This window comes from Epargyreus clarus, unplaced genomic scaffold (assembly GCF_041222505.1).
Source record: "Epargyreus clarus isolate Ecla_fem2 unplaced genomic scaffold, WU_Ecla_fem_2.2 ptg000035l, whole genome shotgun sequence".
Lineage (NCBI taxonomy): Eukaryota > Metazoa > Arthropoda > Insecta > Lepidoptera > Hesperiidae > Epargyreus > Epargyreus clarus.
In genome coordinates, this window is record NW_027332240.1 from 3,753,230 (window position 1) to 3,897,408 (window position 144,179).

At 36.6% G+C, this 144,179-nt stretch overlaps 5 protein-coding genes, 1 long non-coding RNA gene and 1 other non-coding gene across 10 annotated transcripts; 2 read left to right on the forward strand and 5 right to left on the reverse strand.

The window, feature by feature from the left end:
• Window positions 1–1,516: 1,516 nt before the first annotated feature.
• On the forward strand, window positions 1,517–12,745 carry LOC140756366 (myrosinase 1-like). Its single transcript, XM_073091837.1, has 11 exons — window positions 1,517–1,657; window positions 6,560–6,669; window positions 7,223–7,370; window positions 8,169–8,335; window positions 9,189–9,449; window positions 9,842–9,930; window positions 10,514–10,661; window positions 11,041–11,204; window positions 11,591–11,743; window positions 11,999–12,090; window positions 12,300–12,745. The coding sequence occupies exons 1-11, from the start codon at window positions 1,632–1,634 to the stop codon at window positions 12,454–12,456; spliced, it is 1,515 nt and encodes a 504-aa protein (XP_072947938.1). The 5' UTR covers window positions 1,517–1,631; the 3' UTR covers window positions 12,457–12,745.
• Window positions 12,746–14,159: 1,414 nt separating this feature from the next.
• LOC140756363 (myrosinase 1-like) lies at window positions 14,160–32,298 on the reverse strand. Its single transcript, XM_073091834.1, has 11 exons — window positions 32,253–32,298; window positions 26,490–26,596; window positions 23,063–23,210; window positions 19,461–19,627; window positions 18,709–18,966; window positions 18,006–18,094; window positions 17,001–17,148; window positions 16,161–16,324; window positions 15,382–15,534; window positions 14,899–14,990; window positions 14,160–14,503 (listed from the first exon to the last, which is right to left on the reverse strand). The coding sequence occupies exons 1-11, from the start codon at window positions 32,276–32,278 to the stop codon at window positions 14,248–14,250; spliced, it is 1,608 nt and encodes a 535-aa protein (XP_072947935.1). The 5' UTR covers window positions 32,279–32,298; the 3' UTR covers window positions 14,160–14,247.
• An 8,651-nt stretch (window positions 32,299–40,949) lies between these two features.
• On the reverse strand, window positions 40,950–62,418 carry LOC140756368 (myrosinase 1-like). Its single transcript, XM_073091842.1, has 11 exons — window positions 62,361–62,418; window positions 53,644–53,750; window positions 51,821–51,968; window positions 50,257–50,423; window positions 49,500–49,757; window positions 47,313–47,401; window positions 46,580–46,727; window positions 44,477–44,640; window positions 43,842–43,994; window positions 43,235–43,326; window positions 40,950–42,175 (listed from the first exon to the last, which is right to left on the reverse strand). Exons 1-11 carry the CDS (start codon window positions 62,384–62,386, stop codon window positions 41,920–41,922), a joined length of 1,608 nt encoding a protein of 535 aa, XP_072947943.1. The 5' UTR covers window positions 62,387–62,418; the 3' UTR covers window positions 40,950–41,919.
• A 28,133-nt stretch (window positions 62,419–90,551) lies between these two features.
• LOC140756365 (myrosinase 1-like) lies at window positions 90,552–114,888 on the reverse strand. Of its 2 annotated transcripts, none has more exons than XM_073091836.1 (11): window positions 114,840–114,888; window positions 101,142–101,248; window positions 98,063–98,207; window positions 96,223–96,389; window positions 95,367–95,627; window positions 94,859–94,947; window positions 94,435–94,582; window positions 93,414–93,577; window positions 92,390–92,545; window positions 91,833–91,924; window positions 90,552–90,835 (listed from the first exon to the last, which is right to left on the reverse strand). In XM_073091836.1, exons 1-11 carry the CDS (start codon window positions 114,866–114,868, stop codon window positions 90,595–90,597), a joined length of 1,599 nt encoding a protein of 532 aa, XP_072947937.1. In that variant the 5' UTR covers window positions 114,869–114,888; the 3' UTR covers window positions 90,552–90,594. The 2 variants fall into 2 exon arrangements, with proteins under 2 accessions (XP_072947937.1, XP_072947936.1); XM_073091835.1 differs by lacking the exon at window positions 114,840–114,888 and adding an exon at window positions 108,688–108,778.
• On the reverse strand, window positions 98,563–98,635 carry TRNAR-CCU (transfer RNA arginine (anticodon CCU)). The gene has a single exon. It is a non-coding gene; the product is annotated as a tRNA-Arg (tRNA).
• LOC140756540 (uncharacterized) lies at window positions 109,660–111,472 on the forward strand. 3 transcript variants are annotated; one of them, XR_012103893.1, is made up of 3 exons: window positions 109,660–109,928; window positions 110,239–110,447; window positions 110,792–111,472. It is a non-coding gene; the product is annotated as an uncharacterized LOC140756540 (long non-coding RNA). The 3 variants fall into 3 exon arrangements; XR_012103894.1 differs by lacking the exon at window positions 109,660–109,928 and adding an exon at window positions 109,937–110,138; XR_012103892.1 differs by lacking the exon at window positions 109,660–109,928 and having other exon boundaries at window positions 109,937–110,447.
• Window positions 114,889–121,068: 6,180 nt separating the features above from the next.
• LOC140756712 (myrosinase 1-like) lies at window positions 121,069–132,478 on the reverse strand. The gene is made up of 10 exons (XM_073092265.1): window positions 132,376–132,478; window positions 130,443–130,590; window positions 130,074–130,240; window positions 129,271–129,531; window positions 128,231–128,319; window positions 127,259–127,406; window positions 124,852–125,015; window positions 123,345–123,491; window positions 122,131–122,222; window positions 121,069–121,354 (listed from the first exon to the last, which is right to left on the reverse strand). The coding sequence occupies exons 2-10, from the start codon at window positions 130,574–130,576 to the stop codon at window positions 121,117–121,119; spliced, it is 1,440 nt and encodes a 479-aa protein (XP_072948366.1). The 5' UTR covers window positions 130,577–130,590; window positions 132,376–132,478; the 3' UTR covers window positions 121,069–121,116.
• Between the last annotated feature and the right edge of the window lie 11,701 nt (window positions 132,479–144,179).

Genomic DNA, 144,179 nt, shown 5'->3' on the forward strand with positions numbered 1-144,179 from the left:
GATGAGTAAAATAAATATTAATTTAAGTATGTAAATATAACAAAGTAAATATTCTGTAATATTGGCATTGATATGCCTTTTCTTGCAAAATACGCGGCGCGTCTGTGGCCGGCCTCATGTAGGAAACTATTTGAAGTTGGTTACAGATATCCATGGCAACTTACCATCAGGTGGACTGTATTCTTATCTGCTACTTCTAAATTATAAAAAGTCCCTTAGAAACGACGGTAGTTATGGGTTCATTATCAACCCATTGTCCGAATGGGCACAAGTGTCTTCTCAGAAAAGGTTTATAAGGCCTTTTTTTTGTTAACGAGGAGAAAACCTTCAACCCTTGTGCCGTGGGAGCGACACAGGGTTATGTGGGACTCTTACCGCACTAAAACCCCCCCGGTAGCCGTCCTCGGCGCTGAGTAGAGAACTCCGGGATCTCCAACGGAACGCAACAGGAGTCCTCTTAGCACAGTGCCCCACCGGGCTCCGCCCAGGTGAGCTTGTAGCTCGCCACACCGTCTGGTGTGCACGTTGGTATGCGACCACATATACCGCCGTCCTTCCCGGGGTCGCTGGCCGGGCGGTTTGAGTTCCCATGTTTGCCGTCTGCAACCCCGGCAGCCCCCTTTTAGTCGCCTCTTACGACAAGCAGTGGATACCGTAGCCCTATTCTGGTCCCGGAACTACAGCGACATAAAACAAGGCCTACTAGAGGATTTAAGGACTTGCACTACTGGCAGTGGCGAATTCGAAAAAAATTAAGGTCTAGGCTGAACAGTTTTTGCTGCCCCTGCTTCTACAATTATCATGTCTTACTAGAGGTGAGGCGTATATACTGGAACAGGTTTAGGGACTAGGTAGTTTCCCGGACTAGGTGGTATATTGGTCTAGGTAGTTTATCGGATTAGGTAGCTTGCGCTCCTGTTTTTTTTTGTTGCTCGCCACGTTGGTTCAGAACATGTTTCCCGTTGTTTTTTGCTCGTCACGCTGGCTTGTGACACGGTTCCCTTTTTTTTTTGCTCGTCACGCCAGTTCATGACACGTTTAAGGCATGAACGAACTAGCTTCCTAATTAGCAAAAAAAACATTCGGTCCCCAAATTTGCCGCCCCAAAAATCTGTCGCCCTAGGCTGAAGCCTACTCAGCCTGCTGGTAAATCCGCCACTGACTACTGGTGAACATAAATGGATATGGATTTATTTCGGATTATTCGATAGTTTCCCTTAAGGACTTTAATTAAAGGAATTGTAAAAGTAAAGACATACATCGGTAAAATTTCTTCCTTGTTTGTAAAAGAACGAGCATGTGCTGTTATATTTGTGTCTCATTAGGACCTGTCTAATTGTGTACTGTGACAAGTAAAAAAAATGAAGAGAATAATTATTGATAACAGGCGTATATCGGACTCGGTTTTGGTTTTTGAAAACGATCATTTGTTGTCAGCTTCATGAGCAAATTTTAAACTTCCCCAAGTAAGTAAAAAAATTAAAATGTTTTCAGTAAAATTACTATTTTTAAATTATAATACGCAATTAGGCACATAGGCTTTCAGTGTTATACGGGACTTAAGTGCAACCTGTTTAAATATATAACATTATGCCTGGATAAATAAATGTGTGATATCATTTAATCTCATCATGTTATTGAAAACGGTCGTTTTTTGGTAAGGACATTTAATATTTACTTTTTTTATTATATTTAAAAATATATATATTTTTTTTAAATAAAATATTTTGATGATACACGTGGCACTGGTGATTAAACATATGTGACACATAAAAGGTTGCGGGTTCGATTCCCGGCTAGACAGACATTAGAATAATGAATTTGAATATCTGTTCTGGGTGTTTGTGTATTTGTCTATGTGTGTGTATGACAGCCACGTCACAGGGGTCTTAGTGTGGTGTTGTGAGTGTAGAAAGGGTCTTTATAGTTTAGATGGTGAGTGGCCACTGCTGTCTATGGACCTGTATTTTCATTTTCTCGTTGTTCATAAATGGATTGAGTAGGAAATTCAGAATTTGAATTTACTGGTTTGTTTGAGACAAATTTTTTTTGGACACTTTTATCTCAAAATCAGATTTATATTTTTGCGTGAGAATCGTAATACATACTTAAAATTTTAAATAATATTTTATTGCAAAAAATAGTATGGGTGTGAAATAAAATTAAAAAGGAAAAGATGAAGTTTTCATTTATTCGGAAAATTTTACCTTAACTAAAGAGGTCCGATACTTGGCTTTTTGATATCTACAACCTTTCCATTTATCTTGAGATCTAGTTTCACTGTACACCGAAAAATAATTTCTACCCAAAATTTAACTTTCTAGTAATAAATCTTTAAATGAGATATTTATTTATTGGATAATAATAAGCTTATATACAATATTTGAAACAATAAAATTAAATATTAATTAAACTAAAAAAAATAAATAATCAAATTATATACTAATAGAAACTTATTTACAAAATGTACATATATACAAAAACGAAATACAAAAATATTAAAAAAAAAAGAAAAAAAAAAATAATCTTTCCCTTTAGTCACGTTATATTTTCTACCATTTTAAAATAAGAAGCGAAAGTGGTAGAACTTGTGATTCGGCACCACCGCCACACCTATTTCTACCTCATAACAGCAGTTTTAAACGCTGCTTACGTATTCTGGTTTGGTATGTGAGACATACTTTTCCGAGGCGTTCCTGCTTAGTCCTCAGGGGTAGCCAATGTGAGTTTTATAATAGATGTCTATGGGCGGCATTAGGGTAGCTACTCCGTGCTGTTACTTCTATATTATAAAAAAAGTATCGTTGGTAAGTAGGCATTTTTTTACCTTTTGCTTCTCAACGGCTAGCTCTATGAATAATAATAATAATAATAATATTATTTATTGTACCCGAAAACAATAGAATACAAGAATAAAAACATACAAATATTGAACGATACAAAAGGCGGCCTTATCGCTAAGACAGCGATTTCTTCCAGGCAACCTTAGGGTGAGGAGTTAAAGAGTGGATGATTAAAAGAATAGGTAGGGTGCAAATAAATAATAGTTAAAATACTACCTACATAATACATAAAAACAAGTGTAAATTTAAAATATAATTATAAATAAATAAATAATTGACATACTTGATATACGTACTTATAATTATAGAGTAACTAATTGTAAATTAAAAATTAAAAACAAAATTAATACTGTTTAAAAAAATATTGACAGTAAGAGCACAAATTTAGAAGGAGCAGAGGAAAGAAAGACATTTAGAGTTGAAGGTAATGAGATTTGACGAGGTTTTTGAAGGAGTATAAGGATTGAGAGTAACGAATAAATACAGGGAGGAAGTTCCAAAGACGGATAGCGGATACAGTGAAGGATTTTTTGTAAAAGGAAGTTGAGTGAGAGGGAGTATAGCAAGATTTTCTGAGGAACGAAGGGATCGGTCATGGGACAAGTGGAGAAACTGGAAGCGTTGTTTGAGGTAAGGAGGAGCAGTTGGATTAAACAGTAAGCAATAGAGAAGAGATAGAATATGAGCATTCCGGCGAAGGCCAATTGGGAGCCACTTGAGCTTAGCACGATATTCTGAAACATGGTCATACTTTTTTAAGCCAAATATGGTTTATATTTGGTATACATAAGTTTTGGAGACGCTCAAGCTTATTTAATTGCTCCTCGGTAATGTCAGGATAACACACATCAGCATAGTCAAGTATTGGTAGGAGGAGAGACTGTGCAAGCGTAATTTTAGTTGGAATGGGTAAAACATTTTTTAGCCTTCGTAGCGAGCTCACTGCAGCAAAGAGCTTCCTACTGACCTCTGAAATCTGAGGTATCCATGAAAGGTGGAATATGCACATCATTAAGTACAATTGGGGGCAAGTTGTGCCAATCAATCCTAGAGATTAAACGCGAACTCCCTATAATAATTGCCTGGGACTTGGTGGCATTTAATTTTAGACCAAAGGTTTTACTCCAAATCGAGATGCAATCCAAATCAGCATTAGTAATCTTGATGGCGTTGGGTAAGTTGTTTAGGCAAGCATGGTTGTAGATTTGTAAATCGTCTGCATATAAATGGTAGAGAGAGGTGAGATGAAGACTAATAGAATTTATGAAAATAGTAAATAGGAGAGGAGACAACACGCCACCTTGCGGTACACCGGCAACAGTATTCGACCAGTAGGAAAATTTGTCGTCAATTTGAATCCGCTGCCGGCGGCCATACAAGTAACTATGAAACCAGTCAATAGCCGTAAGACCCCCAAGAGGATATCGAAATCAACAGCGTTGAACGCGTTGCTGAAATCCAACAGCGTCAACACTGTCAGCTGTTGATTATCTATCCCCATGCGTATGTCGTCAGTGATTTTAAGTAACGCAGTAGCCGTACTATGACCTGGACGGAAACCGGATTGTGAAGGATTAAGTAGAGCATTAGCGGAGAGAAAAGAGCTAAGCTGTTGATGGATAAGGCGCTCAAGGACTTTAGATAGGAAAGGAAGTATGGATATGGGTCTAAAATCGCCAAAATCGGAGGGGTTGGACTTCTTGGGTAAAGGGATGACGTGGGCATCTATCCAGGTGGAAGGGAAGGAATTCTTACGGACGGAATTATTTAACATGGACGTAATGGAAGGGAGAAGTATGTCGAGGAGAGGGATGATCATTTTCCGGCTAATGCAATCACTGCCGACCGCATTGGATGGTATGGAGAGTATTGCCCTCTCAACAACACGATCCGAAAATTGACTAAACGAAAATAAAGGAGAAGTTGGATTGGGAAAATGTGACAGTTGATTTAAAGTTTTTGCTTTTGTTTCGCTATCAATTCCATTGATAGCGAAACAAAAGCGTGACGGAAAAGTGACGTGACGGAAAAGTGACGATTTAAATCGTTTAGGTCGAGATTGTGTGGAAGAGAATTTTTTGGTGATTTCCCAATTCCTAAAGTTTTTAAAAATTTCTAGACCCTACTAGGATCTTCATTTTGAACAGACTTATGGATATGGCGTCGTTGTAGATCTCTACACATCATATTGCACCGATTTCTTGCGCATTTGTACCGCTCAAGATTACTTTCGCTGGAATCTAGCTTGTACCTCGATTTGGCAGAGTTTTTCTTGTTTATTAAAGCTCTCAAGTCGTCTGTGAGCCAAGGAGCTGGTGGATGACGTATGAGAACTGGACGAACAGGGGCATGCAAGTCATAAAGTTGTACAAGCAAGGAGTTAAAGAGTGCCACCTGTTCGTCAACAGTACTTGCACTCTCAGTGACACCCCAATCAATATTGGCAGCGTCATGACGAAGCTTTGCAACATCCATTCCACTGAAATTAATGAATGTATTATAATATCTAAAATTATCGTCACATTATACAAAGTAATACTGAGATCACGATTAGTCCATAAAAATATCATAATTCGGATTTTAATAGCACTCGTTTTCATAAAAGAGTAAATAAAGTTAAGCGAAAAGGAAAGAATCCAAGGCTATGAGACAAATACAAGAAGTGTGACTTTATTTGCACAAATCACATTAAATATTGTTACTAACATGTTAAATCTTAATGATAATGTTATTATTTTTGAAGTGTTAACTTGGAAAGGATAATTATCCTTATTTTATGGATTTAAATAACCCTACATCCATCCTCTTGATTTGTTGAGTTTCTTTCGGAAAAATATGATCGAATCCCCTTCGTCGTCTTAATATAGGTTGTATGAGAATGATTGCTAATTTGTCCAGCTCAATAACGTTAGGTTAGGTTAGAAAAAATGGAGAAAACCGTAAAATATGGAGGAAACCGGTGTAAAAAATATGAACCAACAGAATATTCTTCATATTTCTCAAGATCGGTATTATTATTATTAATATTTCTCGTGCATTTTACTCACTTGTGTTAAAATAACTTATTTACTTAGAAATAAAATAATTAAAAACTTTTAACTTCAAGGGTTTCAGGAAATTGTTATTTCCACATAAAAATAAGCAGGAAACGCAGAATTAAAAAAATATTTAATCGTTGTAATAGAATCACGAAGGCCCGATAACGTAAGTAGATAACTACGGACTAAATAATGATAACTAGTAATCGATACAACTACTACTAGTAGATAATTATTTAAAGATCCGCAAAAAAATTTTCGCGACACACCGCCCTGATTGTTATAATAATTACACTGTATTAATTTATCAAATTCATTATCAGTTATCACTGGTTAGTATTTCGCTAAGAATTTCGAATCAGATCTTGAAAAGCAGGTTCTAGTGGGCTAAGGAGATGCGAGAAGACCCAGAGGCCCATCACCTGGCCAATGGTCTGACTCTAACATAATTTCTTTGGAAGTCCTCTGTTGCTAGACCTTCACTTATTGGCACTATTTCAACTGGTTCTGTCCTTTCCGAAGCCAATCATTACCCTCTTCATCAATCAATCGCAGGTAGACGCGACTTGTGCTCCTTTTTCTTAGACATGGTCGCTGTTCGAGAACCTTTATTCCACATAGTTATCAGCCAATGGAATAACGTATCTATCTATGGCTTGATTAAAATATTGATTCCAGTTTTCTACTCAAATCAACATGGGGCACTGAAGATAGAAAGTTTCCACCAGGATTCAAATTTGGAGCCGCCACCGCTTCGTACCAAGTTGAGGGTGGTTGGAATGCGGATGGTGAGCTAAATCACATATTTTACTAACTATGATACTTTACGAACTGCACGCAGTTCATATTATTTTGAATCCAAAATCATAATTCTTCATAGCGCAGACTATGGTATATACTCCGGGTGTTTGTGTTTTATATGTCGTAGCAAATAAGCATGTAGTCCTGATGGGAAAGAGTAACTGTCATGACAACCTATAATCCGTCGCAGGTAGGATTGTGTTCTACCGAAGGTAGGCAAATACGTTGCTGTTCTCGTGTACTAAGTTGCAACTCTTCGTATACCTACGTGTTCCTTCCTTATCACCGTCATGGCATTTCCTTTATTTACTCACGGCATTTCCATTTTAATTTTCCCTCATTCCTTCACTACCACTTCAACTTCAACTCTCACTTCTCTTTCAATCTTATCCTCCTACATTTCATTTTTCAATTATAACCTAGCTAAAGTTCCAACAGCAGGTATAAGAGTATTTACTAATTCACCATAATCTCATTGAAATAAGTAGTAATTTGTCGCAACGTTTAATTTTTTGAATCTTTTTATGTACCTTTTTGCAGACAAAACCGAGAGTATCTGGGACGCGTTTACCCACACGTATCCAGATGCTATCGCAAATCGTAGCAACGGTGACGTCGCCTGCGACTCGTACAGGCTATGGAAGAGGGATGTAGAGATAGCTGCTGAGCTGGGCTTGGATTTCTACAGGTAAGGATAAATTCATTTCTATGGTGGTATGTGGACACTGCCGCCCATGGAAATCTTTAATGAATTCCATGTAGAATAGAGAATTATGCATGAAGCTTATGACAGATATTTTGCGATCTCTAAAGACCAATATAGACCTTGTATGTATGTCAGTCGCCAGTCATACCCTGCCGTTGAAACACAAGAAGTGCTTCACGCTACAAATAACTGTGGCGGTGGTACCTCCTGCATCGAATCATATTGGTATTCCACATAGGGAAATTAAGCTGTGTAGGATTTCAATTGATCTAAGAGAGTTATATCTAAGTTATAAAAGGCTGATGGATGAATGAAAGAGAATTAAGATAAGAGGGTTTTTGTTTAAGATTTGAAGGTGGTAGAACCCTTTGTGGTTCGACTCCGGCGGCACCACCGCGACACCTATTTCTACCTAATAACTGCAGTGTTAGGTGCTGCTGTGTTCCGGTTTGAAGGGTGTGGTAAGGGAGAAAGACTTTTCCGAGGCATTCCAGCTTAGTCCTCAGGGGTAGCGGCGCATCTGTGGCCGACCTCAGGTAGGAATATCTAATCCTATCTGGGGTTTATCACAGATTTCCATGGGCGGCAGTAGCCACTTACCATCAGGTGGACTGCATGCTCGTCTGCTACTCTTATATTATAAAAAAAAAAAAGTTATGCGAGTCTTATACTGGATTCTCTAGCGGATTAGTCCCCGGTCCTGCGGGGGGAGAGCAAAAAAAGGTCGTCAACTGACTGGGTTATTCTTGTTTTATTATAGAACCTTATCCACGGTTCCAGGTTCTCAATGTCATGGCCTCGTTTATTACCAAGCGGCTTCCCGGACAAAATAAGTGAGGCTGGCAAAAAGTACTATAACAACCTTATCGATGGTCTCCTTGAGAAAGGCATCGAGCCAGTCGTCACACTTTACCATTGGGACCTGCCTGTCAGATTACAGGATCTTGGTAAGAATAATTTGAGGAGCTTTTTTGTCTGCGATATTTACCCGATACTAAGCAAAAGGTTTTTGGAGATTATGTATCGCCTATACCTCATTCTTTGCTGTGCTCTGTAGCCCAAATGGTTTGGCGGATTTTAACGTATTTTCATAAATACGTTAAAATCCGCCAAACTTTAACTTTTGGATTTTAACGTATTTTCATAAATACGTTAAAATCCGCCAAGCCAAGGGACTTACAGATTCGTCGAAATTGTGGCAAAGTGAAGTGACGAAGGCTTATTGTTAAAGAATTGGGTTTTGTTTCTATAATTATTGGAGTGATTTAAACTTACTTTTAAACAGTCGGGTTTTTGTTTTGATAATAATTGTCTGGTATAGTTACTGTTGTTTATACTTTTATTATTATGATTTTTTACTTAATGCTTTTTTTAATTAATCAACCCCAAGTGCTTTGAAGTCCAACGCTAAAGTCCAATCTAAAGTTGATTATAGATTCATTGTTACATGCTGACTAAGTTGGAACGTCTCAGTTAACTCTAGACGCTACTTCTATGAAAATCTTACATATAAAATTCTCGTGCCACAATGTTAGTTAGCGTTCGCCTCCGAAACGGCTTTACCGATTTTCACCAAATTTTATATGCATATTCCGTAGGTCTGAGAATCGGCTACTATCTATTTTTAATACCCCTAAGTGATAAGGGCTGTTCATCCTTAACATTTTTTATTTATATGGCAACACAACGTTTGCCGGGTCAGCTAGTATGACCATAAATCGTCACTTCTACTAATACTTTCACTCTTATTGTAATTGTACTTTTACAATGAAATCTGACTAAAAATCACAAAAAATCCAGGTGGCTGGACCAACCCACTAATCACGGACTGGTTCGCGGATTACGCTAGAACCGCTTTCGCTCTCTTCGGTGACCGGGTGAAGACCTGGATCACCATGAACGAACCCATCGTGGTCTGTGAGTTGCCGTACAGCACGGGGATGTTCCCGCCACCGACTAGGGACCCTGGCGTGGCGAACCTGATCTGTAACAAGAACATCCTGATTGCTCATGCGAAGGCTTACAAGATTTATGACGAGGAGTTCAGGGCGATGTATCAAGGTGTGTTAAAATTTTAGAAGCAAATTGTAATTTTGATTTTGTTTCTTCCGATCATTTAGCGAAAAGTCTTCAAGTAGATATTTTGACATAACGCTACAAACGTAATTAATAAATTATTATAATGAAATAATACAAAAAATATTAATTAATACAGTTATTAATTGATTAATACGAATATTTATTATAATTGACCATTACAAGTATTAATTGATATTTCCATGGTATTTGATGAATACTTAATAATTATGTCGGGTCATTGATATAGACACACATCATAATTTCTATAGTATTTATGTATCTGTTGGGCTGGTAATCGAATCCGAAAAACAATTTTGAAAACAGTAAGAAGTCTCGATTACACCATAATTCGTACATTATTTTATTTATTACAGGTGAAGTCGGTATAACGAATCAATTGCTTTGGATAGAAGCCGAGACAGAGGAGCATGAGGAATTATCAGAAATGGCACGAGAATTATGTGTAAGTCTCTTTAAATATTTTCATCGAGTAGAGTATGTGTCTTGAAACTTGGCGGAGTCTGGATATGTGAGATGCCTACAACTGTTAGTTGATGATTGACTACAATAAGGTTTCAATAGTTTTACATTGAAAATGGTGATCCTGAAGAAGGTCAAACCCTCTGTGTTTCGACTCCAGCGGTACCACCGCCACACCTATTTCTGTCTCATAACAGCAGTGCTAAGCGCTGCCGTGTTCTGGTTTGAAGGGTGTGGTAAGAGAGACATACTTTTCCGAGGCATTCCAACTTAGTCCTCAGGGGTAGCGGAGCATTTGTGGCCGTCTTCAGGTAAGAATTTATCTTATCAGTGGTTGATTACAGATGTCCATAGGCGGCAGTAAGCAATTACCATCAGGTGGACTGCATGCTCGTCTGCTACTCTTACAGTATAAAAAGTCAGAGGGGGTCGGTGACGTCGGCTCGCTCGTATAATACAGCTTTTATTCCGAAAAGCGACCCATGCTCTGCACGTAGGCCACTAATAAGTTGATGATATTGTTGTTTCACTGATTGACTGCTACACTTGAACTTTAATCATTTCAGACTGGAATGTACTCTCATGCAATCTTCCACAAGGATGGTGGCTGGCCCCCTGTTTTAGAAAAGTATATTGCGATGAAGAGTAAGAAAGAAGGATGGCCACGTTCTAGATTACCCGCTTTTACAAGAGAAGAAAAGAAATTGCTTAAAGGTGTGTTTTATATCATTTCAGTTGACGACAATAATATTTTGACATTTTGACTAGTAGACCTGTATTGTATAGGTCTATATCTAACAGGTCTAAAATTTAGAATTCCAAGTTTGTTCTCAAGAACGAGATGTTTGTGAACTAGGTTTAAATTTAGCTTTAGCTTTAACCGGTAAACTTCCACAAACTTATATGTGATGTGAGTATACGGTGATGCGAGACATACTTATCCGAGATTCGAGCTTAGGCCTCAGGGGAAGCAATCTGTGGCTGACATCATTTAGGAGTATAATCTTATTGATAAAAGATATCTATGGCCATCTATAAAAAGCTCTCTATATTAGTATTTGTTTCTGCTACTTTAGTTTCAACCCTTTTCCAGGATCCTTCGATTTCTACGGCATGAACTACTACACGAGCCGCGCGGCCCGCAAGGCCCGACCTGGTGAAAAGCTTACGGATTGGCCGTTGGGAGATGCACCCGAGATAGACGCTAAGCTGACGAAGCGGCCGCATTGGACCCCAGCTGGGTCCGCTTGGTTCTTTGTAAGTTTTTTGTAGGAAACTTAGAGGGAAACTAGAGCCATGATGAGAAGATAGACGCATGCCTCGCAGTATAATAGGAAAGGAAGTAGTAAAAAAATAAGGATTGTGTGTTTTATCAAATGTGTTTATTTTCTCTGCATTTTAATGCAAATTTGCGCCGATCCACGTAATTGCGCAGAGTTGTGATATTGCTGCGGTGTAGCATGGTGGCGATCATGTTTGAAGACACTATGATCTTTATTTAATTAGGACCAATACTAAAATTGAAATTTATTACTTTACTTATACCTATAGTTTGCACCACAGCCTCCTCGTAATTGACGTACCTTTTCCTAAATTTTCATAAGAAGCACTTTATTTAACGTTTTCTTTTATTTTTTTTCCAGGATAATCCAGAAGGCATTCGTAACCAACTAGTATGGTTGAAGAAACGCTACGGAGACATTAAGATTCTGATCACAGAGAATGGTTATTCTTCTAAGGATAGGCGTCTTGACGACATGAATAGAGTGAAATATTATCAAGATCATTTGGAACAGGTACTAAAAATATTTGAACTCCGTACGCACTCCCGTCACACTATTTTTGCTTAATAACAGTCTAAGTTGGTACTCCTAAATCCTACATCAAAAAAACATTTAATACCATTTTATATTTTGATTTTTGGCAATTCATTTATTATACTTGATTTTCAATTTAAAAATATTGTGACGTATACACACACATACATCTGCGTTGAACAAAAAAGAAGTTGACACTTGGTTACTTTTTCTTAAAGATTATAATATTCTTAGGTTCTACTTGCAATTAAAGAAGATGGCGTGAACGTCGTAGGATATACAGCTTGGACTCTTATAGACAACTTTGAATGGACAGATGGATACAGGTAAATTACTCTGTATATTACTCAGCTAAAAAATAGATTTTGATTTATTTTGAAATTAATCATTTAATTTCGTTCCGTTCAATTTCTTTTCATTATTTTTCGTTTCATTTCGTTTCTTTCCATCACATTTGTTTCCATTTCGTTTCTTTTTATTACATTTCATTCCGTTTCGTTTCATCATTTTCATATAATTTCATTTTTATTTTCAGTGTTAACTTCGGTCTATATGACGTGGATTTCAACGATCCAGCGCGTACACGCACCGCTCGCGCTTCCGCCCGCTACTACGCGGGCGTTATCAAACGCCATGCATTAGATTCAAATCAATTAGATTCTGATAATAAAATACTTTCTGATGAATTGTAAATACTATTTTTTTAAGAGTTAGTAATTTGTTGTACATTTTATTGTGAATGTAGCTTAGGTTACTAAGTATCAATTCAAGTATTAAATGTTTGAACTTTTCTTATTTCTGTCGTATGACGGCAGTGTTATGTATGTGTTGGTTTGAAGGTGGTGATAATGGAATTCTTCAAGGTGTCTTAGTCTAAAGGTTGGATTACAGACGTCGTTGAGAATAGTGACCTTACCATCCGCAGGACTACGCTCTCGTCTACTTATATTTAATAAAAAAATAAATAATTATATTACTGTTTATTTTCTTTTAAATGTTATTTAATCTTTAAATCTACGAGTATTATTGGTTAAAGGGATAATAGCCTCATTTATTTCGATGCGCATTTCAAATTAAGCATTATACGTGTGGTTCAGGAGTGTACTAATTCTCGAGGTGTTCTCGGAGCTCTATGACATGGGGTTCCTCAACTGGGGTGCAAAAAGCCGGCGGTGCATTGGAGACTCTCGTGTTGCAAGTGTACATAGACGACGGCGACTGCTTTCCACCAGGCAGCGCTGCCTTGTCGCTATTTTATAAGTATAAAATGCATGATTATACAAAGGGGTTAAATAAAATATACGTCTCCCACTATTAACAGTTTTATCTTATTAAAAATAATTAAATTACATTCAAATAACAATTATACTTTATAAAAATCCATATTGTCATATCCACATTTATGTACAAATTATAATCAATAAACTTTTAAAATACTCGATCGTGCCAGGTACATGAAAATTAACTTTTTTACCTTTTTCACCCTTTTTCTTAACAATAACCCTCAACAACCCCACTAAATCAATCACAATGTATACCATCCCGATAACTAAATTGTAATCATATAAGTACCTACCTATCTCTACATTCTCTATCCAGCTACCTTTACAGCAACCTTACTGTTTAGCAGCTTTGCACTGCTGTAATGTAGCTGTCATTCCTCGCAATCGAACCACAAAGAGATTAGTTCTTCTTTCCCCGATCGCAGAGGGTAATGTTTTTCGAGCGTAGCATATACAGTATCGTTGTTGTAGCATATATAGTATCGTTGGAATATAGCATATATAGTATCGTTGGAATTGCCCGAATTCGCATATATAGTATATATAGTATCGTTGGATTTGCCTGAATTCTGGGAGTAACATAGTCTATATTTTGGCATAATTCTCTAGCTGTTGCAATATTGAATTAGCAAATCAGCACAGCCAACCTGTAGGAAGGTGGTAGAACCCTTTGTTGTTCAACTCCGGCGGCACCACCGTCACACCTATTTCTGCCTAATTACAACAGTGTTAGGCGCTACTGTGTTTTGTTTTGAAGGGTGTGGTAAGGCGACATACTTTTCCGAGGCGTTCCAGCTTAGTCCTCAGAGGTAGCGGCATCTATGGCCGATCTTAGGTAGGAATATCTAATCCTATCTGGGGTTGATTACAGATGTCCATGGGCGGCAGTAGCCACTTACCATCAGGCGGACTGCATGCTCGTCTGCTACTCCTATATTATAAAAAAAATTGAAACAATGTGCAATTCGAACGGCTTGACAGATTTTAACACATGAAATATCGTTGGATTTGCCTGAATTCTGGGAGTAACATAGTCTATATTTTTTAGCAATCTGCTCTTTTTTTAATTCTCTAGCTGTTATAATATTGAATCATATGTAAATCAGCCGGTATTCTTTATTCATTACACCTCTTTATTTACGCCTTATACTATCAACAAAATAATCTTTATCTAGAACATTTGAAACATTATCACAGTTATTATAAACATAACATTGTACTGATAAATACTAAAGCTAAAGCGAGGCGGCCATTTTGTGCAGCGTTGCATCCGCCATTTTGTGCATCCGGTTTCTTTCGCTTATACCTTCCAGTTCCGTGTATTTGTGCGGAGTGCATCTCTGGGTCGATAAGTGTATGGGTTTTAACAACTGATGCATAATATTCAGAAGATAATCTCGGGATCCTCGGCCGGTCTGGATCTTCAAAGTCAATCTCGTAGAGACCGAAATGTGTGCTGAAAAATCAATTTAGTCTGCTTAAAAACACTGTTAGATAATTATAGTAAAATTAAAGAGTTTTGTTGTAATAGAAAATAAACATATTTGAAGGTTCTAAAATCTAAGTAGAAAAGATCACTAAGCTAAGGTTCCTGCACCAAAGCACATTGAAGCAGTATGGTAGAGTACACTTCGTCTCCCAGGATAATAATAATAACGCTTCTACATGCATAGACCTACGAGTACATTAGAATATAAACATCCACACCGAGAACAGGAATCTAAATTTAACATTTAGACATCTGTCTAGCCGGGGATTGAACCCGGAACTTATTCCTTTCCGGAAATACATTACGTGTATATTTTGGTGATTCATAGAGCTTTTTAGCTAAAATGAAAATAGGATACGTACTGGTAACCATCTGCCCATTCAAAATTGTCAAGCAATGACCAATATGTGTAGCCAGTAACTTTCACTTTGTCAATTTTAATGGAGAGAAGAATCTGTAACAAATATTATGCATTAAAAGTCAAATATCGTGAAATAGAAAAAAACTATAGAAAAATATTTCCTTTTCAGGCACGGCTCGTGTTTCTTTCAATATCTGTTAATGTGGAAAAACCGGGCCTTATCATGAGAAAGGATAGGATAGATGAAAACAAAAGTGAGAAAAGGTTTTTGGGCGGCATAATTTTAACTTGATACCGCCCGTTAGTAAAAATCAATCTATCCATTGTTTTATCTATCAAAGATCGACTCCTTATTTTATATCCTTCTGACAATTGCTAATAAGCTTGGTAGACAAAAAACGGATAGATTAATTTTTAATAATAGGGAATTCAGGAAAAATATAATTTAAGATATGTATAAAGTAGCCCCCAAGACAATTCTTACCTGTTCAAGATAATCGTGAATAAACTTGACTCTCCTATAATCATTTAGATGAGAACCGGCGCTGGAGTAGCCGTTTTCGGTGATGATGAAGTCTATGTCACCGTATTTTTCTTTCAGCCACGCAAGCTGCTTTCGAATGCCTGGTGGGTATAACTGAAATCGTAGAATTAGGTAATTAAGACAAAAGTTTATAAACAACCTAATATGCAACTAGCTGACCCGGCAAACATTGTTGCAATATAAATAAAAAAATGTTAAGGGTGAACAACCCTTATCACTTAGGGGTATGAAAAATAGATAGTAACCGATTCTCAGACCTACTGAATATGCATATAAAATTTGGAGAAGATCGGTAGTCGTTTCGGAGGAGTAACTAACATTGTGACACGAGTATAAGTAAGATTTTCTAATCGTATTCAATTAAGCGTGATTTTGTCGTTATTCTATCTAATCTTTCTAGGGGTACGGCGATACCCCCAACAAGTTCAGCAAAAGATAAATAAAAGGGCATAGCTGAAACAATCTTTTCTCGTAGCGTTTTGGAGCAGTTTCGACTCCTTTGTTCTGTAATTTTTGGGGATGGGTTTATTCGGACTTTTTCCAGTTGGGTTTATTTTCATCTTCGTGTATATTTTATCTTTTTCTAACAGTTTTTAAACGCAAGCACTTATAAAAACTTCTTAGTTTCACCTGCAATTATATTTTGGATAGCAAAAACTATGGTCAGATACGAATATCTATTATTTTAATTTTACTTTTCTAAAGTTTCGCATGCTTACCGGCAATATGGCTGATGACCCCAACGTCCATTTTGGATCAGACTGTAAGATGATATTGAGTTCAGGAGATCCAGAGAGAAACCAAACTCCTAAATCTTCATTTTTGTAAGGTTCTCGTACCAATCGGGATGTGTAATGATTGATAGCGTAGTAATCGTATGTACCTGGAATATGTGAAGAAAATTTTAGGTATACTTAAGTATTCAATATTTCCTTGTAAGATTTAGTCCATTGAAATATTAGATATGGGTTGCAATAGTCAAAGGATGCAATTATATTTTTTGGATTTTAACTAAACTACTTTAGTAGTATAAAATTATGGTCTCAAATTGAATAATCTACAACTTTGATTCTGTAACTTTTTGCCGTAGAATTAAAAATAACAAACTTAATAATTTAATAAATAGACTAGCTGACCCGGCAAACTTTGTACCGCCTCAAAATCTATTTATCAAATATATTTCATATAAAATATAGCCTATGTTACTCGTGGATAATGTAGCTTTCGAATGGTGAAAGTATTTTTAAAATCGGTCCAGTAGTTTTTGAGCCTATTCATTACAACCAAACAAACAAACAAAGTTTTCCTCTTTATAATATTATATTAGTGTAGATAAAAAATTGGGAATAGATTGGAATGGGAAATTTTCAGTATCTAATGACTTAGAAAAATTACATCAGAGCATTTTAGCAAGGGATCATCAGAGCATCAGAGAAAGGGTTTTCAAAGAATAATTTTAACTATTTCTTTTAAATATAGATGACAATTTGGCAATTGTGTGATACATTCTCAGTGGTACGTGAATTATTACGCTAAACTAAAAAGTAGCAGAGACGTACCTTTTATTAATTGTTTCTCTTTATCTGTGAATGACGGCAACCTGGAACTTTTAAATCCTTGTTTCTTGCTTAGAATGGCCATATGTTCTTCAACTTGTGGAGGCCAACCACCTTCTTCTGAGTAGATTGGATGAGAGTAGCGACCAGCCTGTAAATAATAAATGAACTTTTAATGGATGATGAGACCTTAAAAGCGTAATATACAGGGTTATTTTTTCAAATGGGACTTCAGGGCCAAATCCGGACCTATAAGGATTATGTATATAGGATTACTAAAACTGCATCATTAGATTTTTGAAGAATCTATTTCCCTAGCCAGGAATCGAATGAGTTCATTTTGAAAAAAAAAACCGCACTCTATATTATTTTACTATCTACTAGTTTTTGCCCGCGGCTTCGCCCGCGTTATAAAGAAAATAATATGACATACTAACATACATAAAACTGAAAAATCGTACCTTCAACTTTGCTAAAGATCATCACTTGATCAAATGCATAGTTTACGATTCAATCCTTACTAACATCGATTAAAATAATCGATGTTTTGGGACCAAAAGATCGATCCTCCGATTAATCGATCTTAGATCGCCATCCCTAGTTCCCGTGGGATTTCCGGGATAAAAACTATCCTATGTCCTTTCACGGGTCTCAGACTGTCTTTGTACAAAATTTCATTAAAATCGGTTTAGCGGTTTGGGCGTGAAGAAAAGACAACCAGACGGACAGACAGACAGACAGACAGAGTTACTTTCGGATTTATAATATTAGTAAGGATCAGATAGTCTCGCTTATAAGGACAAAATTCTGGGAAGTAATGGTAATGACAAATTGAAGTCCAGTCCCCAATACGTTATCTCAGAAATCCTCTCTCCATTTTCATTCTCCATTTCTCTTTCAGTAGATGTCGTAACAGGATGGGGAGGAAGAGATATTTTTTTAATTAATTAATGAACCAAAACTTAATAACATATTTTAAGATAAATAAATCTGTAATTAATTACTTACCATGAACTCCCTAGCAAGTTCAGTTACTGCCGTCATATTCTCATACGCGGGTTCAAGCCACAGCAGATGATTTGCTATGGAAACGCGACCTGGAAAATGATTAATCACTGGTTTAGTCATACTTACGAACATTGTAGATGCCACGAGAATCTTGGAATAGGGAGATATTAGGAAATAAAAGTATGGATTAAATTTTTGTGACGCTGAATCCAATTGGAGAACTGAATAAATGACAATAACGAACATCGTAGGTGCTAAGAAAAAATCTTGTAGTAGGAAGAATATTAGGAAACAAAAGTTTGGATTAAATTTTTGTGACGCTGAATCCGATTGGAGAACTGAATACGTGATAAGTCAGCATAAGCCATATGAGGAACATGACCATTTAAGAGTGAGTGTATTTAGATAAGTACATTTGTTTTGTTCGCAAGTGGTAAACACTCTGAAGATGGAACTCTAGTGGAACCACGGTCACACCTACTCATGACTTCAAAATTATCTGTTCTGAACTACATGTTTGGACTCCAATTACGTTTACGTCCAAACATGTAGTTGATCACGTTGGCGTTGGTTACAAATGTCAATGAACATCGGTCATTAAAAGTTGAATTAAAAGCTCATTTGGCGCTTCTCTTTCTTCTCTTACCCCAATTTCTTCTCTTACAAGTTAGATAAGTAGGTAACAAAAATTCTAGAAACTCACCGTGATACTTCGGTTTAAAATGCTTATCATATATCCTCCAAGACTTAGCATGCGCAAGCAGTACGTGCTTATTGCACAGGTACGGAGCTAGGGTCAGTTCTTGTATCCCCGGAGCAAGTACTCCAGAGTAGCTAATGTCGCATACAGATGCCGGCTCGTTGATCGTGATCCAGAACTTGACTCGGTCAGCGTAGAGAGAGTAGACCAATTCGGAGTAGGACGCGAACCATTCTACTACGTGAGGGTTGGTCCAGCCACCTAAAGAGAATATTTCACTAAGCCAAGACCAATAGAAAATAGGGAGATCATTTGAAAGGTGGTCGAACTAATATGGTTCCATTGGGGACCATACCGGTCTGACGCATAATGGGGTCCGGTTTCGATTTCAGGCCAGAAATCTGAATGATGAATTTAGATATCTGTTCTGAGTCTGGGTGTTTGTGTATTAGTCTTTGTGTGTGTCCATGGCATCCACGATACAGGGAATCCTAGTGGGGGTTGTGTGTGTAGAAAGCGTAATTGGGGAGGTACGAGTATCACCGTCATTCTTATTTCTAGTGCAAACGTTTAAGTGAAAGATTTTGAATACCGGCTGAATTAGATATGAGGCGACCATCCTCCTCGGGAGTGGAAACGCATCTTTGGCATTAAGCAAAACCTATTTTATATGAAGTTATTATGGAGAAAGGTGGTAGAACCCGTTGTGGTTCGACTCTGGCGGTACCACCGCCACACATTGATAAAGAACTTACCAAGATCCTGTAATTTCTGCGGCATATCAAAGTGATGCAGCGTGACCATGGCCTCTATATTGTTTTCTAGTAAGCCATTGATCAAATTGTTGTAATATTCCACACCGTCTTTGCTGATGTTGTTAATAAGACCAGTCGGAAGAATCCTCGTCCAGGATATGGAGAATCTGCATGAGAAAAAGAAAAATGTGTATAACATGTTGATGTAGATGATTTAGTAATTTTAGGACACGCCAGTTTGATGACAGATGGTATTGCTGGGCACGAGAGTCCTCTTGGGGTGAGAGGGTTTAGGTCATAGTCCACCGCCCTAGCCAAATACGAATTGCTAGATTTCACACACCTTTAGATTTTTTTAAACTCAAGCAGTTTTTATTTTCTTCCAAGTTTTACTTTTCCTTCATTCACATTTCACTTCATTTGGGTTGTAACGTATTTCAATGAATAATTCGCCAAGTACGAGTCGAACTCGCACATAGAGGCTTCTGTACAACCATTCATTATTTTTTACATATTTTATTCATTTTAGTATTTTCTACAATACTTAGTTATATAACACAAAAATAGATGGCGTTGGGGTGATGATGAATAATACGTATAATAAAATTACAACATATAATAAAATTAAAATGACTACAATAATAGTACATTACGGCGAGGACTGCAATCACACGAGTCAGAAAAACATTTTTCGTCCGCGTGTTGTATAAAATTTTATATTACGGGGTCGGAAAGGGGGGTTTTGCGCACGCGAAGCGTGCGTAAAACGTCCATTTACGCACGCCGTGATATAAAATATGTTTAATGGTTCTTATTTGTATAATACCGGATTGTTGTATGGAGACCCTCTTTAATATTCATATTTAATTTATTTTTAGTAATTGTTGTTATGGCGGCCACCGTTATGCATCCCCTGTAAAAAATCATGTGTCTATCTATTACGGTTCCGGAGATATACTCGTAGCTCTGTGACAGACGGACAGTTAGCGAAGTCTTAGTAATGGGGTTCAGTTTTTACCCTTTGGGTACGGAACCCTAAAAATCAAAGGTGCGTGTCCTTGGTCCCCCAATGAAAGAGGCCGAGTTACTAACTAACACTGCTTTTTATAGCGCCATTTTATTTTGATATCGCTATATATCGCTATATGGCAATATCAAAATAAAATGGTAACAGTAAATTGGCAATGACAAAAATGTCTATTAATCGTTCTATATTATTTATTTATTTTAAAAAATAAATGAATATATAGAAATATAAAAATAAAGAAATAATATTAAATTATTAGTTCTATATTAATATCAGAATCTGTGTTATATGTGGTCTGATTTATGTTTTATCAACAAAAAACTCCGTTTATCTCTTATTTGTTTTTATCTCCTGAAAAAAAAAAAATATTTTTAACAAAACCGCTATCGTTCAAAATACCTTTCTTTATCTTTGGAACAAGAATCAACTGCACACATTTCCAAATAGTACATTACAATACGAGGACGAAAAATTTTTTTCTGACAAGTGTGAGTTTGCAGGCCGAGCCGCAGGCGAGGACTGCAATCACACGAGTCAGAAAAACATTTTTCGTCCGCGTGTTGTATAAAATTTTATATTACGGGGTCGGAAATGGGGGTTTTGCGCACGCGAAGCGTGCGTAAAACGTCCATTTACGCACGCCGTGATATAAATAAAATTAAAACGGTTGAGCGATTACTCAGATTAGTACAAACGTGTGCGAAGTGACACGTGATTTGTATTTATTTTTTATTAATATAATTAGTCATAAAAATAATATACAATTTCAGTTGGAAAATTTCCAGTGTCCAAAAAACAAAACATGATGCACCGTTATCTTCTTTAACCAAGATTTGATAAAAATAAACGAAAATGGCAAGGTCTCGACATAATTAAATCCAGTTTTACCAGTTGAATCCTAGTTTACTAATAGTTAAGTTAACATTGTAATCGATTTGTTTATATAAAAGGCGAGAGAAAAAAATGTTTATTCTATTCCTTTAGTAAATAAAAATACAACTATGGCAAAATATGGAATTATTAATTAATGACTACTTCCCATACTATTATCTATAATGTATTAATAATAAAAGAGAAAGTTCCATTTTCAAATTTCAAATTCAAATTTCATTTATTCAAAATTGGTTCATATAGAACACTATTTGAACGTCAACAAACTACCACTGCTTCGGAAGGTTTCGTTATGGAGAAGAAGCGGCGAAAGAAATTGCCTTCCAATTGACTTATTCTACAATAGTAATGTTGCCTGGATGGAAATCGTGTGAGAGTTCCAGGTGTCACTATTTCTGCATTATATCAGAAGCGTTAAACAAGGCAATGATAGCCTAGTGGTTAAGAAATTCGGCCTCTCGATCGAGGGGTCCGAGGTTCAAATCACAGGCACCCACCTCTGACTTATCAAAGTTATGTGCGTATTAGAAATTAATTATCACTTGCTAAACGGTGAAGGAAAACATCGTGAGGAAACCTGCATACCTGAGAATGCCCGGCTTATGCCCGAGTACGTGTAATACGGCCTTGAGAAGTATCCCTTATACTGCACATACTGCCTCCGGTTGCGGAGGTAGCAGGAGAAGAACTTTAACAATGTAGGAGTAAATCCGGCAACTGCTAACTTTTGGAGAAGCACATCATTATCTACCGTATCAAAGGCTTTGCGAAAATCAAAGTAGGCAGTGTCGACCTGACGAGCACCATCCACGGCCCTTGCGGTACGAGTATATGATCAGAAGGATAGTAAGTTAAATGTCGTGGATCGACCTACCCTAAAGCCATGCTGAGAGTCATCTAGGCGGCAATCGATTTGAGCTTTAATTAATTGACATAATATAGACTCAAACAACTTGCCGAACGCAGACAATACGGCTATGGGTCTATAGTCACTCACATTCCTCCCTAAAGCCACTCTTTGGAACCGGGACCACGCGGGATGTTTTCCAAGCATCGGGGTATGTATACGTCGCTAAGGCGAGATTACAGTGAAACAGCGGCTCTGTGAACGCCGATCGACAATTTAGATGGCACTCCGTCTTAAGGGGTGAAAATGCCTGCTTAAATAATACTTAGGCATAGCAATGTTTTTGGGATTTTTTTTTTTTTTTTTTTTCCATACTACTACTAAAAACTCCTTTAAAGGCATTCGTCCAAGGGGACCGTACAGCCGACATCGGATAGCGACCTCTCGTTGCGGAACGAGAGGCGCTAGCGGCGCTCCCTAGAGAGCGACCGCTGGATAGATGACACTGAAGGTGTCAACGTGTCGTGAATAAGACTAGAATCGTCGGGAAGACGATTCTCTATGGAGAGTTGTACGCCCCTGTGGGCGGCCAGAAGATTCTCCACATCGGTGGAGAGTTTGTTAGGAGCGTCGGTCAAGATATTTCTTGGCCGACGGCAATTGTAGCGGGTAGGAAGAGGGGCAGCATAGTCCGCTGCACCCTTGATTAAGGGGTTGGAATGATTTTCTGAGCGGTCGAAGAACGCTTCAGAGAATTGTCTAAGGACTTGTTGTATTGGAGCGAGCTCCAGGTCGCGGTGGAGGTCAGCGTTCCTGACATATGTTTTTGGGAAGTACCTGTAAAAATGTAGACCCATATCAGCACATGCGGCGACGTCTCTATCCCACTTATTATAGGAGTCAGCTGCTATATTCCCAGTATGTTGTCCTAAGATTGCTTCTGGATGCTCGTGGACCAGCCTGTCCCATATGCTTTCACCTTTGCCTGGGGAAAACATTTTATTATATATTAGTTCATAAAAATGTAGCATGATGTTATAGTCTACAATTTTCATTCGTGAATGTCCTGTAATTTTTAGCAAATTTGGTGGTTAAGTCCTTGTTAACTTAAAGGTGGGTAGAAGTAAAAAATCTATCAAAGATGTCATTTTACGTGATTTTTGCGACCAGTCGCCGTCCTGCGTTCAGTGAGCTTAGGAGCGTGAGGAGAGTTTTTAAAATAAACTCGTTCTATTCCCGACTATTGAAATAGACTTTATTTAAAATCTAAATTTAAATCTTAATGATTATGTTTTCGTTTTTATCAAGATCCGCCTTGTAATTCCTCTCAGTATTTTTCGCTATTTGTAATAGTGTTGCATTTTTTTTTTATAATATAGGAATAGCAGACGAGCATGCAGTCCTCCTGACAGCGCCGAGCGCATCACCCTTGACACGATACGAATTTACAGATCGGCTTGGAAGGCAAGGTTGGTGGTTTTATTTACTCATCTTCTGGTATAAGAATTGTGTCATATCTTACAATTTTATTCATGACTAGCTGACCCGGCAAACTTTGTACCGCCTCAAAATCGATTTATGAAATATTTTTATATAAAATATAGCCTATGTTAATCGTGGATAACGTAGCTTTCGAAATGGTGAAAGAATTTTTAAAATCGGTCCAGTAGTTTTTGAGCCTATTCATTACAATCAAACAAACAAAGTTTTCCTCTTTATAATATTAGAATAGATACAGTCCACTATATAGAGAGGTATAGAGGTACCTGTGCGTACCGTTGGTACTTGCAAACATTAGCCCATTCAATTAAACAAAAATCTAGTCAGAAAAAAAACAAAATTTTAAAGTTCGTTATTTTTTTGTAGTTTTGCTACAAATGCATTACCACCACATCTATTTTTGTAACAGCAGTATCAAGCATTTTTTTTTAATTTTAAGTCTGGATCAACAAGATACATGAGGTATTCCAATTTAGTCCTCAGAAAGTCTATATTAAAACCCGCCAAGGCATTTGGGTTGTAAGGTCGTGCCAATGAATAAGACATACATAAATAATTATAGGCTCGTAAAAACATTACACTCCACACTTCGATAAAACATCAATTTTATATCAAATACATTACTCACATTCATTGATAACAGAATTCCTGTTTTGTAAGGCTATAGCAATGCATGTAATTGAGATAAGTTGTAAAAACTTAATTACTTTTAGGGTTCCGTACTTAAAGGGTAAAAATGGAACCCTATTACTAAGACTTCGCTGTCTGTCCGTCTGTCACAAGGCTCTTTCCCTGGAACCGTAATAGGTAGACACTTGAAATTTTTACAGAGGATGCATAACGACAAATGCTAAAAAAATTTTTGTATATAAATGGGGGTAGCCATACAAGAAAGCGCAATTTCTTGACGTTTTTCACTTTATCTATTGAACCTGAGGTAGACAGTTCAAATTGTCACAATGTATTTACTTTAGTGGCTGCTGTCATAACAAATACTAATAATAAAAAAAAGAAAATATTCGTGGTACGGAACCCTCCATGTGCGAGTTCGACTCGTACTTGTCTAATTATTTATGATTGATTTAAACTAAAGTTAATTTCATTTCAGTTTTATGTTTGAGGTATCTTTACTCTTTAGAAATATTAAGATTGCCGCTAATTGACCATTATTTAATGATTGGTAGTAATAATTCAAAAACATGATTTTTGTTTCACGAATAATGTAGCAAAAAATCTGTAAGTGCAGGGCCGGATTTAGAGGTCTAGAGGCCTTGGGGCGACAAAGGATTGGAGGTCCCTGGCCCCAAATTATTTTCTGAATAAAATGAACAATTTTTTTCAGTTGAGTTTTTCAAGAAATATTTTATTGTGATTTTTTTTTTACTAGTGTTTACTAGTCGGAATAAAAAAAAAATATTCCGACGTCTCTATTGTGGGAGCCCCTCTTTTGTGGAGGCCCTGGGGCTGCCGCCCCGGTTGCCGTCCTTAAATCCCGCCCTGTGTAAGTGCATACGTCTCTAGAAAGTAACTAATTTGAATTGATTAAAAAATTAAATCTTTACAAATTACGATTGTGTACTTACGTTTTACATTGTTAATTCAAATTTAATTATATTATCTAATTCGATATTCCACAATTCTATTAACAACAGTACTTGTGGTAGGTTAGCCATTACCATATCTGTTTTTATGATATAGGAGAAGCACACGGGCGTGAAGTCCTGATAGTAAGTACTACTGTCGCCCATGGACATCTGCAATCAATCCCACATAAGATTGGTTTCCTACCTCGGGTCGGCCACAGATGCGCCTCTACCCCTGAGGACAAAGTTCGAATGCGTCGGAAAAGTACTCGTTCGTATCCCTTTAAACCCCAAAATAGCAGCACTTAACACTGCTGTTACTAATAACAACAGTGTTAAGTTCTGTAAGTATTTTAGTGTAATGTGTAGTCAGTGACCGATTTTAGGTAATATATACATATATACTAGCTGACCCGACAAACGTCGTGTTGCCATATAAATAAAAAAAATGTTAAGGGTGAACAACTCTTATCACTTAGGGGGATAAAAAATAGATGTTGGCCGATTCTCATAGATACCGGATAAGCACAAAAAATTTCATCAAAATCGGTCAAGCCGTTTCGGAGGAGTATGGCAACGAAAATTGTGACACGAGAATTTTATATATTAGATGTCGGAGAAAACACGATTAGGACATCAAAGGGACACGTCAGTCAGTAATTCAGTCATAATAAAATAAGTTATCACAGTTAGTCGGTCAAGTATATAGAAAAATACCCATAGCGTTCAAACGCGTTAATTAGGTAAATCGACAGTTTTGCATTGGAGATATGACCGGGTCCGTGTCTCACGGTAAACTACCCTCATTCTCGACTCTCCGCATGGCGCACCATTGTTAAAAAGTGACGTCACGGCGTCTACCTGAGGTACAGATAATAAAATTAGCAATCTTATCAAACAACTATATCAATGTCCACAACATATATTGTATATTATAGGAAAATAGGTGTTGTCGGCATTTACTACTTACTGTTAAGTAAGTAGTAAATGCCAAGTAAGCTCACTAGTTGGTTACTATTTTCAAAATTTATTTCTCAATACGTGACCTATATGACTTTAGGGAAAAAAATTACGATATGCTAGGATATCATCTTTAATATTCATACAAATAATACCTATAGTGTTACAATTTTAAAATATAATTCTTTACTGAAATATAAATTAGTGTTGAGGTTACATACCACTAACATTCCAGGCACCTTCCACTTGATAGGCAGATGTTGCGGCACCGAAGAGGAAATTCGGAGGGAATTTCCGGTCCATTGCTGAAGTTACACATAGTAACCCACTGAAAAAAGAATATAATAAAATAATAATTATAAAAATTCGATCGCTCGATTATTCCACACATAACGACAATTAAAACAGGATAAATATAATACCCTAATTAAAAATAATACATTGATTTATCTAAATATATATAACTCAAAGGTGACTGACTGACATAGTGATCTATCAACGCACAGCCCAAGCCACTGGACGATTCGGGCTGAAATTTGGCATGCAGGTAAATGTTATGACGTAGGCATCCGCTAACAAAGGATTTTGATCAATTCTACCCCCAAGGGGATAAAATAGGGGATGAAAATATTACTTCGTAACGCGAGCGAAGTCGCGGGCAAAAGCTCGTTTATTATAAAGGAGTAGGAAATGACCTTGATCTTGATAGTAAGTGGGAACTGTAGTCTACTTTAGACGTTTTTTTTTCATAATTCATAAGGAGTAGCAGACGAGCATGCAGTCCACTTGATAGTAAGTGGCTACTGCCGCCCATGGACATCCATAACCAACCCCAGATAGGATTAGATATTCCTACCTGAGGTCGGCCACAGATGCGCCGCTACCCCTGAGGACTAAGCTGAAACGCCTCGGAAAAGTTTGTCCCCTTTATCACACCCTTCACACCGGAACACAGCAGCGCCTAACACTGCTGTTATAAGTTAGAAATAGGTGTGGCGGTGGTGCCGCCGGAGTCGAACCACAAAGGGTCTACCACCTTCAAGAGGGTTCCTCTATGGCTTAACTCCTACACCTATTTCTGCCTAATGAAAGCAGTGTTGCGCTGCTGTATTCTGGTTTGAGGGGTGTGGTAAGAGAGACATACTTTTTTAAGGCGTTCTAGCTTAGTCCTCAGATGTCCATGAGCGACAGTAAACACTTACTTTTATGTGGACAGCATGCTCGTCTGATACTCCTATACTATAAAAAAACCGAACCTTATGTTTTTAAACTGGAACGAAGCAAACACACATTTAATTGTAATATTGAGCAATTTCGGAAATTAGCGAGACACAAGGACACGTGACTTATAATTTTTTTTTTTTAAATAAAGATAAGTAAGTGATAATGTATCTTAATTATTTAATAAAAAGTCTGCAGTTAATAAATGATGATGCGTAACTATAAGTGGTGTATTTTTTAATTAATTGCAATTAAAAACTTGTAAAATTAATTGAAGCACTTTTAACCTTACTATGACATTTATGTACGTAAGTAATTTAAAAATAATAACAATCCACGACAATTATTTCATTAAAATATTTTGATATAAACATATAGTTCAATTATTTTTTAAATTGTAAACTAATAACCACGGTAAAATCGCACAAGGAAAATCGTTACTTCTGATTCCTGATTATCCTGATAAGGAGAATGGGATGAGAATGGAAAAATTATTAAAACCGTGTGTCGGTTCTTGATAATTGTTCAAAATTTTGAATTAATCGGACCGTTCAAAGTGGGTAAAAATTGAGTTCAAAGATTCCGTTACATACTCGTACATACATACACCCCAAGCTAATAAAAGCGCGTTAAAAAGGAGGTTTTGTGTTCGACCGCTAAGTTTTCATACATAAAAGTTGTATGTCCGCGATTTCCTCAGAAACTATTAATCCATTTTGGATTTTCTTTCTCGGGGCGTCTAATTCAGAACATGTACTAAACCCATAGATTAGTAAATATTACTCACTCCTAACAAGAAAATGTACCCAGTTTTGAGAATTGAAATAGTTGCGTAAAAAAGTTTTGTCACGTCTCCGTGCTAAAATGTCCCTAAAATATTTGAAATAATTATTTATTTATTATTTAAATTACGCAGTATTAGTTATTTATTCGTAAATTTTCTCTAAAAATGTTTTTATTTGTCAAGAATTCAATAAAAGAACTTACTAATAAGCCGTTTGTGGCTTCATTCAATTTCAAGGCGGCGAACTAACTTTACTAATCTATGACTAAACCTAATTTAAGTATTGTTTGCGACAAAAAAGTGCTACATTGTTATAGCTGAGAATTTTAAATAATAATATATTTTGATAAGCGCAATTAATTTAAATTTCCTCTATAAAATAATATAATAATAAAGAGTTAATATTTCGGTAAAAATAAAATAAATAAATCAATAGAATAATTATCCTTTTCCAGTTCATTATTTTTCTCTGTTAATTGTCGACCGATTTTCCTTTTACAGTTCCGTAACCAAAGGGTAAAATCAATGTCTTACTACTCGTATTTCGTGCAAAAATCCGTCATTTTGTTTTTTTCTAAAACCTCTATCTAAGGACTAAGGACATCTAAGGACACTCGGGTCATTGAGACGAATATAATGACACCCTAATTGTCGAAATTCATCCAGCCGTTTGATAGATCCCACCAAATAAAGAAAGACAAACGTACAAGATACGCGCGAAAAACATAACCCTTCCTTGGCAGTCGGGTAAAAAGGAACCCTATTACTATTACTAAGCCTCCGCTGTCAGTTCGTCTGTCCGTCTGTCACAGGGCTCTATTTCTTTTCTTATCTTTCAATAGATGGATTTAGGATCCAACCATCGGCTACTATCGCCTTAGCAGTTGTTGCGTTGGTTGGCTTAAACTACTGACAAAGTTTTAAAGTGCTACACCAACGTTCCTATTATTGTTTCATTGATTGACGAGTGGGACATGATTTATTTTGTTCGACAAACCTGTGAACAGTCATTTGTCTACGCGTCTGTATCGTTACTAATCGCCGGACAACTTTAACCACTTCGCTAAATCGTTATCATTAATCAATCTATCTAGTGCTGTGCTTACCAACGATCGACATTTGATAATTGCTTTATAGGTATTAGAAATTGACAAATTTCTATCTTCGATAGACAAAACTTGGATAGATTGAGTATTAATAACTGGCGTTAAAGTCTTGATTTAGCTTTAGTTCTTAGTGTAAGTAATAACAAGTAATTAATTAAAAAATCAAAAAAACCCGACTGCACTATAAAAGCTGAAGTAGAATTTCCAAAAACGGAGAAATAGGCGTTTTACTATTTTAATCCAGAAAGCCAAATGCAAAGTTTCATAGTAGGTATCTGCTTCAAAAAGAAAAAATGTTCTAACAATATTATCCTATTTTGTCCTCGTAGCGCTCATTTACGCTATATAAAGAACCTATGAGTAAAATTCCAGCACTCTTAAGTTCAGTGGTTTCCCTTTGCGTTGATCTTTATCACAGCAACACTACTCATTTAGTCAGACAGTCATCTCGATGAGTAATACATATGTATATATTATATAACGTATGTGTAATCTCTTTTAAGTTCCTTTATTTTGATATTCGATAGGTTTAGTTAACTTTTTTTAAAATGTGTTACTATTTCGCAAAATTAATCCACCATTTACGCTCCATAAAGTATATAACTTCATTAATTTAAAGTTCCGGTCATTATTTTACCTCGTATTGGGTATAATTTCATTATTTTTATCCAACAAGCTAATTACAAAATTTCATAGTGTTTGCTTCCATCAAAATTGACGATTGTTTAAATGAACTTTTAACCCTTATATTACCCTCTACGGGGTTAATTTTTCGGATGGGGATAAATAGGTGTGTCCTTGTTCCTATCCAGAAAGCTAAATACAAAATTTTGTAGCAGTTGCTTCAAAATTAAAGGATTTCAAAAAAAAACATTTTCCCCTATTTTACCCTCTTAGGGGTAGAATTTCCAAAAGGCCTTTCTTAGTACTTATTTACGCTATATAGTGAACCTTTGTGCAAAATTTCAGAACTCTAAGTTGAGCGGTTTTGGCTGTAGTTTGATTTCTAAAAACTGAAAAAGTCATTTAATTAGTCTGTCAGTCAGTCATCTTGCAGTTTTATATATAAACAAATATGTTTTTATAATCTACGTTTAATTTACTTTCATTTGATACCCCACTCGATAGGTTCCGTTAACTTTTTTTTTTAAATGTGTCACTATTTCGCGCCATAAATTCGCCCTTTTGATTTTTTTTTTCTAACACCAATCTAAGGACACTCGGGTCATTGAGACGAATATAATGACACCTTAACTGTCGAAATTTATCCAGCCGTTCGTAAGATCGTTGCTATGAACTTTCTCTAAGGCGCTGGAATATCTCCTTAAAAATCGCTAATCCTGATGATCCTGATAAAGTCAGTGATATAAAATTATTCTTTTCGTGTATCGTCATCGGTTCTTGATAATTATTTGAAATTTCGGATTAAACTATCCAGTCAAAGTAGGTAAAAGTCGAGATCAAAAATTTCGTTACATATACACATATAAGTCAAGATAATAAAAGAATAGTAAAAATATGATACTTGATTTCTACTAACTAGCCTCTGTTTTAGCCTCTACGAAAACGTGAAAAAATTCGTAGTGAAATCGATACAGAAATAAAAGTAAATACTTATGTTTGATTTATTACTCTTAGTCATAATACGGGTAATTTTATTTAATTACCTGTTTTTTGTATGACACAAAATATACTGTAGAATTCACTTAAAATGTTCAATTATCTTTATTTATGTGTGTCAGCTGTTTTTGTTACATGTGAAGTTATGTTTGTTTGCATGACATCGATACCCAAAAAAAATTAGGTACCTAACCCCTTTTTTGTCTTCCTAGTCGTGGAAACGGTTGAACTGACTCTTACTATCATTACTTTCACGGGGAGAAATAGATTTTATGAATTCGTGGTAGATTCAGATTTTATTTTCTGGGGGGCTAAATTCAGACAACAGGTATTCGCAAACATTTTGCCGCCCTCCATTGAAAAGTATAGGAAAATATATCGTTGTATAATGAAAAAATATTATTGTATCCCTTACCACACCCTTCAAACCAGAACAGCAGCGCTTAACACTGGTGTTATTAGGCAGAAATAGGTGTGGCGGTGGTACCACCGGAGTCGAGCACGGGATTTTTGGGATAGCACGCCAAAGAGACATTACCCTCTGTAGACGGGTAAAAATATATCGCGATTGGATTGACTATAAAATGTCCTGAGCGCGGTGATTAAACATGTGACAGTGTCTAATATCATTATCATTAACCCATTACTGTGCCACTGTTGGACACGGGTCTCCTCTCAAAATGAGAAGGATTAGGACATAGTCCATCGCTCATGTCTAATATACATACATAACTTGAAAATTAGTACTTCTACTACTTACTGCTTACTAGAGCAGATTCGAACGTCGGGACTCCGCAACTGATAAGCTAAGTTTCTAACCACTAAGCAATCTATGTGAATATCTAGCTTGTTCATATGAATATCTAAACATAATAATATAAGATAATAATGCTAAATTCCATATGAATATATAATTTGTGAATTATATACCCAATTTTAGAATTTACTTATCCTCTCCCCTTGTTTACCATCCTTTCCATACACAGAAACTCACCCTGTTTAAAAATAAGTACAATCGAGGCACTTACCCTCTTTGGGAGGTTACAAATAAATTTAACATACATTATTTAAATTAATATTTACATGCTAATTTCCAATATACATTTTTTAATTAATTTTTGCCCTATGTCTCATTTTCACTTCGTTTCGAGGACGAATTTAAGTCACTTGTATAACAAATACCAATTATAGGCATATATTTTCAATTCACATTTATATTCCACTTAACAATTGACATCACTATCACGTCTTACCTCAACAGAACTGTTGTGAGATACATCACGCTGTTAACTGGCAAACTGTGCTCAGACAACAGATCGCTACCTTTATATGACGTTTAGACAAACCACCAGATAACTATACCAAGCTTTTACCTTAGACTAAAACAGGATAGACTAAAGATTTTTTTATAATATAGGAGTAGCATGCAGTCCACTTGACGTTATGTAGCTACTGCCGCTCATGGACATCTGTGATTAACTCTAGATAGGATTAGATATTCCTAAATTAGGTCAGCCACAGATGCGCCGCTACCCCTGGTAACCGAAATATACTTTTCCGAGGCTTAGTTTAGTCTTCAGGGATCTCCATGATTTCCATGAAAATAAAAAGAGCAATTAAGTCGTCAAGTAGGCAAGTGTAAAACATATTATATTAAAATATGTTAATTGCAATAACCAACACATTTATACAGCGGGCATACCTTACAAATTGTGTAATAATGCGTTGTAAGCATACAAGAGAAAAATGTTATAAGTCCGTAAGGCGTTGTCTTTCAATTTTGGTCTGAAGTTACAATTGACTTGCTCCTTTCTATTAAAGGTAATGTCCCTTACATTTCTGCGTATTCTGTAGGCCGAAGGGATTTCCTTTAGGCATGAAAACTGGTTTTACATAATCCGTTATGGGTTTAATACGTGAATGGTCGGTTGTATATACGAGTATATTTATGGCTTCGTATGGTTCCTAGATTAGGTATTGGATACGCAATTATTAATGTAAAGCGAGGAAAATGAAAATGCAAAATACTTTTAAGACGCATTTTTTATTTTCGTTTTACATATTATACTTTTACATTATACTAGCAGTACCCGCGGTTTCGACCGCTTTTGGTTCAATAATAATAAAATATAGCCAATTGCACTCCTGAATAGTGTAGCTTTCTGATTGTGAAAACAATTTCATGATCGGTTCAGTATTTCCGAAGATAAATCCTTACAAACAAACGAACAAACAATTAAAGTTTATCTCTTTATAATATTTGTATAGATGATTAGATAGGCCAGCAGTAACATACTAATATTTAGAAACTGGACCTCTCAATCGGTGATTTAGTTTTAATCCCAGTTTTGCACGAGTAATTAAAAATAAAATGTGCGTATTCCAAACCAATTATCACTTGCCGAAACGAAGAAGAAAATCTGAACGCCTGATTTCTTAAAAACAGTTCTTAAGGGCATGTAAAGTCAACCAATTCCCACTTACAAAGCAAAGTTCAACTTGCTTTATCCGTCTTACTCTGAGAGGAGCCCCGTGCCTAGCCCTAAGACCAACGTCACACGTGCCCGTCGATGCACGGAAGCACTCGTGAAATTATGCCACTAGCGGTCACCCATCAATTACCGGCCGCGCCCGACGTTGCTTTACTTTGTAGATCGGTTGATCTAAATACGAGTATGTTGCCTTTGGGGGGAAAATCGATATATTATGACAGATTTTTACACACTGAGTCTATTCTATTAGCTGTACGACACATATTGGGAAGCTTCTGGATTTCCAGAGGAACGCGCCAATTAAAACTACTCTCAGAATGAGAAGGATTAGGCCATATTCCACAGTGCTGGCCAAGTGCGAATTGGTAGACTGCACATACTTTTTTTTGTCGTGCCGTGGGAGCGGCACGGGGTTATGTGGGATTCTTAACGCACTAAAACCCCCTGTTGGCCGTCTTCGGCGCTGCGTATAGGACTCCGGGATCTCCAGAGGAACAAAACTGGAGTCCTCTTAGCGCGTTGCCCCATCGAGCTCCGCCCAGATGAGCGTGACGCTCGTCACACCGTCTGGTGTACACGACGGTATGCGACCACACATACCGCCGTCATTCTGGGGGTCGCTGTCAGGGCGGTTCGAGCTCCCACTCCTGCCACCCGCACCCCCGGAAACCCCTTTTAGTCGCCTCTTACGACAGACAAGGGATACCGTAGCCCAATTCTGGTCCCGGAACTACAGGGGCCCGACTGCACATACCAGTGAAAACATTGTTTTTTGTTTTTTTTTTATTTCTCAAACTTCACGGTTTAAGCAAGTGATAATTAATTTCTAATACGCACATAACTTTGAAAAATCAGATATGCCTGGGATTTGAACCTCGGACCCCCGATCAAGGGGCCGAGTATCTTAACCACTAGGAACTTAATAAGGACGTGGAAACGCATTAATTAATTAACAATTAAGGAAATATTTCTATGACATTTACTAAGAACATATTGTATTGCCTTGAAAACGGCAACTTTTTTTCCTCTTTTCAATTCATTCAACTGCCTTTCTAATTGGCAGGCTAAAAGTTAGCTTTAATAATATTTTACGTTAAAAATAATATTCTTATCTTGTGACATTTGTGTATCATTAGTGTGTTCTGTTTGTAATATGCATAGTATTTTTAGGGTTCCCTATCTAAAAAACAATGGGACCCTCTTACAAAACCCTCGTTATGATTTTTTTTATAATATACGAGTAGGAGTAGCAGACGAGCATGCAGTCCATCTGATGGTAAGTGGCTACTGCCGCCCATGGACATCTGTAATCAACCCCAGAGTGAATAAATTATTCCTACCTGAGGTCGGCCACAGATGCGCAACCCCTGAGGACTAAGCTGGAACGCCTCGGAAAGTATGTCTCCCTTACCACACCCTTTAAAACGGAACACAGCAGCGTCTAACACTGCTGTTATTACGCAGAAATAGGTGTGGCGGTGGTGCCGCCGGAGTCGAACCACAAAGGGGAGAACCCTTTGAACGTTCAGGGGTAGTTCAGGGGGAACTTTTGGGAGTACCTTCGAAGTATCGTATGTTCGTCAGTAACAGGGCTATAACTTTTAAAACGTAATATATAGTTATTTCATTTATTTACAGAGAGTGTATTTCTTTGATGAATATATCAAAAATTACTAAAAAAAGTTAGTTAATTTAAGGGGTGGAACAGGGCTGTATCTTTTGGCAGGGCAGATAGGAACTGAATGTATTTACAAAATGTAATGTAAACTAATTACTTTGACGAATACTAATTGTAATATGTAATAATACAAAAAATACTAAAATTAAAATAAAGATAGTTTAGGGTGTCTCCATATAAAAACCGGTGTTTTGGCTTTTTCAATTTATATAAAATTCTATTTGAAAAATATATACTTGCCTATAGTTATATTATTTTCATGGCGGTGTGGAAACATGCACGTGTAAGTTCGTCTCGCACTTGGCTAAGTATATATTTTTCAAATAGAATTTTATATAAATTGAAAAAGCCAAACCACCGGTTTTTAACTGCGAAACCACGAACTGCGAATTTTATATAAATTGAAAAAGCCAAAACACACAGTAATCGGCTGATTACTCACTTCGATATAGGAAAAAGTAGTAAAATTTATATTAATTATGACTTTTTGTAATTAAAAAAATAAAATGACAGATATTTATGTTAATAGACTTATAAGCACGTCAAAAAATTACGTATAAACAAACAATTAAAAAATTACCACAATAATTAAAAAAACTAGACTCGGTTAACGACGTTTACTAAAAAGCATAATAAATGTTAATAATTAAGACGAATATTTCTATAGTAAAAACAAAAATATGAGAAAGAAGAAAAATGAAAGACGCAACATTTCATGAGTTCACAAAATAAAATGGGTAGTAATTTGTGCGGTGAAAGCAATAATTACCTGTCAATCATTATAGCCGTTGGAATAAGTGATTTTGGTCTTGTGACGACAAGAGCATATTGTAACAAGTGAGTGTAAAAAAGCTTTCGTAGTTGCCGAATAGGAAGATTGATTTATTTATAGGTTTTAGAGTTTGTAGACCTCTCTGGGATTGGACTCCGGCGGCACAATCACACATATTTCTGCCTAATAACAGCAGCGCTGCTGTGTTATACTTTGCAGGATATGGTACGGGAGACATCCTTTAATGCTCATGTTTGAAGGTCCTCTGTTGTTCGACTCCGGCAGCACCACCGTCACACCAATTTCTGCCTAATAGCAGTGTTGAGGGCTGCTGTGTTTCGTTTGAAGGGTGTAAGAGAAACACATTTGTGGCCTGCCTCAGGTATGAATCTAAACTTATCTGGGGTTGGTTATAGATGTTCATGGGCGGTAGTAGCCACTTACAATACTACGACCTTTTGTATTTGGCTCATTGAATAAAAATAATAAACATTTTTTCGCCGTTTTCGAAAATTTATCCCCTAAGAGGGTAAAATGGGGGTAGGCGAAATTTGTATTATTTCATTTTATAATTTACTCATACGAATTCGTGAAAAATACTAGTTAGTAGTTGGTAATTAAATGCAAGTTACAAACAGGAGGGAGTAACACCTTTTTTTGTTTACGAGGGGGAAACCTTCAAAAGGTACCCGGTGTTGTGGGAGCGACACAGGGTTATGTGGGGCTCCGCACTAAAACCCCCCCGGTGGCCGTCCTCGGCGCTGCGTAGAGGACTCCAGGATCTCCAAAGGAACGCAGCCGGAGTCCTCTTAGCGCGTTGCCCCGTCGAGCTCCGCCCAGGTGAGTTTATCGCTCGCCGCACCGTCTGGTGCGTACGACGGTATGCGACCACACATACCGCCGTCCTTCCCGGGGCCATTGGCCGGGCGGTTCGAGCTCCCACTCTTGCCACCCACGACCCCAGAGCCCCCTTTTAGTCGCCTCTTACGACAGGGAGGGGATACCGTAGACCTATTCTTGTCCCGGAACTACAGGGATAAGGGGGAATAACAACTGGCAAAATTTTTAGCATGATAAGGGGGTCGTAAGACAATTTCACATACGAAGGGGGTCTTACCATGAAAAAGATTGAGAAACACTGCTCTAATAAGCGAATAATGCCCTGACGTTAATAATTTATGTCCAATTTTTTTATTCCAATTTTTCATAGGCGATAATTACAAGTTAGTATTATTTAATAAGACATTTTGAAAATATTTCTTTATTATGCTTTTTATAGTTTTTAGAAAACAATTTAATTGTAGGTATATTAGAGAAAATTGCTGCCGTAATCTTTATGATTTCCTGTAATTACATATTTATATAGAGGTCAGAGTGTTTTCCTTTATGAGGATAATTATTTATCTATACTAATATTATAATCTTTATCTATACTAATATTATAAAGAGGGAAATTTGGTTTGTTTGTTTGATTGTAATGAATAGGCTCAAAAACTACTGGACCGATTTTAAAAATTCTTTCACCATTCGAAAGCTACATTATCCACGAGTAACATAGGCTATATTTTATATGAGCTTTTGCCCGCGGCTTCGCTCGCGTTACGAAGTAATATTTTCATCCCCTATTTTATCCCCTTGGGGGTAGAATTGATCAAAATCCTTTCTTAGCGGATGCTTAAGTCATAACATCTACCTGCATGCCAAATTTCAGCCCGATCCGTCCAGTGGTTTGGGCTGTGCGTTGATAGATCACTATGTCAATCAGTCACCTTTGAGTTATATATATTTAGATGAAATATATTTGATAAATAGATTTTGAGGCGGTACAAAGTTTGTCGGGTCAGCTAAATAAAGTGGTAGGCACTTTTCTTCGTGAGTGTCATGTTCACCTGGACGGAGCCCGACAGGGTATCGCGCTAAGAAGACTCCAGTTGCGTTCGTTTGGAGATTCCGGAGTCCACTAAGCAGCGCCGAAGACAGCTACATAACCGGGTAAGGGTCCCACATAACCCTGTGTCGCTCCCACAACACCGGTTGACGGTTTTCTACTCGTAAATAAAAACACTTTTCTTCGTGTTTTAACTCTGCAGGCTTTATCGCTGCACCTATTTCTGCGTAACAGCGACAAGCGTTGTTCTGTTTTAAAGGGTGTGGTTAGAAAAAACACATATGAGGAGGGTTGAATTCAACATTCCACTTTGAAGTTCTTAGAATCATTTGAAACTTTAAATTTAAATTGAAATTTGACATTACCTTGAAAATTTCTTTAAAAATACCTTAAGTAACCGGTTTCCTTATGATAGTTTCATTAATGTTTAAAGTCAGCGATAGGTTATTAATTTCCAATACGCGAATTACTGAAAAATCAGAGTTGCGTCCCTGGGATCAGAAATTTGGACCCATGGGCGTAGATATAGCTTGATAAGGGGGCATCAAATGAAGGTTTTCGACGAGGAAGGGGCCAAGTTTCTGAATGGTTTAATTTAGTTATGATTGTCTTTTTCTTTTTTAACACCTGATTGTATATATACATTCGAATTAGAGATAATTTGTATATATCAATTAGCTATAATGTTTAAGTATTTGAAATGAAGAAGATAAGGAACTCCAATTGGTGATTAGCTGCATGATCATAATTTTATCTTAAGGACAATGTAAAAATATACGTACAAAAATTTACGTACATAAAATGACATTTTTATCAAAATATTTAAAATTTATTTAATTTACATAAATAAATAATTCGTTTTCTAAAGTACAAAATTTGTTACGCATTCATTAAAAATTGTAATTATGCATGTATGGTATATATTTACATACATTAAGAGTATAGGTTTTAAATAATGAAAAGAAACAAAACATATTAATATTTATCTTAACGATGAATGAACTGGTAACCTTCATTATACTAAAGGTGGTAGAGCCCTTTGTGATTCGTCTCCAGATGCACTGCCGTCATACATATTTCTACCAAATAACAGCAGTGTTAAGCGCTGCTGTGTTCCGTATTGAAAGATGTTACAGACATGTAGTGTCGAGATCAGAATAGAGCGACGGTATCCCCTGCCCGTCAGCGAGGCGACTAAACGGGGGCTTCCGGAGTTGCGGGCGGCAAGAATGGGAGATTGAAAGGCCCACCCAGCGTTCCCGAGATGGACGACGGTATGTGTGATGTGTGATGTGCGACGGTTTATCGTCTTAAGCACCAGATTGCGTGGGACGTGCGTAATTTTCTTGCCCAGGGCAGATACCGATTGTGTCACCACACTCGGAGGACTCTGGCTGTGTTCCTTTGGAGATCCTGAAGTCGTCTTCGTTGCCACTTTAAACTTTAGAAGTTTAGTGGGTACAAATCCCACATAACCCATTGTCGCTCCCACGACACTGGGTACCTTTGAAGGTTACCCCCTCATTAGCAAGAAAAGGTAAAACATTGGAAAAAGTGATGAATAATAAAAGGGCCAACCCCTTTTATTCTTTGCCTTCATCATACTATGAACTTATTTAAGGTATTTCATGGTTTAGCTTCAGTGGCCTAAGATCAGTAAGTGAGTATCATTTCGCTTTTGTAAATACGCACCGGTTATAATAGGTACTAAAACTTTTCCGTCTAAAAATATAAATCTAAATATATATAACTCAAAGGTGACTGACTGACGTAGTGATCTATCAACGCAGAGCCCAAACCACTGGACGGATCGGACTGACATTTGGCATGCAGGTAGATGTTATGACGTAGGCATCCGCTAAGAAAGGATTTTGATCAATTCTACCCCTAAGGGGATAAAATAGGGGATGAAAATATTACTTCGTAACGCGAGTCAAGCCGCGGGCAAAAGCTCGTTTGACAATATGTAGTATGCAATATTGCCAAAAGTCCATCTTTGGTAGTAAAAACATTAGGTTAATATTAGATGATTAATGAGACGGTATACGAGTATAACGTTTACTTAGCACTTTCCAAGTGCTTTTATTATTAAGGTAAATCTCCGTCAATTATATTTGATTTTCCTTAGGCATGCCTACATAAAGATGTATCTCTGTAAATCTCTGATAACATTGCAAAAACAACATGTTTATTTATGAATAAAACTGCAGTATGACGCCTGCGATCACTTGAGTAAGTACGGGAATCTTTTGAACTAATAAGCCGTGTTTAAATTAATTTTCACGGATACTTACTTTTCTTTTTTATTATACTAGTTTTTACCCGCGGCTTCGCCCGCGTTTAAAAGAAAATAATATGATATACTAACATACATAAAACTGAAAATTCGTACTTTCATTGGACTGACAGTGGCGCCATCTGGCGAAAATTGCTCGTACCAATTCTGAAACTTTCGTGGGCTCATGGGCAACAACTTTGCTAAAGATCATCACTTAATCAAATGCATAGTTTACGATTCATTCCTTACTTATATCGATTATAATAATCGTTTTTTTTTGTCCAAAAGATCGATTCTCCGATTAATCGATCTTAGATCGTGGAATTTCCGGATTCTGGGTCCTTTCTCGGGTCTCAGACTATCTTTGTGTAAAATTTCATTAAAATCGGTTCAGTGGTTTAGGCGTCACGAAGAGACAAACAGACAGACAGACAGAGTACTTTCGGATTTATAATATTAAGTAAGGAAGTAAGGATTGGAGTAGCAGACGAGCATGTAGTTCACTTAATGGTAAGTGGATACTGCCGCCTATGGACATCTGTAATGAAATCCCAGATAAGAATCTAATGGGCATGGGCAGCAACCAATTATCATCATACTTGTTTGCTTAAAATTAAAACGTAACAAGTATTATAATTTTGAGTATCTTTTAAAAGAGCTCTCATACAAAGCCTGCGATGCATTGGCAACTACTCCGGTGTTGCAAATGTCCATAGGTGGCGTTAACTACTGTCCATCAGGTTCCATCTGTCTACAAATAAAGTATAAAAGGGAGGAAAAAGTAAAAAAATATCTCCCATTATAATCATATTATATCAAAATATTTTATTAATAACATTTACACTGTACAAAATAATAATATTGCCTATATACTATTGATAATGTATTTATTGGACGTGTCCAGTGGTACAAATGTTGGGACAGAAATAAAGTAATATGTATAGTCCGCGTCAAACTGCTAGTCCCCTCTGAATATAGTAACGAGTGACGTCGAATAGCAAATTGTAGATATTAACGGGATAAAGACAGCGCGGGTCCCCTCCCGGTACCCGTCCGCTGCCCGCTCTCGCCCGCGGATACATAGCTGCGTTAGTATGCCCTTACGTTGCGACGGAATATATGCTTTATATGATTTTAGACTATAATTATCGCGGAATTGAGTCATCTTATTATGTAACGGGTACTCACGATATGCGTTTTTTATTGCCGATATTTCGACCCAGTTGCATGGATCGTGGTCACGGCGAAACTACGAACGGCGAGTCTATATATGCGGCGAATATATGCTTGTACTTGTGCGCGATAACTTCAGAGCGGACTAGCAGTTTGGCGCGGACTATACCTACACATCTGCATGTTTTCTATATTAATGTGCTTTTTTATAATACTGGAGTAGCAGACGAGCATGCAGTCCATCTGAAGGTTAGTGGCTACTGCCCATGGATATCAGTAAAATCAGATTTTGACAGAACTTGCACCGGCAGTTAGCTGATGTTACTCGTATAAGAAATAACTTACGCTACGTTTATTTTTGAGAAATAATTAGTGACCCGCGCAAAAAAACTATTAAATGACTTGAGTATTACAATTTTGAACGCGGCTGAAACCGTAAACAAATTTTAAATGTAAATAAACATAAATAAAGAAAATATTAAAGCAGTACTATTAGGCAATGATTATATTAGGAAATTAATACAAAAATAATATTAAGGTACAAGTACCTTAACTTACTATAATATGTATTATTATCACAATCTTAAAGCACTTTCTAGAGTACATTCTTACATAATTAATTTACCTAATTACATTTACTTATAATAATAATACAGTGAGGCTTAAAATTACGATACTAATAATAAGGCGGCCATTTTGTGTAACGCGCTGTCCGCCATTTTGTGCTGGCTCCTTCCGCCTATATCGTCCACTGCTTTGCATTTTCGCAGAATAAATTTGTGTGTCAGGAAGAGTTTGGGTTTTTATGATTGAAGAGTAATATTCTGCTGATCTCCGCGGGATCCGTGGAAGGTTCACGTCATTGAAGTCGATCTCGTAAAGACCGAATTTTGTACTGAAAAAGAAGATAATATTTAAGTTATTACTACCATTTTGAATCACACGTATTTCTACAATAATAGCAGTGTTAAACGCTGCCATATTCTGGTTCAAAGGGTGTGATAAGGGAGACATACTATAATGAGGCGTTCCAGCTTAGTCCTCAGGGGTAGCGGCGCATCTGTGGCCGACCTCAGGTAGGAATATCTAATCCTATCTGGGGTTGATTACAGATGTCCATGGGCGGCAGTAGCCACTTGCCATGCAGACGAGCATGCAGTAAACATGGTGGACTGTATGCTCTTCTGCTACTCCTATATTATAAAAAAATCTAGACACGGGTTCAGGGATAGTAATGTTGGATAGGATAGTAATGGTTGTTGATGATAATTAAGCATATGATTATTCAATCATTTCAATACGCGCATAACTTCATCAAATTAGGTACATGTATAGAATTTAAATCTTAAACATTTCAAGTTATGTATGATTAAAATAAACTTATTTCTTTATTAAAACTTAATTTCAAACAGAATTTCTCGACCATCGATTATTTTAACGATTTCTATAATTTATGATAAAAATACAATTAACTATGATTTTCCTTATTTTTCTATCGTTAGAAAATATTATACTAATGTAGATCGAGAAATACTATTTTTTTCTTAAATTAGTGCAATATTTCCGATGTCTCTTTTTATGAAATTGCAAACGAGCATGCAGTCCACATGATAGTAAGTCACAGTAAGAGGACTAGGATGATCTCTTGATATGTAAGTCAGTCGGCGCTTTTCGGAAACTGATAAATGGAGCACCCCACGCTTTTTCCACAATTATACTATTTACTGTTACTTATTTGATTCCTAGCTTGATTCGTTTCTACTACTTAATTTGTTTCTACTTAATTTGTTTCTACTTTTTAGTTGATTTTATCATAAAAGCGTGATTTTTTAGTTTTTTAAACTATATTTATTTATAATATACCCATTTTGGTTCTATCATCTTTCAAATTTTTTCTCTATTTTGTCTATCACTGAATCTATTGTTCTATCTTGAACATAATTAAAATATTAACCTGTATCCATCCATCCATTCAAAATTGTCTATTAAAGACCAATATGTGTAGGCAATCACATTAACTCCATCTACTTTGATTGAGAGAAGAACCTGAAAGAAAATAAAGTCAAGAGTTTTTATGTTTTTCGAAAAAAAGACACCAATATTATGTTCATTCCACATAGGTTGGGGTTTTTTTTTAAAGTTATGGTCTTTAAAGATGTTAACGAAGTCACAGTGTTGTATCCTTGTAGTTCCGGGACTAGAATAGGGCTACGGTATCCCCTGTCTGTCGTAAGAGGCGAGTAAAAGGTGGCTTCGCGGGTTGCGGACGGCAAGAGTGGGAGCACGAACCGCCCGGAGAACAACCCCGAGAAGCATGCACGATGCGGTGTCAAGATCCCATTTCTTTTCAAGATTTTCTTAGTTTTATTTTTCTTATTTGTATTTGGTGTTATAGCGGCCACCGTTATACATATTCAGTAAAAATTCAAGTCTCTAACTATTACGGTTTAAGAGATAGAGCCCTGTGCCAGACGGACAAACAGAATTTGGTAATAAGGTTCCGTTTTTACCCTTACGATACGGACCCCTAAAATAATATAAAATATCCACATTCTAGGTACCTGTTCAAGATAATCATGTATAAATTGAATTCTTCTATGGTCGTTTATGAGGGAGCCACCATTAGAAAATCCATTCTCCGTAATAATGACGTCGATGTCACCATATCTCTGTTTCAGCCACGCAAGTTGTTTTCGCAGGCCGGGTGGGTATACCTGAAATTGTGGTAAGGGGTAGATTAATCGTTGTTATTTGGTAAGTGGTTATAGTCCGCGCCAAACTGCTAGTCCGCTCTGAATATAGAAACGAGTCGCGTCGAATAGCTAATTGTTGATATTAACGGGACGAAGACAGCGCGGGTCGCCTCCCGGTACCCGTCCGCTGCCCGCTCTCGCCCGCGGGTACATAGCTGTAAACCACCACGAAGGAGTGTAAGGGTTTATATTCCTAGCTGAGGGGTCCGCCACAGATGCTTCGCTACCCCTGAGGAATAAGCTGGAACGCCTCGAAAAGTATGTCTTCTATACCAAACCCTTGAAACCAGAACAGCAGCGCTTAACACTGTTGTTATGGGGCAGATATAGGTGTGGCGGTGGTGCCGCCGGAGTCGAACCACAGAGGGTTCTCCCATTAAATCAGTTGATGAATCTGACAAAAGTGAGAGGGAAGAGACAAAGCAATAGATTTGTCATCTTACCGCGAAATTATTCGAGAACCCTTTCTCCCAACTTGGATCAAATTCTATAATAATATTGAGTTCGGAAGATCCAGACAGGAACCAAATTCCCGTATCTTCGCCAGGGAGAGCCTCCTTCACTAACCGGGTCGTGTAGTGGTTCATCCCGTAATAGTCGTATGTGCCTGGAATTTTAAGACAAATTACATTTTAGATCAAAAGTTTTCTTGAAATAGATATTTCATTTTTTTATAATATAAAAGTAGCAGACGAGCATGGAGTCCTGATGGTAAGTGGTTACTGCCGCCCATGGACATCTGTAATCAACCCCAGATAGGATGAGATATTCCTACCTGAGGTCGGCCACAGATGCGCCGCTACCCCTGAGGACTAAGCTGGAACGCCTCGGAAAAGTATGTCTCCCTTACCACCCTTAAAAACGGAACACAGCAGCACTTAACACTGCTGTTATTAGGCAGAAATAGGTGTGGCGGTGGTGCCGAATCCAACCACAAAGGGTACTACCACCTTCAAATATGAACCTAAGTTTCTTTTGAATAAAGAAAAATTGCAAAATCCTCACTATATTTATTTACTAGCTGACCCGGCAAACTTTGTACCGCCTCAAGATCTATTTATCAAATAATATTTCACATAAAATATAGCCTATGTTACTCTTGGATAGTATAGCTTTTGAATGGTGAAAAAATTTTTAAAATCGGTCCAGTAGTTTTTGAGCCTATTCATTACAATCAAACAAACAAATAAAGTTTTCCTCTTTATAATATTAGTATAGATTTATTCAATCATAGTATCAGTATCAATCAATATGTATTATTATACATTTTTTTTGTTATTTTTGTACGTATTTTTTTATAAATTACGATAATATTGTACATAATGAAATATAAATTGTAGATAATTTTTGTGAATAAGAAATATTAAAAAAGATGTTTTTTTTAGAATCCTGAAGTAGCAAGTGAGCATGCAGACCACCTGACGGTAAGTGGCTCAGGCTGCTGCTACCCATTGACGTCTGAAATCTTTTTTTTTTAATATATAACCTATTTTATATTTAAATATTTAAAGGCAGACGGGCTACCTGATGGAAAGCAATCATCGTCGCCTATGGACATTTGCAACACCAGAGGAGTCGCCAATGCATCGCCGGCTTTGAAGGAGAGTTCTTTTTACACCCCTCTTGTGTTGGTATTGTGGTGCCCCTGCCCAGAGATGCAAGCAGTACTCTATGTGGGGCCTCACTTGTGCTTTATAAAGCAAAAAGAGTTGCCCCCCAGTGGAGTACTCCTTGGCCCTGTTCAGGACGCCCAGTTTCTTTGATGCCAACTTGGCTTTAATTTCCAAATGACTCCGATACTGCACGTCACACAAGATGTCAACTCCCAGGATCCCTACACTTTTACCAATGGTGAGCGGGACACTTTGGAAATGGGTTTTTTTTAGCGGTAAACGTGCAGACTTGTGTCTTCGTAGGGTTGAACTCAACAAGGTTAAGACGACCCCATTCCGAGACCCCGCTCCAGAGAGTTCTCTATTACAGACACAAGTCAGATTCTGCTTTCTTCCAAGAGTATCCGAGAGGTGTTCGCACGTCCTGTGTACACAGCATCTCCCGTGCTATCAACCCCAGATGAGATAATAGTCATATCTAAGGTCGGCTACAGACCGTGGTAGTGGCTAAAATAGGTACCTAGTGGTAATTTTCCAACCGGAAAGCAGGTTTTCTATTTGTTCCAACGAGGTTAATTGTTAATTTTCAAAATGCTCTAAAAATTGTGGTTTTTATATTTTAAAAGAAACCCGCTATCTAAATTGTATATCTAAATTTTATACATAACTAGCTGACCCGGCAAACGTTGTGTTGCCATATAAATAAAAATGTTAAGGGTGAAAAACCCTTATCACTAACGGGTATGAAAAATAGATAGTAGCCGATTCTCAGACCTACTGAATATGCATATAAAATTTGGTGAAAATCGGTAAAGCCGTTTCGGAGTACGGTAACTTACGTTGTGACACGAGAATTTTATATATAAGATTATAAATAAGAACTACCTACCTAATATAACTAACTAAAAACGTTTACAATATTTTGAAAAGTACCTTTAATTAAGAGTTTCTCCTCTTCCGTGAACGACGGCAATCTTGATTGGTTGTATCCTTGTCTCTTGCTTAGTTTCGCCATATGTTTTTCAACTATTGGTGGCCACCCTCCTTCTTGGGAATAAATTGGATGGGAGTAACGTCCTGTCTGTGAACGAGAAAGATATATAATTAATGCAATTATATGTAACTTTTTTTAATAGAATCAAATGGTACTCGTATCGTAGAGGCGGTGGCTAGGGCCCCTGCAACTCTCCTCTCGTAGTATAGGTGTGAAAATAAAAAAAATAAAACAGCCGAACATAAACAGAACGAATTTTAGAAATAAATTGAACTAGTTAGTGCTGTCCTCAACGACGCCCTTGTTGGACCCTCCCCCTTAATATAGGTACGGCCACGATGTTTAAGGAATAATTAAGAAAAGTTCACTTTTCTTTGCAAAATCTTATTACGTAAAATTAGTGTAGCGACCTCTCACTACTCGTCAAAAGATGGCGCTGTTGAAACACGCTATCGAAGTTTTCTAAACATCTTGCATATATACAAGCTCCGGACTGAGACTGTTGGAGCATGGCCGCTCCCCGGGCATGAGCCTAGCCCGGCGGGAGATCCTTTGCCAAATTAGTAAATTTTCATTGTAATACCGTAATTTTATAATTCGTAAAAAATAAGATTAATTAAAAGAGCAAAAGTTAAAAATAATTTAAATTTGAAAAGGAACCAAAAAACATACCAGATACTCTTGGGCAAGTTCAGTAAGCTGTGTCGCGTTTTCATAAGCGGGTTCAAACCACACTAAATGATTCGCCACAGAGACGCGACCTGAAAATAAATATTTGAATTAGATTACATTTTATTATTTTTTTTTTTTTGTTCACGAGGGGGAGACCTTCAAAAGGTACCCGGCGCCGTGGGAGCGACGCAGGGTTATGTGGGATTTTTACCGCACTAAAACCCCCCTGGTGGCCGGCCTCAGCGCTGCGTAGAAGGCTCTGGGATCTCCAAAGGAACGCAACCGGAGTCCTGTTAGCGCGTTGCCCCGACGGGCTCTGCCCAGGTGAGCTTGACTGAATTAGATTAACTTACCGATTGTTATCCGACATGCACAGTCATTGGACTCTTTTAAAAAACAAGTGAAGGAATATTACCTAACCCTTTAATCTCCCCCTCTTTTTAATCTTTTATTTTCCTCATTCTGTGTATTTCTCATTTTGCTATTTTGTTGTTCTATAGCTGCTGACATATTAAAGTTGGTGTATACATTTTGTACACACTACTCTATTTCACTTGCTACTGTATTTTGTTGTCTTAAAATCAATGGTTGTCTGGAAGAGATCGCTTTTGTTGTCTTAAAATCAATGGTTGTCTGGAAGAGATCGCTATTTTAGTGATAAGACCGCCTGTTGTACCCTTAATTATTTGTTATTGTTGTTTATTATATTTTGTCTTTGGTGTGCAATAAAGAATTTTTGTATTGTATGGTATTGTATTGTATTAGAAAGGAGAAATAAAACATTCATAAAAAATCTTTGACTAGTTATAATTCTTAAAGTACTGGTTCAAATTGAATGAAATTTGTAATATATCGTTTTTAAACAGCGCCCGCTTGGTTACTGAAAATTCAAGCTTCTAGTTTTACCTAGAATTAAGTTAAAGGGGGTTCAAAAATGGCCTGTACTGCTTGAGTAAGGAATGGTACGGCAATGCAGCTTTTGTCGCTCGACTTGGCGGGACACTACCGTGCCCCTAGATTTTTACAAACATTAGCATCCCGTAAAACAAACAAAAACAAAACTAAATTACAATAGTAATAAAAATAAATGAAGACTAACAAATGTTTACAATTTCGTGATGGATATCTAATTAACATAAGTAAATGAAAATCATTATGAACAGTACTACGTTCTTGTTTGACTCCTACAATTATAAGCTAGCAACGGCGCAATGGTGCAACTTAATTGTATTGATTCATACATAAACACTTTCTACTCTCACAGATCCACACTAGGATTCTGCTTAGTGAGTGCCATGGACACATACAAAGACGAATACTAAAAAACCCAGACTTAGAACAGATATCTAAATTCATCTTTCAGATATCTGTCTGACCGGGGATTTAACCCGGAACCCTCTGCGACGGTATTTTTTTTTTATATTGTAAGAGTAGCAGACGAGCTTGCAGTCCACCTAATTGTAAGTGGCTACTGCCGCCCATGGACATCTGTAATCAACCCCAGATAAGATAAGATATTCCTACCTGAGGTTGGCCACAGATGCACCGCTACCCCTGAGGACTAAGCTGGAACGCGTCGGAAAAGTCTGTCTCCCTTACCACACCCTTCAAACCGGAACACAGCAGCTCCTAACATTGCTGTTATAAGGTAGAAATAGGTGTGGCGGTGGTGCCGCCGGAGTCGAACCACAAAGGGTTCTACCACCTTATGGTATGGTATGGTGACCGCTCGGCCATGCGGTTTGTCAACATACATAGTTTGGTAATTTGCACATACCTTCGAATAATCAGAGATGTTCAGGATTTCACTCTGTAAATTAGCACGCTCAATTTCTCATTACATCCTATACAGAAAAAAATGGGGCAGTCTTTGGGGACTGCCGTTAGACGTGAACACTAAATAACTTGTGAATTGTATCATGGAGCTATTAGATTATTATTTTTGAATTATTTTTGATTGGTAAAGAAATTTTAGTGATCAATTAAACTTTAATCCTAGATCATAAAGCGTTTGATGATCAGTTTCATGATTTTTGTTCACCTGTGGCGACTTTCTGCTACTCGACAAGAGATGGCGCCACGAGCATTCTGAATCATGCTATCGAAGTTTTTTACAAATCTTGCATATATGTTACAGTCAAAGTGATCAAATAGTTATTATAAATAATGACTGATTATTAAACTGACCGTGATACAAATGTTTGAATTTTTCGTCATATATCCTCCAAGCTTTAGCATGAGCTAGCAGTATATTCTTATTGCACAGATACGGAGCCAAGATTAGCTCCTCGATGCCCGGCGCCAGTACTCCTGAGTACGAGAAATCGCAGATCACCGCTGGTTCGTTGATGGTGATCCAGTACTTCACTCGGTCACCGAAGAGAGAGAACATGACTTCCGCGTAGGCCGCGAACCAGTCTGCCATCAGAGGGTTGGTCCAGCCACCTGGAAATAATAACTTTTAATATAAAACTTGCAACACAAAGTTAAGTTTGTATATATCGGAGTAGCAAACGAGCATGCGGACCATTTGATGGTTAGAGGCCACTGCTCCTCATGGAAATCTGTCATCAACCCTATATTGTGATGAGGTTGGCAACAAATGTTACACTTGATATAGTTTTCCGAAGTAAGTAAAGGATATAGTTTTCCGAAGTGTACCAACGTAGTCCACGTTGGTACACTTCGGAAAACTATATCCTTTACTACACCCTTCAAACCGTATCACAGCTGCGCTTGAAACTCCTGAAAATAGGTGTGGCAGTGGTGCCTGCCTTCAGAATTGAACCACAGAGGGTTCTACCACCATAAAATCAGTCCTAAGATGAGACTTCTTACTCGGCAAAAAGAGAACAGTATTGCAACCAATTCAATTGGTTCATTACCACATTAAGAATACTAGATATTGAAATATTTAAGGAGTTTATTGTGTTTAATAACTTACCAAGATCCTGCAACCGTTGAGGCATGTCCCAATGGTATAAAGTCACCATGGGTTGTATGTTGTTTTTCAGCAGCCCGTTGATCAGGTTATTGTAATATCTAACACCATCTTTGTTTATCTTATTCGTAAATCCCGAGGGTAATACTCTTGGCCAGGATATGGAGAACCTGAAAAATTAAAGGTTGGAAATAAATAACACTGATAAAGGAAATAAAGAGAATAAATATAGAACAGGCAGAGATGCAGGTACAGGTGGGCACAGGTGTTCAGATATACTAAAGCTGGTGGAACCCTTGTCCCATTTAACTACGGCAGTGCTACCAAACCTATTTCTACCTAATAACAACAGTGTTAGGCGCTGCTGTGTTCCGTTTTGAAGGGTGTGGTAGGGAAGACATACTTTTCCGAAGCGTTCCAGCTTAGTCCTCAGGGGTAGCGGCGCATCTGTGGCCGACCTCATGTAGGAATATCTAATCCTATCTGGGGTTGATTACAGATGTCCATGGGCGGCAGTAGCCACTTACCATCAGGTGGACTGCATGCTCGTCTGCTACTCCTATATTATAAAAAAAAAAACTTTTAACAGCAGTATTAAGCGCTGCTGTGTTCTGTTTCCTTAGTATGAGATTTTACGTTTTTACAAAAAATACTGTTTGGTATTTGTTTACGTATGTGCCCACACATTTCCAATCAGCGCCCCTAGCGAATTGTATCAGAACTGATTGGAAATATACGGGAAATACTTAAACAAAAACAAAAACAGTCACTTTTCTCATAGTAAGGGTACTGGTTTGAAGGGTAAGGTGATCTAGAACTCTAGAACTTCACTGCCTTATTGTGGATAAGACATTTAACCCAGGTTCTGTAAATCATGCTGTTTTGATGATTATTTTAAAATTATGTGCATATTTTGTTCAACCATAAAATCTTTCTTCAAAAGTGAATTGAGTGGAGTAGTGAGGAGAACATTAGATAAGATGATTAAAAATATCATTGTGCAATCAGTTTCTTATGCTACGTAAATAGGAAGGAATAAATGTCTTTAATGTTACTATAGTCATAAGCATGAACGCAAGATAAATAATGTGTGGTTAATATAAAGAGAATTAAACAAAATATGTGAAATGTTCATTTCTGTTGTAAAATTCGGAAATTTCTTTTGCCTTTAAAATTCATTTAACATTGAAGGCTTTTTGGTTTGACTGTTTCTGTGTAATTCGTTTAAGCATCATTGAAGGTGTAGTAAGGAAAACATACATTTCAGAGGTATCTTAGCTTATTCCTAAGGTGTAGTGGCGAATATGTGGCCAACCTCAGGTGTACAGATGTCCACGGGTGACACACAATCCCTATGGGAATGGCTGTTTACTCTTTTTTTTATATTTATACCTAGCGATAAGGCAGACGGGTTTCCTGGTGGAAAGCAGTCACCGTCGCCGTCGTATAGGGGTCGCCAATGCATCGCCAGCTTCGCAGGAGAGCTCTCTCTTTTAATGAGAGAGGAATTGCATGATCGTTTGATATTCCAACTTTACAGAAAATAAAGACCGATTTTTCGGATTACCTGTAGTAATGGAGTCCCAATTCGGCACAGGCCGCGACGTCCGCCTCCCATTTGTGGTAAGAGTCAGTAGCCACATCCCCAGTGGATTTGTCTGCAACTAACTCTTGATTTTCGTGGACGTATCTGTCCCATAAGCTCTCACCTTTACCTGGGGAATACCAATTAGGTGTAAGGGTATGTTTGCATTACAATACTTTTTAAATTATATTATGGTGAGTAGCAATCTAGCTAGCTAGGAATCTATATAAAAAGAAAGAATAGGATGTCATAGAATTGATTGTCAGATAAAATTAAGAATTGGTTTGTTATTGAATCTTTTATTATATAAAATAGTATTTCTTGGATAATTTTGGATTGAGGCAAAGTCTATGTGATACAGAGAGGGAATTTGCGAATGTTTTTAGGGTTCCGTATTTTGTTAATAAAACCGGTAGTGACGATAGCGTGTCAGCTAAGTTCTAAAAAAAGAACTCTCGACACATCACCGTGTGATATTTGTATTTACTTATCTGCCTAAGTAATGTGAGAATTAGAAAATAATTATTCGATGTTTTAACAATAAAAGACAACATGGAAATCATTTAAAAAATCTCAAAGTATAGTGAAATATTAATTCACTAATATGATTTTATCCATCCAATTCCCAGAGGAGAATTAAGATATATTACTGTTTTTATAATTTTCCATTATCAAAGCAAACAATAAATGTTCAACATAAAGTTAAATTAATAACAAAACGAAATAACACCAGAATGCTATCAAGATAAAAAATAATATGGCACAATAATTATCATGTATGAGAAAGATAAATGTGTTTGACATGCAAATAACAATGATTTTAACTTCAAATTGCAAACCCGGTTTAAATGTTAATTGTTTCAATGTCAATCAAACTAATCGGTCTCTGAGAAAGAAACAAGTAAACTGATAAACCACTAGAATAATAATATAACCGGAAAAGTATTGCAAATAAATAAAACAAAATTTATCCTCACAATATGTAAATATTAAAAAGAACCTGTTCACAAAAAAACAAGTTTTAACGCTAATTAGTTACATACTCATAAATAACAAATAATTTGTCAAGTGCGAGTTGACACAGAGGGTTCCGTGCCACATTTTTTTATATTTATTAGGTACTTGTTGTGTACGGGTACGGAACTAAAAATGCACTGAAGTATTATGTTTTTGTCTATTTATTCCTTTCCAAAATTTGTTAACAATTATATCTAGAGAAGCTTGCAGCAAATCCTCAATCCGGGAAAACAAGTTTAAATTCATAATTTACTTGTCTGCCCGGGGATCGAACGCGGACACGATTGCTTAAATATGTTCGTTTTAACTCTGAAGTTACAAAGAATATGCAGAAGTTTTGTTATGGCCGCCTATGGACTGTAACCAACTCCATGTAAAATAAGAGTTTTACCTGAAGACGACTACAGAGGCAATGCCACTCCTGAAGACTAAGATGACGCCTTATATGTAAGTCAGATGTAACATGGTGGTCTGGAACCCTTTGTGGTTCGACTCCGGCGGCACCACCACCACACCTATTTCTACCTAATAACAGCAGTGTTAGGAGCTACTGTGTTCCGGTTTGAAGGGTGTGGTAAGGGAGACAGACTTTTTCGAGGCGTTCCAGCTTAGGTCTCAGGGGTAGCGGCGCATCTGTGGCTGACCTCAGGTAGGAATATCTTATATCTCTCTGGGATTGATTACAGATGTCCATGGGCGGCAGTAGCCACTTACCATCAGGTGGACTGCATGCTCGTCTGCTACTCTTACATTATAAAAAAAACATGGTACTGGATTTCTTAACATACCACTAGTATTCCATGCTCCTTCAACTTGGTAAGAAGCAGTAGCTGAGCCGAAGAGAAAGTACGGAGGGAATTTTCGATCCACTGCAGAGACCACGCATAGTAACCCACTGGAATAAAGAAAATAAATAATTAATACTTGTAATGTAATAAAGACACGTGATAGCATTTTAGTTCAAACTTGACCTCTTAATTGAGGGGTCCGAGATGCAAATCTCAATACCTAAGTTTTTTTTTTATAATATAGGAGTAGCAGACGAGCATGCAGTCCACCTGATGGTAAGTGGCTACTGCCGCCTATGAACATCTGTAATCAACCCCAGATAGGATTAGATATTCCTACCTAAGGTCAGCCACAGATGCGCCGCTACCCCTGAAGACTAAGCTGGAACGCCTCGGAAAAGTCTGTCTCCCTTACCACACCCTTCAAACCGGAATACAACAGCACCTAACACTGTTGTTATTAGGTGTTTAAGTAATTTTTTAAAAGTTATGTACGTATCAGAAATAAATGTTTACTTTATTTAACGGTGAATAAAATATTTTGAGGAACCCTAAATACCTGAGATTCCTTAAAAAATGGTTAAGATTGATTAAGTCATTTACTTTAAACACAGATAGGTTATATGGGAATTCAATACTATTTAGGCGTCATTGGGTAGGTACAGATATCCAAGGGCATCTATCTCTATAGAGGTATTAACTAACAGCAAATAACAGCAAATCTCGATGTCCCGCGTGGCGGAGCGGTCACCATACCAGTTTGACACGCAAAGGAACGGGTACAATCCTCTTCCAGACAGATTCCTAAATAATGAATTTAGATATCTGTTCTGGGTCTGGGTGTTTGTGTATTCGTTTTTGTGTGTTCATGGCACCTACGACACAGTGACTCTTAGTAGGGCTGTGAGTGTAGAAAACGTTATTTTAGTGTTTGAATTTAAAAGCCTTTCGCCCGTCATTAAATGAGTGGGAATTACCGAGAGTAATCAAAACTGTTAAATTAATATCCTTGCTAAGACAAGATCTGAACGGAAATGCCACCGTTCGCAATACCGGTTGAAGGGACTGGCCCCACAGGGATTTGTCGTAAGCCTACGTCATGGTTTTAAAGCTACGCAATTCTCGTAATTGTCAGTGAGTCACATTCTGTATTTTGCACTATTTAGGCCTTATTTATTATAATTTCTAAAAAAATGGTTGTACAAAAAATATATTTTTACCACGCTTTTATGACCTGTATGTATGCATGTAACGGAATCTTTCAACTCGATTTTTACCCACTTTGAACGGTCCGATTAATTTAAAATGTTGAACAATTATCAAGAAATCAGTTCTTTAAACAGACAATACACGATTTTAATGATTTTATCATATTCTCCTCACCGGGTCAACAGGAATCAGGATTAACGATTTTCCTAGTGCGAATTTAGGGTGGTTTTTAGTTTTTAAACTACAATTATTCTTCTTATCTACACTCATATTATAAAGAGGAAAACTTTGTTTGGTTGTAATGAATAGGCTCAAAAACAACTGGACCGATTTTAAAAATTCTTTCATCATTTGAAAGCTACATTATCCACGAGTAACATAGGCTATATTTTATATTAAATTAATTTGATAAATAGATTTTGAGGCGGTACAAAGTTTGCCGAGTCAGTTAGTTTATAAATATTATTACTGTGTCACTGATGGGCAGGGGTATTCCCTAGGGCGTCATCAATGAGCAGTTGTCAAAATGTCTGACTCGCTATGACATAAGATTTATCAAAAAAGAGGCAAACAAAGCTCTCCTTCAAAGCCGGCGATGCATTGTCGACTCCTCCGTAACCTTGGTATGAGTTTTTACGTTTTGACAAAAATGACTGTTTTGGTATTTACTTACGTATTGGTCCATACATTTACAAGCGCCCCTAGCGGATTGTATCAGAACTGATTGGAAATATATGGGTGTTGCAAATATCTATAGGTGATACTTTCCGTCAAGTAGCCTATTTGCCTATGCTTATAAAAATAACAATACATTTGCCGATGTTTTTTTATTGTAATACACATAAGTACATCATCATGCTAAAGAAATGTCACTTGAACTCTAAGTTAAGGTTAAACACCTCTTTATTGATTGTAATAATATACGGGCGATTGAATACAAATCCAATTGGATAAGATTATGTTACTTTTTAGGGATCCCTACCCAAAGGGAAAACGAAACCCGTTCGCGTCAAAGCGTCCGCTGTCTGTTCGTCTGTCACAGGACTGTAATCGGAAAACAATGGAACCGTAAAAGATAGACTGGAAATTTTCACAGAATATGTGTAAAAGTGTCCGGTAACAAATACTAAAAATCTTGAAAATAAATGATATTTTTACTAAAACGATATTTTTAGACGTTTTTCGCTACATTTACGAACCGTAATAGGTAGACTGTTAAAATATTCATAATGCATACTTCAATGACTGCTATATTAAGAAATACTAAAAAATATCAAAATATTGGTGGTACGGAACCATCTGTTTCCGATTTCGACTTGCACTTGGTCAGTTATTAACATCCAATTTAACACAGATTGTTTACAATCATATTTAAATTATGATAACAGCCATTTAACTACTCAAATAAACATAAATATGATGTAGCAATTACAATGTGTTCATTGATAATGTAATTAACATCGTCTATTGTTTCTAATCTCATTAATTAATTTCTTATTCATTATTATGTTGTTTATTTTTTAGAAATGCATTGTTTTACAAAATCGAATAATAAAATAAAATAAAATACATACTCTAGTCGACGAGAGGGGAACCTTCAAATGGTACCCAATCCCGTGGTAGCGACACAAGGTTATGTGGGATTTTTACCCACTAAAACTCTCCCGGTGGCCGTCCTCCGTGTTCCTAGATGATTCTAGGATCTCTGACATAATCGAAGTCCTTCGAGGGCGGTGTCCCTATCGGGCTCTACCAAGCTATTTGCGCTCCACACATCTTTAGATGTTTACGACGGTGCGAGCTCCCAGTCGTGCCGCCCGCAACCCCAGAAGCCTCCTTTTAGTCACCTCTTACGACAGACAGAGGATCATTATCATCATCAACCCATTTTGTCCCCCTGCTGGGCACGGGTCTCCTCTCAGAATGTAAAGGATTAGGCCATAGTCCACCGCGCTGGCCAAGTGCGTATTGGTAGATTTCACACACCTTTGAGATTTTTTTTATAAATCTCTCAGGTATGCAGATTTCCTCGCGATGTTTTCCTTCGCCGTTCTAGCAAGTGATAATTAATTTCTAATACGCACATAATTCAAAAAAATCAGAGGTGCGTGCCTGGGATTTGAACCTCGGACCCCTCGATCGAGAGGCCGAGTTTCTTAACCACTAGGCTATCACAGACTGAGGATACTATAGTCCTATTCTGGTCCCGGAACTACAGGGACAAACGGGATCTACCCAGGTGAACATTTGCACTCAACACAACTTCTAGTGTTTACTGTATGTGCCCTCACATACCATCGTCCTTCCCAAAGTCGCTGGCGGGCGGTTAGGGCTACCACTCTTGCTGCCCGCAACTACAGAATTATTCTTTTTAGTCTTTTACTACAATGATATTTTTACAAGGTGGTAGGGCCCTGTGTGGTTCGATTCCGGCGGCACCACCGCCACATCTATTTCTGCCTAATAACAGCAGTGTTAGGCGCTGCTGTGTTCCGGTTTGAAGGGTGTGGTAAGAGAGAAGTACTTTTCCGAGGCGTTCCAGCTTAGTCTTCAAGGGTAGCGGAGCATCTGTGGCCGACCTCAGGTAGGAATATCTAATCCTATCCGGGGTTGATTACAGATGTCCATGGGCGGCAGTAGCCACTTACCATCAGGCGGACTGCATGTTCGTCTGCTACTCCTATATTACAAAAAAAATCAGGGGATACCGTAAATCTATTCTGGTAGCTGTAAGCCTAAGAGTTCCAGAATGTTTTAATTATGCAATTTTCCTCATCATTCTTCAAGGGTCAAAGGCAACAAGCAAATTATTGTATAAGGGGATTAAGTGGAGTGTTTCCAAGGCGAGTAATAAATTCTATACTATATAATTCTATCAATTAATCCATTAGCAGATAGGGTTGTCACTAACTTTACTTTTTTTACTTTTTTACAATGTAAGAGCGTATGCTCCAGGATTCCGTCAATAATGAGGAGACTAAGTGCAGAGAATATGTTTTGTACATACAAAGGCTAACGCATATTTTTAACAATTTCTAAATACTGGCGCAAATGTGCAAATACGCATTGTCACATATACTAATTGCACATTGTTCCTATTTAGGGTAATTTTTCTCATAAAAAAACATAACTTTAAAATACTGGCCAAATACAAAATTAGTCGAGTTTCAAGCTTAATTTTAAACTATATAAAAAGTAACGTCTGTAATAACTAAATAAATTTTACGAAGATAAATTTTAGTGGCTTTACTGAATTTAAATTTTGTTCAAAAAATGAATGAATGAAAAATGAATTTATTACGTGCTATTTGTATTAAAAGCAATAACTGACAACCCTGCTGAGCTACCTAATGAGACGTGATTTTCAAAGCTCACAAGGAGGTTAGTAATTAATACGTAATTGGATTTCTAATTATACAATTACTTTACTATTATATGACACTAACTAAGTCTTATGCTCCTGTACTTTATTTTGCTACTAATTAAGTATCAGGAAAGTAAATAAGACGTTGGAAAGAAGTAAATAAGCAGTGATAAACTGATAAGAAAGAAAGAAAGAAATATTATTACGAAAGTCCGCCTCTCATTCTACAATCCATACAACAAATAAATAAAGTTGAATGTCTTTGTAATGTCAAATTAACAGCAATCTTATATATAAAATTCTCGTGCCACAATGTTAGTTACCGTACTCCTCCGAAACAGCTTTACCGATTACCAAATATCATATACATATTCAGTAGGTCTGAGAATCGGCTACTATGTATTTTTCATACCCCTAAGTGATAAGGATTGTTGACCCTTAACATTATTTTTATGTATATGGTAACACAACGTTTGCCGGGTCAGCTAGTAATATGTAATGGAAAGTAGTAGCATATGAAAGTATATACGGTACATATAACAAAAAAAATTAAAATTTTTGTCCGTCTGTCTGCTGTTCTGTATATCTGTCTGTCTATTTGTTCTGGCAAATGTCAGAAACTGCTGAACCGATTTTGACGAACCTTTCACTAGCAGTTAGCTGATATAATAAGGAGTAACTTAGGCTACCTTGATTTCAGAAAAAATAATTAGGATTCCGGGCTAAAAAACTTAAGCTCCTGAAAATCACCCGCGTATTTATTATTATCTATATTCTATACTGTTAAATGCAGGTGAAACCGCGGGGCATAGCTCATTGTTAGTAAACAAGATGTTTTGTCATGTCACAATTTAAATAAAAAATCAACAAACATATCGATAAAAAAACATCACAAAAACAGAAGTCGCTAAAATAAACAAAATTTCATAGCGAAGAATAAGTTTTTGCCGAGATTATGTTAATAAATCAATCCACAATATGGGTTTAAGTCATAAATATTAGACATTGACTATAAGTGCTTATTGAATATCGCTATTTATATAAAACAAAACCTCTAATGTAGGAACAGACGGTTTTTAGACATTATAGAATGTCTACAAAATGTTTTAATAATTCAACATAGATTAGTAAAGATACTTCGCCGCCTTAAAATTGAATGAAGCCACAAATGGCTTATTATCGTAAGTTCTTTTTTTGAATTCTTGACAAATAAAAACATTTTTAGAGAAAATTTACGAATAAATAACTAATACTGCGTAATTTACATGAATTTACATAATAAATAAATAATTATTTCAAATATTTTAGGGATATTTTAGCACGGAGACGTGGCAAAACTTTTTTACGCAAGTATTTCAATTCTCAAAACTGGGCACATTTTCTAGTTAGGAGTGAGTAATCTTTACTAATCTATGTAATTCAAATGTAAAGAATATGTTTTTTCGAGATTATTTTAATGAATCAATCCATAAAGGATTGAGCCATTAATTTAGAAATTGATCTTAACTGCATATTGACAATGGCTCTTTATTTATAAAAACGCCCATTCTTTAGGAATAGACTGTTCTTGTTGTTGTTATTTTGTTCTAGACATTATAATTAATGTTGTTAAAATTTGTTCAACAATATCAGGTCATCCTAATGATATTTAGCTTTTTATAAGATTCCGGAGGGTATTGTTTTTTGAGCATATGTTTCATTCTTTGGTACGCCCTATTAATGGATCTAAACATGTGAGGTGTCTTTCTATTTGTCTTAATTGCAGGGTTTAGGCTACGTTTTCCTTTTTAGTTAATTAAATATTCTTAATAAATATTAATTAATTATTTTTAATTAATATAAATATTTTTATTAATTATTTTTTAAATAGTTATAATTTTACCTTAAGATTACTGCTTTCATAAACATCATTACGTTTACTCACCAGATTATACAATTGTGGTATAGAAGGTGGTAGAACCTTTGTGGTTCGACTCCGGCGGTACCACCGCCACACCTATTTCTACCTAATAACAGCGGTGTAAGGCGCTGCTGCGTTCCGGTTTGAAGGGTGTGTTAAGGGAGACAGACTTTTCCGAGGCGTTTCAGCTTAGTCCTCAGGGGTAGCGGCGCATCTGTGGCCGACCTCAGGTAGGAATGTCTAATCCTATCTGAGGTTGATTACAGATGTCCATGGGCGGCAGTAGCCACTTACATCAGGTGGACGGCATGCTCGTCTGCTATTATTTTTTTTTATAATATAAGAGTATTATTAGTATATATTCGTATATTATATAAAAAACAATTGACACATGTACCTCTTTATACATATAGTAGAAGGTATAATATGCAGTAGAACAGTTTCATAACTTCAGATGGTAAAGAGTATATTTTATTTGTTTACAGTGAAACTAAATCGATTCCTACATGTGATAAATGATATGAAGGTGGTAGAAGCTTTTTGTGGTTCGACTCCGGTGGCACCACCGCCACACCTTCTTCTAATAACGTTACTAAACACTACTGTGTTCCACTTTAAAGGGTGCAGTAAAGGAGATATAATTATAACAAGTGTTCCAATTTAGTCCTCAGCGGTAGTAACGCATCTGTGACCGACTTCAGGTAAAGATCTTATCTGGGGTTGATTACAGATGTCCATGATCGGCAGTAGCCAGTTACCATCAGGCCGACTGTATGCTCGTCTGCTACTTCCGTACACTTGACAACAATAAAATTAACTCTTATATTTAAGCTTCCTCACGATGTTTTCCTTCGCCATTAAAGTAAGTGATAAATGATAATTAATTAGCACATAACATTAGAAAAATTAGAGGTCAACCTAAACAATATCCTTATTTGATGTCTACTTACGTAATGACATTAACAGGAAAATATCAATAAAATATATCTTATTTCACTTGCCTTGTTGATAAGTCAGTTCAAATCTTAGGCATTAATTCTTAGGCAAATAGATCTAAATAAAATAAATAATTAAACTATTGGTTCCAATTGAATGAAATTTGAAATATACCGTGTTTATACAATGCCTGCTTGGTTCTTGAAAATTCAGGTTTACAGTTTTATATACAACGAAGTTAAAGGAAGGAATGAGGAATAGCTTCGAAAAAAGAATGATACGGGCGTGCCGCTTTTTTTTGGCTCGACTTGGCGGAATCACTGTCATGCCTACAGATTTATGAAGTCCAAGACATTTTAAATTAGTTTTTAATACAGGACAGTAGTGGACTGATAATAATATTTCACGTCACGGCTATAACATCAAATAGTAAAAATAAAAAAGGTTGAAAATAAATGAGGATCGCCTACAAAAAACCAGTATTTTTTACATTTATCGCTTTATCTATTGAACCGTTATACAGTTATGTTAAAATTCAAGGCTAGTCAGTTAAATATTTGTAAGACCTCATTTTAAATAGGCATAATACTTTTTTTGGACTTTTATTACTTTTATTAGCTTAATCCATACTACTTAATGAAAAATAAATATTAATTAAAATTTAAAAAATAATAATCTTGAACCAATATTTTCTTCATTGAAATGGAAATCTTATAAAAAAAAATGTCAAAATGTTAGTTACCGTACTCCTCCGAAACGGCTTTACCGATATTCACCAAATTATATATGTATATTCAGGAGGTCTGAGAATCGGCTTCTATCTATTTTTGATACCCCTAAGTGATAAGGGTTGTTCACCCTTAACATTTTTTTATTTATACGGCGACACAACGTTTGCCGGGTCAGCTAGTACTTGTATATAAAATTATTTTTATTTTGATTAGATCGGAGTTGATCGACAAAAAAATCTAATATTATACGAAACTTTGTACATACTATCTAGGCACATCAATTTATCCTGGAAAAAGGATAAACATGAAATCGTCAACAGTTTTGAAAAAAGAATACCTTTAATAATATTCTAGGTTTAGAATTTTATAACGCAACCTGCTTTTTTAATATTGAAATATTATTACCAATGGAAACTAAATATTTCAACAAAAATTTACACATTTTTATCGATTTGATTTATATTGATTTGTTTTTATTATACTGTTTTAAAACCATGAATACATGCTAAAGCAAATAACCATGATATTTTTTTTGTATGGAATCACACACTTTTTAACACACTATCACAACACTCACCTGAACAACACAACTTTGTAACACATCGTACCGTTCCTCAGAAGATACTGGCCGAAAGTCACGCTTACATTGTTATATATATAATCTTTTCGCTTTTATATATATAGATGACGAAAGTTTGTCACTGACGCAGAAGGAAAACTGTATTTTTTAAAGTTCCCACGAATTTAATGGAAAATTTAGACTCCATTAACATTAATAGAAACCTCTGTGGTTCGACTCCGGCGGCAGTCCGCCACACCTGTCTGCCTCATAACAGCAGTGTTAAGCGCTGCTGTGTTCTAGTTTGAAGGGTGTGGTAAGGGAGACATGCTTTTCCTAGGTGTTCCAGCTTAGTCCTCAGGGGTAGCGGCGCATTTGTGGCACACCTCAGGTAGGAATATCCCGTGTTCTTGTAGTTCCGGGACTAGAATAGGGCTACGGTATCCCTTGCCTGTCGTAAGAGGCGACTAAAAGGGGGCTTCCGGGGTTGCGGGCGGCAGATTGGGAGGTTGAGCCGTCCGGCAAGCAACTCCGGGAAGGACGGCGGTGTGTGTGGTCGTATGCCGCCGTGGATACCGGACGGTGTGGCGTCTCCTGAAACTCACCTGGGCGGAGCCCGAAGGGGCAACGCGTTCAGAGGACTCCGGTTGCGTTCCGTTGGAGATCCCGGAGTACTCTTGGCAACGCCGAGGTCGGCCACCGCGGGGTTTTAGTGCGGTAAGAGTCCCACATAACCCTGTGTCGCTCCCACGGCACGGGGTACCTTTTGAAGTTTTCCCCCTCGATAAAAAAAAAAGGTAGGAATATCCCGAATATCGAATCCTATCTGGGGTTGATTACAGATCCATGGGCGGCAGTGATTCATAGTAATAAAATTGTTATTGTAAGTTTTTATCTTATAAACTTAAGTTCAACCACTCATTAGAATGTATAAATATTATATTAGTGTTATTTAAACTGTTATGTACTTTGTGATATGAAGATTTTTAGGGTTCCGTACTAAGAAAGTTGAAACGAGAATCTATTATTAAGCCTCCGCTGTCTGTCCATGTGTCACAGGACGGTATCAATTGAAATCTTGAATTTTTTACAGAGTTATTATGTATTGTTATGGTTGCTATAATAACCAATAAATACTAAAAAATGAAATAATACTAAACATGGGCCTTCCCATACAAAAAACCAATATTTTGCGTCTGACACTTTATTTATTGAATCGTAATAAGTAGACACATTTATTAAATTATTAAAATTATGTATGTACTGCCATAGTTGATTACAATTAACAAAAATAAGATTGGTGGTACGGAACCCGTCGTATGCACGTTCGACTCTCACTTCACCGCATTGTTTTATTATTACCGAAAAAGCAAACGAGCGTACATTTATCTTTTGACTTCATATTACTGATTTATGGAAATTATTAATCGAGCCTATTTGTCGACGGACCGGGAGGTCTCCATGCCAGTCTGCCAGTCAAAATATTAATTAAGGCTTAGCCTGGGTGTTTATGTATTCGTCGATGTGTGTGTCCATGGCTTTTAAGATAAAAAAAAATCCAGTATGTGGTAATGAGTATAAAAAAACGCTTTTTACACTCACAATCCCAACTAGGATTCCCTGTATCGTGGGTGCCATGGACACACAGATACAAATACAAAAACACCCAGACCCAGAAAGAGAAACCTAAATTAATAATTTAGATTTCTGTCTAGCCTGGGATCGAACCCGGGACCCTCTGCGCGTCAGACCGGTATGGTGACCGCTCCACCACGTGGGTCGTCTTGACAGAGTTGTTAAGAAAAAACTAAATTGGGTAGGTTAGGTTAGGTTAGGTTGGGTTAGTTGATGTGTTATCATAGCAGTCATAAGAGTAAATGTATTGTCAAAAATTCAAATATTTATCTTACGGTTCAATAGAGTCCTGTGATAGACGAATAGATTTGAGGAGTAAGCTGGAACGCCTCGGAAAAGAATATCACCCTTGCCACACCCTTCAAACCACAACTCAGCAACACTTAATGCTGTTATTCAGAAATAGGTGTGACGGTGGTGCAGCCGGAGTCGAACCACAAATGGCTCTACCACCATCAAAATAATGGAAGAATAAGATAGAGAATAAGAGACAGACTTAACCCTTGTAATGCGTGGATTTTCTGAATAACCCAATATGAGCCTCAATTACATAAAGTGGGAAGTATTTTTTCATAAGTTGTGTTACGATTAATATCCACAATATATTTGTGAACGCAATATTGTTCATATAAGTGGCAAAAAATAATAATACAAAAATATTAACACTAGTAACATGTTAAAACCGTGATAGTAAAGTGAGGATAAGTAAATGCTTGTTCCTAAAAATGTATGTATGTATGTATGTATGTACGAGTATGTATATATGTATGTATATATATATAATATATATATGTATGTACATATGTCCGAATTATGCACAGCTCACAAGCAACTATCCTATGTGAGTTTATGAAATTTGATGGATGGGCAAAAAAGATTTAGGTTAGGATAGGTTTCTATTCTTCTAATGCCCATATTATTTTAAGTAACTATAGTAAATTTTAAGTAACTATCTACATTGCATTTTTTATAATGTAAATGTAGCAGACTAGCATACAGCCCATTTGTTGGGAAAGTAGCTATTGCCGCCCAAGGACATCATCGTGCATCGCTACGTATGAGGACTAAGCTGGAGTGCCTCGAAAAAGTATGCCTTCTTTACCATCTCTCTTCTCGCTTTCTTCTCACTTTTTCACCCTTCTCTAAACTAGAACACGCAGCGCTTAACACTGCTGTTATTAATTTGTAATAGGTGTGGCGGCCGTGGTCGAACCACAGAAGGCTCTAACTATAGGTATATCCTAAAGAACTTTACTTTGACAAGTCATTATCAACCCATTACTGTCCCAATGCTGGGCACGGGTCTCCTCTTACAGTGAGAAGGCCATAGTCCACCGCGCTGGCCAAGGGCGAATTGATAGACTTCACATACCTTTGAAAACATTTTTTAAATTATTTTTATAAAAATTTTAAGCAGTAGTCAGCTCGTAAACCCAACTCAGGGAAAACTGGTTTAATAATTATAATTTTATTTATTACAGACTTGATGATGGTAATGACTTCATAATAGCACTTACATTTACAAGACAATACAATTTATTTTTAACATCAGCTATTAAACAATTTTGTTTATATTTCTGTTGACAACCTTTTATTTAAATTGCTTTATTAATTGATATGTACGAGTATGTGAGGGTCAAATCATGCAAACTTTTTTCAAAAAGGCGACTTTAGTGAGTTTGTGAGTGTAAAAAGACACTCAGATGTACTCTCAGATCCAGAACAAATGTCCAAATTCATAATTCAAATATCTGTATGACCGGGGATCGAATCCGGATCCCTTTGCGCGTCAGCCGGTATCGTGACCGTTCCACCACACGGGTTACGTGTAAATTTGACTTACTTCCCGGTAACCAGTTGAGCTGAGAATTTTCATATGTTAAGTTTGAATTACAATGATTAGATTTGTGATGTCACTCTAAATCGGCGGACGCCTCAAGATGACGAATCAATAATATTTTATTTGCATCCCCATGATATGGGTATCAAATGTAAATATTTTCTGAGAAGAATACGGAAAAAAAACGACATTATTCTAAACCTTGTTAAAAAAACTGTTTGTTATATGAATTTATTCTACTGGAATGATTTTTATATTTTGAAATTGTACAACATTTATTACAAACGGAGATAGGCAATTTTACGAGTATGCAGTCCCTTTAGTAAAAGGCTGCTGCCGCCTAATACATCAATAATCAACCCAAATAAGATTAAATTCCTACCGGAGGTCAGCCACCCTTGCTACCCTTAAGGACTAAGTTGGAAGGCCTCAAATAAGTATGTCTCCCTTAGCGCACTGTTCAGATTGGAACATGCCAGCACTTTAGGTAGATGTACTCCTTCATCATCAACCATGATTTTCCCACTGCTGGGCGCGGGTCTCCTCTCAGAATGAGAAGGATTAGGCCATAGTCAATCGCGCTGGCCAAGTGCGTATTGGAGGACTTCACATACCTTCGATATATTTTTTTAAATCTCTCAGATATGCGGGCTTCCTCACGATGTTTTTTTCACCGTTTAAGCAAGTGATAATTAATTTCTAATACGCACATAATTTTGAAAAATCAGAATTCCTTGTCTGGGATTTGAACCTCGAACCCTTCGATCGAGAGGTCGAGTTTCTTAACCACTAGGCTATCACTGCTTACAGTAGTAGTGGAGTATGTAGTAACATACTTCATCACGTTGCTCTAACGCGGAAACTTGCCGACTTTTTGTGCTTCAATATTTTAGAAGAACAAAAAAGATCGCATAATTGAGGACTTAGGTACTACTTATTGGTGTTTTTTCGATCCATTCGATTGATATTTTTTGATTACTTTTATAAGTATGTTGTTGTTTAACAACGTGACTGAACAGTTATTTTTCGAATAACAAACAGTCACGTTATTTTATAACAGTTATGAGTTTTTTTATAATATAGGAGTAGCAGACGAGCATGAAGTCCAAATGATGGTATGTGGCTACTGCCACCCATGGACAACTGTAATCAACCCCAGATAGGAATAGATATTCCTACCTGAAGTCGGCCACAGATGCGCCGCTACCCCTGAGAGCTAAGGTGGAACGTCTCGGAATAGTATGTCTTCCTTACCACACCCTTCAAACCAGAAACAGCAGCGTTTAATACTGCTGTTATGAGACAGAAATAGGTGTGGCGGTGGTGCCGCCGGAGTCGAACCACAAAGGGTGGTACCTAGCACCGTCAAAAGGCTTAAAAGCATACACGTTTGGATAACATGCATTTGTGTAGTGTAGTATTCTAATTCCCTATGGCGATTTTTCTAAGTTGGTGGATTTATTATGTTTCATGCATGATATGGGTATCAAATGAAAGGGTTTGTTGAGAATAATATAAAAACATTTTTAACCGACTTTAAAAAGGAGGTGGTTCAATTCGGCCGGTAGTTTTTTTTTATGTATGTACACGAATTACTCTGCACGTAGTACATAGTTCTGAAGTCGGTGCTCAATATATTTCGTTGGATAACGATGTGAACAGCGTGTCTAATATGAGCGCCGACTTCAGAAATATGTACTAAACCAACATTTATTTCAATTATTTTTTACTTTGTAGTGACATAGAAGTCGGTTGTATTTTTTTTTTAACTTCACATATATTTATTTTAATTGGGTTCTAGTTTGTAGTGAGTTAATTCAGTTTACTATAGTAGCATTACCATGAGTTGGCATAGAAACGCCACTATAGAAATGGTAAATAGAAAACTATTGTCATTTTGCTAGTGAATAACATAACTACTATCGTTACGGTATTTCTTGACAACGTCTGTCAAATTAATGACTCATGGGACCGAATTTGTATGGCAATAGATCATAATGACATTCGCTAGCGATTTGATTTCGATAGGTTTTTTACGTATCGAGTTACGTCACTACGGATTTTAGTTCTACGAGTAACCACCAGAGGCGCTGTACAATTTTTCATACATTTATTTTACGCAGTCGCTAGCGAGTACTACTTTTGTAAACTCATGGTAGTGCTACAGGACTTATTCTTTCGTTCTGTAGCCTCGGAGAACTTGCGTCATACTTCGCGTGACAATTGAAAAATCTTTATTTATAAAGTAACTGTTAAGTAGTGCTTTGTGATTTTAGTTACAATTATACTTAGCGTGTTGAGAGGAAGACAAATGAATAATAAATTTAAAAAATATGGTGGTTTGCTAGAAATTATACACTCGCTTAGGAATGGCGATTCTTTCCGAAAAAGATTGGTTCTTGAATCGATTCGAATCGAAGTGTGATAAATCGGTCCACAAAAAATCGATCTTCGATCTTTTCAGGAGCGAAGCCTGCGAGATAGCTGTCAATCAACTGTGAAAAAATCGAATTTCGAAAGTTGAAAGATCTATTAACTGAATCGATCCATTATTGGAGATCGATTAAAAAAAATACGATTTTTTTATTGCAATAGATCGATTCTCCGATTAATCGATCTCAGATCGCCATCCCTACACTCGCTTTATAATACATAGTTTTCATTTCTGCCTAATAACAGCAGTGTTAAATGCCGCTGTGTTACACGTTGAAGGGTGTGGTAAGTAAAATGTACTTATCCAAGACGTCCCAATTTAGTCCTGGGGGGTAACAACGCATCAGTCGCCAACCTCAGGTAGATATTTAATCTTATCCAGGGTTGATTACAAATATCCATGGCGGGCAGTAGCCTTACTCGGGTGTACAACATGCTCATGTGCTACTTCCATACAAAAAAATACTAGTTGAACCACAGTGTTGTATTCAGATTTCAAGTAAAAGACGGATGTAAAATACTTATTTTTTTTTGTTACTTGTACTGTAACTTTATAAGTAATTTATTTTGTTGATTTTACACTTAATATGCATTAATTTCTGCTTAAACATTTATTTAAACGAAAATATAATTTTCGTTAAATTTTAGCTAAAAAATATAAAATATTGCGTTAGTTTAACATTATAAAAATAAATAAAATTAAAATAAGTTTAAAACCTTTCACTCGAAAAATAATGCTGGCCACATATTTAAATTGGCTGTAACGCTGTATTCGTGATTAAAAAAAAACAAGTGGATTATGGCGGGAAACGGTAGATGTCAAGGACGATGTTTGTGGAGGTCTTGGAATTAATTAATAATAACTAGCTGGATTCAAGTCTTTCATTGGAGATACCCCCAGTAATTCAGCCAGTGGGATCGCCTGCGTAAAACACCAGCACAAATATGGAACAGTATGGAAACTAAGTCTAGTTGAAAAAAAAATTACCTACACTCCATTGAAGAATAAGGTTGTCACTATATTATTTTTTAATAATAGTGTTATTTATTTATATTTGAGCACTTACTGTGCTATTATGATCAATCAATCGAGTTGCAATAACTACGCAGTTTACAAATAATATGAGTGGGTAATCTCACGGCGTCCGTTAATCCGAGCAAAATACGATAATTATTATTATTATACCTTTAAATACGGAAAGCAGTGTAAGATTGATACAACTTACTTAGATTTTTTGTAGATCTATAATTTATTTTTAATTACGGCGTTTTGTGCGGAAGCATACAAATGAATAAAATGAAAGCAATAAATAAAATGAATAAGAATAAAAATGACTTAAAAAATGATAACACCCGGTTTATGAAGCCGAATTCAAACAGCCGTATACCACGCAATACGCTCATGTAATTTTTAAGAAGATCGCGAAAATAAATACGAAACAAATAGCAACATGACCACTCGTTTTGATGCGACACTCGCTACTACAGCACTGCGAAAACCGCTTAGGGTCATCGTCGATGCGCACGTTTGTGTAAGTGAGCCGTTTCAAACGCTTTGTAGGGAGTTTCCATACTGTTTCATATTTCTACTGTGTCAATAATGTTCAACTTCTCTACAATCTGCAACCCTGATACATATATTCAAGATCAACCTGTTGCTGATTTTATTTGTTGAAACTACTACTACGTCACTCATCAACGTATGCGTGGTAAGGTATTTCTCTTTACACGGTATGGAAGCCTGGTACTCACACTAAAGATCCACCTGTTGAGCTTCTGACGAACTTGGACTTGTTGGATTATTTAAAACTAGTGGTGCCCGCGGCTTTACCCGCATTTTAAAGAAATAGTATGACATACATAAAACAGAAAATTTGTACCTTCATTGGAATGACAGTAGTGCCATCTGTCGAAAATTGGTTCCAACTTCCAAACCTTCGTGGGCTCTTGGACAACAACTTTGCTAAAGATCATCAACTGATCAAATGCATAGTTTCCGATTCTATCAAATATATAAAGACAAATATTAATAAAATAAAAATAAATATAAATATTAATTTCTTAATAATATTATTAATATATTAATATATTAATAATATTATTAATATATTAATATATTAATAATATTATTAATATATTAATAATATTAATATTATTAAATTTAGATAGATGATAGATGATAGATAGATGATCGACTAACATGGATAAGTAAAGTAACTGTAGGTAAATTACGAAAAAATCGAATTTCGCTCTTCTGGGTTGAAAGATCGATTCACTGAATCGATCCATTACTGGAGATCGATTAAAATAATCGATTTATTGGTTCAAAAGATCGATTCTCCGATTAATCGATCTTAGATCGCTATCCCTAGTTCCCGTAAGATTTCTGAGATAAAAACTATCCTATGTCCGTTCTAGGGTCTCAGACTATCTTTGTACAGAATTTCATTAAAATCGGTTCAGTGGTTTAGGCGTGAAGAAGAGACATACTGACAGACAGACAGACAGACAGACATTGTTACTTTCGCATTTATAATATTAGTAAGGATTACGCTTTCTACACTCACAGCCCTACACTACTTGCTATGTTGTGAGTGCCACGAACACACACATAAAGACAATTAAACACCCACCCACACAAACTTCTCTACAATCTGTAACCCTAATATATATATTTAAGATCAACCTGTTGCTGATTTATTCATTAAAAAACACTACGTCACTTATCAACGTATGCGTGGAAAGGATTCCTCTTTACACAGTATGGAAGCCTGGTTCTCACACTAAAGATCCACCTGTTGAGCTTCTGGCAAACTTATAATTCGTTAGAGTTTATTTAAAATACGCTATCTACACTCACAGCCCCACCCTCCTATGTTGTGGGTGCCATGGACATACACACAAAGACAATTAAACACCCAGACCCAGAACACAAATTCATCATTCAGATATCTGTCCTGCTGGAGGTCAATAATGCTCAACATCTCTACAATATGTAACCCTGCTACACACATTCAAGATCAACCTGTTGCTGGTTTTAATTGATGAAACTACTACTACGTCACTCATCAACGTATGCGTGGTAAGGATTCCTCATTACACAGTATAGAAGCCTGGTTCTCACACTAAAGATCCACCTGTTGAGCTTCTGACGAATTTGGACTTGTTGGATTATTTAAAATTACGCTTTCTACACTCACAGCCCTACACATGTTGTGGGTGCCTTGAACACACACACAAAGACGATTAAACACCCAGACCCAGAACACAAATTCATCATTCAGGTATCTGTCCTGCTGGAGATGGATCCTGAAACCCTCTGCGCGTTAGACCGGCATGGTGACCGCTCCGCCACGCGGGTCGTCAACGATGTTTGGCTTACATATCTTGCTTAAGTTTCTCAATTTACTTCAAAACATCAAAATTTTACCTCAAAATATCAAAATTTTACTTCAAAATATCTACCGATTTAACGAGTCCGACAAAATATCAAAATTTTATCTCAAAATATCTACCGAAGTTACGTGTTATCTATGTTTTATTTCTAATAATAAATAATAATACTCACTTTAGTATACTACTCTTATCTCATTCACTTTCAATCCTGATATTGTCAACGTCAATAATGCTCAACTTCTCTACAATCTGAAACCCTGGTACATATATTCAAGTTCAACCTGTTGCTGATTTTATTCATTGAAACTATTACGTCACTTATCAACGTATGCGTGGTACGGATTCCTCTTTATACAGTATGGGAGCCTGGTTCTCACACTAAAGATCCACCTGTTGAGCTTCTGACAAACTTGTTGGAGTCCACTTAAAATACGATTTCTACACTCACAGCCCCACCTCCACCTGCTCCTGTGGTGTGGGTGCCATGGACATACACACAAAGACAATAAGACATCCAGACCCAGAACACAAATTCATCATTCAGATATCTGTCCTGCTGGAGATCAATACGTCAATAATGCTTAACTTCTCTACAATCTGTAACCCTGATATATATATTCTAGATCAACCTGTTGCTGATTTTAATTGATGAAACTACTATCTACGTCACTTATCAACGTATGCATGGTACGGATTCCTCTTTACCCGGTATGGAAGCCTGGTTCTCACACTAAAGATCCACCTGTTGAGATTCAGACAAATTTGTTGGAGTCGACTTAAAAATACGATTTCTATGTTGTTGTGACTTAAATGTTGTTGGTGCGAGTAACAGTCGCCTCCTTACACAGGATGTAATGTAAGGTATTTAGTACGTATTTAATAGTGTTCTCTACATGCAAAAGCCCTGGCATGCATCAGCTCATATTCTGTAGCAGATTATAATGGATTTTCTCTGTGAAACCATTGTAATGTTGTTTATTTATACTACTCTTATCTTATTCCTCATATTGCCAACGTCAATAATGTTCAACTTCTCTACAATCTGTAACCCTAATATATAAGTATAACGAAGGGGTGTGTGGGCGTAAATTGCTATTCGGTTCTTCGCTCATCGTAGATGTAGTATTTCACAAAAATAAAAGTCGCGATACACTCGACGTATTTATTCATAGCAGATAAAAGAACGACAATAATCAAATATACGCTGGTAGGTCGGATCAAAACAGATTGTCTTCGAACGTGATGAAGTCGGAACGAGGTTGACAACATGCGTCTTGCTTTACGTCCGCGACCCAACAAAATCTATAAACCACAGCAAGCTCGTTTTCCAAAAACCCAAAACCAGATTACATCCATCATGACAATCACCGTGTTGTCAATCTCGACTCATACACCCAAGTCAAACGACGACTTGACGTTTTGTTTCACGCACTACGACAAGTATATATTCAAGATCAACCTGTTGCTGTTTTATTCGTTGAAAAACACTACGTCACTTATCAACGTATCGGTGGTAAGGAATCCTCTTTACACAGTATGGAAGCCTGGTACTGGTACACTAAAGATCCACCTGTTGAGCTACTGACGAACTTGGAGCTCGCTGGAGTTTATTGATGTGAAACATCTATAGCCGCACGTAAAAAAGATTTCTGGCGTGGCGACGATTACCTTTAACTACATAGACAAATGTTCTATAAGGGACAGAGCTATTAGAACAATGTGATAAAAAAAGACAACTAGTGTTTGACCTTGCGTTTCAAGTGTACGCAAACGTAAATATTGACCATGGAATATAGTGACCAATGATTACTTCAGTCAAAACGGGACATCGATTTTTTTATGTCAAATACTTTTTACTTGAAAAAATATAGTTAGAAATAATAAAAAACACGCTTTTATGATAAAATTAACTAAAAAGTAGAAAACAATTTTCAATCTAGGAATCATTTAAGGAAAAGTAAATAGTATAATTGTGCAAAAAATGTGGGGCGCTTTATGCAAACTGATAAATGGAGCACCCCATGTTTTTTTCACAATTATAATATTTACTGTTACTTAATTGACAATGGCAACGGTTCATTTCGGAGACAACGGCACGAAGCATCGAAAAAAGGGACTGTCCCGTTAAAAACGGGACGTATGGACGTATATTTCTCATTGATACTCATGCTTGTCAAAGACAATGAAATAATGGAACAGAAGGTAAAAAATGTCCAGAACTGTCGATAATAGTTTTAGTACATCGTTTACGTAGAAATGTTATAGTACAGTTTAACTAAATAAATTATTATTATATAAATATATAATTTGATGAAAGAATGTATCTATACAGATGTATCGACTGGTTTAAAATATACGATTTAAAAATTGTTTATATTTATTATCGTATATTAGTAAAGATTACTCACTCCTAACAAGAAAATGTACCCAGTTTTGAGAATTGAAATAGTTGCGTAAAAAAGTTTTGCCACGTCTCCGTGCTAAAATGTCCCTAAAATATTTGAAATAATTATTTATCTATTATGTAAATTACGCAGAATTAGTTATTTATTTGTAAATTTTCTCTAAAAATGTTTTTATTTGTCAAGAATTCAAAAAAAACTTACTAATAAGCCGTTTGTGGCTTCATTCAATTTCAAGGCGGCGAAGTATCTTTACTAATTTATGTTTATTATTTTCAGTTTTATTTTACACACGACCATTAATTGCAAAGTTGTGTACATTTTATAAATGTACTAGCTGACCCAGCAAACATTGTGTTGCCATATAAATAAAAAAAATGTTAAGGGTGAACAACCCTTATCACTTAAGAGATATGAAAAATAGATAGATAGTAGCCAATTCTCAGACTTACTGAATATGCATATAAATTTTTATGAAAATCAGTAAAACCGTTTCGCAGGAGTACAGTAACTAACATCGTGACATGCGAATTTTATATAATCTTACCGTGGTCTTTTTGAGGATTAATTTCTGGCTATACAAAGATTGTTTATTAAATTATGTTTAGGTTAATTTATTCAATTAAAGAAATTTTAAAATACCGTATACTATCCTATATAAATTTTATGGTAATATTTTTTATTATTTACCACAGATATCGAAGAAAATTTAGAGATTAGGATACAGAATTTCCCATATATCGATTTTATTTTATTAAAATAAACTATAAAAAGTTATATTTTGACTAAAACACACTAATATAAAAATTAAGCAGTGGGATCTTAAACTATAACATACACGTATGAACATCGTGAGCTTCAATAAAATGTCACATCTGTTCTGTTGATCTATGGTCATAGATCAATGAAAATTTTTTCATTGATCCATGACAGTTCAATTCAATCAATGAAAGTTTTTGTCAATGAAAGTGATAAAGACGCAAAATGCATGGTCATGCATTTTGCGTCTTTATCACTTTCATTGACAAAAACATACTTTGTCTCTTTCTGGTTACTCATGTAATCATGGCGGATCGAACACGAAAAATAAACAAAATTTAATAATTTCTCTTCATTTACGTGTGATAGGTGATTCCATGAAGCTTGTTTCTTTTTCGAGCATAATTTTTGCATTTACGCATTGCACAAGAAGGCATTTTGAGGCTTAAAATTCAAAATAATGACGTTTAACGTGTTCAGTGACATTAGTGTGTATTACTACGCCGCGCGAGAGCGACTGGAGTCGTTTTAACTCGTTTTACACCACTTGACGTATTTTGTATGTTTCAAGCGTTTCAAGTTTTGCCCGCTTGCGGCGTAACTTCAGGTTATAGATCAATGCTTGAAAACAAATTATTTTTCTAATAATAAAATGTCTGACCGTGATAATTTAGAGAGTGAAAGTGATCAGCCTCCTGCAAAGAAAGCAAAATCACACTATGACACACCATCAAGTCATCAGTAAGTTAATTATTTTTTTATAATTAAAGTATGCATTTATCTGTGCATTAAGCACGCGTATATTTGATGTGTTTTGAGCGCCAGCAAATGTAAAATCTACTATCTTGGTAGATTAAAATTCACATAAATTTCATTGCATACAATGTTTTTAAATTATTAATTAATTTTAAATTCTTTTCTGCATATTACTTTTACAAAATAATGTCGATGTTTCACATCTGCCAGGCGTCCCGTGACGGCTCACATTTTTTTTTTGATACAAAAGATCGATTCGCCGATTAATCGATCTTAGATCGCCATCCCTAGTTCCCGTGGGATTTGCAGGATAAAAACCATCCTATGTCCTTTCTCGGGTCTCAGACTATCTTTGTACAATATTTCATTGAAATCAGTTCAGTGGTTTAGGCGTGAAGAAGAGACAACCAGACAGACAGACTTAGTTTCGGATTTATAATTTTAGTAAGGATTAGTAAGGATAAGTATTGATCTTCAGCAGGACAGATATCTGAATGATGAATTTGTGTACTGGGTCTGGGTGTGTCTTTGTGTGTATGTCCATTGTCCATGGAACCCACAACACAGGAAGGTGGGGCTGTGAGAGTGGAAAGCGTATTTTAAATAAACTCCAACGAGCTCCAAGTTCGTCAAACAGGTGGATCTTTAGTGTGAGAACCAGGCTTCCATACCGTGTAAAGAGGAATCCTTACCACGCATGCGTTGTTGATAAGTGACGTAGGTAGTAGTTTCATCAATTAAAATCAGCAACAAGTTGATAGCGCCACATAGATTGAGCGTTCCATAACTTTACATATCATGTACCGTTTTTCGTCAGCCTAGAATTGCATGACCCTCTCGTGAATGTCGTAAAATACGATTAACTATATTCAACAAGTTAGCGGCTTCTTCGAAGTTATTCAACACGCAAAACCATGATATACTGAACAACCCCCTTACTTAAATTGGTTTATGTAGGAATAAACATAATATGCAATGAAATAGCATAGAATAAGTTGAAGTGATTTTTATAGACAAGTGTTCTGGGTCTGGGTGTTTAGTCATCTATGTGTGTGTTCATGGCACCCACGATACAGGGGTAAAGTGGGACTGTGAGTGTAGAAAGCGTATTTTTAAATAAACTCCAGCGAGCTCCAAGTTCGTCAGAAGCTCAACAGGCGGACTTTAGTGTGAGTACCAGGCTTCCATACTGTGTAAAGAAAAATCGTTACCACGCATACGTTGCAAGTGACGTAGCAGTTTCATTAAACAAAATCTGCAACAGGTTGATCTAGAATATATATATCAGGGTTACAGATGGTAGAGAAGTTAAGCATTATTGACGTATTGATCTCCAGCAGGACAGATATCTAAATGATGAATTTTTGTTCTGGGTCTGGGTGTTTTATCGTCTTTGTGTGTATGTCCATGGCACCCACAACACAAGAGCGTGGGGCTGTGAGTGTAGAAAGCGTATTTTAAAAAAAAAATGTGAGCCGTCACGGGACGCCTGGCAGATGTGAAACATCGACATTATTTTGTAAAAGTAATATGCAGAAAAGAATTTAAAATTAATTAATAATTTAAAAACATTGTATGCAATGAAATTTATGTGAATTTTAATCTACCAAGATAGTAGATTTTACATTTGCTGGCGCTCAAAACACACCAAATATACGCGTGCTTAATGCACAGATAAATGCATACTTTAATTATAAAAAAATAATTAACTTACTGATGACTTGATGGTGTGTCATAGTGTGATTTTGCTTTCTTTGCAGGAGGCTGATCACTTTCACTCTCTAAATTATCACGGTCAGACATTTTATTATTAGAAAAATAATTTGTTTTCAAGCATTGATCTATAACCTGAAGTTACGCCGCAAGCGGGCAAAACTTGAAACGCTTGAAACATACAAAATACGTCAAGTGGTGTAAAACGAGTTAAAACGACTCCAGTCGCTCTCGCGCGGCGTAGTAATACACACTAATGTCACTGAACACGTTAAACGTCATTATTTTGAATTTTAAGCCTCAAAATGCCTTCTTGTGCAATGCGTAAATGCAAAAATTATGCTCGAAAAAGAAACAAGCTTCATGGAATCACCTATCACACGTAAATGAAGAGAAATTATTAAATTTTGTTTATTTTTCGTGTTCGATCCGCCATGATTACATGAGTAACCAGAAAGAGACAAAGTATGTTTTTGTCAATGAAAGTGATAAAGACGCAAAATGCATGACCATGCATTTTGCGTCTTTATCACTTTCATTGACAAAAACTTTCATTGATTGAATTGAACTGTCATGGATCAATGAAAAAATTTTCATTGATCTATGACCATAGATCAACAGAACAGATGTGACATTTTATTGAAGCTCACGATGTTCATACGTGTATGTTATAGTTTAAGATCCCACTGCTTAATTTTTATATTAGTGTGTTTTAGTCAAAATATAACTTTTTATAGTTTATTTTAATAAAATAAAATCGATATACGGGAAATTCTGTATCCTAATCTCTAAATTTTCTTCGATATCTGTGGTAAATAATAAAAAATATTACCATAAAATTTATATAGGATAGTATACGGTATTTTAAAATTTCTTTAATTGAATAAATTAACCTAAACATAATTTAATAAACAATCTTTGTATAGCCAGAAATTAATCCTCAAAAAGACCACGGTAAGATTATATAAAATTCGCATGTCATGATGTTAGTTACTGTACTCCTGCGAAACGGTTTTACTGATTTTCATAAAAATTTATATGCATATTCAGTAAGTCTGAGAATTGGCTACTATCTATCTATTTTTCATATCTCTTAAGTGATAAGGGTTGTTCACCCTTAACATTTTTTTTATTTATATGGCAACACAATGTTTGCTGGGTCAGCTAGTACATTTATAAAATGTACACAACTTTGCAATTAATGGTCGTGTGTAAAATAAAACTGAAAATAATAAACATAAATTAGTAAAGATACTTCGCCGCCTTGAAATTGAATGAAGCCACAAACGGCTTATTAGTAAGTTTTTTTTGAATTCTTGACAAATAAAAACATTTTTAGAGAAAATTTACAAATAAATAACTAATTCTGCGTAATTTACATAATAGATAAATAATTATTTCAAATATTTTAGGGACATTTTAGCACGGAGACGTGGCAAAACTTTTGTACGCAACTATTTCAATTCTCAAAACTGGGTACATTTTCTTGTTAGGAGTGAGTAATCTTTACTAATATACGATAATAAATATAAACAATTTTTAAATCGTATATTTTAAACCAGTCGATACATCTGTATAGATACATTCTTTCATCAAATTATATATTTATATAATAATAATTTATTTAGTTAAACTGTACTATAACATTTCTACGTAAACGATGTACTAAAACTATTATCGACAGTTCTGGACATTTTTTACCTTCTGTTCCATTATTTCATTGTCTTTGACAAGCATGAGTATCAATGAGAAATATACGTCCATACGTCCCGTTTTTAACGGGACAGTCCCTTTTTTCGATGCTTCGTGCCGTTGTCTCCGAAATGAACCGTTGCCATTGTCAATTAAGTAACAGTAAATATTATAATTGTGAAAAAAACATGGGGTGCTCCATTTATCAGTTTGCATAAAGCGCCCCACATTTTTTGCACAATTATACTATTTACTTTTCCTTAAATGATTCCTAGATTGAAAATTGTTTTCTACTTTTTAGTTAATTTTATCATAAAAGCGTGTTTTTTATTATTTCTAACTATATTTTTTCAAGTAAAAAGTATTTGACATAAAAAAATCGATGTCCCGTTTTGACTGAAGTAATCATTGGTCACTATATTCCATGGTCAATATTTACGTTTGCGTACACTTGAAACGCAAGGTCAAACACTAGTTGTCTTTTTTTATCACATTGTTCTAATAGCTCTGTCCCTTATAGAACATTTGTCTATGTAGTTAAAGGTAATCGTCGCCACGCCAGAAATCTTTTTTACGTGCGGCTATAGATGTTTCACATCAAAAATCAATATGTTGATATTTTAATCGATATTAGTAAGGATTGAATCGTAAACTATGCATTTGATCAAGTGATGATCTTTAGCAAAGTTGTTGTCTATAAGCCCACGAAGGTTTCAGAATTGGTACGACCAATTTTCACCAGATGGCGCGACTGTCATTCCAATGAAGGTACGACTAGTACTAAGGTACTTCAGTTTTATGTATGTTAGTATGTCCTATTATATTCTTTTAAACGCGGGCGAAGCCGTGGGCTAGTACGTCAATAATGCTCAACTTCTCTACAATTTGAAACCCTGATACATAAATTCAAGATCAACCTGTTGCTGATTTTAATTGATGAAACTACTACCTACGTCACTTATCAATAACGTATGCGTGGTAAGGATTCCTCTTTACACAGTATGGAAGCCTGGTTCTCACACTAAAGATCCACCTGTTGAGCTTCTGACGATCTTGGACTTGTTTGATTATTTAAAATTACGCTTTCTACACTCACAGCCCTACACTACTTGCTATGTTGTGGGTGCCACGAACACACACATAAAGACGACTACACACCCAGACCCAGAACACAAATTCATTAACGGTACATGGTATGATATCTGTCCTGCTAGAGATCGAACCTAAAACCCTCTGCGCATCAGACCGATATGGTGGCCGCTACAAAACACGGGTCGTCAATTATATTTATGGCAAGCGATGAAGACGATGTTTTGCTTACCGTATATCTTCCTCCTAAGTTTCTTAATGTTGTTGGCGCGAGTGATGATCTACTCTTTACACAGGATGTAATGTATAGTCGGCGCCAAACTGCTAGTCCGCCCTGAAGTTGTTGCGCCCAACTACAAGCATATATTCCGTAGCAATGTAAGGGCATACTAATGCAGCTATGTACCAGTGGGCGAGAGCGGACAGAGGACGGGCGCCTGGAAGGGGCCCGCGCTGTCGTCGTCCTGCTAATGTCTACAATTTGCTATTCGACGCGACTCTTTTCTATATTGGCATCTAAACGCTGGCATGCATCTGCTCATTTTCTATGGCAGATCGTAATGGATTTTCTCTATGAAACCATTATAATTTTATATATTTGTACTACTCTTATCTCATTCCTGATATTTCCAACGTCCATAATGCTCAACTTCTCTATTATCTGAAACCCGGATACATATATTCAAGATCAACCTGTTGCTGATTTTAATTGATGAGACTACTACCTACGTCACTTATCAACAACGTATGCATGGTAAGGATTCCTCTTTACACGGTATGGAAGCCTGGTTCTCACACTAACGATCCACCTGTTGAGCTTCTGACGAACTTGGACTTGTTGGATTATATAAAATTACGCTTTCTACACTCACAGCCCTACACTACTTGTTATGTTGTGGGTGCCACAAACACACACACAAAGAGGATTACACACCCAGACCCAGAACACAAATTCATCAACAGTATATGGTATGATGTCTGTCCTGCTGGAGATCGAATCTGAAACCCTCTGCGCGTTAGACCGACATGGTGACCGCTCCGCCACGGGGTCGTCAATTATATTTATGGAAAACGAGCAACACGATGTTTGGCTTACCCGTATTTCATGCTCCTTAGTTTCTCAATGTTGTTGGCGCGAGTGATGGTTGCATCTTTACACAGGATGTAATGTAAGGTATTCAGTACGTATTTAATAGTGTTCTCTACATGCAAAAACGCTGTCATGCATCAGCTCATGTTCTGTAGCAAATCATAATGGATTTTCTCTGTGAAACCATTGTAATTTTGTTTATTTATACTACTCTTATCTCATTCCTAATATTGCCAACGTCAATAATGCTCAACTTCTATACAATCTGTAATCCTAATACTTATATTCAAGAGCAATCTGTTGCTGATTTTATTTGACGAAACTACTACGTCACTTATCAACGTATGCGTGGTAAGGATTCCTCTGTACACAGTATGGAAGCCTGGTTCTCACACTAAAGATCCACCTGTTGTCCTTTGACGAACTTGGAGCTCGTTCGAGTTTATTTAAAATACGCTTTCCACTCTCACAGCCCCACCTTCCTGTGTTGTGGGTGCCATGGACAATGGACATACACACAAAGACGATTAGACACCAAGACCCAGTAAACAAATTCATCATTCAGATATCTGTCCCGCTGAAGATCAATACGTCAATAATGCTCACCTTCTCTACAATCTGAAACCCTGATACATAAATTCAAGATCAACCTGTTGCTGATTCTAATTGATGAAACGACTACCTACGTCACTTATCAACAACGTATGCGTGGTACGAATTCCTCTTTACACGGTATGGAAGCCTGGTCCTCACACTAAAGGTCCACCTGTTGAGCTTCTGACGGACTTATTGGATTATTTAAAATTACGCTTTCTACACTCAGTCCTAAACTACTTCCTATGTTGTGGGTGCCTTGAACACACACACAAAGACAATTAAACACCCAGACCCAGAACACAAATTCATCATTCAGATACCCGTTCTGCTGAAGATCGAACCTAAAACCCTCTGCGCATCAGACCGGCATGGTTCCATATTTCTACTGTGATAAAACTGCGTAAGTTGATTTATTTGACATATTTAAATGCAACAAATTAAAAATCGATATAAATGTTGGTTGGTACAGATTGCCTTAAGTTTGCTATCTGAGTTTATTAAATAGACACGTAGTAGCCGGCCGTTTTACAGGAATTTGATTGGCTCAAATGGTTTTCTTTTCATTTTACCTTATTTTGATATTAATCATAAGAACTTTATATGAGAAGTTCTTACTTACACAGTCGAGATATAAAATGGCGGTAACGTTGTTATGAGCAAAAGTGTTATATTCATTTGGAAGAACTTTAATGTTATAAGACACCTTTTGCAGGTTCTAATTATTAATATTTTGTGATACATTTAACGCCTAACGTTTTGGAGTATCTGTTAAATATTTATTAGTATATTACGAATAATAATAATAGTCCTATATCAGTACTAGGGCTCATTGTGCGGATAATATTCGAAAGTAATTATTGATTTTTTTAAAGTTATCGATATTCTAATGTTTAACATTATATTATCCGTATAATAATAATGGGATTAGTTTATTGAAATTTTGTGGAGATTGTGTTATTCCTAAGTATCCATTACGTTACTGACAATTGGAAAAGTATGGTTACAGCTTGTACTTACTTAGATACATTTTTAAAAAGAATTAATTGCAAGTTTTATATCTGTTTTCATATTATTATTGGATCAAACAGTGGAGAATATGAGGCCTGAAAACCCATGATTTGTCAGAACTGGTAAATCATTCAAGGTCTGACCGTATTCAGTAACCAGTAACCCGTATTCAGGTTAACCTTACGGTGTATTTACAATAGAAGTCGGCTTGTCAGACATATTATGTATGTCTTATACGTCTACTAAGGTTACACAGATAGTAATGTTGCCGGAAGCGGGTTGAGAGAAATGAGTATAATATATATATATATATATATATATATATATATATATATATATATATATATATATATATATATATATATATGAATAAAATTAATGTGTTGGTCTGTGAATTCAACAGTAGCATTTTCCAAGCTCTGCTTTGTTAGCTGGAATTTGCGTATAAATAAATCTAAAGTCGCAAACATTTAATTGAAAATAATCTGCTTTTAAGGGAGACACACTTTTCAGAGGCATTCCAGCTTTGTCTTCACGTAGCAGCCCATCTGTCAGCGACCTCAGGCTAATATTATCTGGTGTCGAATAAAGATGTGCATGGACAGTAGCCACTTACCATCAGGTTGCTAGTACAATATTATAAAAAATATGCAGGTGAAATCGCAATTAGAAGTTAGTCTCGAAAAAAATCTGACTCGTATTGTGCGTACATACATTTTTGTGTCATGGCTAAATTTAATTCTGTAATAAGTACTTTGCAAATATTATTAACACTAACATGCCTTTATTCGTATGCATAAAAAAAGATAAATTGGACGCGCGAGTATTAATCTAATTTATGTCGTACATATATAAAATATATTTTTTGTGTGTCCTTTGGTCTTTGTAAGATTTCAAAATTCAATACTTAAACTACTCTTTATGCTTTTAGAATCAACTGAATTTGTAAAAAACCTTAAAATGAATTGTGAAAAATAAGACATTAATAATTTGAGAGTTTTATTATAATAGGAGTAGCAGACGAGCATGAAATCAACCATGGTAAGTGGCTACTGCCACCGCTGGATTCCTGTAATCAACCCCAGATATGATAAGTTTCCTTCCTGAGGTCAACCAAAGATGCGCCGCTACCCCTAAGGAGTAAGCTGGAACGTCTCGGAAAAGTATGTCTCCCTTACTACATTCTTCAAACTATAACACAGCAGCGCCTAAAATTGCTGTTATTAGTCATACTGTTATAAAGGTTACCATCTTATTTATAATTTACCAACTTCAAAGTTATACCTACTTTTGTAAATTTTTTTTTTGTCGAGTGACCTTAATTTAGTCGTTTTTTTGTAAGCAACGAGCAGGGCTGAAGGTAATCACTAGTGCAGATAACGGCACCTTGACATAATACCTTGATGATTCTGGATGAATGGCACATACTTGAATAAAAGGTCGAATTAAAAGGTCGACTAATAATATTTCATCTTAGCAAAAATAATGATATCCTTATACCTTCAAAATGTACCCCACGTCGGATTATGTGTGACTTTTACTGCTTTAAAACGCCCTCAGTAGCCGTCCTCGGTGATGCGTAGAGGACTCATGTATAATAGAAATCAATAGGAGTCCTCTGAGCTCGTTTTTTTATAATATAGGAGTAGCAGAAGAGCATGCAGTCAACGTGATGGTAAGTGGCTACTGCCATCCATGGACATCTTTAATCAATCCCAGATAGGATAAGTTATTTCTACCTGAGGTCGGCCATAGATGCGCCGCTACCCTCGAGGATTAGACTGGTACGATTCAGAAAAGTATGTCTCCCTTACCACACCCTTCAAAACCGAACACAGCAGCGCCTAACACTGCCGTTATTAGGCAGCACCTTCGTTGTCCCATTGAGCTTCGCTCAAGTGAGCACGAAGCTCGTCAATCACTGTGGAGAGTACGACGGCATACGGCAATGCAAACCGCTTTTGAGTTCCAACTGTTGCCCGCAGCGACCCCGAAATCCCACTTTTAGTCACCTCTTGCGACAGGCAGAGGATATCGTAGCCAGGATCAAATAGTGATTCGCGGACGAGTGCTAGTAGCGTACCCGTGGTCCCAAAAAAGGGCGTTCAGAGGAACACCGTGGGGTCTTAGCCGGTAAGAGTCCGGTATATCCTCTCCACTGCCCCGCAGCCGAGAGGAACCTATGAAGGGTTTACCCACGAAAAAAAAAGGGATCAAATAGTGCTAGCCTAGTTTAATAATAAAATGATTTCCATTCAATAGTTAATTTTCCTACTAACAATTAACTATTGATATGACAGTAGTAACATGAGCAATAAATCTGACAATTATTGACATGATAATATAAACCTTCACTATAAGATATATAAGGCTCAATGTGACAATGGAGTCCATAACCTTAAGGAAGTCTATATTAATAAAGTTGTTTACGAGAAATTTAAATTGAATCTAAGTAAATCGATCCGATTATAATTGAGGTTTAATTAGGTACCTATAATCAATTTTATTACTTCGCTTTTATTAGCGTAACCTGTATGTACCTATAAGTATTAATGTATGTAACGAAATCTTTGAACTCGATTTTTACCCACTTTGAATGGCCATTTTGATTCAAAATTTTGTCCCATTATCTTTATCATGATCATGAGCGCCTTAGAATCAAATAATTATGATGATGATGATGTACAATATAAATTTTACACAATACAATATAAACCTTTTGTGGTTCGACTCCAGCGGCACCACCGCCACGCCTATTTTTACCTAATAACAGCAGTGTTAGGCGCTGCTGTGTTCCGGTTTGAAGGGTGTGGTAAGGGAGACAGACTTTTCCAAGGCGTTCCAGCTTAGTCCTCAGGGGTAGCGGCGCATTGTGGCCGACCTCAGGTAGGAATATCTAATCCTATCTGGGGTTGATTACAGATGTCCATGGGTGGCAGTAGCCACTTACCATCAGGTGGCCTGCATACTCGTCTGCTAATCCTATATTATAAAAAAAAAACTTCTAAGTATTAAAGTCTAATTTATTTAGGCATAGAATACAGAAAGCACGGCGCGAACGACGCACAGTCATAAGGAATGTTCTACTTTCATACCAACAATCATAAATAAACAAAGACCCGTGTTATTTTTAGGGTTCCGTACCCAAAAGGTAAAAACGGAACCCTATGACTAAGACTTAGATGTCTGTCCGTCAGTCACGAGACTCTATATCTGGAACCGTAATATATAGATACTTGATTTTTTTACAGAGAATGCATAACGGTGGCCGCTATAGCAACAAATACTAAAAATAAAAAAAAAGTTAAATACGGTCCCCACACAACAAACTGCTATTCGATATTTTTCCTACTAACTGTTGAACCGTTAAGGGTAGACAGTACAAATTTTGTGTACTTGAATGGCTGCCATAGAAATAAATACTAGAAATTAAAAAAAAATGAAAATTTTGGTTGTACGGAACCCTCCATGTACGGGTTTGACTCACCCTTGGCCCATTACTCCGAGTTTTGCATATGCATTCGCGGCGGAGGTGCATGAAAAACGCTTCGTGCGTTCTCGCGTCACACGTCTCTTCCGCTTGACTTGCTAAGACAGCTGCTGTTACTTGTAACGTTGTGGGTCAATGCTATTAATTTATTTATCATTAGATCAATATCCCTTACATTTATTCTTAGCATTTAATTGCATGATAAATGTTACCTAGAATTGGTGTGATAGAATGTAATAAGGTACTTTTTGCCACGCTTTTCATTAGCTAAGACAGTGATAGCCTAATGGTTAACCATCTAAGCATATGGTTAACCATATGGCATATGGATAGCCTAATGGTTAACCATCTAAGCATATGGTTAACCATTAGGCTATCATATGAGTTTCTTAAGAAACTCAGCTTCTCGATCGAGGGGTCCGAGGTTCGAATCCCAGGCACGCACCTCTGATTTTTCAAAGTTAAGTGCGTATTAGATATTAATTATCACTTCCTATCTATCCTTCCTGTCGTGAGGAACCCTGCATATCTGAGAGATTTGTATCTGAAAGGTATGTGAAGTCTACGCGCTTGGCCAGCGCGGTGGACTATGGCCCTATCCTTCCCATTCTGAGAGGAGACCCGTGCCCAGCAGTGGGACAGTAATAGGTTGATAGGTAGCTTGACTTGTACGTATGTATCTGGGTTTGTAACGAAATCTTGAACTTGAATTTTGAACTCGATTTTACTCACTTTGAACAGTCAGATTAATTCATTTTTTACACTTATCAAGAACCGATTACAATGCACGATTTTAATAGCATTGTCCCATTCTCTTTAATGATATTTCTTGTGCGATTTTAGCGACATTTTTAGTTTGTAACCATAGATTAGTAAAGATACTTCGCCGCCTTGAAATTGAATGAAGTCACAAACGGCTTATTAGTAAGTTCTTTTTTTAATTCTTGACAAACAAAAACATTTTTTGAGAAAATTTACGTATAAATAACTAATACTGCGTAATTTACATAATAAATAAGTAATTATTTCAAATATTTTAGGGACATTTTAGCACGGAGACGTGGCAAAACTTTTTTACGCAACTATTTCAATTCTCAAAACTGGGTACATTTTCTTGTTAGGAGTGAGTAATCTTTACTAATCTAAGTTTGTAACTATAATATTTTAATAACAATATACGCATAATGTTTTTAAATTAGAGTAAACACTACATTCCGTTTAATTTAATTACCTCTACTTTATACAAAAAAAAAAAAAAAAACTGTTCACATATAATTCCGGCCATATATTTAATTGGTGGCATTCACGATGGATCAGGGCAAATATGTCGAGGTTGATTGTGTTTTGTTTCTTATTTTAGGATACAAAAAAACATCTATTATAATATTATAAAGAGGTAAAGTTTGTACCTTTGATTGTTTGTTTGTTTGTAAGGGCTAATCTTCGGAAATACTGAACCGATCATGAAACTTATTTCACAATCAGAAAGCTATACTATTCAGGAGTGCTATGTTGTTATGATTGATAAAAAGCGGACAAAGACGCGGGTAGTGCTAGTTAATTAATAAAATTAAAAGTAGTGCGGTTCGCCCGGAGAGGTGAAACCGCCACATTTATTTCTACCCCGTGAAACGTTCTACTGCCGTGGGCGGCAGTAGCCACTTACCATTAGGTGGACTGCATGCTCGTCTGCTTCTCCTTTATTATAAAAATATATATATGAGGTGACCATGTTAGTCTTCAAGAGTGACAATAAAATCGGGTTCAGGGATCTTATACAGAGTTGGTTACAGATGCCCATGGGCGGTGGCCATTTACCATCATTGCACACTTACTACAAGTTCATTTGGTAAAGCAATCTTATACAATAACTTTAATTGTGGCAGTGATCACTTACCATAAGATGGACTACAATTTAATTTGGTACAGAAATCTTATACAATAACTTTGAGTTTAAGAGTTTTATTGGAAATAAGTATAAAAGAATGGTACGGCCGTGCCGCTTTTTATGGCTCGACTTGGCGGAGGCACTGCCGTGCCTGCAGATGTTAGCATTGCGTTTATAATTTATAGGTCTTTCTTAGTCACCCGTCAAGGGACAATCCCTTATAGGTACACAATATTTCTGAGAAAATATAAGAATTGTCCTCAATAAATTTAATCCATTTAATTTTAACGTGTGAATTCTGAGATATCTATAGATAGTAATAAGATAGCTTCGCGTGTCTGTACATTGAATATAGTTCCAAAAAATAAGGAATTTAGAATAAGTAGTAATAGCAATTTCTACCATTATTAGATTTTTTGCCTGTCTGTTTGTGTTAAACGCAGCTATCCAAAACAGGACAATATGCGAAAGTATAGCATCTAAGTCCCACCATAATAAAGGTGGTAGAACCCTTTGTGGTTCGACTCCAGCGGCACCACCGCCACACCTATTTCTACCTAATAACAGCAGTGTTAGGCGATGCTGTGTTCTGTTTTGAAGGGTGTGGTAAGGGAGACAGACTTTTTTGAGGCGTTCCAACTTAGTCCTTAGGGGTAGCGGCGCATCTGTGGCCGACCTCAGGTAGGAATATCTAATCCTATCTGGGGTTGATTATAGATGGCGGCAGTAGTAATTTACCATCAGGTGGACTGCATGCTCGTCTGCTACTCCTATATAATATAAATAAAATCTAGGATCAGAGTTGTTGTCTAAACGAATCGAGTACAGAGATCCTTTCGACACCCTCCGGCTCTATCAGAATGTTGCATTGTCATTTAATTTACTTATGCCCAGAAAATTTTAGCTAAATCGGATTCCGGGGAGTGGATGAAATTTAACTTGAAAGATTTGACCTGAATAATATGTCTATACTAATATTACAAAGAGGAAAACTTTGTTTGTTTGTTTGATTGTAATGAATAGGCTCAAAAACTACTGGACCGATATTAAAGATTCTTTCACCATTCGAAAGCTACATTATCCACGAGTAACAAAGGCTATATTTTATATGAAAATATTGGATAAATAGATTTTGAGGCGGTACAAAGTTTGCCGGGTCAGCTAGTAAAAAATAAAAGGTTATAAGCTTTTAACATACTTCGTTATCGAAATGACACAGGGACCACCCACGTTTTGTGACAAATTTTATAAATTTGGGGTCATCGTGGGAAGACCCTGTTTTCAGGCCATGACCCGACGAATACAATAAGCCATATTACGTCATCGTGCGTTCGTGTAAAAAGTAGGTTATTGTTTATAGTTGGGGAGCCCAAGACGGGATTTTGGAAGTGTCTCGAGCGCATCAGACTAAGATATGGGAGATACCTGTAGAGTATCCTAAACCATAAATGAGCTATCTATGTCGGGGGGTTTGAAAAATAAAAAAAAACGATCACTGGACTTGCTCGAGCATGGTAAATTTTCTTTTTAATATAAAGGAAATAAAGCTAGAAAACGGGAAACATCATAACTTGCCAATTACCACACGTCAAAGTAGTTAAAAAAAAGTAATTTTGAAAAAAAAAACATCCTGTATTATTATGCTATCTGATAGTGTCACTTATTAGCATGAATGCCTGAAAGGAAAAGGCTTATTTTTAGGAAAATACATTATTCTTCATACATTCTCATACAATTTTTTTTTCAAATCGTCAGAATAAGAAAACCCCTCACTGAATCGAAAAATATCATATAACCTTTTCTTCATTCTAATGTCTAATCTACACAATCGTATAGGTCCCAATGACTCTCGAGTTTCTACACATTTAGCATCGTGGGCTCCCCTACTATTATAAGCCAACAGGTTTATCTGACATTTTATCCTTTTTAATAATATTACTTCACATAAATAATATTATAGGGATCGGCCACATATGTGTCTTATTTATAAATATGTGTGTATATTTTAAAGTGGTAGAACTCTCAGTGGTACCACCACACCTATTTCTGCTTAATAACAGCAGTGTTAAACGTGCTGTGTTGTGGTTTGAAGGGTGTGGTAAGGGTGACATACTTTTGGAGACATTCCAGCTTAGTAATCAAGGGTAGCGGCACATCTGTGGTTGACTTCGGGTAGGAATCTAATCTTATTTGGGATTGATTACAGATGTCCATAGGCAGCAGTAGCCACTAACCATCAGGTGGACTGCATGCTCGACTATACTCTAGGGGCTATTGCCGCCAACGGACATCTATTACCAACTCTACTATTATAGATTAGTGGCATTAGTTAGGACCTTCATGTATTCTCTAGTTATGAAGAATAACTAGAGTTGGGACGATAAAGATAGGCTAGAGTTGGGACAATAAAACACTATATAATTAATTGACTATTTACATTTATTTAAAGCTGTTCATCTTATTCTTACAACAAGATGAACAGCTGTAGAAATATCGTATACAATAATAACATAAGTCCAGTGAAGTTACTGCTAGAATTAGAACTTCTCTTACTCATTCTAACGTCCTCGTGTCTATGTGACCTTACTCTAGTTTTGTGAAGAATCTGAGTTTTAATAAGGTGAGAGTAGAAATGGGCTGATGCTCGTGGGGTTCTCTTTCTCATTGGGTCTTTGAAGTCTACGTCGTAGAGGCCGAAGCGGGATCTACAAGAAGAGAAGGTAAGAGAATAAAATTACATTAAAAGAGAAAAATTAAAAGCAAATTACTAATTTTTCATGCACAAAATAAGCTACTAAAAGTCACGTTATTTGGTGCATGAAAAATTATATTGAGATATCCTCCGTATTAGATTATGTGGTTATGTGTGATTATGTGGTTATGTGGGACTTTTACCGCGCCAAAACCCCCCCGGTGACCGTCCTCAGCGCTGCGTAGAGGACTCCGGGATCTCCAAAGGAAAGCAACCGGAGTCCTCTTAGCGCGTTACCCCGTCGGACTCCGCCCCGATTATTATGAAGCTCGTCACTCCTTGTGGAGCGTACGACGGTATGAGGTCATACATACCATCGTTCTTCCTGGGGTTGCTAGCCGGGCGGTTAGAGCTCCCACTCTTGCCGCCTGCAACCCCAGAAGCCCCCTTTCAGCCGCCTCTTACGACAGACAGGGGATACCGTAGCCCTATTCTAGTCCCGGAACTACAGGGACAATCTATTTCTAGACCTAGCATCTTCAGTGAAAACACGTGGCTCTGACTGACTTTTTGGGGACCATCTTTGTCCTCAGGAATGGCAACGCACCTATGATCGACTTCATATAGAACCCCTCTATATCGAGTTGGTAAAATTTTTCCATGCGTAGTCCATCTTCAATTACTTCATTATTTCAATCTTATCATCATCATCATCATCATCAACCCATTACTGTCCCACTGGGCACGGGTCTCCTCTCAGATTGAGAAGGGGGGTTGCCAAGTGCGTATTGGTAAACTTGACATACCTTTGAGATATTTTTTTATAAAAACTTTCAGGTCTGCAGTTTTACTCAGGGTGTTTTCCTTCACCATTTAAGCAGGTGATAATTGATTTGTAATACGCACATAACCTTTGAAAAATCAAAGGTGATGGATTTCAACCTTGGAGCCCTCGATCAAGAGGCCGAGTTCCTTAACTTTTACTTATCTTATAAAAATCTCAAACAAACCTGTAGCCATCCATCCATTCAAAGTTATCCATTAGCGTCCATACACTAAATCCGATGATATTAGCACCATCTTCCTTAATAGATAACAGAATCTGCAAAGATTTACCTTTATTAGTATGTAGGTGGTTATTAAAATATGAAAAGAGATTACATACTTTGCATAAATAAATATTTATTTCCACACATACACCTACTTTAGCAAATTTCTTGTGACCAGGATGCCATGGACATATTCATAGACGAAAACTCAAATAACCTAAATCATAACATAAACCTTAGTTCATAATTGAGATGCGTCTGGCCGGGGAACGAACCCAGAACCGTCACCGCTCCGCCACGCGGGTTATATGTTGGGTTTTCCATATTATATATTATATAGGCTGATCTCAGGGGTAGCGGCGCATCGGTGGCCGACCTTAGGTAGGAATATTACTAATTATATCTGGGGTTGATTACAAATGTCAATGGGCGGCAGTAGCCACTTACCATCAGGTGGACTGCATGCTCGTCTGCTACTCCTATATTATAAAAAAAAACTAAGGGATCCTAAACATTACCTGTTCCAGATGATCTGATATGAAGTCGATCCTTTCTTCATCATCCAAGTTTCTATCCAGACTGCCATACCCGGTCTCAGTGATTAGGATCGGGAGATGCTGACCGTACTCCCTCCTCAGCCAAGCGATTTGACGCCGCATTCCTACAGGATAGGCCTGGAATTATAATTAAAAAGTATATTACTATTATAAGCATTTAAAATTTATGAACTCTCATAGCGTCGACATAGCTCTGAAGTTAGTTATAAAGTAGAAATAAGGGTGGCAAGAAGGGTGAAGAGATTGGCAGAGGGAGATTTCCCGCCGGGCTGAGTGATCATACCCGGGGAGCGGCCGTGCTTCGACAGTCTCAATTCGGAGTTTCTATATATTATACTAGTATATTGCTATGCAAGAAATTGAAGAAACATGTATAGCGTGATTCAGTAGCGCCATCTGTTGACCAGTTGCGGAAAGTCGTAATAGCATGCTTCAGCAGTGCAATTTGTTGAAAAACAGCGGATTTGTTGACACAGCGTTGTTCAGTAGCGCCATCTCTTGACGTTTTGTGGGAAGTTGCCACAGTACTATGGTATTGAATTTTAATGTTGTTTACAAAATTTTTAAATATTGAGTAAATAAATATTGAGATTTTTTTAAATTATTACTTTCTCATCTCAATACTTGGGTACATTTTTAAATGAAGGAGTTTCTAACTTGTTACAAATTACGTTAAAGAATCCATCCATTGACACATACTTGTTATACATGTATGGAAGCTAATATAAACCGTGTAAAAGCAATCCGTTATTTTCTGATTTTTCAAAATTATATGCGTAGGTATTCGATATTAAACGGTGAAGAAAAACACTATGAGGAAACCTGCATATCTAAGAAATTTAAAAAAAAGTTTTCAAAGGTATGTGAAGTGTATCAATTGGCACTTGACCAGCGCGGTGGATTATGGCCTAATCCTTATTCTGAGAGAAGACCCGTGCCCAGCAGTGGGACAGTTGTCGGTTGATGATGAAACGCAATACATTACCGGCATAATACTGACGGCGCCGACTTTCCACCTGGGGTCTGCCACCAGCGTTATGTTCAGCTCCGGGGAGCCAGTCACGAACCAGATCCTAGGACCATCGCCAGGCTCGGAAGGCCTCACTAGTCGACTGGTGTACATGTTCATGGCGAAGAAATCGTATGTTCCTGGAATTTGAGAAAATGCTTTTTTCAAGTCAAGAAGTTTGAAGCTTATGACGTTAAGTGATGGGGTTTTATAAGGAAACTAGCTGACTCGGCAAACGTTGAGTTCCCATATAAATAAAAAAATGTTAAGGGTGAACAACCCTTAGGATACTAGGAATCCACTTAGGGATATGAAAAATAGATAGTAGCCGATTCTCAGACCTACTGAATATACATAGAAAATTTGTTGAAAATCGGTAAAGCCGTTTCGGAAGGAGTACGGTAACAAACATTTTGACACGAGAATTTTATATATAAGATTATAATCACATAAGATTTCGAATATCTAATATAAGTACTTCGGAAAACGGCAGTATTTCGGAAGTAGATTAGTACTTCGGAAACGGAACGGTTGCCTCATGTGTCTGCCGGCGTTTACACCGGTACGAAGGTGGTAGAGCCCTTTGTGGTTCGACTCCGGCGGCACCACCGCCACACCTATTTCTACCTAATAACAGCAGTGTTAGGCGCTGCTGTGTTCCGGTTTGAAGGGTGTGGTAAGGAAGACAGACTTTTCCGAGGCGTTCCAGCTTAGTCCTCAGGGGTAGGGGCGCATCTGTGGCCGACCTCAGGTAGGAATATCTAATCCTATCTGAGATTGATTGCAGATGTCCATGGGCGGCAGTAGCCACTTACCATCAGGTGAACTGCATGCTCGTCTGCTACTCTTAAATTATAAAAAGAAAAAAAAAAAAAACACCCTTCCACCGAAACGCAGAACTGCTTCAGATTTGATGGTGGTTAGGCTTTTAAGTTTTAGGTTTTATGTATTCCTTTTTACAACTAAGTAATACTTTACTTAGCCGTGGTATACATACCTCTAATTAATTCCTTTTCTGCCTTAGTAAAAGGTGGTAGCCTGGAACGAACGTGACCTTGTTTTCTGCTGTATTCTGCAATGACTTTCTCCAATAATGGAGGCCACCCTCCTTCTTTGGAGAAGATCGGATGAGCGTAACGTCCAGCCTAGAAATTATAACTGTTTTGAGTTACTGAAAGCTAACATTCATAAAGCTAACATCTTTATTTCTTTTATATTTAACCTCATTAGGTCTCAAGCCCGTCTGCCTTATAATGATAAGGTCGGGACGGACGGTATCAGTCCTCTACATAATGCTGAGGACTGAGAAATTCTACATAATCCGTTGTTGCTCCCAAAGCATCAGGTAACTTTTAAGATTCCCCAAGTCAACAAAAGAGGTTACCAAAATACATAGCGAAATAGATTTAAGTAGAACTTACACAGTGTTGCAACGCTAGTTCAGCTAAGTCCTCGTACTCAGGAGTAAATGGCTCCATCCAGACCAAGTTATTGGTGAGCGAGACTTTACCTGGAATAAAACAGAAGATTTAATTTAAAGAAGTAGCAAAAAAGCAAATATTCCACGAAATGATAAGTGGCAAGTGCCACCCATGGGTGTCTGCAATCAACCTCACATTCCTATGTAGGATCCCTATCTAAGGTTGCTGACAGATGCCATGATATACCTGTGTGGACATGTTATGTATGGTCACATTCAGTTGTAAGCACACATGGTAAGCATAAATGTTTATCTGGGTAGAGCTAGGCATTCAGAGGACTGTACTTTTGTTCTATTGGATATTCCGGAGTCCTCCACGTAGCGATGAGAAAATTAACTTAGGAGTTTAGTAGGTAAATAGCCCAGATACCCTGCTGTCGCTCCTATGACAACGGGCACTTTTTGTAAGTTTCTCCCTCGTCACAAAAAAGGGTCAATTATACACTTACCATGATACTTATGTCTATATTCAGTATCATATATCCTCCAAGCCTTAGCATGAGCGATCAGCGTGTGCTTATTGCAGAGGAACGGCGCCATCTCCATTTCTTTAATCCTCGGTGCAGTAAACTCCATATTGTAGGCCCCATCGCATATCAGAATGGGTTCGTTTATAGTGATCCAGGTTTTCACTCGATCAGCGTAGAATGAGAATATGATTCTTGCGTAGTCAGAAAACCAGTCCGTGATGAGGGGGTTTGTCCAACCACCTGGAATTGACAATATTTCTAATTCATCAACGAGTTCTACCATCTATAAATAATTAACGTGCTTGGCTGTGTTAGGGTCCTGGGACTTAAATGAGAGAGTGGACTGTATTTTGCTGGTTTAATAGGCCGCTTAATTACATTAGGGTTTCCCGGTCAAACAATATTTAAATAGAAATCGTCCGTGGTCGACGGAGGTCGCAAGCGTGAGCGGTATTCGGCTCGTACCACCACCGCACCGCCCGCGCCGATGCGTTGCCCGCCTCCTCCGCCCGCGCGTCTCCTCCCGTGCGTGTTACGTAGGAATCTTAACAGGCTGCAACCCTTTTTATGTCTAGTGGGACATAAATAGGGTTGGTACTCTCTTCCCACAAGTTTAAATAATCACCTAAATCATGCTGATACTAAATATTGCCTATTTCATTCATAATATTCATGATATCATGCATGAAATATCATAGATCCGCTATTATAATTTTCATATTAGATACAAAATGACGTCACTAAACTTTCAGGATAATTGTTAATTGGTTAAAAATTCAGTTGTAAGACTTCAACGATAAATACTGACGGATTCACCAAGCCTTGTATAACATACCGAGGTCCTGTAACTTTTGTGGTAGATCCCAATGGTACAATGTCACAACAGGCTCAATTCCTTTCTCCAGAAGTCCATCTATCAGGTTGCTGTAATACTGCTTGCCGGTCTCACTGATCGCTGTCGGAAAGCCTGTTGGCATTATCCTGGTCCAGGATATCGAAAACCTGGAAGAAATGGATTGAATTTTAATGTAATGTAAGCGGAATACATCTTGCCCATCTGTTCAATAGCCACATATTTATTTCACAGTTTTACTTCAAAATATATTCAATCCCGTGAAAGCGACACTGGGATATGGGGGTTTTTTATATGTAATATAAGAATAGCAGATGAGCACACAGTCTACCTGAAGGTAAGTGGCTACTGCCGCCTATGGACATCTGTAGTCTACCCCAGATAAGATTAGATTCCTATCTGAGGTCGCCCACAAATGCCGTTACGCCTGAGGACTAAGCTGAAATGCCAGCGAAAATTCCTTTAAATAAATTTAGGTGGTAGAACCCCCGTGGTTCGATTCCGGCGGCACCACCAGTACATCTATTTCGGCCTAATAACAGCAGTATTAAGCACTACTGTGTTCTGGTTTGAAGGATGTGGTAATGGAGATATACTTTTCTGAGACATTCTAGTTTAGTCCTCAGGGGCAGCGCTAGCTGTAAATCCGACCTTAAGTGGACTGCATGCTCGTCTGCTACACCTATATTATAAAAAATAATTGTATTTTGCTTGATAATTATATCAGCATATAATAATTATTATAATGTTGCGGAGCCTTCAGAGCGCGAATCGGATTAGTAAATGCTAATTTGTAATTTTTATGAGCGGCCCAAAAACATTTTTAGTCGCAATGTTGATAATTTTTCCTTGTTAATTAATATATCACTTAATTACGACTAAATAAATAATTTAAGAATATACGTAAAACTGTATTTTCTAATAAAAAAACACTTAACCATAATAACGTTTTTGTTTCCATAAAAAATTGGTATGGTTATAAATTATGCAATTTTAAAAATTATAATGAGATGGACTATCATCATTAATTAGAAAAAAAGTAAAAATAATAGGCATTTTTTAAAACATAATTATGTAGCGTAGATTAGCGTACCTTTAATGTTTTATTAGAATTTAAAAAAATGCGTTTAAGTTCCTAAATAATAGTGTCTAGATTCAAAGACCTTCCTTCCTTTAAAATAATTATTATTTTAGTTATTATTTTATTAAACGATATTTTATTTTAATGACGTAAGAAAAATATACTTAATTTTATAGGTTTAAGGATAATCTACGTAACGTCATAATAAACGTCAGATAAAATATCGTCGGATAAAGGCAGTAATCGCCTCAGAATAAAATTATAATAAGATTTAAGTTATTAACAAAACGATTCAATTCGGAGTAAAAAGCGTGGGGTGCATTTTATTGCGGTTTATAACTATCCTCGCATAGAGAGTTGCCAATAGAATAATTATTATATTTAAAATATCACCACTCGCCGAAGGATGAAGTTCCATCCACATCGGCTGGACTCGTGGCAGTTCTCTACGGTTCAGTTTGCACGGACGTTTTTGCCTCAAACGTGTAAGATGTGGAATGAGCTTCCTCCTGAGGTATTCAAGCAGCGCTATGACATGGGGTTCTTCAAAAAATGTGCAAAAAGAGCTCTCCTTCAAAGCCGGCGATGTATTGGCGACTCCTCTGGTGTTGCAAATGTCCATAGGTGGCGTTGACTACTTTGCATCAGGTAGCACGTCTGCCTAATCGTTAAACAATAAAAAAATGAAGTACCCCAACCAACTCAAGCTAATAAAAGAGTGTTAAAAATGGGTTTTCTGACCTGTAGAAATGCAAACCCAGCTCATGGGCTATCCTGATGTCCTCCTTCCACAAGTGGTAGGAGTCGCAGGCCACATCACCATTCCCATTCACCACAATGTCAGGGTGGTCATGGGCATACCTGTCCCAAACGCTTTCGCCTTTATCTGAAATTTTGACAGATTTGTGCATTGATGGATTGACAGTTTAATGGATCAATAGATTGACTGATTGATGAATTATTGGATTGAAAAAATCAATTGCGATTGGCGGATTGATTGATTTACGGATTGATGACAGAGAAATAGTTGGATACAGATTGACGGACGGACAAATTGTATATATATGTATTTAAAACTACATTAATTTGTGTTGGAATTCTGGTTCGATGTTCGTTCGTTGTTCCAAGAAAACAAATATAATCTTGGTGTTCGTAGATTTTTTTACGTCTTTAAATAGTTAGTTAATATGTAAAAAATATAAAAAAAATGAAGATTAAAAAAGACATGACCGATAACTAAATACCCCTGGTGGGACTCGAACCCACAGTCCCCGGCTTAGGAGGCCGATGCCTTATCCATTAGGCCACAGGGGCTGTTAGATGAAAGTGCCGAAATGTGCCATATATACAATACTAGCAGAACCCGCGGCTTCGCCCGCGTAAATAGATATGATATGACATACAAATAACTGTATTGTAAATTTGTACCTTTAACAATTTTTAACGATAAATAAACATTAATATTTAATTAATAAAATATTTTTTCACATATTTTTTTTTCGTCACTGTGTACCTAAATTGTTCAAGCTTTCTTCAAAAACATACACTAAAACTGGATTAGTGGACTGTAATGAAACTTCTTTAAAATATAAGTTTCATGTAGGATACAATAAATATTATTTACACTATTCCATATGACCCGTCCGTGTTCCGTGTTATTCTCTAACCCCATAAAATACCTAACCACTATGCAAAAATCATAACGATCCCTTGGTATGTGAAAAACAAAACACCAACGTATACATGGGAACCGTATGGCAACTTTTTGGTGACAACCGTATGGCAAATTGTTAACACACTAAAACCCCCTCTCACAACTTTTGGTGTTTAGCTTAAGGTATGCGGCCTCACATACAGTGGTTCTACAGCCAGGGTCGCTGGCTGAGGGGTTGGACCTCCCATTCTTGCCGCCCGCAACCCCAGATGTCCTTGCTGCCTTTAGTCTCTTAAGACAGGCCGGGGATACTGTAGCCCTGTTTTAGTCCAAAGTTTTAAACCAAGGTCTTTGTGTCTACCACATCACCAAAACTAATCCACGTATAACCACAACTATACCCTATGGGAGGGACAAAATGTCGGCAGGGACAAAGAGCAGTGTATCCGAAGTGGTTGGGATGTAGGCAGTATACCAAAATGTCGTCCAGGTGAATAAAATTACGCATTATCATATATGAAATTTGCACCCCTTCGCGTTGTTATGTAATTGTGCTTACGTGTGAGTAGACGGTATCTGAAATTTCACGTTTCCAACTTCGAACCGAAAAGATTCCAGTGTAATACATGTAACACTTATTTTACCTCCTTAGTGGAATTAAAAAAAAAACCTATATACATATGTATCAATAAATATTTCATTAGAAATTTCAAAACCTTGATTAATACGTTTTGAAAGTGAGTATATTTTCGCTTTTATATATATATATATATATATACATATAGATTATTCTAGTAAAATAAGTATTGTAGGCAGCCCATAATAAGCCGTTGGCCATCTAAGGTTGTGCCTCAAGGTCTCATGCGATGTTGCCGCCTCGCTGACCTGCGCGCGCATCCCAACGGCCGATGCAACCGGGTTTTATATGTCTAGGGGTATTTTTAGGGGTTTTCTGAATATATAATATTCTGAATACAATAAAACTATTCAATCCAATGATAGTAATTTTAATATGATCAACAAATGATATTCAAAGATCAAGTAAAAAAAAAACGGGAAACATGGTTTAAGCCGGCGCAGCGAGCTAAAAAAAAAAAACAGGAAACGTGCCATAAGGTAGCACGCCGTCCAAAAAAAACATGTTCTGAGACGACCAGCGGAGCAAAAAAAAAAAAAAAAGCACACAAACTGTAATATATTTTTATGGGAATTTTCAAATAATTGAAGCAATTATAGGGGGTTTTGACTTCAGTTTAGAGATAAATATTTTTGAGAGTTGGTAACACTAGTCTAGTTGAGTCCTCCATGCCGAGCGTTACGTATTGTGTATTAAAAAGCAAAATAATAACCTACATATTGTTACAGTATGAAATTTTCCAAAATTTTGTAAAACAGTCAATTTGTTCATCACCACATTATTATAATTATAATATAAATAATAATAATAAATTTTCATTAGTACGTACTTTAATTTATTTTATATTAACTAAGTAGTTAATGTAATGTTTTACAGTTAAGTTGTATTTATAATAATGAAATAAATTAAATTCTTACTATGTATATTAAAAATGCCTTTTTCATTATCTACGACTGAATACTTAACATCTATTTTTTTTATAAAAATAAAGTTTTATAAATTAGAAAGTACATTTTTATTTTTTAAAGCTTAAGCGATTATAAGTGAGCTTTTGATTGTTTTGTTCGTTTTTTAAATATTTTTTTTAATTACAGACATTTTATATACCTACTTTTTATATCTTTATAGGTGAAGGTGGTAGAACCCTTTGTGGTTCGACTCCGGCGGCACCACCGCCACACCTATTTCTGCCTAATAACAGCAGTGTTAATGGCTGCTGTGTTTTGGTTTGAAGGGAGTAAAACAGGCACATATTTCCGAAGCGTTCCAGCTTAGTCCTCAGGGGTAGCAGCGCATCTGTGGCTGACCTCAGTAAGGAATATCTAATCTTATCTGGTGTTCATTGCAGATGTCCATGGGCGGCAGAACCCACTTACCAACAGGTGGACTGCATGCTCGTCTGGTACTCCTATATTAAATATAAAGAAACTAAGCCTCCGCTGTTTGTCCGTCTATCACAGGGCTCTATCTCCTGAACTGTAATAAGGTTCCGTTTTTAGTCTTCGGTACGGACCCCTAAAATTACGTACCACTAGCATTCCAACCGCCTTCCACTTGGTAAGCTGATGATGCGGACCCGAACTTGAACCCAGAAGGAAACCTTCGGTCACTGCCATACCCACTTACTACGATTGTACTGAAATAAAACCATTTTAAATATTATTTTAGCGCTTTCAAATTTCATTCTTCGGAGGGCACTTTTGAAATGAAATGAAATTACAACTTACTACTACTCGTGATGCTTTCCAACTTAGTCCTTAAGAGTGAGATCTGTGTATAAAGATTTTCTGTAATAGGGTTCCGTTTATATCCTTAGGGTACGGAACCCTAAAAACTAAGGAGGATACGAAATTAGTTACATTTTTTTTTCTTAAACATTACCGGATCGGAACGCGACCTCATCAGTGATGGTTTGACTAGAAACTTAGTTGGTTTGTTTCTTTTTTTGATGAAGAAAATGATAATTGATTTCTAATTCGCACATAATTCTTAGAAAATTACAGGGAAGCCTGGGATTCGAACCTCGGACCCGCCGATTAAGACAAAGTTTCAACTACTAGGCTATTACCACAGTATAAGGTATATCCTTATACTGTGCTATTACTAAATATCCTAGTGTAGTCCGCAAGGTCTAATTTGAGCTTTGCATTAGTGTGACTGAACACAAAAGTAGAGTCAGATAAAACACTTTCAAAAATAAATTTTATCTATTTTACCACGCTTTTATTAATATAATAATAATTATTATATAGGTTGTATATGATAATAATTATATAGGTTGTATGTATGTATGTAAATTTGTAGGTATGTATGTAACGGAATCTTTGAACTCGATTTTTACCCACTTTTTCTTTTCACTCGATTTTACCCACAAACGGTCCGATTAATTTAAAAGTTTGAACAATTATCAAGAAGCGACGAATGAGGATTAACGACTTTCTTTGTGCGATTTTAGCGTGGTTTTTAGTTTTTAAACTATAATTATTAGTTAAGTACTTAAGTTGAAGAGCTATTCTTGTTTAAAAAAAATATAGTAATAAAATGTTTTTACCATATGCAATGAAATTAATTAGTATAATTAAATTAATAATAATAATAATAGTATAATTAAATTATTTTTTTTTTTGTTAAAATTTAATTTAAAATAACACATTTTTTTTTAATTAACTAAAAATTAAACGTTAATACTTGGTGCAATTCATGAAATTGAAACTTATCAAAAATGTGAAGACAGACTAAAAATTAAAATATAAGGAAAATAAACTTTGTAGTAGTTAAATCCACCATTTTGTTACATTGTACAATTTTATAATAAGAGCTCATCGCGAAATTTTTCGCGTAAGTCTAGATAGAATGGGAACTAAGTCTGTGATTTGAAAATTGTACAATGCAGAAAAACGGTGGATTTAACTACTACAAAGTTTATTTTCCTTATTTTTTAATTTTTAGTCTGTCTTCACATTTTTGATAAGTTTCCATTTCATGAATTGCACCAAGTATTAACGTTTAATTTTTAGTTAAAATAAAAAAAAATGTGTTATTTCAAATTAAATTAAAAAAAAAAAAAATTGATATTTTAAATTATTCGCCACATTCACGTTTATTTATATTTGATGCTATTTTACTAAAAAATCGAACACAAAAACAAAATATTAAAAATTAAACAATTCTGCTTGCCAAAAAGCAGTATAAACCGGTTTAAATCAATTAAAAGAGGTAATCTGACTTCACACCTACACCACAGTAGAAATATGTATTTGTACTGTGCCTACACTACCCATGTGAACTCACACAAATGCAAAGCTTAGCATAGACCTCGCGGATTATAATAACTATTAGTTATTTAAATTATATCAATCGCTCACTATCAGTGGTGCGACTGGCACCCTAACTTTCATTAAAAAATATCCGCTTGTGAATGTTTCAACAGTATATGTTCATGAAAATTAAAGCTAATTAACTTGCAAGGACAATTGCAATCATTGCACGATCGCTAAAAATTTTGTTGGCCAAGTACAATAAAATAAACAATAAAAAACAATACACAATCTCACGTAATTAATATAATTATGACCAATAACCAGTCTCTTTTATTTTATAAACTTTCATTTTAATTTTTTTTGTTCGCAAATATTGAACGCAGCTTACGTCATGATCCAGCGAACAATATACTGCGTGTTTAATTATATTAAAAATACAACCGACTTCTATGTCACTTCAAAGTAAATAATTCGCCAAGTACGAGTCGAACTCACAAATGGAGGCTTACATATATATAAAAATACAATTTAATTGGGAAACCTCCTCCTTTTTTGAAGTCGATTAAAAAGGTTTTTATGCTGCATGGTTGCCAAACATGATAAGGTTGCGAGGTCGACACAGCTGGAACGCCTCGAAAAAGTATGTCTCACTTACCACACCCTTCAAACCAGAACACAGCAGCATTTAACACTGCTATTATTAGGTAGAAATAGGTGTGGCAGTGGGTTCGTTGGAGTCAAACCACATAGGGTTTTACCTCCTTTAAAGTGGAAAAAGAATAAATAGATTGCACAATATTTATTTCTACCTAATAAGAGCAGTGTTAGGCGCTGCTGTGTTCCGGTTTGAAGGGTGTGGTAAGGGAGACAGACTTTTCCGAGGCGTTCCAGCTTAGTCCTCAGGGGTAGCATCTGTGGCCGACCTCAAGTAGGAATATCTAATCCTATCTGGGGTTGATTACAGATGTCCATGGGCGGCAGTAGCCACTTACCATCAGGTGGACTGCATGCTCGTCTGCTACTCTTATATTATAAAAAAAAATATATACTATATACTATATAAAATTCTTAATTTACTAAACATAACTACATTGTAGATTAAAGATTTAAGAATTGTATGCAGTTTTTGCAGTATTTTCGCTAAATATACATACAAATAAATAAAATTGAAGTATCTGTTTTTAATGTTAAATTTACAGCATTTTCCTAATTGCATACGATGCAATTGAAAGTATATGGCACTTATAACAAAAAAACCATTGTTATTAAAATATTTTTGCCTGTCTGTCTGTCTGTTCTGTCTAGTCTCCGAAACGGCTGAACTCATTTTGACGGGACTTTCACTGGCAGATAGCTGATTTTATAAGCCGTAGCCAGCTTCTTTTATTTTAGAAAAAAATATGTAACACATCATAGATTAGTAAAGATTACTCACTCCTAACAAGAAAATGTACCCAGTTTTGAGAATTGAAATAGTTGCGTAAAAAAGTTTTGCCACGTCTCCGTGCTAAAATGTCCCTAAAATATTTGAAATAATTATTTATTTATTATGTAAATTGCGCAGTATTAGTTATTTATTCGTAAATTTTCTCTAAAAATGTTTTTATTTGTCAAGAATTAAAAAAAAGAACTTACTATAATACGTCGTTTGTGGCTTCATTCAATTTCAAGGCGGCGAAGTATCTTTACTAATCTATGTAACACATGAAATCTTCAAAGTACTTATCCTTGAACGCGGGTAAAACCGCGGGGCACAGCTAGTAATTTAATATATTCATAATCATGTTGCATTATTTAATATAACCATAATCATGTTATATTATTGTTATTATTGTTTTATTATATCTGAAGTAATGATCCAAATAATTGTATTATATCTTCGTATAACGTCACATGTATAAAAATACTCATCATGTAAAATAATTTTTAAGATATTATTTTTACATTTGTACTACGTCCCTGTGATGGGCTTTGGTCGCTGCACAACTAAAGGTCTGGGGTGAACTCTATCTAACTACCCACTACATTACTCTCCTATTCTACGATCAAGGTGAAGATAGGTGCAGCAAAGTGGGAATGCCAAGAAGGTTTGAAGGTGTTAGAACTCTTTGTGGTTCGACTTCGGGGCACCACCACACCTATTTCTAACAAATAACGGCAGTGTTAAGCTTTACTGTGTTCTAGTTTGAAGAGTGTTGTATATGAAACGGCGTCTAAATGTTCAATCAATACCTATTAAGGAGCGTCGGCAAATCAAGAGAGGCATTTTTATTAAATGGACACACGATAACAGCTGTTTCCTAGTAACGCTTGTGGGAGAATGCTTCATTTCATATATAAATATTCCGTTTTTAAAACCACATGATATTAATTTCGAACTACCGCTCCGTATTAACAATTGGCTACCTGTATCATGGTATAAAAAAGGGGCGCGCAACTGTCGACAGATCAGAAGTTGTCCAATAGTGGGCACGGCACGGTGGTGCTCTGAACTGTTTGGTATTTTGCTTGGGTGTTATTGTTACTATGGAGGCATTAACGCTTATTCATTTAATTGTTTTAACTATATTTTTATAAATATTGGTTAAATTAGTTGAATCGAAATACCATTGTAGATCTACCTACCGGCGCGCCCACACGCTTTTTGATTAGATCATTGAGGTATTATTACCCCTTTACACCCGAGATGACATGAGCGTGAGTTTCACTTTAAAAAAAATCCCACGTGACAGCTTCTTATTTTTCGAAACGCAACCGATGCCGATCGATCGTGAGGAGAGTATCGCACGTGCTACCGGCTAAGTGAGCGGGGTGCAGGCGGTCAGTTGTGCTAGGGACTCGTCCAAAGATGGCAGATTTTTTCGACCCGCGCACTGTCACAGGTATATAATTATTTTTGGTATTAAATGTATAGTATCTATCATTAATTATAGCTAATTTGAAAGCTAAAAGAACACTAAATACGTGGAATTTAGAAGTTTTTTCGATTAACTTGCAATTTAGATACAATTATCTTGCAAATTTCAACTGTTACGATCGTGTGCCTACGGTTGTTGGTGCAGAATAACGTTTGATGAAAATACTTTTATTGCTATTACCAGTTATGTGTAAGTTTCGTCAATATCAATTTTGTTTGTTACAATTTTAGGGGTACATTTAAATGACGATCAGATTTTGCCAGTGCGGGGTGAGGAGAAATGTATCGGACTTTGAAGATCTTCATGAAAGTGAAGAGTTTCAACCAAATAGATTAGAAGAGTTTCAATTTGAAGAATTGTGCCCTGAAACAGATCCAGAAGCACATGCAGACCCTCAAATAGAAACTGACCTAGAATTGGATCTGCAACTTGAGCCTAAACCTCAACCATCTACTTTAAAATCATCCCTAGAAATTTCTCGCCGCCGAGCATCTTCACGTCCAACACATCGAAAAAAAGCTTGGAAAAGAATACGTTTTCTGTCTTGAAAAGGTCTATACATCCCTACCAACATCTCCAGTAAAGTTTCCAAAGAAATATTTTTCTTAATATTTTAATTATGAGGCTCTTGATATGTTACCAGATGCACAAATTTATATTATCTAAGAAGAACCGGTCGAAAAGTTAATTTAATTGCAATAGATATGGCTAAAGTTTTCTCCATCTGCATTATCATTGGATGTATTCCCTAGCCAAGAATACCTACGCCTTGGAGACCTGGATTGAAGACGGAGGCAATAACGGAAGAAAGAAGAATGTTGATTTTCATAGAATTACGTAGTTTAGGTTTCATTGCCAAGACAGTTTTTTTATAAAAACTAATGAAAATAAAGACAGTGATGTTAAATATCTCCAAATTGTTTTAATTTTCTAATATTTTTTGATAAAAAACTATTTTTTTTTGCAATTTTCACGATCGTGAGTGTGACAGTTCCCACCGGAGACTCACGATCGTGCGGGTCGATTTCTGGATTAAGTATAAACTCTGGATTTTTTTTCGTATTTTTTGTGGATCCCTTAAGCTATATAAAAAGCCGTAATAAACGTTTTGAATCGGAAATTGCGAAAAAAAATCTTCGGGTGTAAAGGGTTACTATATCAGTGGTTTAGATATATAAAACAGCGCAAATCAATTAGGCAGTGATAGCCTACTAGTTAAGAAACTCGGCCTCTTGTTCGAGGGGTCCGAGATTCAAATCCCAGACACATATCATTGATTCTTCAAAGATATGTGTGTTTTAGAAATTAATTATCACTTGCTTAAACGGTGAAGGAAAACATCGTGAGGAAAGCTTACCTGAGAAATCTTTAAAAAATCACAGGTATGTGAAGTCTACCAATTCCCACTTAGCCAGCGCGATGGACTATGGCCTAATCCTTCTCATTCTGAGAGGAGACCCGGGCCCACCAGCTATGGGACAATAATGGGTTAATGATAAAATCAAATTATATTTCATTTTAAGAAACCATTATTATCTCATGCCTTTAAAAGAGTAGTTATTATGTAATGTAATATGAATTAGCAATGATTTTCATTAAATTTAGTAAGCAGGGGAGTTTCTGGTGCGATAAATCAATCTCGTTAGGTTTAATTTTTAGAAAACGTCGTTAAAAATATAAAAGTCAGTAATCCAGGTAATTTGTTGGCGTTCAAAAAGAGTTATGAATAGAGTATAAATAAATTTTGAATAAAGGAGTGTGAGTTTGAAAAAAAAGAGTATTTATTGAGGGAAAATGGAACGGCTAAATAAAACATTTCTTTTTAAGAATAACATTAAGAATGTACTTATTTTATTCCCTCAAACATACAAGTTATAATTAGAAAAGTGTATTTAAAAAATGAAATAATGTATTTTTGTAGCAGTGAGCATTGTAATTTTTTAGTTAGTGAGTGAATATTGATTTTTTACTACGTTCATTGTTTTGTAATTGTTGTTAATATGAACAAAAATATTTAACAATACAAGGTTATTTGCTAAAGAATTTGGAAATATGACATTGAAATTTGAATTTACATGTTTTGCCTACGTAAAATGTTTCAACCTGTGGTAGGAACTATATATTATTAGGAAAACAAAAAGCCAGGCAACTTTTTTTCTAACATTGAAATAATATAATTGTTCTAACACTTAAGTAATAATATAAGCATGCAGTCTAACTGATAGTAGGTACCTACTGCCGTTCATGGACATCTGTAATCAACCCTAGATAACATTACACATCCTTAGGTCGGTCATACATGCGTCGCTACTCCCAAGGATTAACTTGGAACGCCTCGGAATGTCCCTTACCACACCCTTTAAAGCGGAACACAGCAGCGCTTAACACTGCTGTTATGAGGCAGAAATAGGTTTTTTTTATATAATATAGGAGTAGCAGACGAGCATGCAGTCCACCTGATGGTAAATGGCTACTGCCGCCCATGGACATCTGTAATCAACCCCAGATAGGATTAGATATTCCTACCTGAGGTCGGCCACAGATGCGCCGCTACCAATGTGGACTAAGCTGGAACGCCTCGGAAAAGTCTGTCTCCCTTACCACACCCTTCAAACCGGAACATAGCAGCGACTAACACTGCTGTTATTAGGTAGAAATAGGTGTGGCGGTGGTCGCCATACTCAAATAAAAAAAAAACACATTTTGTTGTTAATTTAAAATTACTATGACTTAATTTCTTTTATGTGTATCATGCATAATTTTAATTATAATATTATTATGGTTAACATTTGCATCACTGTTTTTTACTTCGGTACTTAAACTTCCATGGTAATTTATTTACATATTGTAAAATGAAATTTGACTTATTTTATTATATATGTTTATTTTCGACTTACCCCAACACGACTGCTTGTAAAAACAACATGATTGTGACTAGCTTCGAAGTTACACAAGGAGGTGATTAAGATATAAGTAATAATATGACATTTAGCCCGCGACGTCGCCTGCATAGCAAAGAAACCTGTAGTAGTAAAGAAAACAGTAGCAATTATTTAGCTATTTTATGAGGAATAAATGGCATTTAGCATCAGTATGCTGCCATGTCATTTATTCCTCATTTAATTAATGCCATTGGCCCACAGATTACCATTGGGTAGTCTAGTGTAACGGATTTTTAATCGAGGGGCCCGAGGTTCAAATCGCAGATACACACCAAGTTTTGTGTGTTATAATGAATCACTGGCTTTAATAGTGAAGGGAAACATGGAAACCGTAAAGATATAAAAATATATGTGAAAAGATATTAAAAACGTGAAATCTATCAATTTGCTCTTGACCAGTGAATTATGGCCTAATCCTTCTCATCCTGTGAGGAGATCTGTGTCCAGGAATGCGACATAGATGGATTGAGGATAAAAAAACGTCATTTGACATTAAACAATATTGTATTGAATATACAAAAATCTTAAAACGTCATCCCGTGCCGTTCCGTTTGTTCTCGTCAGTTACGTTTTATTCCGTACCGTCTCATCTAGTCACATTCCATCATATCCCATCTCGTACCTTTCAATCCGTTTGTAATTAGTGGATATCAGTTATTTTTATTAATAATTACTATGTACACACATCTCTTTCATAATGTTATATTGACGTATATATGTAGCGTAGTTAATAAATAAGTACCTGGATGACCGAGCTTTGCTCGGTGTTGTAATCATAAAACAAAAATACCGATTATTTGAAATAAAAAGTCACGGGTGCAATTAGTAAAAATATTTATCCCTAAACTTAAGTCAAAACCCCCTAAAATTGGCTCAATTATTTGAAAATTCCCCTAAACATGTATTTAATAAAAATAATATATAAATTTAATAAAAATATAATTATTATGTAATAATATTTCTTAATTTATTAATATATTTATTTATAATAATATATCCATGTTTTGATTTATGATGAAAGTGTGCAATGGAACGTTCTAAGTATAGGTATTCTGTGGTTCTACAATGGAAAATTTTCCTGTTGACAGTTGAGTTCAACTTTTTCCAAAATCCCAGTTATGTTTTATCGTTGATTTAACTCTTGAAAATGTTCTCCAAAAGAAAAGTTAATTGCGTTTTCGGATGCGCGGAGTTTGGTAAGTTACAGAAACATATTTTATTTATCATTCATAATGCAACTTTCGATGTGGCATAAACCAACATCGATTCATTTTTATGTAATTATCTTACGAGGAAGAAGTCCTTTGTAGTTTCTTGTTTTAAGTGTGCCAATATACAACTTTTGGCAGTTATTCATTATCAATTTGCTGTCAACTAAGTGTTGAGAGTTTAATATATTCCGTCAAGTATTGAAATCATTACGTAATTTATATAGTATTGAAGTTATAACTGAATTATAAGTTACTAAGTTAGTTTTAAATTCTTACTTGTGTTGTACTTTTTCAGGAGCTTATCTGGATCGCTATCCTCATCCTAGTAAAAAGTGGAGTTGTTTGCATCTTGGCTTTCCATTTTGGGTAACAAAATACCAGAACATGAATATGAGAAGATTTATTAAAATAAGGAAGTGTGTGATTACCACTTAATACCAGAAGACAAAGTTCCTAACAATCATTGCTTAAAAAATTTGGCAGTAGCTTCACTTCATTTAAATGGTAGGTCTATATTTCTTTTATGTATAACAAATTGTAAACAGACTGTCTATATTCTGCATGGGTAGTAAGAAGCTATATAAATAGAAAGTAAAACTATTTGATTGGTACCACATCTGCTTTATTGTTAGGCCCAAATATAAAAAAAAATTGTAAAACATTAATTAACATTTTCAAAGCTAACCTGAAATCAGACAATGATGCCCAATCTTCAACATCCAAAGCGTTAATTACAGGTTAATATTGATTCATTTTGTAGCAAAAACTTACAAAAAATCTAAATATAAGTTTTAACATCTTTGCTTTTACTTATATAAATATTTAATAAAGCCACATTTATTTTGCAGATCAGAAAAAGGGGCCAGCTTTTATGATTGGAAAATACAGAACCATGCAGGAAGAAAAGAGAAATTTAAGAAGAAAAATGACAAAAGGAAAACAAAAATCACAAATGGAAAACCTAAAATGTTTAATTGTAATATCCACACAAATGAGTTCAGGATAGTATTTATTGATGTATCAAATAACATTTTTATTTATGGTGCTGGTGCAGACAAATAAATCGTATTTTATCTGGTAAAATTATCTGGTTTCTGTATATTTATACAGAAAATGATGACCATCTTAAGCAACATGCACAAGAATATTTTATTAAGCATAGAAGATATTTATAAAAATATTATAAAAATGTGAAAATTAAATATTTCGCATATTGAAATAGTTTGTTAGTATTGCATATATACTAAGTTGTTAATATTGTTACAGACAGACTTAATTGCTGATAATTAATAATTTGTGACACTTATTAAATACTTTTTCTATTTTTATGTTTTTGGAATGATCACTCTTGCTTTGAGTTATGAATTACTGTCGATTGATTTTTGCAACGTCTTCTTTTATAATGGAAGTGTGATAAATTTGTTCATATAAAGATGTATAATTGTAAAAATGTTGATTATGGAAGAATATATTGTATTTCTGGAATTCCTTCTGAGCGTTTTCATAATATATAATAAATATTTATTTAATCTATTTTTTTTATTCATATCACCTTCAATTCTGGCGCTTCAATATATGTACAAATGCATCATACGTATAATATCTCTTATTTCATGATTAATTTTATTATAATGTGTGGAGACATAATTGAGTTATATGGACGTTTGTATTTATTTATTATTATAAAATACTGTTTATATAGTAAATAGTATATAAATATAAGCGTCTTTATAACTCTTAATTTTGTCTCCACACAGTATAAAAAAAATCATCTTTATGAAATATGAGATATTATAGGTACTATGCATTTTATATGAATCATATAGATACGTACTATTTATACGTATGTACCTTTAGCAACAATTCACACCAATTCACTTGGCGGCGGTTGTGCGCAATCGTGTCAATTTTATCACGTAAGATGCCTCTCTTTTCTTACCTAGGTTACTATACTCTTTGATAGTGTTGCATGACAACTACATGACAGTTACTTCATAATAGAAAAAAATAGTACTTATTACTCGCCAATAGATGGCAGGAAGAGCCAAATAATGTTGTAATGTAATTGAATGACTACCTTTTTTAAGCTAAGTCAATAAAAAAAAAAATGTTTCATTTTTGTTTCCCAAGAACAGTTTTTCTCACAAAAATAAGAAACACGAAAAAAAGAGAAAAAAAAGAAAAAAACAATCTGACCGAGATTTGAACCCAGGTTTCCTGCGTTTTAAGGCATCCGATTTCTCCACCGGGCTATTCTAACTTCGTAAATAATGGCGAAATTTAGCTTCGTACTCTAATGATATTGTAGGAGGATTTTATTCCATGAAAACACGGTTGAAACGACATTTCCTGAAAATAAAACCTAGCTAGATTGATTTATCGCCCCCGAAACCCCCTAGATAAAAAATTTCAAGAAAATCGTTGGAGCCGTTTCCGAGTTCGTTGATATATATATATATACAAGAATTGCTCGTTTAAAGGTATTAGATATGAAACTCGCTCTTTGCCAACTTTAATTTGCTGTATACATATATAAAGCTGAAGTACCAAATGAACATATAACGTAAATGGCAAATGGTCACCAACGACCATAGACATTTACAATCAACCGAGTAAGATTTAAGATAATATACTGGATGTCATATGTATATTACTGAGTTTGATACGATCAAGGACCCCGGAAGGTCTCATGTAGGTTTGAAGTAATAAATAACAATACAACCGTCTTTTATGACACTACAAAGTAAAAAATAATTTAAATAAATGTTAAAAAATAAACGTACTAAAGTACATAGTTCTGAAGTCGGTAATTTTCGGTGGATCACGACGTAAACAGTGTCCAATACGAGCGTTAACTTCAGAATTAATCGTTAATAAAGGAATTTGTGGTTTATTCCCAGTTATAAAATTCCTTTGAAATTCATATTTTTTAAATTAGGAGTTCACAATTTATTTAATAAAAAAAAATAATAATTAAAACAGTGATAGCCTAGTGGTTAAGAAACGCGGCTTCTCGATCTAGGGGTCCGAGGTTCAAATCCCAGGCACCTCTGATTTTCAAATTTATTTATTAGAAATTAATTATCACTTGCTTAAACGGTGAAGGAAATCATGGTGAGGAAACCTGCATGCCTGAAAGATTTATATAAAAAAAAATATCAAAGGTATGTGAAGTCTACCAATACGCAATTGGCCAGCGCGGTGGGTTATGGCCTAATCCTTCTCATTCTGAGCAGTGCCCAGTGCCCAGCAGTGGGACAATAATGGAATGATGAATTAATTTAATCCCCAGTTAAGTTTCTTTTTATATCATTTCAATTATTTTAATGTTTTTGTTTTGTAATTATTATTGTAATATAAATTAAATAAATGTAGGAAGTTTCTTCGAAATGTTTATTCTCAGATATTATGAAGATGGTTGAGTCCCTTGTGGTTCGACACCGGCGCCGCCACCGTCACACTTATTCTGCCTAGCAACAGCAGTTAGAAGGATGTAGCGACATACTTATCAGACGTGTTATAATTTAGTTCTCAGGGGTAGCAGCGAATCTATGGTCGACCTCGGGCACGAATCTAATTTCATTGTGGTTTGATTACAGATGTCCATGCGCGGCAGTAGCTACTTACCAACAGGTGGACTGCATGCTCATTTGCTCCTTCTATATTATAAAAAAAAATGTCCCTAAAATATTTGAAATAATTATTTATTTAGTATGTAAATTGTACATTGTAATTTTAAATTACGCAGTATTAGTTCTGAAATTTTCTCTAAAAATGTTTTTATTTGTCAATAATTCAAAAAAAGAACTTACGATAATAAGCCATTTGTGGCTTCATTCAATTTCAAGGCGGCGAAGTATCTTTACTAATCTATGCCTCAAACATACAAGTTATAATTAGAAAAGTGTATTTAAAAATGAAATAATGTATTTTTGTAGCAGTGAGCATTGTATTTTTTAGTTAGTGAGTGTATATTGATTTTTTTCTACGTTCATTGTTTTGTAATTGTTGTTAATATGAACAAAAATATTTACCAATACAAGGTTATTTGCTAAAGAATTTGGAAATATGACATTGAAATTTGAATTTACATGTTTTGCCTACATAAAATGTCTCAACCTGTGGTAGGAACTATGTATTATTAGGAAAACAAAAAGCCAGGCTACTTTTTTTCTAACATTGAAATAATATAATTGTTCTAACATTTATGTAATAATATAAGCATGCAGTCTAGCTGATAGTTCATGGACATCTGTAATCAACCCTAGATAACATTACACATCCTTAGGTCGGTCATACATGCGTCGCTACTCCCAAGGATTAACTTGGAACGCCTCGGAATGTGCCTTACCACACCCTTTAAAGCGGAACACAGCAGCGCTTAACACTGCTGTTATGAGGCAGAAATAGGTTTTTTTTTTATATTATATAGGAGTAGCAGACGAGCATGCAGTCCACCTGATGGTTAGTGGCTACTGCCGCCCATGGACATCTGTAATCAACCCCAGATAGGATTAGATATTCCTACCTGAGGTCGGCCACAGATGCGCCGCTACCCCTGAGGACTAAGCTGGAACGCCTCGGAATAGTCTGTCTCCCTTACCACACCCTTAAAATAGGAACACAGCAGCGCCTAACACTGCTGTTATTAGGTAGAAATAGGTGTGGCGATAGTCGCCACAGTCAAAATAAAAAAACACATTTTGTTGTAAATTTAAAATTACTATGACTTAATTTATTTTATGTGTATCATGCATAATTTTAATTATAATATTATTATGGTTAACATTTGCATCACTGTTTTTTACTTCGGTACTTAAATTTCCATGGTAATTTATTTACATATTGTAAAACGAGATTGGGCTTATTTATTATTTATGTTTATTTTCGACTTACCCCAACACGACTGCTCGTAAGAACAACATGATTGTGACTAGCTTCGAAGTTACACAAGGAGCCACATTTAGCCCGCAACGTTGCCTGCAGCAAAGAAACCTGTGCAAAGAAACAGTAGCAATTATTTAGCTATTTTATGAGGAATAAATGGCATTTAGCATCAGTATGCTAAATGCCATTGGCCCACAGACTACCATTGGGTAGTCTAGTGTAACGGATTTTTAATCGAGGGGCCCGAGGTTCAAATCGCAGTTACGCACCAAGTTTTGTGTGTTATAAAGAATCACTGGCTTTAATAGTGAAAGGAAACATGGAAACCGTAAAGATATAAAAATATATGTGAAAAGATATTAAAAACGTGAAATATATCAATTTGCTCTTGACCAGTGAATTATGGCCTAATCCTTCTTATCCTGTGAGGAGATCTGTGTCCAGGAATGGGACATAGATGGATTGAGGATGAAAAAACGTCATTTGTTTGACATTAAACAATATTGTTTTAGAAGGTGGTAGAACCCTTTGTGGTTCGACTCCGGCGGCACCACCGCCACACCTATTTCAACCTAATAACAGCAGTGTTAAGCGCTGCTGTGTTCCGGTTTGAAGGGTGTGGTAAGGGAGACAGACTTTTCCGAGGCGTTCCAGCTTAGTCCTCAGGAGTAGCGGCGCATCTGTGGCCGACCTCAGGTAGGAATATCTAATCCTATCTGGGGTTGATTACAGATGTCCATGGGCGGCAGTAGCCACTTACCATCAGGTGGACTGCATGCTCGTCTGCTACTCTTATATTATAAAAAAAAAAAAAAAAAAATGTATTGAATATACAAAAATCTTAAAACGTCATCCCGTGCCGTTCCGTTTGTTCTCGTCAGTTACGTTTTATTCCGTACCGTCTCATCTAGTCACATTCCATCATATTCCATCTCGTACCTTTCAATCCGTTTGTAATTAGTGGATATCAGTTATTTTTATTAATAATTACTATGTACACAGTACACACATCTCTTTCATAATGTTATATTGACGTATATATGTAGCGTAGTTAATAAATAATAAGTAAACTACAAAAAACTGATTCATCTGTTTATGCTTTTTAAATTACAATTTTTTTGTGCGGATTTGCGCTAATCTGGACAAGTACATCATTTTCTTGCTTGTTGGTATTTATTTAGTAATATTCATATTCATATTATGTGGTATATGAAACTCGCTCTTTGCCAACTTTAATTTGCTGTATACATATATAAAGCTGAAGTACCAAATGAACATATAACGTAAATGGCAAATGGTCACTAACGACCATAGACATTTACAATCAACCGAGTAAGATTTAAGATAATATACTGGATGTCATATGTACGAGTATATTACTGAGTTTGATACGATCAAGGACCCCGGAAGGTCTCATGTAGGTTTGAAGTAAAAAATAACAATACAACCGTCTTTTATGACACTACAAAGTAAAAAATAATTTAAATAAATGTTAAAAAATAAACGTACTAAAGTACATAGTTCTGAAGTCGGTAATTTTCGGTGGATCACGACGTAAACAGAGTGTCCAATACGAGCGTTAACTTCAGAATTAATCGTTAATAAAGGAATTTGTGGTTTATTCCCAGTTATAAAATTCCTTTGAAATTAATATTTTTTAAATTAGGAGTTCCCAATTTATTTAATAAAAAAAAATAATACTAAAAGCAGTGATAGCCTAGTGGTTAAGAAACGCGGCCTCTCGATCACAATCGAAGTTCAAATCCCAGGCACGCACCTCTGATTTTCAAATTTATTTATTAGAAATTAATTATCACTTGCCTAAACGGTGAAGGAAATCATGGTGAGGAAACCTGCATGCCTGAAAGATTTATATAAAAAAAAATATCAAAGGTATGTGAAGTCTACCAATACGCAATTGGCCAGCGCGGTGGGTTATGGCTTAATCCTTCTCATTCTGAGCAGTGCTCAGTGCCCAGCAGTGGGACAATAATGGAATGATGAATTAATTTAATCCCCAGTTAAGTTTTTTTTATATCATTTCAATTATTTTAATGTTTTTGTTTTGTAATTATTATTGTAATATAAATTAAATAAATGTAGGAAGTTTCTTCGAAATGTTTATTCTCAGATATTATGAAGATGGTTGAGTCCCTTGTGGTTCGAGATCTGCCTAGCAACAGCAGTTAGAAGGATGTAGAGACATACTTATCAGACGTGTTATAATTTAGTTCTCCGGGGTAGCAGCGAGCAGTACTGCCCTGCGTGGGAGTCGCAGCGGCGGATCCTCGTCGAAAAAGTGGGACCGGATCTGTCTCCGTCGCCCATCGTCGGAGCGCTGGTTCAGCGCAGCGAGGCCTGGAACGGCATGATCACCTTCTGCGACGTGGACATGTCTGCGAAGGAAGATGCCGAACGAGCAAGGGAGCGCGCTGAACCCGCTCGGAGGAGGAGTCGCCGCGGCCGTAGGTAAGGGCCCCCGGCGCGGTGTCCCTATAGTTCCGGGACTAGAATAGGGCTATGGTATCCCCTGCCTGTCGTAAGAGGCGACTAAAAGGGGGCTTCCGGGGTTGCGGGCGCCAAGAGTGGGAGCTCGAACCGCCCGGCCAGCGGCCCCGGGAAGGACGACGGTATGTGTGGTCGCATACCGTCGTACACACCAGATGGTGTGGCGAGCGTCAAGCTCGCCTGGGCGGAGCCCGACGGGGCAACGCGCTAAGAGGACTCCGGTCGTGTTCCTTTGGAGATCCCGGAGCCCTCTACGCAGCGCAGAGGACGGCCACCGGGGGGGTTTTAGTGCGGTAAAAATCCCACATAACCCGGCGTCGCTCCCACGTTGTCGGGTACCTTTTGAAAATCTCCCCCTCGTTAAAAAAAAAAAAGGGTATAGCTAAATCTGTCCCTGTAGTTTCGGGACCAGAATAGGGCTACGATATCCCTTGTCTGTCGTAAGAGGCGACTAAAAGGGGCTTCCGGGGTTGCGGGTGGCAAGAGCTCGAACCGCCTGGTCAGCGACCCCGGGAAGGACGGCGGTATGTGTGGTCGCTCAAGCTCGCCTGGACGGAGCCCGACGGGGCAACGCGCTAAGAGGACTCCGGTTATGTTCCTTTGGAGATCCCGGAGTCCTCTACGCAGCGCCAAGGATGGTCACCGGGGGGCTTTAGTGCGGTAAGAATTCCACATAACTCCGTGTCACTCCCACGGCATAGGGTACCTTTTGAAGATTTCCCCCTAGTAAACAAAAAAAAAAGCCAAATTAACAAACACAAAATAAATAAAAATAGAAGGATTTTCAGGTTATCTATTAACCCATAGTAAAATATTTTATACATATGTATGTATTATTCACTATTCATGTTTTTCATAGCTGCTATGATAACAATAATTATAATAAAAACATATAATTATAGTTAAAAAAAAACAATTGAAAAAAAAATATTTAAATAAAAAATATTATATGGTATCTCTGTATGCGAAATTAGTTACGATTAATTATAAATCGATTATGTTCAGAATTGTTTATACAATGTTGCTAATTGACATATGTATATAATTTACACTATCTAATTTATTTTCATTATTGACGCCTGTTATGTATTTGTTAAAGTAAAAATACAAATAAGACTTTGATTTTTTTTTTAGTGTCTTAAATTTACATATATATTAACTGAAAAATATTTACAATTATAATTAAATTTACAGGAAATTAAAAATAATAAATTAAACTATAAATATAAATTAACTTATTTACAAAATTTACATATATACAAAAATGAAAAACAAAAATATAAAAACAAAAAAACTACCATAAAAAATTGTCGCCATCACTGTCTTTGGGCAAGGTTCGCAAGACGCTGGCAGCATTTCCTCTCTGAATTGCTATACCAATTCTTTGAGTATATAATTAGATAAGTAATAAGGAAAATGCTTTATACCCATTTATCATACCGAAGGTATCATTGACGCCATTGTCTATTAAATCGAAGTAGCAAATTAGCATGGATTTTTTTTTATTTGAGACATAGATTTGTAAAGATTACTCACTCCTAACAAGAAAATGTAACCAGCTTTGACATTGAAATTGTCACTGTCATCTATTTTCGTGTTTGAAAAATATTAAAAAAAATGTAGTTTTTAGATCATTTACGAATAAAACGATATTTCTCCGCACTTTCGATTTCGTGTTTTTGGACCACTAAACTGCGCATGTCGGCCTTGTTCCGCGTAAATTACACCATGGCAGTCATTAAACGGCTGACAGAACTGTCAGTCGTTTAAGCCATTTAGTGGCTTCCTTCAATTACAAGGCGCTGAAATATCTATACTTAACTATGACTTAAGGGCAGCAGACGAGCATGCATTCTACCTGATTGTAAGTGGCTACTGCCGCCCATGGACATTTGTATTCAACCCTAGATAAGATTGGATTCCTACCTGACGTCGGGCACAGATGCGGATGCGGATGCTACCCCTGAGGACTCAGCTGGAACGCCTCGAAAAAGTATGTCTCCCTTACCACACCAAACACATACTCAGACATATGTAATTAACTGTTGACGATCCGTGTGGCTGAGCTGTCACCATTCTGGTTAGACGCATGTAGAGTTCCAGATTCGATCCCTGTACCCTTACCATGAGTTTTTACGTTTTGACAAATATGACTGTTTTGGTATTTGTTTACGTTTTGCCCATACAGATTCCAATCAGCGCCCCTAGCGGATTGTATCAGAACTATAGTGTTAGTAACGTAACATTAAATGTCTAAATTAACAAAATGGCGCTTTATGTTGTCTCTCTTTTTTGCGAACGTGTGAGGCAGACAAAAAGACTTGAACACTTACTTATTGTTACGCTTACTCAGTCTACTAAGCAAACGGACCAGAATAATGGATTGAGTTTTTTTTTATAATATAGGAGTAGCAGGCGAGCATACAGTCCACCTGATGGTAAGTGGCTACTGCCGCCCATGGACATCTGTAATCAACCCCAGATAGGATTAGATATTCCTACCTGAGGTCGGCCACAGATGCTCCGCTACCCCTGAGGACTAAGTTGGAACGCCTCGGAAAAGTCTATCTCCCTTACCACACCCTTCAAACCGGAACACAGCAGCGCCTAACACTGCTGTTATTAGGTAGAAATAGGTGGGGCGGTGGCGCCGCCGGAGTCGAACCACAAAGGGTTCTACCACCTTCGAACGTAAAATTGTAATATGTTTTGAAAACTCAACAGGACAGACAGACAGACATCAGAATGATAAATTTAGGTATCTGTTCTGGGTCTAGTATTTGTGTATTTACCTTACGTGTGTGTTGTATTTCGTTTGTGTGTTTGTTTTTACTGTTTGAATACGGAACCAAAAAAATACAAACGAGGGTTCAATAATACTTCACGCATTATTTTAAAATACAAATTTATTTACAAAACCGTATTGTGTTATGTTATATATAAAATTCTCGTATCACAATGTTAGTTACCGTACTCCTCCGAAACGGCTTTAACTATGTTCACTAAATTTTATATGCATATTCAGTAGGTCGGGGAATCGGCTACTATCTATTTTTCATACCCCTAAGTGATAAGGGTTTATCATCCTTAAGGTTTTTTTATTTATATGGCAACACAACGTTTGCCGGGTCAGCTGGTATTAAAAATAAATATTTCAATAAAGAGACTTGCGCCTTATGTTTTATTGAATAAAGTTTATACGATACTGCGTCAATTTTAACTCGCAGGCACCATCGTCACACCTATTTCGGTATAGCAGCTTTGTGGCGTTGCTATTATACAATGAATAGGGAAGTAATGATTATTATATTATGTTTTATTCACTTTAGGATAAAACCGTACAAAAGAGCGAACTTACAAATATTAATCATCAGCAACCCATCACTGTCCCACTGCTGGGCACAGGTCTTCTCTCAACAGGAGAAATAATGTATAGTCCACCGCGCTAGCCAGCAAACCGATAGACTTTACACACCTTCGACAATTCTTAAGAACTTTCTGGAGTGTAGGTTTTCCTTCACCGTAATAGTAAGTGATAATTATTTATCTAATACGCATCTTTGATAAAACAGCTACGTGGTTTGAACCTCGATCTCCCCGATTGGGAGACAGAGTTTCAACCATTATACTATCTATCACAGCTTATTAAGGACCAATATTGTCACTTAGTACAATTACTAGATACAAATGTAGTTTGGATTCTAGATTTACTTCTTAGGTATATCATGAGCACTAGTGATCCCTAAAACTCATTAAAAATATATTAACTTTATGTATACTACAGTATACATATCAAAAATACACTTATAACACTAAAGAAAGGGTCGTAACTTGATATATTCCCGGAATTCCTAGTTTTATGATGGTGGTGTCTTGTATGGAAACTTTTCCTTGAAGTATACGGCACATCCAAGGAGTTTTCGCTGATGATACGCGAGTAGTAGTGCGCTGAGGCGCGTGGGGTTCGTATCCTCTTTGGGTCTGCGAAGTCTACTTCGTAGAGTCCGAATTTTATCCTGAAACGGAATAGATAATGCGTTTAAACATTCACATAGTATGTAGCGAGTGCTGCTCATACATATTATTGAACAAGTCCATATAAGATTGTAGTCCGCTTTTTGCGTTTTGTAATATAGGAATAGCAGACGAGCACGCAGTCCGCCTGATAGTAAGTGACTACTGCTGCCCATGGACATCTGTAATCAACCCCAGATGAGACTAGATATTCCTACCTGAGGTTGGTCACAGATGCGCCGCTAAACGAGTAAGAAGTTCTTTTTTCTATACTAATATTATAAAGAGGAAAACTTTGTTTATTTGTTTGATTGTAATGAATAGGCTCAAAAACTACTGGACCGATTTTAAAAATTCTTTCACCATTCGAAAGCTACATTATCCACGAGTAACATAGGCTATATTTGATATATGAAATATATTTGATAAATAGATTTTGAGGTGGTACAAAGTTTGCAGGGTCAGCTAGTATATAATATAGGAGTTGCAGACGAGCAAGCAGTCTACCTGATGGTAACTGGCAACTGCCGCCCATGGACATCTCTAATCGACCCCAGATAAGATTGGATTCCTACTTGAGGTCGGCCACAGATGCTCTACTACCCCGAGGACTGAGCTGGAACGCCTCGGAGAAGTATGTCTTCCTTAATACACCCTTTAAACCTGAACACAGCAACACTTAAGACTGCTGTTAGGCAGAAATAGGTGTAGCTGTGGTGCCGCCGGAGTGGAACGATAGTGGTACCACCTTTAAATGAAATATTAATACAGTACATACGTGTACGCATTCAACCACTCGAAGTTGTCCATAAGAGTCCAATACGTATAAGCGGTAATATTTGCACCATCTTCGTGTATGCTCAACAGCACCTGGAAAGAGAAAAGTAATATACTTTATAATAGTCGACGAGGGAGATGGATGGAAGAATATTTGGCAAAGGGAGATCTCTCGCCGGGCTAGGAGATCATACCCGTGGAGCGGCCCTGCTCCGACAGTCTCAGTTCGGAGCTTGTATACCTATATGCCAGATGCTTAGAAAACTTCGATAGCGTGATTCAGAATAATCGTGGCGCCATCTCTTGACGAGTAACGGGAGGTCGCCACAAATATATGTCATGTGTTGAATCGCTTCTGCGCGTTTTAACATTTATTTTATAGTATCAGGCGTTATGTAATCCATGTTGTAAAGTAAGGATGAATACTATTTCAAAGTAGTCCGCAGCTATGGTGGTGTATATTTTATCATGAATGCACATGTGTCAGTGTGGGAGCGTGGCTGCATACTGTGTGGTTTAAAATGTATGGTGCCACACGTGTAAGTAGCAGACTGTTATGAAGAAGTAATTATGTTACTATTCTATTCTATTTCTATTATATTCTATTCTATTATATTCTATTTATGTCTCTAATATAACGTTACGACCATTAAAAAAAGGAATTATGTTATATTTATAGTTATGCATTATGTTATCATTTATTGGCTTTCAAAAAGTGGTTTATGTGGTCCTACTTTGAAAATTTTTTGAATTTCAATCAGTTTACATTACTCTTAAATAATATAGAGAAATACAAATGTAGCTGACTTTAGCCGATAGTATTTTTCTTAATCCCGCTGTGTTATTAACAACCTGACCAGCATCATCAACTTATTACTGACCCACAGTTGGACACAGTCTCCTCTCAGAGTGAGAAGGATCAGACCATAGTCCACCGCGCTGGCCAAGTGCGTATTGGTAGATTTCACATACCTTTGAGATTTATGTTTAATCTCTCAGGTGTGGAAGTATCCGCGCGATGTTTTCTTTCGCCGTTTAAACAAGTGAACGCCGTTTAAACTTTTTGAAAAATCAAGGGTGCGTGCGTGCCTGGGATTTGAACCTCGGACTCCTCGATCAAGGGGCTGAGTTGACCATTGGGCTTTCACTGCTCTTTTAACAACCTGAAACTCTAGTTATATATTAGCAAAATATAAGTTTATCAAAGATACTCACTTGTTCCAAATGATCGTGTATATATTCCATTCTTTGATGGTCGTAGAAGTCAGGTGTACCACATCCATTTTCGGTTATGAAGAAATCCAAATCTCCATACTGTTTCCTTAGCCATGCGATATTTTTTCGCAGCCCTTCAGGGTAACTCTGTAATTTAAGATTGATAAAATAAGAGATAAATTATCTCAATTTAAGGCATTTTTTATAATATAAGAGTAGCAGACGAGCATGCAGTCCACTTGATGGTAAGTGGCTACTGCCGCCCATGGACATCTGTAATCAAACCGAGACAGGATTAGATATTCCTACCTGAGGTCAGCCACAGATGCGCCGCTACCCCTGAGGACTAAGCTGGAACGCCTCGGAAAAGTCTGTCTCCCTTACCACACCCTTCAAACCGGAACACAGCAGCGCCTAACACTGCTGTTATTAGGTAGAAATAGGTGTGGCGGTGGTGCCGCCGGAGTCGAACCACAAAGGGTTTTACCACCTTCAAAGGGCATAGGATATAAATTCAATTTAACTATTTTAGACATCTCTACCGATTTAGTATTCTAGCTGATCAGAATCTTCAAAAAAGTTACGCCTCTGATATCATATGCCCATAGACGACGTTGATTACTTTCAATCAGCTGTCTTATCGCTAGGTTTTTGTATATAAAAAAATACTAGCTAAAACTTTATATTCGGTTTACCACATACTCATAAATTAGTAAAGATACTTCGCCGCTGTTTTGTTAGTTATTTCTTGAAATTCTTGACAAATAAAAATCACTTATAGAGAAAATTTACAAATAAATATGTAATACTGCGTAATTTATATAATAAATAAATAAGTATTTCAAATATTTACGGACGTTTTAGCACGTGGTAAAACTTTTTTTACGCAACTATTTCAATTCTCAAAACTGGTGACATGTTCTAGTTATAAGTGAGTAATCTTTACTAATCTATGTATATTGTATATACTCTTAATTTTTTTATTAAATGCAATTACACTCGTATTTATTCTACGTTCCTTACTAGTCAAGCATATTACAGCAGTGATAGCCTTTTTTTTTGTTGACGAGGGGAAACCCTTCAAAAGGTACCCGACGCCATGGGAGTGACGCCGGGTTATGTGGGACTTTTACCGCACTAAAACCCCTCCGGTGGCCATCCGCGGCGTTTGGTGGAGAACTCCGGGATCTCCAACGGAACACAACTGGAGTCCTCCTAATGCGATGCCCTTCTATCGGACTCTGCCCTGGGGGGAGCAATTTACGCTCCTCTCACATCCCCTGGTGATTACAGCGATATGCGACCACACATACCGCCATCCTTCCCGGGGTCATTGGCCGAGCGGTTCGAACTCTCACTCTTGCCGCCCGCGACCCGGGCGGCAAGAGTGAGAGTTCGAACCTCGCCCCTTACAACAGGCAGGGGATACCGTAGCCCTATTCTCATCCCGGGATTACAGGGACATATACAGTTCTACCTATAATAACATAATTAATGGATTCCTTACCGGTGCCGCAGCATGCCCAACGACTTTCCACTTCGGGTCAATCTCGAGTGTTATGTTAAACTCTGGGTACCCAGTCACGAACCAGACCCCAGGGTCCTCCCCAGGCAACGTACGCCGCGCCAGCCGAGCGGTGTAGTAGTTAATGCCGTAGAAGTCGTAAGCACCTGGAATACAATGGGTTCAGGTTTCAATCTCGCACTATCAAAAGCATAATATAAATTGAAACTTAATAAATAAAAATCTCAGAAAGAAAATCGTTAATCCTGACTTTTCTAATGAGGAGAAAGGAACAAAATTATTAAAATCGTGTATTGTCATCGGTTCTTGATAAGTGTTCAATATTTTAAATTAATTGGACCGTTCAAAGTAGGTAAAAATCGAGTTCAAAGTTTCTGTTACTTACATACATATCTACATACAGGTAAAGCCAATAAAAGCGTGGTAAAAAAAACATATATATTTGATTGTTTATTAACACGTCACATTTATCACTGAATCTTATTTTAACACGGTATTAAAACTCAAGTGGCGGACGACCATACAGGTGTGACATGCAGTGAGTTCCGGGTTCGATTTCAGGCTAGATCTATCAGTAAAAGTCTAAATAATAAATTTAAATTTCTGTCTTCGGCTTGGGCTTTTCGTCTTTTCATGTACATATCTATAGAACATATGACACGTAATTCTTTTGTGAGCTATGACTATGAGTGTGGAAAGCGTTATTTTTTTTTATAATATAGGAGTAGCAGACGAGCATGCAGTCCACCTGATGGTAAGTGGCTACAGCCGCCCATGGACATCTGTAATCAACCCCAGATAGGATTAGATATTCCTACCTGAAGTCGGCTTCAGATGCGCCGCTACCCCTGAGGACTAAGCTGGAACGCCTCGGAAAAGTATGTCTCCCTTACCACACCCTTCAAAACGGAACACAGCAGCGCCTAACACTGCTGTTATTAGGTAGAAATAGGTGTGACGGTGGTGCCGCCGGAGTCGAACCACAAAGGATTCTGCCACCTTCAAATTCATAGAAATTATTCTTTTTTATGTAAAGGACTCTGTCAGTGAGTCACTTATAATCAAGATATGTATACGCATACTACTTCAATAAAATGAAGGTATTGTAGGTAAATGATTTCCGCAAATCCGTAACATTCTCGACAATTATTAATCCATTTCAACTTGATTTCCATATAAATTTTATAGTTCTAGGTTAAATAAAGGCACTAAGCAGTTATTAGGTATGATAATTGAGCATAGTAGATGTAATGATAAGTCTAATTCGTTAAACGTGGTGTTTACGTATAATAAACCTGTATTATCTATTACGCACATTACAAGGTAATGACCTTTTGTGTGTATTTGTTTAATAAAGACTTATTATGGAATTGTAGTTGTAAACACGACGATTATCCACGCGATGGACAGATCAAGTGAAATCAGCTGTAGGTGGCCCTGTACCAAGCGTCGAGGACGGCCACCGGGAGGGTTTTAGTGCGGTAAAAATCCCACATAACCCGGCGTCGCTCCCACGTCGTCGGGTACTTTAAGGTTTCCCCCTCGAAAAAAAAGGTGGCCCTGTACACGAGTGCTCTAGAATGGCCACCAATAGAGTGAAATGGCGAAATGTCGCGAGGCGAGTCACATCAGCCCCCACACAACACATGATGACACCAACGCTCTGACAAAAGCGAAACGACTAAGAAGTTGTAAACAAGTAGTATGATGTAGCATTTTGAAGCTAGTAGAACCCTTTGTGGTTCGACTCCGGCGGCACCGCCACACCTATTGCTGCCTAATAACAGCGGTGTTAAGCGCTGCTGTGTTTTTGTTTGAAGGGAGTGGTAAGGAAGACATACTTTTCCGAACCGTTCCAGCTTAGTCCTCAAGAATAGCGGGGCATCTGTTTCCGACCTCTGGGCTTGATTACAGATGTCCATGGGCGGTAGTAGCCACTCACCATTACGTGGACTGCGTGCATGTAAAAATCATATGAAGGTTGCTCTACCCAAGATTTTTGGATTGAAACCAAGCGATTACGCAAACTCTACCTTAGGCTACCTTATAAAAAGCAGTCACCGTCAAAGAGCTCCTTTTCATATTTCTTGAAGAATACTGTATAATTGATGTAATTCCCTGACCGGATCCGACATCTACACATATATTATAAAGAGGAAAACTTTGTTTGTTTGTTTGGTTGTAATGAATAGACTCTAAAACTACTGGGCCGATTTTAAAAATTCTTTCACCATTCGAAAGCTACATTATCCACGAGTAACATAGGCTATATTTTATATGAAATATATTTGATAAATAGATTTAGAGGTGGTACAAAGTTTTCTGGGTCAGCTAGTCATTAACAAAACAAAAGATTTCCGTGACTTAAAGCCCGTTATAAATTACTAACCTCGAACTAACAATATTTCTTCTTTCGTAAAAGCGGGTAGTTTGGACCGAGCGTATCCTGCCTTCTTGCTGTATCTTGCCATGGCTTTCTCAATCGACGGTGGCCACCCACCTTCCTTGGAGTATATCGCGTGAGAGTATAATCCATTCTGAAAATATTAAAGTTAAATAATTATACATAGTTTAAAAACTAAAAACCACGCTAAAATCGTACAAGGAAACTCGTTAATCCTGATTCCTGACGATCCTAATCAGGAGAATGGGATAAAATTATTGAAATCGTGTATTGTCATCGGTTCTTGATAATTGTTCAAAATCTTAAATTAATCGGACCGTTCAAAGTGGGTAAAAATCGAGTGTAAAGATTCCGTTACATACATACATATATACAACCCAAGCTAATAAAAGCGTGGTAAAAACCTAAAGACTGAAATGAAAGTACTGATTACGAGTACTAGCTCTAGTTATACATAATTAAAACACGTACATCCAGTGTTATTTGAAAAACACGTTATTGTTCTAAAAAAAAACCTGTTTAAGTATTAATTAAATAACGAAATAATGTATCAAATGTCCAAATTAAAAGCGAATCCAACGATACTTCACATGTTCTTATATTATTTCTGCCTCATAACAGCAGTGTTAAGCACTGTTTTGTTCCGGTTTAAATGATGTGGTAAGGGAGACATACTTTTCCGAGGCGTACCACCTTAGTCCTCAGGGATAGCAGCACATCTGTGGCTGACTTCAGGTAGGAATATCCAATCCTATCTGGGGTTGAATACAGATTTCCATGGGCGGCAGTAGCCACTTACTTTCCGGTGGACAGCATGCTCGTCTGCTACTCTCATATTATAAAAAAAAACCGTCATCCTTTTGGACTGCACGGCCCGCCAAAGAATGAGACATACATGCTCGAATAACATTATTCTCCGCAGTATCGTATAAGTTTTTTGTAGTCTATAATACTTACACAACCTTGTCGAGCAAATTCTGCGATCTCTTCATCGTCCGCAGTTTTTGGCGCTATCCACATTACTTGATTGGCTATCGACATTTTACCTAAAACACACGACAGTGCCATGTATGAAAATCTTGAAGACTAAGATAGTTCCTTCATATATAAGTCAGCCGACATCATAGATTAGTAAAGATACTTCGCCGCCTTGAAATTGAATGAAGCCACAAACGGCTTATTAGTAAGTTCTTTTTTTGAATTCTTGACAAATAAAAACATTTTTAGAGAAATAGAAAATTTACGAATAAATAACTAATACTGCGTAATTTACATAATAAATAAATAATTATTTCAAATATTTTAGGGACATTTTAGCACGGACACGTGGCAAAACTTTTTTACGCAATTATTATATTTCAATTCTCAAAACTGGGTACATTTTCTTGTTAGGAGTGAGTAATCTTTACTTATCTATGGCCGACATCTACATTCCACATCCCTTTACCGAAAAGCAAGAACTGCTACACCTTCATGTACGAATTACCGGTCTTACAACCTTTCAGCACAATGACTGTTTATCATTAATATTACATTTGTTTTTGTAGATATTTTGAATTATTGTTACTGAACGCATAGGAGGTCCCAAACTTACAAAGACAGATGACAAAGGCAAAGGAATGCATTCGTAACGAAATGTTGTAGAGGAAGACAGAAGATCTTGTAATAATGTCCATAATCCGAAGACGAGGGATCTATGTACCTCAAAATCGGGTATCATAATTTTGTATTTATTTTAAAGTTTCGTCTGATATTAATAACTTTTATGATGATCTAGACGCATGAAATGTATCCAGGTCAAATTGAGTCATCCAGCAGTTGCAACATACGCAGTATGTGTATACAAATGACTTCATAGCCTCATTTTACTTTAGCTATACATCAGAAATCTTGGGTGAAATCGTAGGATTCTCGATGACGGCAGCAGAAAGATGAATATCATACACGTTCAAGAATCCTACCACCATGTCGGCAATTTTACATCCTAAGCAACTTACCGTGATAAGTAGGTTTGTACAGTTTATCATAAATCCTCCAAGCTTTAGCATGAGCAACAAGCACGTGCTTATTACACAACAGACCAGCCATCTCCGGCTCGAGGATCATGGGAGCAAACCGCGCGAGATTGTAGTTGAGGTCGCACATCATGTTGGGCTCGTTGATCGTGATCCAGGTGGTAACGCGATCCGCGAAGAGGGAGAACACCACTGTTGCGTAGTCAGCGAACCAGTCGGTTATTAAGGGATTGGTCCAACCACCTGTAATACGTTGATACTTAGTTTTATGAAAAATTAAGCAAACAGTCCAATGGAAAGTTATTTGTAAATTATACCAAATATGATTATAGTAACCCAAGGTCAACTGCCATGAAACATTATATAACGAGGGGAATTAAAAAGGTTCCCGTTGTCGTGGGAGCGACACGGGGTCATGTGGGATTTTCACCGCACTAAAACCTCCAGGGTAGCTATTTTCAGCGCTATGAAAACGACTCCGGAATCTCCAACGGAACGCAACTGGAGTCCTCTGAACGTATTGCCACATCAGACTTCGCTCTTGTGAGCACGGCGTTCGACAAATAGTCTCGTGTTTACGACGGTATGCGACCACAAATATCGCCGCTTTCTGGACGATTCAACCACCCAGACTTGCCGCCCGTATCCCCAGAAGCCCCCTTTTAGCCGCTTCTTACGACAGGCAGGGGATACCGTAGCCCTATTCTGATTCCGGTACTTCAGGGACAGAACGAACAAGTCCTGGAGGTATGTGTTTATGTATTGTTAAAAAATCTTCTTCTCACCTAGATCTTGTAGCTTCTGTGGTAGATCCCAGTGGTAGAGCGTCACGATGGGTTCAATGCCTTTGTCTAATAGGGCGTTTATCAAGTTGTTATAGTACTTTTTGCCACTTTCACTAATTTTCGTTGGAAAGGCATTTGGTAGCAGACGAGGCCAGGATATAGAAAATCTGTAATTATGTAAAGAGGAAAGTAAATAGCAGTTTTTCTGCAAATTAATAGTGGTAAGCGCTGCTGTGTTCTGTTTAAAAAAAAAACTATAATTTTAAATTTTATCGTAATTTTAAATTTTATCATAACTTAAAATTTTATCGTGATTTTTAATTTTATCATCATTGAAAGTTTTATCAGGATTTTGATTTATTTTCTAACCTGTAGAACTTGAGCCCCATCTCATGTACCATTTGTACGTCGCGATGCCATTGGTGGTAAGAGTCGCAGGCAACGTCACCAGTCTCACCACCAGCTATTGTCCAAGGTTGAGTGTGGATCAGTCTGTCCCACATGCTCTCGGTTTTATCTGAAAAACATGATATTTTTCGGAAAACGTCGTGAAACAATATACAAGCCTGAACATTTTAATCTATCCATGAACGACTTTCCTAGTCTCGCATAAACTTATAAAGGCTATGATAGCAGTGATAGCCTAGTAGGAATACAGATATGTGTGTATACATATATATATATATATATATATATATATATATATATATATATATATATATGTATATGTATATATATATATATGTATATATATATATATATATATATATATATATATACATATACATATTTGATGTATATACATATGTATATACATATTTGATGTATTATATCATTTTAATGCGTTAACAAGTAGTGGTTTGTGGAATATACATATTTGTATCTGTTAAGGTGTACAACTGTCCCTATCCACGGGAACACTGCCGGCAAACTGTTACAGAGTTTAGCAGATAATATATGTGTGAATGTACCTTATGAGAGAAAATAAATTTAAAAAAAAAGTGGTTAAGAAACTCGGCCTCTTGATCAAAAGGTTCCGAGACTATGACCTAGTCCTTCTCATTCTGAGAGGACAGCAGTGGGACAGTAATGAGTTGATGATGATAAAGGCTGAACTTTATTTCTGCGACCGGTAAATTTTGTCGTTAACCCATTACCGTCCCAGCGCTGGGCATGAATATCTTCTCAAAGTGTGCGGGTTTTAGGCTAGCATTGGCCAAGTCCTCAGCGTTAGCCAAGTGTGCATTGGTAGACTTCATATGGCTTTGAAAACTTTTTTAATCTGCCAGGCGTTCTTCACGATTTTTCTCTCCGTTATCGTATCTATTTTTTTAATTTTATGAAATTAATCTTCCATTATTAAAAATAAATAACGGCCCCATAGACAGTCCATACTTACGAAAATAACCAAGGCTCGACTTGGCGAAGGCACTGCCGTGCCTCCAGAAATACTTCTCATTCTGAGAGGACAGCAGTGGGTCGTTATTAGTGATACTTTATTTTTAATTTTATGAAATTAATCTACCATTATTAAAAATAAATAACGACCTTTTACACAGGTATATATATATACCTACTTACGAAAATAACCAAATAATTTTTAATACTTTTGTTTATTTTTCAAGCCCTTGCTAATTGCATATTGTTAATTAACGGTTACATTTATTGTTATATATAACGTTAGTAGTAAATTTCAATAATTTTAATTAAACTCCAAATGTAGTTAATTAAATTAAGCACTAAATAAGTTGGAAAGTCGTTTAATTAAAGCTTAGTTTACTTGATTTACTTTGTCCGTGTTTAAAAATAAGTTAATTACAGAATATAATTATATCTTAAATATCTAACTTTGTAAAATCAAAGGTACTATGGCTAGGATTTGAAGCTCGGACCCCTGGTTTGAGAGGCCGAGTTTCTAAACCATTACTGCCAAACTGTCAAAAACATTAAAATTTAGTAATAGGGTTCCATTTTTACCTTTGGGTACGGAACCCTAAAAACCTCCAAATTCATAAAGTAACAAAGAAGTCGGAATTTAGTGAATTTGATGGCCGTAAGGTTTTGTATTGTATTGTATATTTGTACTAGCTGATCCGGCAAACGTTGTGTCGCCATATAAATAAAAAAATATTAAGGGTGAACAGCCCTTATCACATAGGGGTATGAAAAATAGATAGTAGCCGATTCTCAGACCTACTGAATATGCATATAAAATTCGGTGAAAATCGGTAAAGCCGTTTCGGAGGAGTACGGTAACTAACATTGTGACACGAGGATTTTATATATAAGATTATTCACTTACCACTGACATTCCAAGCTCCTTCAATTTGATAGGCGGCGGTAGCAGCACCAAACTTGAACCATGGTGGAAAGTTCTTATTCAAGCTGGATGTAGCATTTAGTAGAACGCTGGAAAGAAATATTGCTTTAATAGCATACTACTAGGATATAATTTTTTTTTTTTTTTTTTTTTTTTTTTATAATATGAGAGTAGCAGACGAGCATGCAGTCCACCTGATGGTAAGTGACTACTGCCGCCCATGGACATCTGAAATCAACCCCAGATAGGATTAGATATTCCTACCTGAGGGCGGCCACAGATGCGCCGCTACCCCTGAGGACTAAGCTGGAACGCCTCGGAAAAGTCTATCTCCCTTACCACACCCTTCAAACCGGAACACAGCTGCGCCTAACACTGCTGTTATTAGGTAGAAATAGGTGTGGCGGTGGTGCCGCCGGAGTCGAACCACAAAGGGTTCTACCACCTTCAAAAGCCTGCCTTTCAATACCTGTTTCCGGTGATTATATACGTAGACTATAGATAAACTAGAACCCTTTGTGGTTGAACTCCGGCGGCACCACCGCCACACCTATTTCTGCCTAATAACAGCCTTGTTAGGCGCTGCTGAGTTCTGTTTTGAAGGGTGTGGTAAGGGAGACATCCTTTTCCGAGGCGTTCCAGCTTAGTCGCATAGTCGCAGGGGTAGCGGCGCATCTGTAGCCGACCTCAGGCAGGAATATCTAATCCCATCTCGGGTTGATTACAGATGTCCATGGGCGGCAGTAGCCACTTACCATCAGGTGGACTGCATGCTCGTCTGCTACTCCTATATTATAAAATAATAATAATAACAAAATTTGCCTTAAAGCGTTGATTTTTCCTAAAACTTTGAAAAGGGTTTATTAATAAGGGTTTATAATCAGGAAATCCAATAATAATTTTGCATAGTGCTTGCTTTAAAATTGGCAGATAAATGGAACAAACAGCACCTCTTATATTAAAATCATCAAGCCGATTGCACTGTAGGGCATACCAAAGAATGAAACATGTGCAAAAGGATGATACATACGCTCGGAAAACATTACCCCCCAGAGTTGATTGAAAATTAAGATAACAACTCGATGACAAGGTTAAGATTAATTTAAAGTTTGCGTATCGTTATCATCAAATTTGCATTTTTTTAAAGTTTTTTATTTACTATGTAAATAAAGACAGTCCTTATTTTTATATAAAAAAGTAATTACTTTTTTATAAAAATAAGTAATTAATTAATTACCGTAAATAATTATATCGAAATTTACATAATGGTTTCAATAAAAACATTAATTTTAAATTTAGGTTGCGATGACGTCATATTGTTGTTAAATTAAAAATTATACATTTTAAATAATTATTCTAATTACGAGTATATTTCGAAATAATGTTTTATTGTATGCTAATGATTTTTCTGCTATATATAATTACTAGTTTTTGCCCGCGGCTTCGCCCGCGTTTAAAAGAAAATAATATGCCATACTAACATACATAAAACTGAAAATTCGTACCTTCATTGGAATGAAAGTGGCGCCATCTGGCGAAAATTGGTCCTACCAACTGTGAAACCTTCGTGGGCTCATGGACAACAACTTTGCTAAAGATCATCACTTGATCAAATGCATAGTTTACGATTCAATCCTTACTATTATCGATTAAAATAATCGACTTTTTGATCCTAAAGATCGATTCTCCGATTAATCGATCTTAGATCGACATCCCTAGTTCCCGTGGGATTTCCGGATAAAAACTATCCTGTACTATCATGTACTTTCTCGGGTCTCAGACTATCTTTGTACAAAATTTCATTAAAATCGGTTCAGTGCTTTAGGCGTGAAGAAGAGACATACAGACAGACAGACAGACAAAGTTACTTTCGGATTTATAGTATTAGTAAGGATTATAATGATTGATTATAGATCCAATATAACTAAAAAACTATACGTAACTAAGGATATCTATACTTCTGCTATACAATCCAATTGATTGTTAATGGTTACTGTCCCACTGGTGGGCACGGGCCTTCTCTCAGAATTAGAGGGATTACACAATAGTCCACCACGCTGGCCAAGCGTGTATTGGTCTACCAAAACGCACTTGGTCTATGTAAAGTCTACTTTACATACCTTTGATTTTTTTGATCTCAGGTATGCAAGTTTCCTGACGATGTTTTCCTGCACCGTTAAAGAAAGTGATTTTTGATTTGTAATACGCACGTAACATTGAAAATCCGGAGGTGTGGGATTCAAACTCCGGGCCCTCGACCGAGAGGCCTAGTTTCAACCACTAGGCGTTCACTGCGTTGTCCCTGTGGTTCCGGGACCAGAAAAGGGCTACGGTATCCCCTGCCTGTCGTAAGAGGCGACTAAAAGGGGCTTCCGGTTGTGGGCGGCAAGAGTGGGAGCTCAAACCGTCCAGCAAGCGACCCCGGGAAGGACAGCGGTTTGTGTGGTCGCATATCGCTGTAATCACCAGGGGATGTGAGAGGAGCGTAAATTGCTCCCCCAGGGCAGAGCCCGATAGAAGAGCATCGCGTTAGGAGGACTCCGATTGTGTTTCGTTGGAGATCCCGGAGTTCTCTACAAAACGCCGAGAACGACCACCAGGGGGTTTTAGTGCAGTAAAAGTCCCACATATCCCGGCATCACTCCCACAGCGTCGCGTACGTTTTTAAAGGTTTCCCCCTCGTCAACAAAAAAAAAGGCTATCACTGTCTGTCCTTTGAGAAATTGGTCTTTTTATAATACCACTCATAGACACCAGTAATCAACCCCAGATAAGATTAAAGCCCCATCTGAGGTCAGCCACTGATGCGTTGTTACTATTAACCAAAACCAAGCTTATAATCTATCACAAAGAACCAGTATCAAAATTTAAATCTATTTTTAGGTATATTTGTATGAGCATATATAAGGGGATCCGGGCTCTTCCCCATCCCATTGAAAATCGGGAAAAGATATATACTTCAAAGAGGAAGCCCTTTTTTGTTTTTTGTCGACTTCGGAGTTTATTTATTTGGGTAGGACCTAGCATATCAAAGACTAGTCGTCGTTTTTTCGACCGACCCTTTTGGACCCCCCACCCTTTAGAAAGCTACATAATTATGTACCCTACATACCCGTATTTCTCCATATTTGCGTACAGAATAATTTTCCAATAACATTACAAAACATAACACTCTAGAATAACAATGTTATAGCTTTTTACACAATTACATACCTTGCTACACAGTTTGAATCCTTTGTGGTTAGACTCGGGCCGCACCACCATCACACCTATTTCTTCCTAATAACAACAGCGTTAAGCGCTGCTGTGTTCTGGTTTGGAGGGTATGGTAAGGGAGACATCCTTTTTTTATAGTATAGCAGTAGCAGACGTGCATGCAGTTCACCTGATGGTAAGTGGCTATTGCCACCCATGGACATCTGTAATCAACCCCAGATGGGTTTAGATATTCCTACCTGCGTTCGGCCACAGATGCGCCGCTACCGCTGAGGACTAATCTGGAACGCCTCGGAAAAGTATGTCTCCCTTACCACACACTTCAAAACGGAACACAGCAGCGCTTAACACTGCTGTTATTAGGCAGAAATAGGTGTGGCGGTGGTGCCACCGGAGTCGAACCACAAAGGGAAACTACCTTCAAATATTACTATATACTTTTCCGAGGCGTTCCGACTTATTCCTCAGGGATAGCGACGCATCCGTGGCCGACCTCGGACAGGAATCTAATCTTATCTGGGGTCGATTACCACGGGCAGTCCATGGGCAGCAGTAGCCACTTACCATGAGATGGATGTATTATAAAGAAAGTTACATACCTTAAGACAACCAGTGTTATCCACAACATTTTTCTTAATGAGAATAAAATATCCGGTAACACATATTTATTCTTCAGTTTCATGTAGGTATTTGTACTAATGCAAAAGTTAACAACCGTATTATAAACTGATTTACATATGTGTATCTCGTGGTTTTTATTCTATTTTTTATTAAAGGAGTCAGCGAATGGGCAAATTATCGTGTAATCTGTTTTATTAATTGCTACCGTTGAGCACGGATTTGTTTTCATGACTGAAGTCTGAAACGTTTTCCATTGCACCGCCAATGCAGATGTACCTATAGGTAAGTTGCCAATTGTGTTAGATATTTTCAAATCATTTTCACACGCCGTCATATTATGTTTTTGCCGACCCATTCTTTGAAAGACCGGTACAATTTAACTCCTTGTGTGGTGTAAAACCTCCAGACTACAAAATCGTTTATGATTGTAAAGGGCGTCATTTTAAAGGGCGGCAGAAATATGTTTGCACGGAGCGGCAAATGGGCAAGCGTGCATGTATAGTCACTAGCGTTCACGCGTCCAACTGTCAACCACACGCTGAAAACGTTTACTTAGAAATTTATATAAATTAATTGATTATTATTAACCTTTTATGAAGCATAAAAATAACTTGATATTCAATAATAAAAAAAAAATCATATGCTCATATTCCGGCGTATATTAATTGTCGTTAGCCCGTTATTGTTCCACTGCTGGACACGGGTGTCCTCCCAGAGATTTAGACCACAGTCCACTTCGCTGTCTAAGTACTAAATGGGAGAGACACCTTTGAGAATTTCATTTTCTTTAAACTCTCAGGTGGTCTTAAAGGAAGTGAACTTCGTACCCCGATTGAGTGGCTCCCAAACACAATATTACTACCAAAACGATTATTCTTTTTTATCATTTTTAAAGTGTAAGTAAACTTTTTACACATTTTATTACCTATTGTATTAGCAATGAATCATTAATTGCTTAGTTCATTAACGTGAATATTTATTTAAAAAAAAACAAACGTCAATAAAATACTGCAATTTTCTATTTTATTCAAGATAATTAGTTACCTTTAATTATATATAACACAATAAGTTTAATTAGAACAAGTCCTTGCGAAGGCAAAAAAGTACTTATATATAATGATATTGTTCATCCAATTTCCTTCCGTTTTTTTTGTGTAAAGAAATATAATTCTAACAACAAAACCCGACTGCTTAAAATACAGCCTATGTCACTCCCATATACATATTTTCATATTTTTAGTGCGCTAATAATGATTAATCTCCTTAATTTCAAGGAAATGTCCTTAATTTTGGCGAATCCAACGACACATCATATGTTTAAATCTATCAAGTCCTTTGGGCGTTGGACGTGCTAAAGAATGAGGCATACGTCAATATTATAAACACGCTTTTATTAGCTTGGGTTGTATGTATGTATGTAACAGAGTAACGGAATCTTTGAACCAGATTTCTATGCACTTTGAACGTTCAGGTTTATTCAAAATTTTGAAATATTATCATAAACCGATGACAATACGATTTTAATAATTTTGTACCATTGTCTTTATCAACATCCTCAGGATTAATTTCGAGGCGAGAGAAAGCGCCTTAGAGAAAATTCACTCAAAGTTACTAGATTGATTTTTAATTTTTGAAAAATAATAATTTTATTTATTATTTTATTTTATTTATTAACTCAAATGTACTGAAATATATCTATAATACCATCTTGTAAAATGATTTTTAGGATTCCGTACTCAAAGGGTAAAACGAAACCCTCCGCTGACTGTTCGTAAGTCACAGGGCTTTATCTCTTAAACCGTAATAGGTATAGACATTTGATTTTTTTTACAGACGATGCATAATGATGGTCGCTAAACAACAATTACTAAAAAATAATAAAATAAATAAAAGTTTGGAAAATCCAAAAGTGCACGACTCATAATGCTCATTTAATTATGAAATATAAAAAAAAAAAATTAAGTCGTTCAAAATTAATTGCCGAAAAAACAGCTGTAGTAGGAAGAAGGTACTGCACAAGCGCCCCTGGTGGAATAAATGTACATAATATCTATAGATATACAGTCTTGTAGTTTTCGTTTTTTATTAATTGCAATTAAACGACACTGAATTAATTAATCATTCGCATTCAGTGACCTACAATCGTCGATTAGAATTTAAAAAAAAAAAATTAACTCAAATGATGGATTTTTTCACAAGTTACAGTGTTTTCAGGTTTCACACATGACGGACAGGAAAATTTTTTGACCTATTTTGGTGTTTTTTTCCAATTCTATTGCAGTAAATCAATTTTTAAAAAGTATGGAATTAATCTCCATTAAATTATCTCGACAATAGTATGCAAAATATCTTGATTCCGTGAACTATCAAGGCTATAATAATAAAAATAGCCGCCAAAATGAAGCGAAAAAAATTTTTCGATCGTAAAGCACTCTCTGATGCTTCGCATCATGAGTCGTGCAATAGTTCAAAAAACTAAAAAACACGCTTTCATCAATGTTTTATGAACTATATTTATTTTTAAACTTTAAACATCATTGACATACACACATACGCTTGAAAAACAAGAGTTTAAGAGTAAACAGTTTCAATTCAGAGTAAAAAGCGTGGGGTGCATTTTACTACGGTTCATAACTATTCTCTCAGAGATTGCCAATAGAATGGTTGTAACATTTAAAATATTAAGCACCACATGTTTTTCACTCTGAATTGAAACTCTTTACTCTTAAACTCTTTGTCATTAAAACATATATTTTAGTTTTTAGTTCGATTAGCGATAAAAGCGTGTTTTTTAGTTTTTTCAACTATTATTTATTTATTTAGACATACAAACAGCATACGCATAGTATGTATACAATATACATAACATTTTCAACTTAAATACAATAGTAATAATGTACCATATATACATGCCAATTAAGTATGTACAGCATTGTTATTTATTTATTAATAAGGTCGTAAGGTAATTCTTTTACCCGACTGTGAAGAGCCACAGTCGGATAGAAATAGAGACGCAATCTATTATTTTTTATTTTAGAAAATCGACGCAACAAGATTTAAGGCCATCATAGCCTATTACAATCATACCAATAATTTCAATGACGAATGACCACGATCCATGAAAATAAAATAAGTACGAATAGGTACTTTTTTCATACTAAAAACGGTCGAAGAAAATAAAATAATAAATAATAATGTTCTGAAATCTTTATATAGTCAAACAAAAAGTAAATGTTAATAAACGCACCTGAATATAATAATTAATTTAATATCAGATCAACTTAGCATAAAATTACTCATTAGTCTAAGTTAGAGATAGCGATCTAATGTCGATTAACCTTCTGCGGCTGAGGTGGTAGTCTGTCAGACAACGCTAACCGAAAAAACGTTACCATTTTGGAATGCGGCGTGATGTTGTGGTGTCTCGCCATTACCTTCCTAAGATGGTATGTACGTGCTACGTGAAAGTCGCGGCTAGACGATCACACCATGCTTACTTTTCGTGTTACGAAGTGTTAGTGTCTCACAGACGTAAGTACAGCTATAAATACTGGATTCTAATAGACGTCACGTCAGCAAGACCATGTTCATTCCCTTGTGTCTTTAATACGTGTCCACAGTAGATCATCAATAATTCGTAAGTATCTAAGACGAAATCTCATTTTCATCACGGTAAGACATATGTTTACTGTTCAAAGGGACTCAGGAGTGATTCCCGGCAGGAATAAACACGAAAAAATTACAATGTTTGTTTATAAGTTTGAATGTGTCGTATGTATCTTATTTACACTTTATATACAAAAAAAAAAAACATAAATATGTGTATCCGTGCCGGACGTGCTAAGTTTAGGGCTAGTTGGCGCTGTTTGTAAGTGGTCGAACATTTTTTTTTTCTTTTGGAGATTTTCAACCAAAAGGATCACTGTAGACTTGCTAAATGAGACTGTAGGGGAAAGTTTAATATTAAAGTTCTTAGAGACGAAGAAATTGAAGAACGGCTATAGTTAGACGGTGAGAAATAGTTCAAGATGAAAGGGAAAACCAAACCAAACCAGAAAACCAGGATATAATAGAGGAATCTGAAATTCATTTACCCCTTACTCTACCTTAACTTGAGAGCCAACCAAGAAGAAAATTATGCAACATTTGGACCAGCAGTCCCAAAGACAAACAAGATTGTCCTTCTGTGCATGTGAAAAACCAATCTGCCTTGAGTGTGCCTCGCAAATTTGCAAAGATTATACATTTCATTTTTTTAAAAAGGGCGAAACTTTTAACTAACTAAATTGTGCCTATTTATAAAATATGTGTTGTTACTTATACCTAGTGTAAAAAATTGTTAAAAAGTCATATTTCGCTAAAAAATACAAAAAAAAACAATATTTAGCTTTATATATAGGTCTTCATATTTGCTATTGTAAATTAACTAAGTATGTTTATGTTTATTTTGATATAATTTTCTGGCTTTAGTTATATATATTAAAAATTGGCGTATTTTATTTTGACGTCTGTCAGACTACGCCTCAGTCAAGTATTACCAAAAAAGTCACCTCAGTCGCTAATCAATCGATTTTTTGGACAACAAAAGTTGTATTCCCATAATGGACTCAGTGAATCGATATTTCATCACAGAATGTCGAAATTTATTTTTTTCAAAGTTGATTAAATAACAAAGTAATAGACTTTTTTTGCTGACGGTTCATTTCAGTGATTGTTCGCCCCTGAATATATCAAACATCGATTATTGGAGAAACGATCCATCACACTTCAATTCGAACCGATTCAAGAATCGATCTTTTCGGGAATATACGCCATCCCTACTAAGTATGCGTCAATATTGAAGGTAATTAATTAAAATATAAATTTACTGTATATTTTATAACAGGAAAAAGTATTTTAACTGATGAATATCTCATTTTTTCTCACTATTACCTTCATGTACCATTCTTTTTCGTCTTGTTCCATATACAAAAATAACTTTTTGAGATAACACATTGAAATATAATCTGGTATTTATTCAGTTCCTCCTTTTATATAAGAGTAGCAAACAAGCATGTAATCCACCGGGTGGTAAGTGATAGAGATGTTATATTAGGGTTATTTTTAGGAAATCCTATTATTGAATATATTAGTTATCGTATATTATGATACCATACCTATTATTGGGTATTAGTTACATATTAGTGAACCGATCACTATTAGCTACTCAATGTAATATAATATTGATACCTGCGTAGGCAATATTATCTACAATAATTAATATGAAATATAAGATCTCAAGAATATGCACAATATTAATCACTTAGGTATGCCTATTACAGAAGTAAACCGGTGAAGGTGATTAAATTTTTCTTCATGCTTCAACAGGTTTAGTTGTTTTCAGGCGCATGTTTTTGTGAGTGTGCCGTTTCAAACGCTTGTAGGGAGTTTCCATGCTGGTCCATATTTCTACTGTGGCCGCTCGGCGAGTGAATGACCGTGGCCGGCAAATCATATTGTCATAACGAGGCGACTCGCCTGCTAACCTCGCTATTACGCGTCGCTATTATTTGACTAATACCTGGTAACCTATTACTCTATATTCGCCTATTCTAATATTAATATACATGGCTTGTATTATAATACCTGTACCTATTACTAATATATTAGTCAAACCTCTAGTAAGTGATTACTGCCGCCCATGTACATCTATAATCTACCTCAGATATGATTACATTCCTACCTGAGGTCGGCCACACATGCGCCACCACCCCTGAGGACTACGCTGGAATGCCTCGGAAAAGTATGTCTCTCTTACACCCTTCGAACCAGAACACCGTGGCCGACTTCAGGTAGGAATTTAATCTGATTTGATATTGATTCTAGATATGCATGTGCAACAGTAGCCACTTACTATCAGATGGACTGTATGCCCGTCTGCTACTCCTATATTATAAAAAAAAATCCTTTGTTGTGTTTCGGCCGCCGCGCGTGGAGGCTGCTGAAAAACGCTCTGTGAGTTTTAGCCTTAATTACCACTTTTACGCTATTTAACGCTGCTAATGTTTAATTAATTTAGAACAATTCATTATACTAATTACATCCAAAATAAAAACATTATAAAATTGTATACTCGGTTTTAATCATTCGCCTTTTTTTATAAAAATGAGATTTTTTTTATTCGAATTTAGTAGTAGAAGCGCGAAGAGCCCTTCGCCCTACGACTGATAAATTTAAGTAATGTCGGGCGTGCTTGGGTTGGATGGGTTACCGTAAGTGGCTCAGGAGGCGCACTTCCGTTCGAGCTACCGCTGTCGTGTCGCACCATGTTTCGGTAGTGATGGGACGATCTGGATCAATGTTTGAGATTAGATCGAATTTTTATATCGCTTCAAGGTAAAATTTTAATGACCTATACTAATTCCATTTCTTTATTTTCTCGATGACGGATCGACGCCTATGTAATTTTGTTGTTGTTGTTTACTTTAAAATGTCACACAGATAATACTGTACTTCATGGACATGGAGTGATGTGCTTACCCCTGTAGTTCCGGGACCAGAATAAGGGTAACGGTATCCCCTACCTGTCGTAACAGGCGACTAAAAGGGAGCTTCCGGGGTTGCGGGTAGCAAGAGTGGGAGCCTGAACCGCCCGGCCAGCGACCCTGGGAAGGACAGCGGTGTCTGTGGTTGCGTACCGTCGTGCACACTAGACGGTGGGGCGAGCGTCATGCTCACCTGAGCGGAGTCCGACAGGGCAACGCGCTAAGAGGACTCTGGTTGCGTTCCTTTGGAGAATTTAAGGTTTCCCCCTCGACAACAAAAAAGGTATTTGTAAACGTTAAATTTACTGAACAATATGTAGGCTATATTTCATTGGATACAACAGGAATAATATAATATCAAGAAGTATTCATCAAGGTGTATTCGAAGACAATTCTAAAACATTCAACTAGTGTGATACGGGTCACCAAAACGTACTACTGGTTAAATATTTCGTTGCAGCCTGGCGTTCTCCATTGGCGTGCTTGGACCATGAACCCGTGGACTAATAGCTAACGACCTTGACATTTCTGGTTCATGAATCCTTGTATCTGCCGGAGGAGAAGCCAGCCATATTCGATTGCTGAAGCCGACGCTCGGAGTATTAATGCCGCGTATAGAATCCTCTACTCGTAGTTTTATTTGGTAATATCTAGTAACAAATCTTTAGGTAATATGTATGTATAATATCAAGACGAAATCATCAAGATGTATTCGAAGACAATTATGACAAGTAAATTCTTCTAAAAATGTACATATATGCCAGTTATATGGTGCTCACCATTAATCTTTTCTTGTGACACGTTTAATACTGTACATACAAAAGAGTCCACTAACTTTTCAAATCTCTATGCTAATTTCCTTATTAATTTGCGTAATAGAAAATGAAAAAAATCAATTTTTAAGTAAATAATAGATATTAGCCTGTAAGTATTCATTAGTTTCTGTGTGTTTAAGTTTTATAACATCCATTTTAATAACTGTCCAATTTATTTCATAGTCTTGAAACTAATTATACATATAATTGAGCTTTATCACAATAGATACAGAACCAATGGTTCTGTTCATTTTTTGAAATTATTTGTAATCAGTATATTCTTTACAAAATTCTTTATGAACGTCAATAACCTACCAGTAGGGTGTTTGATTATGAAGAAGAAACGGCAAAGAAAATTTCATAAAACACATTTAGAAGAAAGTTTCATATGCAATGACAGCTTACGGATATGGAGTATGTGGGTTCATAGATGAGTATAGATATCTCACCGCCTTGTAATTGAAGGAAGCCATTAAATGACTTAAGCGGCTGACAATGCTGTCAGCCAGTTAATGGCTGTCATGGTGTAATTTACGCGGAACAATGCCGACATGTGCAGTTAAGACACGAAATAGAAGAAAAAGTGCGGAGAAATATCGTTTCATTCGTA

Bases quoted from the DNA above. Each gene is read 5' to 3' on its own strand.
- LOC140756366 (XM_073091837.1), top strand. From the start codon at position 1,632: ATGTTATTGAAAACGGTCGTTTTTTG. The intron at 8,336-9,188 runs GTAAGAATAATT...CAAAAAATCCAG, and splicing joins TGTCAGATTACAGGATCTTG to GTGGCTGGACCAACCCACTA. The intron at 12,091-12,299 runs GTAAATTACTCT...TTTTATTTTCAG, and splicing joins GAATGGACAGATGGATACAG to TGTTAACTTCGGTCTATATG.
- LOC140756712 (XM_073092265.1), bottom strand. From the start codon at position 130,576: ATGTGGGACAGACTGATCCACACTCAACCTTGGACAATAGCTGGTGGT. The intron at 128,320-129,270 runs GTAAGTTGCTTA...CGTGTGTTTTAG, and splicing joins GTACAAACCTACTTATCACG to GTAAAATGTCGATAGCCAAT. The intron at 123,492-124,851 runs GTAAGGAATCCA...CTTAAATTACAG, and splicing joins TTGGGCATGCTGCGGCACCG to AGTTACCCTGAAGGGCTGCG.
- LOC140756368 (XM_073091842.1), bottom strand. From the start codon at position 62,386: ATGTGTTACAAAGTTGTGTTGTTCAG. The intron at 46,728-47,312 runs GTATGTTTTTTG...TCTCGTTCACAG, and splicing joins AACTTGCCCAAGAGTATCTG to ACAGGACGTTACTCCCATCC. The intron at 44,641-46,579 runs GTACTTTTCAAA...TTAAAATTCCAG, and splicing joins GGAGAAACTCTTAATTAAAG to GCACATACGACTATTACGGG.
- LOC140756365 (XM_073091836.1), bottom strand. From the start codon at position 114,868: ATGTTGTTCTTACGAGCAGTCGTGTTGGG. The intron at 96,390-98,062 runs GTCAGAAAACCC...CATTTCTTCCAG, and splicing joins CTGGGTTTGCATTTCTACAG to GTTTTCGATATCCTGGACCA. The intron at 90,836-91,832 runs GTTTGTTTGAGA...CTCTTCTTGTAG, and splicing joins GAATGGATGGATGGCTACAG to ATCCCGCTTCGGCCTCTACG.
- LOC140756363 (XM_073091834.1), bottom strand. From the start codon at position 32,278: ATGTATCTCACAACAGTTCTGTTGAG. The intron at 19,628-23,062 runs GTACTTCCCAAA...TTTCTCATGCAG, and splicing joins ATGGGTCTACATTTTTACAG to ATTCTCCATATCCTGGACGA. The intron at 14,504-14,898 runs GTACGTATCCTA...TTGATTTTTCAG, and splicing joins GAATGGGCAGATGGTTACCA to CACACATTTCGGTCTCTACG.